The 126,353-nt window shown below is 34.6% G+C and overlaps 11 protein-coding genes, 1 long non-coding RNA gene, 2 other non-coding genes and 1 pseudogene across 20 annotated transcripts; 8 read left to right on the top strand and 7 right to left on the bottom strand.

Moving 5' to 3' along the window:
• Positions 1-15,258: 15,258 nt before the first annotated feature.
• LOC145585398 (uncharacterized protein At4g08330, chloroplastic-like) lies at positions 15,259-18,622 on the bottom strand. The gene is made up of 2 exons (XM_081642102.1): positions 18,296-18,622; positions 15,259-16,121 (listed from the first exon to the last, which is right to left on the bottom strand). The coding sequence occupies exons 1-2, from the start codon at positions 18,373-18,375 to the stop codon at positions 15,731-15,733; spliced, it is 471 nt and encodes a 156-aa protein (XP_081498228.1). The 5' UTR covers positions 18,376-18,622; the 3' UTR covers positions 15,259-15,730.
• A 7,822-nt stretch (positions 18,623-26,444) lies between these two features.
• On the bottom strand, positions 26,445-29,632 carry LOC145586569 (photosystem II 22 kDa protein, chloroplastic-like). Of its 2 annotated transcripts, XM_081643435.1 has the most exons (4): positions 29,198-29,593; positions 28,998-29,111; positions 27,303-27,546; positions 26,445-26,870 (listed from the first exon to the last, which is right to left on the bottom strand). In XM_081643435.1, the coding sequence occupies exons 1-4, from the start codon at positions 29,414-29,416 to the stop codon at positions 26,626-26,628; spliced, it is 822 nt and encodes a 273-aa protein (XP_081499561.1). In that variant the 5' UTR covers positions 29,417-29,593; the 3' UTR covers positions 26,445-26,625. The 2 variants fall into 2 exon arrangements, with proteins under 2 accessions (XP_081499561.1, XP_081499562.1); XM_081643436.1 differs by lacking the exons at positions 26,445-26,870; positions 27,303-27,546 and adding an exon at positions 27,661-28,218 and having other exon boundaries at positions 29,198-29,632.
• Positions 29,633-36,918: 7,286 nt separating this feature from the next.
• Positions 36,919-42,975, top strand: LOC145585397 (uncharacterized). 3 transcript variants are annotated; one of them, XM_081642099.1, is made up of 5 exons: positions 36,919-37,326; positions 37,912-38,096; positions 39,030-39,483; positions 39,937-42,260; positions 42,404-42,975. In XM_081642099.1, the coding sequence occupies exons 2-5, from the start codon at positions 37,986-37,988 to the stop codon at positions 42,803-42,805; spliced, it is 3,291 nt and encodes a 1,096-aa protein (XP_081498225.1). In that variant the 5' UTR covers positions 36,919-37,326; positions 37,912-37,985; the 3' UTR covers positions 42,806-42,975. The 3 variants fall into 3 exon arrangements, with proteins under 3 accessions (XP_081498225.1, XP_081498227.1, XP_081498226.1); XM_081642101.1 differs by having other exon boundaries at positions 36,920-37,326; positions 39,033-39,483; XM_081642100.1 differs by lacking the exon at positions 36,919-37,326 and having other exon boundaries at positions 37,866-38,096.
• A 1,734-nt stretch (positions 42,976-44,709) lies between these two features.
• LOC145586567 (glycine-rich domain-containing protein 2-like) lies at positions 44,710-47,792 on the top strand (annotated as a pseudogene). Its single transcript, XR_014100983.1, has 7 exons — positions 44,710-44,812; positions 44,910-45,164; positions 45,312-45,767; positions 46,044-46,579; positions 46,697-46,860; positions 46,939-47,093; positions 47,189-47,792. The product of XR_014100983.1 is annotated as a glycine-rich domain-containing protein 2-like (transcript).
• A 153-nt stretch (positions 47,793-47,945) lies between these two features.
• LOC145586566 (putative disease resistance protein RGA3) lies at positions 47,946-52,721 on the bottom strand. The gene is made up of 2 exons (XM_081643433.1): positions 51,498-52,721; positions 47,946-51,181 (listed from the first exon to the last, which is right to left on the bottom strand). The coding sequence occupies exons 1-2, from the start codon at positions 52,168-52,170 to the stop codon at positions 48,171-48,173; spliced, it is 3,684 nt and encodes a 1,227-aa protein (XP_081499559.1). The 5' UTR covers positions 52,171-52,721; the 3' UTR covers positions 47,946-48,170.
• On the top strand, positions 52,711-52,782 carry TRNAQ-UUG (transfer RNA glutamine (anticodon UUG)). The gene has a single exon. It is a non-coding gene; the product is annotated as a tRNA-Gln (tRNA).
• A 78-nt stretch (positions 52,783-52,860) lies between these two features.
• LOC145586568 (uncharacterized) lies at positions 52,861-55,902 on the bottom strand. The gene is made up of 3 exons (XM_081643434.1): positions 55,380-55,902; positions 53,859-54,136; positions 52,861-53,379 (listed from the first exon to the last, which is right to left on the bottom strand). The coding sequence occupies exons 1-3, from the start codon at positions 55,660-55,662 to the stop codon at positions 53,071-53,073; spliced, it is 870 nt and encodes a 289-aa protein (XP_081499560.1). The 5' UTR covers positions 55,663-55,902; the 3' UTR covers positions 52,861-53,070.
• Positions 55,903-57,491: 1,589 nt separating this feature from the next.
• On the top strand, positions 57,492-57,563 carry TRNAQ-UUG (transfer RNA glutamine (anticodon UUG)). The gene has a single exon. It is a non-coding gene; the product is annotated as a tRNA-Gln (tRNA).
• A 968-nt stretch (positions 57,564-58,531) lies between these two features.
• LOC145586565 (chlorophyllide a oxygenase, chloroplastic-like) lies at positions 58,532-63,746 on the top strand. Its single transcript, XM_081643432.1, has 9 exons — positions 58,532-58,687; positions 59,871-60,104; positions 60,761-60,865; positions 61,024-61,299; positions 61,397-61,544; positions 61,649-61,833; positions 61,919-62,031; positions 62,538-62,832; positions 63,055-63,746. Exons 1-9 carry the CDS (start codon positions 58,610-58,612, stop codon positions 63,217-63,219), a joined length of 1,599 nt encoding a protein of 532 aa, XP_081499558.1. The 5' UTR covers positions 58,532-58,609; the 3' UTR covers positions 63,220-63,746.
• A 3,668-nt stretch (positions 63,747-67,414) lies between these two features.
• Positions 67,415-72,211, bottom strand: LOC145585396 (BTB/POZ domain-containing protein At1g21780-like). The gene is made up of 4 exons (XM_081642098.1): positions 71,993-72,211; positions 71,722-71,867; positions 69,190-69,305; positions 67,415-68,175 (listed from the first exon to the last, which is right to left on the bottom strand). Exons 1-4 carry the CDS (start codon positions 72,163-72,165, stop codon positions 67,570-67,572), a joined length of 1,041 nt encoding a protein of 346 aa, XP_081498224.1. The 5' UTR covers positions 72,166-72,211; the 3' UTR covers positions 67,415-67,569.
• Positions 72,212-73,172: 961 nt separating this feature from the next.
• Positions 73,173-74,202, top strand: LOC145586564 (acetyltransferase At1g77540-like). Its single transcript, XM_081643431.1, has 2 exons — positions 73,173-73,554; positions 74,067-74,202. Exons 1-2 carry the CDS (start codon positions 73,276-73,278, stop codon positions 74,136-74,138), a joined length of 351 nt encoding a protein of 116 aa, XP_081499557.1. The 5' UTR covers positions 73,173-73,275; the 3' UTR covers positions 74,139-74,202.
• A 35-nt stretch (positions 74,203-74,237) lies between these two features.
• LOC145586563 (F-box protein 7-like) lies at positions 74,238-80,144 on the bottom strand. 3 transcript variants are annotated; one of them, XM_081643427.1, is made up of 12 exons: positions 79,969-80,144; positions 79,603-79,689; positions 79,194-79,309; positions 78,725-78,932; positions 77,774-77,890; positions 77,593-77,689; positions 76,798-76,871; positions 76,433-76,486; positions 76,217-76,318; positions 76,040-76,098; positions 74,879-75,086; positions 74,238-74,590 (listed from the first exon to the last, which is right to left on the bottom strand). In XM_081643427.1, the coding sequence occupies exons 3-12, from the start codon at positions 79,301-79,303 to the stop codon at positions 74,531-74,533; spliced, it is 1,089 nt and encodes a 362-aa protein (XP_081499553.1). In that variant the 5' UTR covers positions 79,304-79,309; positions 79,603-79,689; positions 79,969-80,144; the 3' UTR covers positions 74,238-74,530. The 3 variants fall into 3 exon arrangements, with proteins under 3 accessions (XP_081499553.1, XP_081499555.1, XP_081499554.1); XM_081643429.1 differs by having other exon boundaries at positions 78,725-78,821; positions 79,969-80,141; XM_081643428.1 differs by lacking the exon at positions 78,725-78,932 and having other exon boundaries at positions 79,969-80,136.
• A 12,778-nt stretch (positions 80,145-92,922) lies between these two features.
• LOC145585395 (uncharacterized) lies at positions 92,923-93,617 on the top strand. Its single transcript, XR_014100644.1, has 2 exons — positions 92,923-93,216; positions 93,473-93,617. It is a non-coding gene; the product is annotated as an uncharacterized LOC145585395 (long non-coding RNA).
• Positions 93,618-97,008: 3,391 nt separating this feature from the next.
• LOC145585394 (inositol 4-methyltransferase-like) lies at positions 97,009-100,588 on the bottom strand. Its single transcript, XM_081642097.1, has 4 exons — positions 100,023-100,588; positions 98,015-98,325; positions 97,834-97,898; positions 97,009-97,546 (listed from the first exon to the last, which is right to left on the bottom strand). The coding sequence occupies exons 1-4, from the start codon at positions 100,451-100,453 to the stop codon at positions 97,247-97,249; spliced, it is 1,107 nt and encodes a 368-aa protein (XP_081498223.1). The 5' UTR covers positions 100,454-100,588; the 3' UTR covers positions 97,009-97,246.
• Positions 100,589-108,199: 7,611 nt separating this feature from the next.
• Positions 108,200-109,096, top strand: LOC145584338 (uncharacterized). The gene is made up of 2 exons (XM_081641203.1): positions 108,200-108,496; positions 108,635-109,096. Exons 1-2 carry the CDS (start codon positions 108,200-108,202, stop codon positions 109,094-109,096), a joined length of 759 nt encoding a protein of 252 aa, XP_081497329.1.
• The last annotated feature ends 17,257 nt before the right edge of the window (positions 109,097-126,353 follow it).

Below are 126,353 nucleotides of genomic sequence, written 5' to 3'. Positions count from 1 at the left end.
CTTTATTATTCCATTAAAAAAAAGAAGGATTATTAGGATTGTCAATGAATCTTTGAAATCAAGCAACATTGAGATATTATATAATTAGTCTATCATATCAGGTTGCTTAAATATCAAGTTCATTGACTAACTGTTTTTTTAAAAAATTTAGGTTTGAATAGTCATTTTGTGTTTACGAGAAATGATTGTGGCATAAGAGGTGTGTAAAAATCAATTTCCGGGTTTATTTGTAAAACTAGTTTGTGGAGAGTATTTTATTCTTCTAGTTGTATTGATTATTAAGTAATAATCGGTGTATCGGTGTTCTATTATAAATTATAAAAAATCATACTTTACAAGTTTGCAATATCAAAGTTGTGGAAACAAACTCAACGGATATCCACTACAAGAAAATAACCTTTTCGTAGCGATTATTTTAACCTTTAGTATCGATTGTAATTGCAACAAAAAGCTTTCCCAACGAATGGTCATTCGATACAATATCTCCCGTTGCCTTAGCCTTTAGTAGTGGTTTTCAATATCGCTGGGTTTGGCCTCAATAATCGATATGAAAAACTACATCCAATCGTGGTGATTATTGTAGCGATTACAATCGCTATAAATGTTCAACTCATTTTCTTCAAAAAAAAAAAAAAAAAAACATGCGTATGATCTTTACAAGATTCGAACATCCAACCTCAAACTCTTATATTAAATGTTTCACCAATAAGCTATGACATATTTTATGTATTCTTTGTCAAACAATATTTATATATCTAATGTTGAAAAGGACTTTCGTATCGATTTTTAGGATTTAGTGGCGATTGTAAATGTTACGATTTCTCAAAATTATATAAATGTGTAAAAATAGTGTTGATATGTATTATTATGTTTTCCGTATCGATTTATATGGGAAAACCATGACGATTGTAAAAATGATACGATATCCTTAATTATTTCATAAACATACTTGCATATTGTATCGAATGTACAATCGCTGCGAAAAGAGATTTTTCTTGTAGTGATCCTCCTAGGAGGTAAGGATCAAGAAGGATTCTCCGTAACCCTATGAGAGTTCATTTTGAAATGACAATTGGCAAAAGTGATATACGTATATCATATGGAGTACACATTACAAAGTGTATTATTAGCAATAAGATAGCTTTGAACTTATACGTAATGAAAAATATTATACTATCTTTGTTTTTGTTTTTTTTTTTTTTTTTATTTAACACGTTTTGACTTTGTCATTATTCACATACTCTCCTTTAACTGTGTTTTGTGCTTTATACGTAATGAAAAATATAGTTGTGTGCAATCTTGTTAGATTCATCTCAAAATATATTTCAAAATATCAACTTTTCATAATTTTTGTTTATCGATAATTATAGATATTAATGGTTGAATTTATGCATTGACAAACGTGACTAAAGAATCGTATCAACTAAAAAGAAACGGATAAAGTATTAAGAAATTTATTCATAATTTAAGTATATTCTTATCAATTATTGAAAGAAATAAAACTATTTCGTGCTAATGTACCCATTTCTATACGTATTTGATATTAAAAGTAAAAGTATAATTCTCACATGAATTAATTAATTTAAAACTTAGAAACATTATTTGATAGAGAGAATCTCTCTTTATTATGAGAGAAAGATTAATCACATGCCAAAATCACCTATTCACCACTAAATAAATAATAATCTTAATAACTTTTGTAATTTGTAGCACTAGAAATAGCAAATTATGTTGATATAAGTGGGAAACAAATGGAGAAAGGCCCCATTTTAATTTGAAATTATATAAGACTAGTCAAGTACAATTATAAGAGTGGTAGTGTCTTTTAGCTGCTGCCTTGGTTGGAAGAATATCTGGTTTCATGCATCTCTGATCTTTACATGCATGCATCATCAATCATCCCAAAGCTAACCCAGATTACTGAAAAAGAACCTTTGGTGGATTGTGACGTTCAATCCTGTTACTTTGTGTATCAACTGTTGGATTGTGAAAGACTCGCGCACTAATTCAAGTACTTCTCATGTCTATCTAACTCGGGTTGGGGTCATATGTCCCAATATGTGTCGATTGATCTCATCTTGTGTCATCCGACCTTAGTCAAGATAATCGGCTAATGTTGATGTTATGGCATACTCGTAGATAATGAGGTCTAAGATGAAACACTAAATGAGATTAATGTATGGTCTCTTTTGCACGTACTGACATAATGAGTCTAATAATTATTAGCTGGTCGTAAAAATGTTGGTTGATCACTAATAGGAGGCGCTTTTGGTATACTTGTGGAGCTGTGGTATCCACACAATATGTAAAGATGGTGAGAAAAGGGAGGCAAATTGTTGTGCTCCCCATAATAGAAGATCAAATGATTCCTATAGTAATATGTATTGAGTGTACTATATAGTTGGTTAATAGCAAGCAAAAGGGGACCAAAATTGGATGATTATATGTGCAATTGGACCATATATTATAAAAGGGGTGTTTTAAGTTATGGAGAAAAAAGGGTTAATAAGAAGCAAGAGGGCATGGGACGAAAATGACAACACATTTTGTTACAAATATATATTATGACTCGAGCACATGCATTCACCATTAATCTTGATGCCTATTTTGGCTCCTCTATCTGTCCTCTAAAACATGGAGTTGAGATTTTGTTATGCTTTTGTAGGCCTTTTGCCAGTTCTAAATGTTCCTTGTTGCAATTTTTTTTTTTATATATATTACAATATGGTTTTAGTTTTTTTTTTTACTTTAACTTATTAAAATAGCTCCTACGTGATAGAGAATATACGCAGAATATTCAATCTTTAACATGTTTAGGATAATATTTTGCATTTATTTCTATCACTACATCTACATACTACATACGAAGTAACATACATGTTTACAACTATGTTTAATATGAGTAAGGGTCTGATCTCATTGACTGAACTCAGCTGAACTGAACTGAACTGAATTGAGCTGATCTGAACTGAATTGAGCTGAGCTGAACTGAACTGAGCTGAGCTGAAATGAATATTTTATAAGAGAAGGAAATTAGGAGCTGAGCTGAACTGAACTGAATTGAGCTGAACTGAACTGAGCTGAGCTGAGCTGAATTGAACTGAACTGAATTGACTTTCAACGTAAGAGAACAAACCCTAAGTAGTGTATTCTCTTCAATGATGAATTTCCACACTCAATTTTATGCTTAACATATTTATTAGTTCAATTACAATTTACAAGTTATAATTTTATTTATTTATTTATTTTAATTTTTTTAGGAAACAAGTTATAACATTTCTTTGTCATACACTAATTAGGTATTTAGAAAAGCATCAAAATTATATATCACATGCAAACTCGCTCATTATTTCTTCCTTTCACATAGTTAAAAAATGAAATGTTGCATTATTCATTACATTATTTATATTGGTTATCATCCAATTATTAGATACAAAGTACTATTGTACTAGTGTATAAAGAGTTCATGTGCATAAATTAAAAGAGCTGATCATCTATCTCTAGCTAGTTTAATTCCAACGGAGTAGTTCTTAGTTTCTAGTTCCTAACAAAGGAACTATCCAGTTCTCAAATCTCAACTTTGTAAGTTGGTTGTTCTAATGTATGGAGTACCATCGTAAAACTTTCATGGTATTATAACACATAATGTGTTTCATAAATATTGCAAAAACTTTTGTTGGTCATAAAATTTACAATTGTTTGACTTTTACTTTTGTAAATTTACAACTTTGGTCATTAGAAGCTTTTATTACAACATTTTACTCTGTACATAATATTGTAACAGTTAGGTAACGTTAGGTCGTTAACAAAGAAAGTTGAAATTCACATAATTTGGAATTTGTGGGAATCAAATTGCTTATTTTAAATTTATGGGATTTTTCTAAAGTTATAATTGCAATGTGGGCAATAATTTCCCATAGGGATTTTTATTTACCTAAGCTAGGTAATTAAATTCCTACATACATACATTTTGTGGGAAGTGAAAATTCCTAGGATTTTCTACTTCCCTCATTCCACCATTTTACAGTCAACCAAACTACCATTTTATTGTCAATCAAACAACTACGTACTACATATGATAATTTCATAAAAATTGTAACACTTTGATTTTTGCAGTATTTATATACTAACCCGGGTGTTGTAGTAGGTAGATAGTTTCACACTTTATGAATGCAGACTAGATAATGATTAACATTATTAAAGTCTAGTATTATACACATACAAAGTAATTATGAATTGAAGAAGATGGGAAGTTCCAAGTACGTTGGCTGCTAGACGAAACTAAGAAAAGGACTCCACAAACAAGGAGCAAGAAATAAGGCTCACAACAAGGAAAATAAAGGCAATACCTTTTGTATTTTTTGATTAGACACTTCATCTTTAAAGTTCTAACTATTATAAAGAAGAAGAGGCTTCATCTTTTGAAATTAAGCCCAAGTCAAAACTACTCTTAAGAACCACGTTCTCATGTCACATTATTTTTTTGTTCTACTTCCAAAAGACAACTTTCCAAGTCACCAACATTTTATTAAAATAAATACAATTAGATATACAAGTATATGAATAATAATCCCTATTATTGTAATGGGAAACTCTCTTTAATTATTTTTTTTCATCATAAATAAGAATATCGCAATCATGAGACCCTTTGATAGTAATAAATCTTAAAATTAGTGATATAATGTACTTCCTTCGTATTTTTAATCAAACATACAAAGATATTATACACGAATGCATAACGCAAGTGCATGCTGCACATCACGCTATACAAAGAATATACTCTGTATTATATAAATTAAACCCAAATATAAATTTGTATACCAGACGTATCTACAAACAGTCCACATGACAGAGTATAGACTTGTTAAACCTTCTTGATCGAAAAGGCATTAATTCATACAAATATGTTGTCGTTGTGTTGTTATCTTATATTGCATGGCAGGCAGAAAAAATGAAATACGGCCATAAAACATACTTACAAAAAATATACAGGATACTCTACTATTTATGTGACATGTCCTAAAATGGACCGATTCATCTCCTAGCTTTCTTTTTTCTACTAATAGCTAAATACAAATATATGCATAAATAATAATTTTAACACGTTGCCGTTTAAAATCCGCATCAATAATTACACTTTCTTTGATTTTACTACGAGTATTATTAATTCGATCATATACTATGTCATACTTTGTATTCTTATTAATTACGAGTACTTTTGTTCATGTATTAATATGAACCTCAGTGCGAATGCTAATGGAATCCGCAAAGGATGACAATTATTGGACAATTCTATTGTTCATAGAAATAATAAGTGAAACAGGTTTGATTATAAGATTGATTACCTTGAGTGAACTCGTTTAGTACTTAGGAATACCTTGTAAGTTATTAAGTCACAACATCTATACATCATTAAAAGTCAGGATAAATATAACCTCGTGGTTTTTCTCTTAATTGTAAGGTTTTCACGTAAACTATAATCTTGTGTGTCACTTTTATAGTTGTTTCATGTGTTTATTATTTCCGTCATGTTATCATTGCTTGTAATTGACATGATTAGTTAATTAGCCACTAACATAATTGTCAATAAGGAATTGAAATTGATAAAAACAAACAAAGCCAAGACAAAAGATTCATGAGTTCACCATGAATTTCCGGATAAATTAGTCATCACTAACTAAACAACGTCGCCATCCTAATTCCTAGCAGCTACAATTTGGGAAAGGACAAGTTTACGACATGGAAGTAAATGCCCGTCATTTCTTGTTTCCTTTCTCTATTTTCATTTGGTTTTGATTTTTTTCTTAATTTATCCTATAGTATCTAGGATCATCTTTATTTTGATTTGGTTTTAAATATTTCTTGATTTATTTGTCAAAAAAAAAAAAAAAAAAAAAAAAATCTTAATTTAGCCTATATATCTAGGATCACTATGATGACTCTACTCTCTACCCTATAATCCTTACAAATATTGCACTCTCAATTTCCAATTATTGATTAATAATTGTCATAATGATCAAGATTGGTTGCATATTTAATTTCAACGTAATCTTATATACTCGGTTATAAATACAAAATATGAAATAATTAAGACAAATTATGTAAGGAGGTCTAAGTTTATGATTAATAAAGTAAATGCCCGTCATTTCTTGTTTCCTTTATTTTGATTTTTTGAATATTTCTTAATTTAGCCTATATATCTAGGATCACTAGGGATGACTCTACCCTATGAATCCTTACTATTACTTGCCTATCAATCTATCATTTTATAATTATTGATTAATAATAATAATTGTCATATATAATGATATATAATGATCAAGATTTGTTGCATATTTCAATGTTATCTTAGAAAATAAATACAAAATATAAAATACAGACTACAAAGTACTCCGTAATAAAGATAATTATATATGTTGGAATGTCTAAATTCTTAAGTAACACCTCTAACCTTTATGCTCCTTCCGTTACATATTACTCGCAACAAAGGAATATTTTATGTCTCACAAATAATACCCCTTTGTTGCGAGTGATTCGTAACGGAGGAAGTATATGTCATTTACAATCCTTGTATGGAAGGTTGTGATGACCAACATTATAAGTTACAGAGAAAATTTCTTCATTATCACATTTCCTTTATTTACATTATTGAGATTGTTCTTTGGGTGTGGCTTAGCTTGTTTAAGATAAGCAAAAGGAGGCAAATTGGAGTATGCATGATGGAGTTGCATTAGGATAGTGACGGATTTATGATTCTAGCATGGTGAGTTATCAAAATAGAGAAATCATGCATATCAAAACAATAAGCATGCAAATTTTTTTCCTTTTCCTTTTCTCATTTCTAACCTAAAATAAATAAATGTCTCGTTTTCTAAAAAAAAATGTCTCATCTCGTGTTACATATGTACATATGTATGCCAATTGGCTGTTACAAGTTCTTTTTTTTTTTCTTTCTTTTATAATTCGTATTTTAGTCTGACAAGAGGTTGTATTTTCATAATAACTCGTTTAATTGGCCCAAATTAAATGGGACATAGACACAATTAAGCAATCGAGCATTACGATCCTAAGCTAGCTGTGTTTTCATTTATTAATTGGCTCTCAACCTCTTATGTTACACTTTCATAGTGTCGTGATCACAAGGGGATTTTCATTGAAACTCATTATTAAGGCCAACCTTCATAATTTTTTTTTAAAATCAAATACTACTCCGTACATATTTCATATAGACTAATTTAAAGGTTAAAGAATTAAACCTTGATCTCCCGTATTTTTTGGTCCAACATAACAACAGTACACCCGCCACTTGAAGCCTATATATTGACTCGTGGACTAATGATCTACAATGAGTATATTTGTGGTTTTGTCGTCATTTAATTGAATATTTTCCCATCTACTTTTGCAATTTGATTGATATCAATAAATTCTTAATCATTAATAAATGAATTAATGAAGGCCTTGAAACATAAATCCATAGTATTGATATGAATATAAAACATGCAAGTCTAGCATAGCACATAAAAGAAACGGAGTAAAACGTACATGAAGAAATAGGTGGTACGTTAACGTACCATATTGCTTAGGGTGGTGTAGAGAGAGTCCTTTCTAAGGGAGGTCCTTTCTAACAGCCTCCTTCGACGACCTTTGGTTGAAAACATGAGCCACCTCGCTCGCTTGTTTCGCACAACCCACGGCATCCTGCATTGATCTGGTCTAGTGTGAGTTGCAAACCAACTGTGTGATACATGGAAGGCACACAATTGACTCTACATTGTTGTGTATCCAAAATGATCTATCTGTTAAATATTTTACCAATAGAAAGATGTTGGAGAGTAAGAGAAGTAAAGAAGTAAAAGTAGTGTAGTAGTATTACTCCGGTTATTTTTTGCTTGTGTAGTTCACAATAGTGAACTTGCCTTTTATAGGCAAATTTTCTTATTAAAATATTTTGCATGATTGTACTTTGTTACAAATTATTGTACTAGTTTACATGCTCATGTGAACTTCACTTGTAATTTTTCTCAACACTCCCCCTTGAATGTTCACATGAAATGGGGTGTAAGTTGCCTTATTAAAAACCTTGCTAGGTAAAAACCCTATGGATAAAAACCATAGCTAGGGAAAAAGAGTACAACGATATTATTGTATTATATGCTTTGGTGTACTGCCTCGTTAAAAACCTTGTCAGGAAAAAACCTAGTGGGATAAAAACCTGATCGAAGGGAAAAAGAGTGCAGTGCATATAATACTCCCCCTGATTTTAGCATAGTTCACGAAGATGTCGCATTCCGATTTTGTGAACTAATTGCTCAAATCTCTTCGAAGGAAGTGATTTGGTGAACAGGTCGGCAAGATTTTCACAAGACTGAATTTGCTGGATATTTATTTCCTCGTCCTTTTGCAGATCATGTGTGAAGAACAGTTTTGGGGCAATATGTTTCGTTTTATCTCCCTTAATATATCCTTCAGTTACTTGAGCGATACATGCTGTATTGTCTTCAAAGATGATGGTTGGGTCTTCTGTTATTGTGTTCATTCCACACTCCTTTTGGATATTACTGATCATCGACCTCAGCCACACACATTCCCGTCCTGCTTCATAGAGGGCTATCAACTCTGCATGATTTGATGATGTCGCGGTCAATGTCTGCTTTGTTGATTTCCATGATATTGCAGTGCCGCCATAAGTGAACACATATCCATTTTGTGACTTGGCATTTTGAGGATCTGATAAGTATCCAGCGTCTGCATACCCAATGAGAGCAGCATCTTGTTTTGGTTGGTAATATAAACCAAGATCTTGTGTCCCTCGTAGGTACCGGAGTAAGTGTCGAACTCCCTTCCAATGCCTATATGTTGGTGCATTGCTGTGCCTAGCTAACAAATTCACAGAGAAAGCTATGTCGGGTCTAGTATTGTTAGCTAAGTACATTAAGGCTCCAATTGCACTTAAGTATGGTACTTCTGGACCCAGAATCTCTTCATTTTCTTCTCGGGGTCTGAATGGATCATTTTTCATATTCAAAGAATGAACAACCATTGGGAAGTTGGTTGGAGTTGCTTTGTCCATGAAGAATCGTTTCAAAACTCTTTCTGTATAGTTTGATTGATGGACAAAAATACCATGACTCAAGTGCTCAATTTGCAGTCCAAGGCAAAATTTAGTTTTCCCAAGGTCTTTCATCTCAAATTCTTTCATTAAGTATTTTGCAGTTTTCTCGAGTTCATTTGGGGTTCCGATGATATTTAAATCATCAACATAAACTGCAATGATAGCGAATCCTGATTGTGATCGCTTTATGAAAACACAGGGACTAACTTGGTTGTTTTTGAATCCTTCTCTCATAAGATATTCACTCAGACGGTTGTACCACATCCTTCCAGATTGCTTCAATCCATAAAGTGACCTTTTTAATTTTATGGAAAGCAGTTGTCTAGGCTCGTGATTTTCTGGTAGTTTTAGTCCTTCGGGGACTTTCATGTAAATGTCCGTATCGAGTGATCCATACAAATACGCAGTCACTACATCCATTAATCGCATTTGTAGTCCTTTTGTGACTGTCAAACTTACCAGAAATCTTAATGTAGTTGCATCAACCACTGGAGAATATGTTTCTTCATAATCAATCCCTGGAATTTGAGAAAATCGTTGGGCTACAAGTCTTGCCTTGTATCGAACTATTTCATTTTTCTCATTACGTTTTCTCACAAATACCCATTTGTATCCAACGGGTTTTACACCTGCTGGTGTAAGGGTTATTTTTCCAAAAACTTCTCGTTTTTCAAGTGACTTTAACTCAGCCAGCATTGCCTCCTTCCACTTTGGCCAATCACTCCTACGTCGACATTCTTCTACAGTTCTAGGTTCAACATCATTTTCATCAGACACTATGTCGATTGCGATGGAATTTGCAAATATTTCATTAACGATAACATCCTTTCTATTCCACTGAGTCTTTGTAGAGACGTAATTCATTGAAATTTCATTGTTATCGATGTTTTGAACATCTTGTTCATTCCCCGTAGGGTTATCTTCTTGTTCGTCCCCTTTTGGATTATCATCATTTTCTTTACTTTCATCCACATTTGGTCTTTCTTGGCCTTCTGACGGGGGAACATCATTACTCTCATTTCCTATTCCATCCAATCTTTTCAATTTTCTTGGCTTAGAATCTTTTGAACCAAGTGGTCTTCCACGCTTTCTGCGTGCCTGAGATTCATTTTCTATGGCCTTATTACCAGTTGGGATTTCAATACGTGCAGGGGCATTTTCTGCTGGTATATGTGATTTTGTCACCTTCTTTGTGTCTACAAATGCATCAGGCAATTGATTTGCAACACTTTGTAAATGAACAATTTTCTTGACTTCTTGTTCACACATATTTGTTCGTGGATCTAACATCAACAGTTGTGTTGCATTCCAAATAAGTTCAATTTCTTTCTTACGTGGGTCCACTTTCTCTCCCCCTAAGACTGGGAATACTGTTTCATTAAAGTGACAATCCGCAAATCTAGCCGTAAATAAGTCACCAGTCAGTGGTTCAAGATATTTAATTATAGAAGGGGATTCAAACCCGACATAAATACCCAGTCTTCTTTGTGGACCCATTTTCGTTCGTTGGGGTGGAGCAATGGGAACATATACAGCACAACCAAAGATTTTTAGATGTGAGATACTTGGTTCTCGACCACAAACAAGCTGTAGTGGTGAGAATTTATGATAAGCAGTAGGTCTCAATCTAATTAGCGCTGCTGCATGTATTATAGCATGTCCCCAAGCAGATGGTGGCAATCTTGACCTCATTAATAGTGGTCTTGCAATCATTTGTAATCTCTTAATTAGTGATTCAGCCAGACCATTTTGTGTATGAACATGAGCTACTGGGTGTTCGACATCAATTCCAATTGACATACAATAATCATTAAATGTTTGGGATGTAAATTCCCCAGCATTGTCAAGTCTTATTCTCTTTATTGTATGATCTGGGAATTGTGCTCTTAATTTGATGATTTGGGCAAGTAATTTTGCAAAGGCAACATTTCTACTTGAAAGTAGACTAACATGTGACCATCGTGTAGAAGCATCAATTAAAACCATGAAATATCGAAATGGTCCACATGCTGGATTAATTGGCCCACATATATCTCCCTGAATTCTTTCCAAGAATTTTGGAGATTCAGTAGCAATTTTGCTCATGGATGGCCTTATTATTAATTTGCCAAGTGAACATGCAGAGCATGTTAATTCATCTGATCGGGGAATTTTGACATTTCTTATTGAATGTCCAACTGAATGTGCTATTATTCTTTGCATCATCCCAGTTGCTGGATGTCCCAAACGATCATGCCATAAGATAATCAAATGTTTGTCATCTAACTTCTGGTTAGATACCATATTGATTTCCACGGGTCGTATGTTTATACGATATAACCCCGAAGAGTATGCTGGCAATTTCTCATATATATGTTTATTGCCATGTTTTTCTGCCGTGAGACATATATACTCCTTTTGATCTGTCATCATTGTTTCTAGATGATAGCCATTTTGGCGTACGTCTTTAAAGCTTATGAGATTTCTTCGAGATTTACTCGAATATAAAGCATTATTGATTATTAATTTTGTTCCATTTGGAAGCATTATACAAGCCTTTCCAGATCCTTCAATTAATTTAGCTGACCCGGAAATAGTGTTCACATTTGCTTGAAACAACTTTAGTTGTGAAAAATAATTTCTATCCTTTAAAATAGTGTGCGTTGTTCCACTGTCCAAAAGACATTGATATTCGGAACTAACTTCAGGTAGATCCATATCTTCATAAAATAAATTTGAGATTAGTTTAGAATAATATTATACAATCTTTTATTGATGATAGTGACTAAAAGTTCATGACTAGAAAAATACAGAACATAAAGAAAATACATTAAAACATAGCATATGTTACATTAGTAGATGAGAAACCTAAGCATTGTTGTTTTCTCCAAGAATGAAATCATTTCCAATTTCAGCATTATCCATGAAATAATCGGATACATCAAGGCTGGGACAAGGAGCATTTTCCTCATGAACATAATTTGCTTCTGCATTTTTCTCTTTGCCCTTTACAGAAGCCTGATAAAGATCTACCAAATGTTTGGCTGTACGACAAGTACGTCCCCAATGTCCTGTCATGCCACATCTGTAACATGTGTCTTTTCCTTTCGAAGGAGTTTGTTTGTGGCTTCCAGATGACTGCCCCTTCTGTTTTTCAAAATTTTTGAAATTACTGTTTCTTTGAAAATTGTTTCTACCACGACCACGGCCGCGTCCGCGATAATTTCCACGGCCTCTTCCACGGCCATTGTAATTTCCACGTCCACCTCTTCTTGTAGCATTTGACTCGGGTGGATAGGAATTTGTTGCATTTGCCTCATGATGAGTGGCCAAAGACCCAGTTGGTCTCAGGTTATGATTTTTCAACAAAAGTTCACTATTTTGTTCCGCAACAAGCAATACACTCATTAATTCATTGAACCTTTTAAAACCTCTTTCACGGTACTGTTCTTGCAACAGTATGTTGCTTGCATGAAAGGTAGTGAGTGTTTTTTCAATCATCTGTTCATCCGAAACTGGATGATCACAGTATCTCAATATAGACACTATCTCATGTATGGTTGAATTATAATCAATTACAGATTTGAAATCCTGGAACCGTAAATTTGTCCAATCAAATAATGCCTTAGGAAGGAGCACCCTTTTGTGGTGTCCAAATCTTTCATTAAGGCAATCCCATAATTCTTTGGGATCTTCAACCATCATGTACTCAGTTTTAAGGCCTTCATGTAAATGATGCCTTAACAACACTAAGGCTTTTGCCTTATCTTGTTCAGTAACAGGTTTTGCAACAGTCATTGCAGAAGTGGTAGTATCAGTTGTTTGACCAGAGGGACTTTTATTTTCTTTAACAGTGTGCTCCAAGCCTTGAGCTTTCAAATTCATCATTGCATCCACTTTCCATTCCAGAAATTTCTTTCCAGATAAATCTAAGATGCTGAACTGTCTTTTCATAAGGTCTCCCATTTTAGCTACAACAAATTACGTTATAATTAGTTTATAATAACAAATTATACGTACAACTCACATGTTTAGTTCTTCCATATTTATAATTAAGTTAATAAGACACGTGATAATTAAATTTAATATAATAATAAACCAGAAATAATATAATCTTTTCTCCCCTTGGTTTATTATTGTGAGTAATTATATGATTAGACAAAAATTAATCATGTTAGTTGCAAAAAAAACAAAACGACAACAATAACAGTAGTAACAACAATTATAATGATAACGGTAATATTATACAATGATGATTAATAACAACAAACATAATAAAACAAAAACAAGCTTTTAATATACTAAAACGACAAAATAAGTGAGTTTTACTTATACATAATGACAAAAACTAATATTGCTACTAATAGAACTACAAGCGCCGTAATTAGAAGGAAATATTGTTTTATCTTCCTTAAATCTTCTTCAAAGGTGAAGTTGTGGGTGTTTTGGGTGTTCTGGTTGCCGTCGTCGGGGAACATATCGGAGAAGAAGGGGGTGATAAAATTTTTTAGGTGATTTTTTTGGATAAAAAGTGGGAAGGGATAAGGGATTTGTGGTGAAATTGGGGGAAAAATCCGCCTTTTATAGAGGTAGGTTTATCCGTTACTGTTTTGTACATCTGTAAATATATCATATAATAGTCTAATGTACTGGCATAAAATTATGGTCCATATATATATATTTATAACTGTAAAAGGTTATCACACTGGGAATGCAAGCCATAGTGGTCCGAGAGCCCTAATATCTATAAAAGATCATGGGTTCGAAAACGGAAAGAAACACAAAAAGTATAAAAAAGTAAAAAAATAATAAGTATAAAAGGCTGCATCTTTTTGTTAATCTAGTTAATAATATGCATGCAAAGTTACTACTTAGCAATTATAATAACTAAGATCAAAAATTTACGTAAAATGAGTATGTAATATCAACATGAATCAAACAAAGAAACATCAACATGAATAAAACAAAAGATGATAGTAATGAATTCACAAGTAAGAGAACTTTCACCGTTGTTTTTGAGGTATATATAATACAGTAAATGTTTGAGTTTCTGGTATAGAGGATCCCAAATATGGGCAACTATAGAGCATACTCCTCGAAACATTTAGAAGTAGATAGTATTATTTGTTATAATTTTTAGAAGTAGGTATAAATATACCTGACTGGAAACTGGTGCTGATAACGTGTTAAATATTTTACCAATAGAAAGATGTTGGAGAGTAAGAGAAGTAAAGAAGTAAAAGTAGTGTAGTAGTATTACTCCGGTTATTTTTTGCTTGTGTAGTTCACAATAGTGAACTTGCCTTTTATAGGCAAATTTTCTTATTAAAATATTTTGCATGATTGTACTTTGTTACAAATTATTGTACTAGTTTACATGCTCATGTGAACTTCACTTGTAATTTTTCTCAACACTATCTCCCAAATTTACATTCTACTATTTCATCAATACAACATGCTTTAACAGCTTTTACTGTTTTTGGGCCCAAGCTTTTGTAATGTGGGCTGAGTTGGGCTAGTCCATTTTACTATTTTAGACGTGACCCAAATAAAGTGTATTATTAAAGCTTGTAAGACAACTAATTTGCTGACAATTCCTGTAATTGATGTAATTACTTGCTCTTTGGTTAAACTGGTTATGACTATCAACTAATAAATTAAATATTTAAAAAAAAAAATTGGTAATAATCCTTTAAAGTACTGTAACATTTCTTCATTAGTAACAACTAAATATTGGATTAATTTCTCAACATGTGTTACGGTATTTTCTCTCATACAGGGTACGGTTTATATTACTCCGTACGACATACTGTACTTGGAGTCTTGGACTGATAAATTCCGATAAGCTATGCAGGACTTAATAATTTAACATTAAGCTTGTTTGGCGATAAATTGAGATCTGATTTTAAAAAAACTGTAATTGAGTTTATAATTCAATTGTAGAGTCCAGGATACAGCAGAGTCCAAATCAAAGATTTTGTTACAAAAGAACTCAAATTAATCACTGTGAAGCCGGAATCAGCATCATTTTCAGTAGCCTTTCAACAATATGGTAGAATATACATGTAAACAAATATGATAGACAAGTAGCTTTACCAATACTACATAACACTTGCATCCTGCTCAAAATGAGTAGCGAAATTTCTCGTGGCACACCAAACTTAAGCTTCTAATACATTACACTTGCGTTCGATTCCTTTATTTGGGGGACTGAAAATTTATGATACATGATCTTCGCCTTAGTTGTTTAAATGGCAGTCGCCTCACATAAAGAGCCCACTACCACTCTATTAGTGAGTAATGGTGTACTGCTTTGTGGGCATGTAATACATGAAAAGGAAATACTAGAAACCGTGAACTTGAATGCAAGTTTCTTTTTTGACAGGCGAAGATATATGGTAGAGCATCGCTACACTCTTCTAAACATCGTTCTTTTCCAAACATAAATAATTCTATATCACTCAGAAACTGTACAGTTAACAATGTAGAACATAATTTCTTAACATAAATACCTGGTGTTTTACTTCACCATACAGAAGTGCTCTTAATTATGTGCAATTGAACCGCTGAAGCCCTTTTGATGACTGTTGGCAGTGTGTGCAGCCAAATGGTGCGTAACAGAACCTTGCTCACTCTACATCAAAGAACCAGGGGAGTACCAGCTTGATCAGTGGATGAAGGTTGCAATGCACGAATTCTTATGTCAAATTTTCTCGGGGTACCAGCTTCACTGGTATTTGATCCATCAGGTACAATTGGATAGGAGGAATTTTTGTCATCATAAGCTTCACCAACATTGTTCCCACATTTGCGACAAAGGAGTTTGGTTCTTCTTCGAAATAAACCCCATGAATTCTTCGATATGAAATATGGTACACATTTGATTTCATCAACCTTCATAAATCTGCTCTCATCGATTTGAAAAAAAGAAATGATCCCTCTCTTTATTGATTTTCCATATTTTGAGCCAATGGTTGCAGTATTCCTGTTGGATGAGCTCAAATTCAGCTCATAACCGCATGCACCGCAACTAAATGAAAGACAATTGAGTTAGTAACACATCATGAAACAAAACTCTCAAGGTCCTACAATATAACAGCACTCATGAGAGGACAAGGAAAAGGTTAAATCAAAACCCATTAATTTTGCCAACAAATCGTAGTAGTATAAGGCATTTATTGACACAACCCTCCCCTCCCCCTTCTGTCCTCCCTAAAGTATGAATATCTTTCTAAAAGTCAATACAATGACTATTCTTTAATCTTTCATTATACGTCGTCTGACTAAATGTAGAAATACATCACCGGACTGTGGAATTTTCTAGATCATGGAAGAAAACTGCAATCTAAAAATCGAAACACTCATTTTTGTCACGATTTCTTGTGTGTGTATGCCAATGAACATTGCATAGTTACTTCTCTGCTTCAAGCTCTTTAACCAAAACGAAACACTACTGAGTGTCTGAGAACATCCCCCCCCCCCCCCCCCACCCCCTACAGCTCCTCAATGATAGCCATGAGAATGACTTAGGTTTCAGGTCTCCAAAACTCCTCTCAGTGACTGAGACATCAGACATGTCCTGTGCATTTCAAGAATCACATCTGCTCAATCCAATTTCTTGGAGATTTTTCGAGATACCTACATAAACTATCAGATTTGCCTTTTATACAGCAGTACTTTTGGTTTCAGACTTTCAGGTATAGAAATTTACGATAATGAATGTCAAATTTCCATATGTCATCAAAAGGATTAAGCTTGATGACAATCCTTATCTCAACAAATTCCCACAATTACTGGATAGATATTCAAAGATGTCCTGAATCCAGTATACTTTGAATAGTAAGTCAGCAACCACAAAACCAACTATTTGTCAAAGTAATATTGTAGCTTACCACTATATGCTCCCCTCAGTTCTTTCAACACATCAACTATCAGATACCACAATGACTCGAGATAAGGCATGGTAAAGAATAAAGATTACCACCTCCATTAAGCATTAATTGAACTTGAGATGAGGCTGGTAACTTTAAAAATCAATACAATTTTAAGCCATAATGATCAGCATATAAGACCAAATGACCACAGCATTTACGTACTTGGATCCTTAACCTACCTCTCCGTACCAGAGTTGGCACGATCCTTCAAATCTTTATCTTTCTATCAAATCGTAAAATAGAACTAGGAAAATCTAGGTGTATCGATGTCGGACACCATTTTGAGTATGACACTTTTGGCAAGTCTAAGTGGCATAAATATGTGCTCGTTCTTATTACTCATTACATATTATGTCTACCAAAATATGTTCCCACCATTTGTGCAATCCTTTAACTTTTCATTATTTTCATAAAGGAAAGAATCTGACCTCATCTCATTCTCCAGCTAATATAATCAAAGCACATGGAAGGCAATTGGGCAATCACATCCTAACCACCTTCTCCTTTACTTCTCTTCTTTTTCTTTCTTTCCTTTCTTTTCAAAGGAATAATCACCTTTTTACACATTCAAACAAGGAGACCGAGAAAAAGAATAGAAGAATATATCAAAATGTTACGAGTACCAAATAGACCTAATTGACATACTCGTATACTCCCTTCGTTTCGAATTTATTCTCATTTGTCTCATCACTAGTTCAAACACTATCAAAGTATCAATGTGACTAAGAAATCAAGACAAAGGGAGTAGTTTATGTTCTAATAAAGTATGACTAAACAAGGTTGATTCCACTGAACAGGTTAGTTTTGTTCAAGTTTCAGTAACAGGTGAGTATATTTTATTCAATGACATGCTTAAAATAGTAAAATCTTAATCACTAAGTTTTACTTGGAACAAACTATTCCTCTTCATTCATCAAACATGAAGACAAACTAAACTCCATTCTATGCCCTTTAAAACAATCCCCAACTCATTCCGGATTTAGTCGTTACATTACTAGTTCAAATTACACTACAATTGATTCCAAACAAAGGGAGTACTGAAGTACTCAATTCAATCATATGAGATTAAATTTATCAAATAAAAGATCCAATCTTTCCGAAAACTCAATACTTTCATCAATTACCAACAGAATTCATCAAATCCCTTGAATTACAAGAACAAATTCAACAAACCCAATTCAAATATGATCAAATAAATGACTAATTCAAACAAAACAAATAACCCCAAATCATAAAAAGGGGTTAATTAAAAAGAGAGAAAGAAATAAACCTGTAAGATACATGTCTTTGAGAAGCAAAGGATTCCTTGTAGCTCCCAGTAAGATACCCTTCAATTTTTGGAGTTTCCATCTCAAATTCTTTATTTTTTGGTCTAATTTTCTCTCTCCTCTTCTGAATTAAGTATAAAAAATTTGCAGAAAATTGGAAATTGAGAGAGAGATTGGAGAACGTGGTTGATGTTTCTGGGGATCGTGGGTTGAGACCGTTGCTAACAAAAAAATAATAAGAAAAAAAGAAAAGAAAAAAAAAAAAACTGGAAAATTGATGAAGTTTTGAGGAATTATTAGTGAGAAATGAGTAAGAGTAGGTTTATCCGTTTATGTTTGTTTAGACTTTTTTTTGGACTTGGTTTTCAGATTGTTGGACTTGTACTGAAAACTCCCTTTCAATGACATCATGGGAAATACACGGCTTTTACGCATTTCTGTCAACCCAATTGTTGGGGGGTTTTATTAGAGACTTTAGGGTAACTCGTCTTGATTTCTTGAATAATCCCGATGTTTGTCGTTTGGTTAATTGTTAAATACCGAAGGTTGTTGTAGATTAATTTAAATAAATAATGAAAATAGTTTCAAATAGTAATATGGATGGCACATTTGTAGTTGTATCACTATTCAATTAAAAAGAAATAAGGTTATAGTTGAGATTATTTTGAAATAACTTGATGTTAAGATTATCTTCGACAAACAAGATCACAATCTTCACATATATCTCTACCTTTTGCATGAAGTGTCCATACAAAAATGTCATTTCATGATTTAAGTGACTCTAATTTTTCATAGGTTTTTAGCACCTAGATAGGATTTAGAAATTGTTTCAATTTTGTTACTTGTGACAATGTGGAGCCGTGGAGAGTGACTTATTTTCACTTGTTTTAACCAATTATTCCCTCCATCTCATTGACCAAAGATTCTCATTAAACCATCGTTTTGTAAGATAATATTGAATGACTGAAGTTAAGTCTTAAAGGCACTACGTACAAATTGAAGTATACAAAATGAAGTTGTGGTGTCCACCTAAAATGACCATAGCACCCCCTCTTCTTTTCAAATTATAAATGATAATCAAAGTAAAGGAAACAAAAAGGAAAGAATAATCAATCAACAAATAGAAAGGAAAGATTAATCAATCAACAAATAAAAAGGAAAGATTAATCAATTAGCAAATAGAAAGAAAAATAATAATCAATCAACAAGTAAAAAGGAAAGATTAATTAATCAGCAAATAAAGAGGAAAGGTTAATCAATCAGCAAAAAAAGAAAAGATCAATTAATCCGCAAATAAAAAGGAAAGATTTATCAACAAACAAATAAAAAGGAAAGATTAATCAATCATCAAAGAATCTAAGTACATAAAATAAAAATCAATTTTTTGAATTAAGTGCAAAATAAATAGATTACATTATTTGTTTTGTGTCTATACAATCAATCAATAGTTCAATACTCACTCCTTTTCTAAATAATTGATACATCTGACTTTTTCACTATTCATATATTAACTTTAACTATAGTTTTTTTTTTTTTTAACACATAAAAAAACTAATTTTATTATGAAATATATTAGTAGTACGAAGTATTTAATAAGCGTTAATATAAAGATTCATACTACTATCAAGGTTTTTTTTTATTATTATTTTTTTATATATATATGTTTTACTTATATTTAATCATATGTACCGATCTTTCAAAAAAAAAAAAATCATATGTACCGAAGGTCAATTATTGCATTGACATGTGTGTCAAATTTGACCTTGTCAATTATTCAAGAATAGAGGGGTACATAATTCTAAATTTTTCATCAATGCAAAATCATCTTTCATAAATAATCAACTTAATCTATATCTAATCTATACTTAGTATTTAAAAATCTATATCTATCTATCTATACTTAGTATTTAAAAACACAAACCATAATTTTTCATATGACACATGTCATTACAAGTCACTCACTACCACACATGACACATGTCACCCATTTTGATCTTTTTGTTTAAGTCTTTATACATTCTATAACTTGCAAATTCAATTAAGAAAATGAAGTGTTTCATTTCCATCATAATAAAATAAAGTTGAACCAATTAATATACATCACATAAACATATGAATTGAATTATATAAAAATTGTCTTTTCAACTAATAGACTTAAAATATAACTTAAACCAATATGTCATTTCATATCCTAAAATCTTCATGTATATATATGTATCTAATAAATTCCTTTATCTTTTTCCACAGTTTTATCCTCATTCTTTTTTTCCTTTTAAATTTTAACAATGAAACAATTACTTCGTATTTCATATCAAAAGTTTCAACTATTGAAAAACATACCTACACATAAAATAACCTAGATAAGAACCCGTGCATTGAACGGGCCAAAAGGCTAGTTTATGATAATATATGTAAGCAATGAAATACTATCAATTAAACTCATACAAGTCATACTATATTAGGAAAGATATGATAATATCTTTACAAAATATTATGATTATGCAAGATATATTTTCTAGTAGTTTATCTTAGGAAAAGATACTTAATTTCCTAAGTTAGATAAGCTTTGGTTTTCTTGTTGCTCAAGGAGAACTCTTATATAAGTATTGATGTTGGTGAAATAATACGATCAAGAAATACAATTCCAATTCTTCTATACTCTAAATTCTATCATGGTATCGGAGCTAAGGTTGCTTCAATAAACGATCTTAAATATTTTTTTTTTTTTTTTTTTTTTTTTTTGGATTTTAATCCACCATGGGCGACACCCCACCACCTCCACCAACACCACCAAAAATCGAGCCCAATTCTCCATATTACCTTGGACCTCAAGATCGTCCAGGTGACTTCATAACCTCTCAAAGACTTAAACTTGATAATTACAATGAATGGTCACACGCAATTTTTATAGCATTGTCATCGAGGCGAAAATTTGGCTTTCTCGATGGCACCATAACGAGCTATGCTCCCCCTTGCACTAAGGATGATTGGGTCACGATACAATGTATGCTCGTATCGTGGCTTATGAACACTATTGACCCAGAGGTTCGTTCTATGCTCTCGTACTATGACAATGCTAAAAAGCTATGGGACGATTTGCAAGAACGATTTGGCCTTGTGAATGGCCCTCGTATTCAACAATTAAAATCAGAAATTAATCGATGTGAGCAGCCCAAATCAATGTCAGTTGCGGTTTATTACAGCAAATTGTCGGTCTTATGGGATGAGCTAGACAAACACGAGCCATTAATAGGTTGCAAGTGCGGCAAGTGTACGTGTGATGTTGGGAAACAGCATGCTGCAAGGCGTGATGGTGATCGATTGCAGCAGTTTTTACTTGGGCTAAACTCTGATTTTTATGCTGCACTACGCTCCACTCTTCTCTCACAAGACCCCTTACCTTCCTTGAATCGAGCCTACCAAACTATTGCTCAAGAGGAACGCGTTAGAGGGATCGCAAGCCACAAGGAAGAAGCTCCTGAAGTTGTTGGCTTTGCGGTTCGGATGGACAGCAAGACAAAGCCTCGGCTTTCGCGTGCTGAGAAGGCTGCTCTTATATGCACTTATTGCAAGCAGAAGGGTCATGATGAAACTACCTGTTTTGAGAAGCATGGCGTCCCCGAATGGTACACAGAAAAGTATGGTTCGAAAGAGCCCAATAAACGTCCAATGGGACGTGGCAATGGGGCTTCCTCTGGTCGTGGGCAGGGCACTCAACACAAGGCTAATGCAACCCCCCCCCCCACGGCTGCCCCACCTAACCTAGCTGCTGCCGGCTACTCCCCTGCTGCCGCTGCCCAAATTCCTCCTCTCTCTGCCGAGCAGTGGCAGGCGCTTATGGCTGTGATGGGTAATTCTCAATCTCCACCCAATTGTGTTAATGGTAAGTGGATAATTGACACGGGTTGTTCCCATCATGTAACCGGAAATATTTCCTCCTTGGTGAATATTCGGGATGTATCCCCTTGTAATGTTGGCCTTCCGGATGGTCAAAGCGTTGTTGCTACAAAGGAGGGGGTTGTCAAATTAACCGACAAAATTACCCTTCATAATGTTCTCTTTGTACCTAAATTAAATTGCAACTTAATTTCAGTTTCACAATTGTGCTCTACTAGCTCTTGTGAAGTCATAACTAACTCTATTACATGTACTATACAGGACCAATGCACGAGGGAGGTGATTGGCACGGGTGATCTACGGGATGGACTATACTATTTTCGAGAGGAGGCATCCATAGCGGCCGTTTCTATTGAAGACTCTTCCATATTGAAGCTTTGGCATAGGCGTTTGGGACATCCTTCCGAAAAAGTTGTAAAACTCCTTCCTTTTCTTAGCAACTCTAGGGGTCATTTAAATAAAGATTGTGAAGTGTGTCATCGTTCAAAACACACTAGAGACAAATTTCCTTTAAGTGAAAATAAAGCTTCTCGTATTTTTGAAATAGTTTATTGTGATTTATGGGGACCATACAATGAACCCTCTTCTTGTGGGGCTCATTATTTTTTGACTTTAGTTGATGATTATTCTCGTGCTGTTTGGATATATTTGTTGATTAATAAAACAGAGGTGTTTAAGATGTTTATGTCCTTTATAGCCATGATTGACAGACAGTTTTCCCAGAAAATAAAAATAGTACGAAGTGATAATGGTACTGAATTTTTTTGTTTGAAAAATTATTTTGAGGCTCAAGGCATTCTTTTTCAAACATCTTGTGTGGGAACTCCTCAACAAAACGGGAGGGTAGAGAGAAAACACCAACACATTCTTAATGTTGCTCGTGCCCTTCGATTTCAGGGGGGGTTACCAATTTATTTTTGGGGAGAATGTGCCCTTGCAGCAGCCCATCTAATTAATAGAACACCATCTGTTCTCCTTAACAATAAAACCCCTTATGAAGTATTATTTGGTACTCCACCATTGCTTAGTGAGTTGCGTGTTTTTGGGTCATTATGTTTTGCTCATAATCAAAAGTCAAAGGGTGATAAATTTGCAAGTCGTAGTCGCAAGTGTGTCTTTGTTGGTTATCCTTTTGGAAAAAAAGGATGGTATTTGTATGACTTAGATAAAAAGGAATATTTTGTATCAAGGGATGTACGATTTTTTGAGGATGTTTATCCCTATTTAGATGCCGAAAGTACGAATATTGATACTTCCACTCCTAGTACGGATTTAAATGTTGTTGTGGATGAAGACTTGGATTTATTGTACACTCTTGGGGAAGGCTATAATGCCCTCGATAATGTGCCACGTGTGGACAACGTGCCCACATTGCAGCCAGTTGCCGAGGCCACCATCCAAGCAGAACCGAATACAGCAGCCACGGCACCTGAGACTATGGGGCGTGGTTGTCGAGAAAAATACGCCAACAGCAAATACAAGGATTTTGTGACTCACACTCAAGTTACTCGAAATAGTCCATCTCCTTCACCTGCTCCAGTTGTTTCACCTTCCTCAGGTATGCCATATCCTATAGCACATTATGTTAGTTGTGATAAGTTTTCTGCAAAACATCGAAACTTTGTTGCAGCTATAACAGCAGGACGAGAGCCTCGTTCCTTCAAGGAGGCAATGCAAGATGATGATTGGAAGATAGCCATGAAAGAGGAGATGAGTGCTCTTGAAAAGAACGGCACGTGGACCTTGGAGAAATTACCTCCCGGGAAAAAGGCCCTTGGTAGCCAATGGTTGTACAAAATTAAGTACAAATCTGATGGTAGCATTGAGCGTTTAAAAGCTAGATTGGTTGTTTTTGGTAATCATCAAACCGAAGGCATTGATTATGATGAAACTTTTGCCCCGGTGGTCAAGATGACAACAGTTCGAGCCTTTCTTGCTATAGCCGCTTCGAAAAATTGGGAGTTACATCAAATGGATGTGCACAATGTCTTTCTCCATGGTGATTTACATGAGGAGGTGTATATGAAACTTCCTCCGGGTTTTACTTCAGATGAGCCGGGTCTTGTTTGCTGCCTTCGAAAATCTTTATATGGTCTTAAACAAGCTCCTAGGTGTTGGTTTGCCAAGCTCACGACTGCCTTGAAAAATTATGGTTTTGTGCAATCTTATCCGGATTATTCTCTTTTTACATTTACCAAGGGGTCCATCCAACTCAACGTTCTTGTTTACGTTGATGATTTAATTGTGGCCGGAAATAATTCAAATGCTATAAAATTGTTCAAGCATTATTTAAGTTCTTGCTTCCATATGAAGGACTTGGGAGTACTCAAATATTTTCTCGGTATTGAAGTGGCGAGGAGTACTAAGGGGCTGTTCCTAAGTCAACGTAAGTATGCTCTAGACATAATTTCGGAAACGGGTTTAATGGGGTCGAAGCCTGCGCATACCCTAATGGAACAAAACCACAAATTAGCCCGAGCCACTGGGCCTCTTCTCACAGACCCTGCTGCATATAGGCGTCTGGTTGGCAGGTTGGTTTATTTAGGAGTAACTCGCCCCGACTTAACTTACTCCGTGCATGTTTTATCGCAATTTATGAAGGCACCAAAGCAAGAGCATTGGGAGGCTGCAATGAGAGTGGTGCGTTACCTCAAGTGCACTCCAAGTCAAGGAATTCTACTAAGGTCGGATAGCGAGCTCACATTGCAAGGGTGGTGTGACTCCGACTGGGCAGCATGCCCCCTCACTCGGCGTTCCCTTTCAGGGTGGCTGGTTTTCCTGGGAAGGTCACCAATAGCGTGGAAGACAAAGAAGCAAGACACGGTTGCTACCTCTTCTGCCGAAGCTGAGTATAGGTCGATGTATGGAATCACTTGTGAAATGAAATGGTTAAAAGGATTGCTCCTAAGTTTAGGTGTCCATCATCATCGAGCTATTTCTATTTTTTGTGATAGTCAAGCGGCTATCCATATTGCCCAAAATCCCGTGTTTCATGAACGCACTAAACATATTGAAGTGGATTGTCACTTTGTTCGTGATGCTATTCAAGAGGGACTAATTACTACTACTCATGTGCGTACAAATGAGCAATTGGCCGACATATTTACAAAGGCTTTGGGTAGGACACAATTTGAATATCTTCTAAGCAAGTTGGGCATTTTTAATCCAAGTGCTCCAACTTGAGGGGGGGTATTAGGAAAGATATGATAATATCTTTACAAAATATTATGATTATGCAAGATATATTTTCTAGTAGTTTATCTTAGGAAAAGATACTTAATTTCCTAAGTTAGATAAGCTTTGGTTTCCTTGTTGCTCAAGGAGAACTCTTATATAAGTATTGATGTTGGTGAAATAATACGATCAAGAAATACAATTCCAATTCTTCTATACTCTAAATTCTCTAAATTCTATCATACTATCTAAATTGTTTACTTTGTTAGTCAGTACTAAACCCAATTGTCTACCTTTATACTTTCATATTTGCGAATTAATATATTATTTTCATATAAAATTTAATCTTTATTTTTACCCCTATATATGTGTGACATAATATTGTAATAAATAATATTGTAAGAATTGCATGTATATAGTGCTAGTTGCAAATGAAAGTAGAGAGTTTAAACATGGGACCTATCATACTCAAACCCTCAATCTTAACTAGTTACCAAAATCTCATAGTTTAATTTTATTACAAGTGGAAATATGGTGAAGAAAACAAATTTAATCATCGCTTAATTAGCCCCTAACAATGTAATACTTGAACACTAAAATATTATACGTAGTACTCCATCCGTCCCTTAATACAATGCCTCTTTCTCTTTATTATGTGAGGAATAGATGCTCAAAAGAGACATTGTATTAAGGGACTGAGGGAGTATTTCAGACAATTCTAATAAACTCATGCATTTACATTTAGGGCTTGTTCTCATTGACTAAACTGAGCTGAACTGAACTGAACTGAGCTGAATTGAGCTGAACTGAAATGAATATTTTATAAGAGAAGAAAATTAGGAGTTGAACTGAACTGAACTGAGCTGAACTGAATTGAATTGAATTTCAACGTAAGAGAACAGACCCTAAGAACTAATACTTCAATTCTTCGAAGTAAATATCTAAGTCAAACATATAGAGTCATGTCTTTAATGTGTGAAATCTAAACGCTTATATAGTGTGTTAAACATTATTTATAACGTGTATAACCACCATAAATTTTAGTCTTCCGTTTAATTTCTAGAAATTAAAAAAAGCATATGCAAAAACAATCTCAATGTAATACTTGTTTCAAGATTAACCATTCATAATTTCATGGTTATTATGAATACATACATACTTCCTACTAAAAAGTATTGCACTTGTACATGAACTTAAAGGAGCTAGATCACCAAAAATTATACTAACTTAAGAGGAGATGATGTACTAAGCTAATATAAGCCTAGTCCTCTTCCTCATCGGTGATGAATTTACCGGTTCCAGGGTTAATGGCGGCGATGAAGAAGAAGACGACGTTTAACAAAACCAATGGCTCGATTTCATTGATAGGAACTCCGGTCTCAATGTTGAGTTGTGCAAGGGCTCCTTTTCCTGTTATGATTTCTCCTATTAAGGAGAATGCAAATCCTAATTGTGCCAATCTTCCCACAAATAGCTCATTTGACTTTGTGAATCCAAATAGAGGACCTTCAATTACACAAACTTGATTGTTAGAACATTTAATTAATAGGAACACGTTATTAGAGAAGCAAGTTTTGAGTACGACTGTCCCAATGGCAATAGGAAGTACTAGATTTTGCCTTATTTTAAAGTTAGGAAACATCTTCAAAAGTATAACACTAAATCATCAACTAGTGAATTTTGTGCCTCAAACATGTGCTTTCCTACTTTGTGTAGTTAATGAGTCTTATCATGCCTATAATCATTTTCTTGGATGAATTTAACCTTCAATCATAGTTTATTTTAATGATTGTACAATGTAATTAAGAAATAATATAACGAAAGATAAACTATTTTATTTAATTTTATTATCATTTTTTCATATATGTGAGGTATAATATAACACATACAAAACACACAATGACATTCAATATTAAGATTTTAGGTCAAGTATTTTACCTCCTTCCTTAAGACCCAAAGCTGACCTAACATTCTTTCCAGGTGGGATGACCGCCTTCTCAAGTCCGGTGGGAGGGTCATCCACGAACCTTCCCCTGTCTCCTAGGGCTCCAATTGCTCCAAGCAAGGTAAACAGAATGAAGAAGAGCAAAAGAGGCTCGGCTTCATAGATGGGAATTCCGGTTTCTAGGTTAAGTTGAGCCAAAATACCCTTTCCGGTTATACCTTCTCCCAACAATGATGCCTGAAAGTTTGTTACAAAATACATACAAGTTGATCATTTGTCATTCCATTTCAAACATTACATTTCAAAAAATCACAAGTCACCAATCAAATTAAAGTTTATAATCATGCCGCGTTTAAAAAGTTAAAATCTTGCTTGGTTTTAAACCTCGAACAAGTCAAATTTTGTTTCAAAGTACAATGTGCATAGATTAAAATAAAAATGTGTTATAAAATTGATTAAAATCCCAAAAAAATACATAAACAACTAGTCATTATAAATATCAATATTGGGCCAGCCCTTATCGGCCTGTAACTTGACAAACTGGGCCAAAAGCCTTATTTCTTCATCTTGTAATCGCGGCCCAAAGGTGCATTGTCCTCTGGGCATGCAGTTTAGTCCAAATCCAGGCATTCTTCCTTTCCCATTGTAAGTAATACTATACAATTCATCCTCACTTTCAACACCATTCCTTTGAAGATCCTTGGTAAACAAGGTTGCTCCTGGCTGGATTAGGTTCCCTCCTGCGTCGTGGCACCCGATGCAGGATCTTCGAAACAAGGCTGCCCCTCTGGCTGTATCGATGGCAAGCGAGGCTGGGGTGTAGGAGATAGGATATAAGGCTACTAGTATAGCCATGAGGGGTGGTACCAAGTGCTTCAAAAGCTTGGATGCTTCTTCTTTGCTTGTGTCCTTATTAAAGATTTTAGTGTAAGAAATATGATATGGAAAAAAATTTTGGTTGACATTTTATTTTCTCTAATTTACTCAAACTTGATTTACCAAGGTTAGGGGATTTGATTTCTTTTGCATTGTCCACTGAAGTATAATCAATATCAGTTAAATGACGAGTTGATATAAAATATTAATGATTTTTTTAAAACTCGTTAATTATCTAAAACTTTTTTTTTTAAATCTGACAATTATTTAAAGCTCGGATTAATTTCTTGAGTTGAGATTATTAGTCCTATATGGGTAAAAGTTGTAATTAAAAATAAAAAAATAAAAAAGTTACAAATCTAGCTATTTTACTAGTACAAACATAGTGCTGCTTAAGTAACGTTGCTAGAGAGTTTATTTACAAGCTATGCTCATTAAAATCTAATACAATAATACAAGTATAATATTAGACCCCAAACAAATATAAGGAATTTCACTCAAACAACCCCCTTTATTTTTCTTATCAATCCAAAATTTACCCTCCAATGGTTTGATCTTAAGGATTTATCAAACTAACACTAAAATATAAATTAGTAAAGAGACAACTAAATCCAAATGTACTCAAATCTTATCTGCACTCGTAAATATTCAAGATCAGAAACATTGCACGATCTTGGTTATCCATAAAATTTAAGTATCCAAAAGATCATACTAGTATTATGTACACATACATATGAGTATATGACAAAAATTTGTGTAAAATCATGTAATCAACTATAAAATGTAAAGATTCAAGTGTTTAATTAACTTACAGCAAATCCAATCATAGCAACACGACCAACAAAGAGTTCATTTTCCTTAGTAAACCCAATTCCTCCAGAAGTTCCAAACAAACCATCTTCAACTTTTAGCTTTGGCTTCTCCACCTAATTAACATAACATTAATAACAAATAATTAAGCTCAATAATACATAATTATCAAATAAATTATTACAAAAATAAATAAATGTACCTTCTTAGCAGGAGCTTTGGCCTTGGACTTAAAAAGAGCAAAAGTCTTTAAAACATTTGAAGAAGAAGAAGAAGAAAGTGAAGGAAGAGGAGAAAAGAAAAGATGAGAAGAAGAAGATTTAGGCTTAATCTTTTCAATTTGAAGTTTAAGCAATGAATTTCTCTTCAAATCAACTGTGTTAGTAGAAACATTAGGCATAAGCAACATTGCTTGAGCCATACTTAATTATATATTAAATCTAATTAGTTTTAATATTTCTTAGATTCAATTTATATAATTCTCTCTTCTTCTTGCTTTTGATCTATTTTACTACAATGTTGAAAGTTTGTTAAATGATCATATAATGTGTAATGTTTTTATTAAGTGGAGGAAAATAAAGGGTGATAAAAAGAGATGTGGATAGGATTTTTGAGAGTGTTGATAGGTTTATAGAGTGACCACGTTACCTTTGGTTTTTCAATATGTGCATTTTAGTGGTTCTTTCTTTTGTGAACCATGTTTGATTTGCAAGTATTTTTTGAGCTTTTTATTTATTATTTTTTTTGAATTTTGCTTTTTTGAAAAAAATAAAATAAAAATTGAGCATATTCCAAGTTCATGGGGATCATATGGGATTAATTATCTTATGAAATCTTAGTAGTGGATCTTTATAATAATTTTGAAAATATTTCTAAAATGAGTTTGTTTTCTAAAAATATATAAATCCATTTATACGTAATATTAATTTAAAGTTCACTAAATACCCTTCTAGGCTTCTATTTTAGTTCATTTTATATATTAAGGAACTCGTAAAAGTTAATGCAATGTAGTTATGTAGATTAAATTTAAACATTTTTTTTACATTTGTCGTTTACTCATATATTATCGTAAACTATGTAGTACGTGTAATAATAAGAAGTATTAGGGATCAAAATTACAATATATACAAAAGGTAACAATTGTCTAAAAAAACAGAGTACATGAATTAGGTGTTTAGGTCCCATTCAAAAATTATTGAACTCCAAAGGCACAAATTGAAGTAGAAAATCTTGATTTCGATGTGAACCACACATAGGGAGGAAAAAGATAGATGCATCTTAAACAAGAACACGTAGAGCTATAGAATAAATTTGACAAAGAATATGAAATGACAAAAGTACCCAAGTTGCATTTAATTTGCTAGTTTAGTGACATTTGCTAAGGTCCCCTACTCCCCTTGCTCCTTATAACACCATGACAAAATGATTGCTTGTTTATTTGTTTTATTATTTGGTCATAACTCATAAGGCATGCATGACTTGGTCTATTAGTCTTAAGACAAACCGAATACAAAGAGGAAGAGCCTATATTACCTTGTGGTTGAAAATTGACCACTAATAAAAATGGGTCTAGACTTTTCTTAGTCACCTCATTTTCTGTATTGATGAATTCGATCAATTTGTATACATTACCAAGCTAAATGGTCTAGTGAAAAAGAGGTGATCTTCCAATCATGAGATTAGATATTCAATTCCTATTCGTAATAATAATTTAGAGGATTAATTTCCCTTATTACCTTTTCCTACACTCTAAAAATGTCTAGCCTGCTTAGCCGGGTCGGGTTGACTCATGAGGTATTTTATAAAGGTTATACTTCCTTCGCTTTTTTGATTGACACGTTTTGACTTTAGCACTATTCACATACATTCATTTGATCATGTTTGTGATCTATACGTAATAAAAATAATCATTAGAGATCTTGTTATATTCATCACAATGTATATTTCAAAATATCAACTTTTTATAATTTTGCTTACGGCCCGTCTTGTGTGCGGCCAACCACATTATGTGGCCACTTAATGTAACCCCTATAATATTGATTAAGTAACCCCTATAATACCGACCGAGTAACTATATAACAATGATGAAGTAACCTTTTAACACTGACCAAGTAACCCCCATTACACTAGCGAAATAACCCCTATAGTGGCTGGCTACACGGTGTGGCCAGCTACATATAGGAATTTGTGTTTTGCTCTTTTGCTTATCAGCAATTAAAGATATTAATGGTTTAATTTGTATATTAATAAACATGACTAAAGAAATGTGTTAGTTAAAAACAGATAAAGTAATACGTACACTATAATATCTCCACTAAAGGAGCTAATATATGAATTCGAATACTTACAAAGGTGCTAATAACATATACTAGATGAAACCCATTTGTTTGAATTTTCCCTTTTTTAAATAATTTTTTTATATATACATTTATGTGCTAAAATTTGTTATATATTTTAGATAAAATTCCTGATATCAAAAGATAATATTTTATATTTAATTAATTTAAAATGGGAAATCTCATTCACCAATTTTGCTTACGTGTCATTTAAATTATAATCTCGTATTTAATTGGCTACCACTAAAATTTATTATCTTACATGGCGCGTTGAAAAAATTAAATCCTACGTGCCTCTCTAAAAACTCGAAAAAAACTCTCATATATATATATATATATATATATATATATATATATATATATATATATATATATATATATATATATATATATATATATATATATATATATATATATATATATATATATAATACGCACCAATCAATTTTGTATTTTGGATACAATTCAAGTAATAAAAGGGTGATGACGGGTTTACACTTGAGCGGTTGGGCCCCGTTCTTTAGAGCTGCTCTACTCTGTTGAGTCCTGCTCTGCATCAATCTGCTCTGCTCTGCTTAAAAATAATACTTAATTTACTCTGCTCTGCTCTACTGACTCCTGCTCTGCCCAGAAGCTAAAAAAACAAGGCCTTGGAAGATTATATAGGAAATTATCTCAAGTGTTAGCATTACAAACATAAAAGTTTTTCATTATATCTCTAACAACCAACATAATGTGACATAATGACTGTTTTTTCCCACTATATAAAGGAATCATAATATTATTATCATAGTTAGTTGAGATATGTCTACAAATTTAATAGGATTTTACAAAATCAACTAATAATATTAGTAGAATAAACCCCATATAATTTCTCATGAGGGATGAAAGATAACTTTATGAGCTTCACTTTTAATCTTATGGCCCTTCTTATTTGTAAATTTATTTCAATTTTTATATATATATGGAGAAGTTACAAGTTTACAACCTTCATTAGAACTCAACTTTCAACTATGGTTAAGTACTTAAGTAACCCGAACAAATAATATTATTATTATTCATTCTTATTCCTATCTAAGTAATATTCAAAATGTTGATGTTTACTTATTCACTAATAAAATATTGGAAAAATTAGAAAAAATAATCTCAACTTTCGTCAATTTTAGTAGAATAATCCCAACTTTAGATTATTCTGGAATAATTTGAACTTTAGAGGGTCTTCTTTTTCTTCAATCTCAAACCGGTCAACAAAAGTCAACGACCTAATAGGTTATGCGCCACATGTCAAACTGAAATTGGTCAAAAAAAATTAATTGTTTTTTTTAAAAAAAAAACCAGAAAACCCTTAATCCCTTTCCCGCCACCAAAACCCCCACCACCTGCCACCGCTAGTCGCGCCAACCCCTCCTTCCCCCTGCCCAAACAGTGCGCCGCTTTCCCCCCAAACCCTCTGTGCCGGTGTTTCGACCCACCTCCACTCCCAATCCCATCCTGTTTCATTCGAAACACCCTCGAAACCCCTCGCTCACTCCCAAAAACCCCCAACAACCACTTTCTCACCGTTGAAAACCCTAGCGACTTAGGTTTTTGATGGTGGGGGAAGGGTGTTTAGGGGTTTTCGGGTGTGAGGGAGGGGTTTCGAGGGTGTTTCGAGTGGTGGTGGTGGTGGTGGTGGCTGGTAAATGAGTTTCGAGTGGTGGTGGCGGCAGAAAAGGAGGGGAGGAAGGTGGGTCGCATCACCGGCGTTGGGGGAGTAGGGGAAACCGGCATTGGGGGGAGGGGGCAAACCGGCGCAGGGGAAGGGGAGTAGCAGCAGCCGCCAGAGATAAGGCTGTGGGTGGCCGAATTTGGGGTTTGGCTGTTTATTTTATTTTATTTTATTTTATTTATTATTTAACTTTGTTTGTTCTTATATTTTTTTAACCATTTAACGCGTGACACGTGTCACTTAAAAAAAAATACAAGAAACCCATTCAACCGATAATCGGTATTTGGGATTGAAGAAAAAGAAGACCCCCTAAAGTTCAGATTATTCCAGAAAAAATAAAAGTTGGGATTATTCTACCAAAATTGATGAAAGTTGGGATTATTTATTCTAATTTTTCCTAAAATATATATTAATATTATATTGATGTTTACTTATTCACTAATAAGATATTTGAATTGACTATCTAAATATAAATTTGTTACAAAAATAGAATATATAGAGATTTTCGATCATTTTTTAAAAAACTTATTTGATACATAGGATTTTATGAATTAGATGTGTCAATGGTTGGTATGTGACAGAATAATAATTACTCGTAATAAAAAAAAATTAAAGATTCTAAATAGATCTCTTGTAACTAGTCAACTTAATGCATAAGGGTTGAAAAGAAGTACTCCTACTATATCTTTATTGAACTGATATTATGTTCGTTTCATCTAACTTGTAAAAATTAATTAATCATTTCATTTTAAGTTTTAAGCAAATATTAGTATAAGCACTAATTATTTTTATTTTTTTTATTATTTATTTATTTATTATACAAAGATTAGCCAAATAAATATAAATTATGCATTTATATGCCTATACGTGGGATAAATTAAAATTATTTTTTTCTTAAAATAATAGTACTTTTTAAAAAAACGTATATAACTCGTGAATATATTCCTTTTACGGTTAAAAACTCTCTAATTCTCTAGTTTTATATCAAATTTTTTAGTACTAAAGTCAATTTTTTATTTTTTAAAAAACATTAATTTAACGATTTGGTAAATTTTTTTTGTCTTTTTGGATGGTACTTTAAAATAAAAAATTTTGGCTGGTAATATAACAAGCGAGTTATTTGTGAGTGGTAAAATACAAAATTTCCTTTAAACTATCAACTTTTTAATATTTTTTACTAACATATAATTATACGGAGTATATATATTTATGGTCAAATTAATACAAATATATTAAGTTTGACCACATCAATTATTATGAAATAAATAAAGTATTTAAATAAGGTCTATAAAATGAGGCCATAAAATCACTCCATATTAGATTTTCAAAAGGGATGGGGTTATGGTATAAGGGCCAACTGCCAACATTGAGGCAAATCAAATCATTGACTAAGACTACCACCGTTTAAGTCACATGTATATAGACAATCGTTTAACAGTAGCCATGTCCGTGAAAATTTGAAGGCCCTGTGCATGCCGTGCTACAAGCAAGTAGATCTTTTACTCTATGGAGGCCCAATATAAAAGGTAATTGTCCATTTACACATGACCTACGGGAAGTAAAAAGTATATTAGGGTATGTTCTCTTCAATTCTTCATCTTATCTTTAGTTTAGCTCAGTTTAGTTTCAATCAATTCAGTTTAGTTTTTAATTTCCTTCTCTCATAAAATATTCAATTCATTTCAGCTCCAATCAATTCAGTTCAGTAAATCAGAATAGGGCCTTAGCGCGTTTTCTGAGTAATTCCTATAATATTGACATGATAATCATTTATTATACTTATGAGAAACTCTAAAATAATAAAGTAACTCAAAAAACACTCATAGAGTAACCCTTTATTACTAAGTATAACCTATAACACTAACTAACTAACCCCATGGTGCTTGGCAAAAAATAGTTAAAAAACGTGTGAAATAAAAAACAAAAAATTGTGGGTCATATTATTTTATAATTTATCTTTTATCTGATCTTGCTAACGAACGTCGCCGGAGCGTTGGATAAACATTTAAAATATTACAATATCTAAAATGTTATTAATTTGGGAAAGCATGACAAAATCACACGTTGATCAGTATAATTAATGTTAATTTTAATTTAATTTTTCTACTTTTAGCTAGCTTATCCAAAGCTTGAGGGACTTACGTTAGCTTTTGCCTTATCTTAAATATGTGCATGAGAACTATGTAAAAAAAATGAAATACGAGTAAATAAAAAGGAATGGAGCGGGTGAAATACATGTCTTGTTTTACAATTGGTTGTTGACTTTTTTTGTTTTTTGGTTTTTTTTTTTTTTTTTTTTTTTTTTTTTTTTTTTTTTTGGCTAAAGACTTTTTATTTGTTTAAAAACATGTTTGAAAACTTTAGGTGTTGGATATTACTTCAATAATTTAGGTACTTAAAAGTTAATAACTAATCAAAACAATGTTTTCATTTGGGTTTAAAAACTATCCTTTCAATTGGTTAAATTGTCATATTCCCTCAGTTTTAATATGTTAGTCTCATATACTATTTTGGGCGTTTTAAAAAAATCTACCTATATTAAATATGTATTCCACTTTTTACTTAGTTTTTATTTCCCATTTTATACATATTAAATTCTGATTGTTTAAATTAATTGATTGTAAATTGATGACATAACTCTAAGTAAAGAAATTATTCCCTTAAATTATGCAATTATGGTTGACGGTTTCCTAAAAAAAAATCAAAAAAAATTTAAATAAGACAAAATTATTTATGAATTGTTTTTTAACTTTAATGTTAGATTCTAAATATTCTCCTTTTCTTATTTTATGTGATTGATTCCATATAGGACTATCATATTGAAATGAAGGGAGTATTAAATTTTGGCTATGTTTTGTTCAAATTATTTTAGTTTATACGAATATATCAAATCAGATCCTATCTTTTAATTTGCATTTACTCATCATAAAAGATCTTTATATTCCATTAAATAGTACATAGTATGAAAATTTCATGTTCTCATATAAATAGTTCATATAAATACAAATTTTATAAAATCATTTGATATATATTGTGAATAAACGAACAACGAATAAATAAGGTTAAATTTGTCTGATTAGATTAGGTGAACAAACATGGTGACGATGGCGTTACTGAAGTTACAAACTTACAAAGTTAGGGTTTGTTTGATTCATCTAATTTTTGCGTATCTGATTAGATCTGATCTAATTTGAATGTCAAACTTGACTAAACTTTGGCCTTAAATATACGATAATCTATACGGAAAAAATGTATCAAGTAAGGTCTTATTAGATTTGTAATAATATGAATTTTATTAATATGTGATTTTCATAACTTTTTTCATTACAAAATTAAAGATATTTAGTGATAAAAAATACACATAAAACGATGATGTGATTTGAACTTATTTTTTCTGATCTGAACTTATTTTTTCTAAAATATTACCTCCGTTTCATATTATTTGTAATGATTAGATATTTTTCCTCTCTACTTTATGTCACATTATTGTAAATAATATAAAATGACGGTAATAAGTAAAAATAAGGTGAACTAAACAAGACCATACCATAACATTTACTGGTTAGTAGGTTACATACATAGGTTAAAAATTACACTTTGCAGTTTGCAAGTCCCATAAACATTACGCATAGGCGGGAATAAATAGAAGCTTCGTTTAGATCAATTCTCATTTATATATACACAGAAAATAAAACAAAAAATAATTGAAAATAGAAAAGCTGCAAAAGAAATTATTATTGCCCTCGTTTTCTGCTCCTCTCTCACTCTCTCTCTCTCTCTCTCTCTCTCTCCTCATTCCACTTACTTCAACATCACCTTTCCCTCACATGCTCTGCTTCCGCTGATTTCCCCACTTTTCTTTTCTTTACCTATTTTCAAATTCCCTACAAAAATAGTATCACCAGTTATTGAAATTAAATTAACAGTAGAAAAAAAATTGTCCCATTTTTTATTTTGCAAGATCAAATTTTGTATTCCAATGTGAGATAAAATTTGTTTTTGTTTTGGAGTTCTAACTTTCTAAGTATTTTCAAAATTTAAACTTTTTACTTGTACTCGAAACAACGAAAGATATTACAAGTAAAACGAATTATTTGAAGTGTAACAACTAAAAAAACACGAGTCGAGTATTACTTGAACTTTTACTGGTTTATTATTATTAAGCAATTTATTCTAAGTAGATGACATTCTACAAAGAAGATTAAAGACATTTATTAAAAAAAAATCTTGGTTTCAACAAGTGCTTCAGCTCTCAGGTTGGTCCAATAGCTGGTCTCCTGGTCAAAGGTATTCATTTGGGTCTTGCTCTTCTTGTTTCTTTCTAACTGTTTTTTTTAAGTTTGTTAATCTGAAATAAAGCTGTTCTTAAAATAAGATTAAGCTCAGTTTTTATTTTATTCTTTACAAAAGTTTTCTGGGTTTGATTCTTTATCCAAATAAAAGGTTTTTATTCACATTAACAACTACAAAACGGGTTATTAATTATTTTTTGTCACTGTATTTCCCAGTTTCATAAATTTAAAACACTGTTTTATTGCTGTTATTAGCATAAAAAATTTAATTTTTTAGGGATTTAGCAAGTTTTTTCTGTGTTTAAGTTGATGGGTATTGCTAATTTTATGGTTTAAATTATGGGTGTTACATGATATCCTAAATTAGTAGGTAATTTATTTTCTTTCACTTAAAAATTGATTTTTTTTAATCCCTTCTTGTATCTGTAATTTTAATGTATTGAAAAAAAAAAAATCCAATCTTGGGATGAATATGAGATAAATTTGAAAATTTTACAACATTTTGAGAAATGGAGCTGTTTATTGATGTACAAAATATGTCAATTTGTGGAAAATTTGACTTTTTTACAAAGTTTTGCAGGTGAATGAACTGAAATTAAGTGCAAATGAAGTTCATGGTGTGTTACCCTGAGACTAATTTTCAGAGAAATTGAAATGGTAAACAGAAAATGGTTGTGGGGGAAAAAGTCTTCTGAGAAGATTGCTGGTGAGACTGAAAGTTCAGGTTCAATGTCTTCTCATTCTGACAAAATTTTGGAGGATCAGGTTTGTTATTCTTGCATATTTTAAAATTAATTCATGTAATTTGGAGTTGCTTAATCTTGCATTTTTATGTATATTTAGTAAATTACAGATTGATATGTGTTAATATGAATTTCATCTTTCTGTTGAGTGACTGCAATCAATTTGTTTCTGCATTTTTTCGTTGAAGGCGGTGTTATGTTAGGCTATCTTGTAATTGCATCATCTTGAGGTGATTTAACTCTAATGGATCAATATTCGGATCTATGTTATGTAGTTTAATGAAACTTTTGTGTCCTTTGTTTAAAATCTTTGAAACACAAGGGCTTGTGTTACTCGAACTGTTCTTTTTGATACCGGGTATTCAGACATGGTATGACAGTAATGACACTATAGGCACTTTGTTTTGGACCAAAATCATGGAAACTTCTCATAAGATGGTTATGTTCATTACTTCTATCCGAGTCTGAGTAACATTGCTCAGGACTTCAATTTAAACTTCATACTGCAAATTTAATGTAGTTACTCCAGTAATTTATTTACTCTCATATGTTGGACCTTAACATTAAATTTCTTATTTGACTGATCATTGCAATATCAAACCTATTAAAAGGCCATTTTATTTCTCTGGTTGAGGAAAACTTGCAGAATCATTTATCAATACATGTAGGCTGTTGTTAGTAGATGAGGAACTATGCAGCATTAAGTTACTGACATTTGGGTGATAAGCCCATTTATTTGATGTTTTCGAAGACTATAGCTCACATCGAAAAGGATATAGACACTTTAACAACATCATCTCTATTCTTATTCTTTCTCTAATCATGTACTTACCAATGTCGTATCATTCATCCACTATAAGTTTATAAGGATTTCACCCTAATGCATCGGTAATTCTGCCTGCTCTTGTCCCTGGTGCTTTGGCAGCTAATACATCCATGTTTTGTGTGACTGAAGCAGGAGCCTATAAAAGGATCTCCAAATAATTCCCAGTCACCAGAAGTTAACTCTAAAGCTACAGAAAGTATAATCAACAGAGAAGTAAACGATGAGAGGGAGAAAAGCTTGACTCATAAACTATCAGATGCCATAGAAGAAGATAGGCCAAATGATAGGTTATCAGAGGAATATGCATCTGTAATATCTACGAATGGAGATACTCAACCACTAGCACCAGATGGTTGTGTGGAGGACGTATCAAAAGATAGTCTTTCAAATGAAAATGTGCCTTCTGTTTCCGTTGAGGACTCCCAAGGAGTGAAATTTGGGCATCTATCGAGTAATGGTTGTTTAGAAGATAAAGAGAGTTTCAAGCTTCTGACAGAAAAACTCTCTGCTGCTCTTGTGAATGTCAGTCACAAAGATCAATTAGTTAAACAACATTCAAAAGTTGCTGAGGAAGCTGTTGCAGGTAATTGCGGAACTTGTTTAAGAAGCTTATAAGCTCTTCTTTTATACAGTTACCATTTGTTATCTGATGATATTTTCTTGAACCTTCTATACTTGGAATATAACACACTTTTAGACCACCCTTAAAAGCTCTATCTCAGATCATTTTTCCTTGAGATTTGATAGCTTGCCCTTGAAATTCTTCCTTAAGTTGGTTTTCTCAATGCATGTTGTGATAATTGGATGCATCAACTCCGATTGGATGCATCAACTCCGGCGAGCTTCCTGCAGCCTTCTTAGTTGCTACAAGCCTGAATCCTTAACTTTCTATGACGCATATATCTTTATGCAAGCATTTCTTTTTCTTATAAATGAATCATTCATCCTTTATTAAGAGGGGATAAAACCATTTCCCAGAGTTAATATTACTGCATACTATAATTACTACACTAGTGTACTGACTTCTGAATCTTAGGGTGGGAAAAGGCTGAAAAAGAAGCTGATAGCTTGAAACAACAACTTGAAGCTGTAGCGCAGAAAAAGTCATCCCTGGAAGACCGAGTAAGCCAACTCGATGAAGCTCTGAAAGAATGTGTTAGGCAGCTTAGACTTGCAAGGGATGAGCAAGAAAAGAAAATAAATCAAGCTGTAACTGAGAGAACAAGTGAATTGGAACTTGCCAAGACCAGGCTGGAAGACCAGCTTGTTGAGCTTCAGGCCCTGCTAGAAACTTCCAGAATGAATGATCTCGAGTTACAACATAGAACTGACTTTTTAGAGGAAGAAAATGTTGTACTTAGACAGGAGCTTCAATCGCTATCAGAGGAACTGGAGGTGAGGACCATTGAAAGGGATTTGAGCACAAAAGCTGCAGAAACAGCTAGCAAGCAGCATTTAGAGAACATAAAAAAGTTAGCCAGGCTAGAGGCTGAGTGTCGAAAGCTAAAATCGCTTTCTAGAGTAACATCAATAAGCAATGAGCGCAAGTCAAGCACTGCTGTCGCTTCCTGTGCTGAATCACCGACCGACAGCCAGTCAGATGGTGCTGAGCAACTAAGTGCTTCAGAGTGTGATGGGCGTAAGATGAATGGCTCTTGGGCTTCAGCCTTAATTGCCGAACTTGATCAATTCACGAGTGAGAAAGTGGACAGAAACATGAATCCACCTTCTACAGACATCAATCTGATGGATGATTTCCTTGAAATGGAGAGGCTTGCTTCCTTGTCTAGTAATGGGCCTCAGGTTCAGTCTGTTGGTTGTGATGAGACCCTTGAAAAGTCAGCTCATAAGGAAGATAGTAGTTTACGGATTGAGTTTGAGTCTATGGCTCGTCGAACAGCTGAACTTGAAGAAAATATATGTAAAGTGGAAGCGGAAAAGGCTGAATTGGCTATAACTTTGGCCCAAGCTCAAAGTTGTTTTGAGGAATCACAAGTACAGTTGATTGAAACCCAGATGAAGTTAGAACAGCTGGATAGACAGCTACATGATGCAAATGAAGGGGAACGGTTTTATAAAGCACTGTTTATTCAATTTGAGCGAGAAGCTAACTTGATGTCCTCTCAGATAAAGTCATTGCGTGCTGAGATAGAAAAAGAACAAGCATTATCGAAGCAAATTTCTTTAAGGTGCAAGGATTTGGAGAATGAGCTGAGAAAGAAGGAAGAGGAACTAGAATTTCAGCAAGAAGAAATGTTTAGTGATGAGCTCAAACTGAAGGAAACGGATTTAGCTCAAACTCAAGACAGTTTGGAGAAGTCAGAGGCTCAGCTGAAGCAGGCAGAAAAGAAGCTGAAAGAACTTGAGAAGAAACTGCAAGAGGCATATGAAGAGAAGAAATCGTTAAATTCTGAACTTGACAGTGTGAGAGAGGAGCTCCAAAGAATGTCTATTCAAATTGAATCATTGAATGAGCAGGCGCGGAAGGGATTAATGACTGAGAATGTGCAGATGGAGCTTGAGAAGGAGCTGCTAGAGGCAAATGAAGAGAAGATATCCCTGAATATAGAACTTGATTTTATAAGAGCAGAGCTCCAAACAATGTCCTCCCAGATTGAATTATTGAATGAGCAGGCGCAGAAGGGATTAATGACTGAGAATGTGCAGATGGAGCTTGAGAAGGGGCTACAAGAGGCAAATGAAGAGAAGAAATCCCTATATTCTGAACTTGACCGTATGAGAGCAGAGCTCCAAACAATGTCTTCTCAGATTGAATTATTGAATGAGCAGGCACAGTCGGGTTTAATGACTGAGAACGTGCAGCTTGAGAAGGAGCTACAAGAGGCAAATGAAGAGAAGAAATCCTTGAATTCTGAACTTGATTATATGAGAGCAGAGCTCCAAACAATGTCCTCCCAGATTGAGTCATTGCATGAGCAGGTGCAGAAGGGATTATTGAATGGGCAGGAGAAGAATAAGCTCAAGAAGGAGCTACAACAGGCAAATGAAGAGAAAAAATCCCTGAATTCTGAACTTGATGGTATGAGAGAAGAGCTCCGGACCATGTCCTCTCAGATTGAATTATCAAATGAGCAGGTGCAGAACGAGCTCGAGAAAGAGCTGCAACAAGCAAATGAAGAGAAGAAATCCCTAAATTCTGAACTTGATGGCATGAAAGAACAGCTCCAAACAATGTCCTCTCAGATTGAATTATTAAATGAGCAGGTGCAGAAAGAAAAGGCTTTGGTAGCAGAACTTTCCACCAAATATGAGGAAATGGAATACGAGCTGCAGAAAAAAATACAGGAGATTAATGTTCAGCAAAGGGCGCACTCTAATAACGAGTTGAAGATAAAGCAGGTATATTACAGTTTGCATGAATCATCTTCCATATTGTCTCTATTTTATCATTACATCTAATAATTATTTCCATAATATGATTCTGTGTAGCATTTTTTTTTTAGTGTCAAAAGGGTTGGTCTTAATATAAATGTCAAATGCAGGAAGATCTTGCTGTTGCAGCTGGAAAGCTTGCTGACTGCCAGCAGACAATTGCATCTCTCGGAAGCCAGCTAAAATCTCTAGCAACATTGGAAGATTTTCTTATTGACACTGCAAGTATACCAGGATTTTCAGCTCCTGCTCCACTGATGGCTCAACGTAGTACTGGTGAGCCTTGGAAACTTCATTCAAATGATACATATTTGACGGAGAAGGAATATGAGCCATTGCGTAATACCCAGGAGGATTTGAGTCCTTTTGCAACTCATAATAGAAGAGATGCAAGAGGGTCACCAGCATCTTCATCATCATCAACTACTTCATCAGCTTTCTTCTTAAACTACCCTGGTTCTGAGAAAAATGATAACGGATTTGCTAATTTTTATTCTCTTAGCAGAAGTTAGTCAGTCAAATTTTGATAGCACAAATCTAGAATGATACTCGGATAGATTAGGTAGTGCTAGTGTATGCAAATATTATCAGATAGGAAGAGTTGAATGAGGGTGCTGTATGTTTTTAGAATCAAGGTAGGCATTTTACATGATTCAATTGATTTTCTGATACTATTATGACCCTTTGTTATGGTCATTGGTGCCATGAGCCTCTTCAGGCAATATAATCACTTGCTCACCACTTGTCGTATTATCTAATATTGGTTTAGATGATCATCATTGTTAAACCAAATATCAATTATACCGGCTTATATTTATTTGATCATACAAGCTAGAGATAGTTCGTAGTTTTTTCTGTACAGGCTTGACTTGTCTGATCATTTTGTAGCACTACAAATCTACAATATGCTAATAAAGTCTTGGAAGATGTAATGTAGTAGCCACCATGTAAACCTTAGGATGTGTGATGATTCTCACATTTGAAGATGTTATTATCAACACTGCAAGTATACACCAGAGTTTTCGCTGCCTGCTTCAATGATGGCAAAACATGGTAGTGGTACGGTGAGCCATGGAAGCTTCATTCAAATGATACTTATTTATCCGAGAAGTATTACGAGCCACTGTGTAAATCCCAGGAGGATTCAAGTCCATTTGCAAGTAGATATAAAAGGATCACCAACATCAGCTAAAAGAATATCGGAAGCATGCTAGATAGTACTCCATAGATAGTTTTGATCCATTCAACTTCATCTTCTTTGGCACGTTATTTGTTTCAAAGGTAGAAGCTTCAACTTTTTACTATTAGTCAATTATCTTGACTTAACACAGGTTTCCATGATAATCATGAACTCCTATCACTCTTAGCTTAGTCAACTGTCATTGCTTTTCCCAGACTCATGGCTAGACCTGGTTATTTGGCAGGTCGGGTCAGGGCCGGTTGTGGGTCAGGTCAAATAGGGTCACATTTTATAGGGTCAATATCAAATTGGGTCAATACGGGTCGTGGGTCAATAGAGGGTCAATAATGGGCAGACCAACAAAATATCATTTAAAATAGATATTGGACAAAGCCATTATTAAGCATTTATGAATACAAACTTATCTATGTAATTATTTTTACATTATCTATTTTCTTTATCAATTAAATTAAAAAAAAAAATATTTTGACCTTATATTGACCCTACCCAATAAAGGTCCTGTCTATTAAAAGCCCTTTTAACGTTATCCCTAACCCTATTATCATTGGGTTACCATACCCAATAACCAGCTGTACTCATGGCAATGGGAAGAGCTCTTGTTCGCTCTTTGTACCTGGTACACCACCATAGGCGGTTGTGCTGTCCCCCATATACCCTCCACTTCCGGCGCCTTTTGTCTGTAAGGTAAATTTACTCAACTATAATGGATAATTGTCTATGGGTTTAGAGTATTATACAATTTGTGTGTATGTAATGGATGGGTTTGTTGATCAATGATTATGGTGGTTGACAGAAGTATCTGATATGTAGATGACATTACATATCTGAATTCTTCTAGTTTTTACATATTTGCTTATTGGAAACAAAGATTATATAAAATAAATTTGAGCAATTTGAGGTTTACATTGTAGAATACTTGTGTATAGAGGGTCTTTAACTGCTCAAAATATGTCAGGAATAGCCCTGAGATAGAGTGGTCTGAAGCACAAAAGATCACACTGAGTGTAGACCTCGAAACTTCTGCAAGGCAGCTGCTGAATTTCTAGCAGTAATTGACAAAAATCGCGCTCTCTATCAAGGGCCTGTCTTGGATCGTGCCATTTACAGGTATTTTGCACTTATTGTAATCTCCTCCGTTAGCAATTTAGCATAAGAGAATGATTTGTTTATGTAGAGTGATTCCTAAATCTTTCTTCAAAGGTACAAAAACTATTGGCTACCTCTGCTAGCGAAAAATTCTGAGCCTGCAGGCTTAGGATGCCCTTTAGTTGTACCACTTGACTGTGAATGGATCTGGCACATTCACCGGCTTAATCCGGTTTGTAGCCCTTAGGTGAAATAATCACGTTTATCTTTTACTCCGCTCTAGTTTCTGCACCTAAAATGGAGGACTAAACTTATATGTATTATTCCAGAAACGTTACAAGACAGATTGTGAGGAACTTTATGGAAGGATACTTGATCACTCAAATGTTGAGTCAACCACCCAAAGGACTAGCCTTAACCATATGAATGAAATTTGGACAAGGATGTTCCTTGATGAACCATTTAAGGTTGAGTTAAGCAATCCCATGACAGAAAGAGATGCTGTTAGCAAACCCGACTCCCAAAAGAGCACGGATTATGATCTTGTATCTGCCGTAAAAAGGCAGACCACCTTCTTTTACCAGGTAAGATAAGACATATTGTATGATTGTATCTTCCTGAGGTTCCATTACTATCTTGACATAAAAATGCGTTAGAAAAACAGAGAAGATTAGATTTTAGATTTTTAAGGTGAGAAATGTCTTACATACATGTTCATGTTATTGTCACAGGTATCTAGGCCTCATATGAGCAATAACATATTTCTGAAGGAAGCAATAGCCAGATACAAGGGGTTTCTTCATCTTATTAAGAGAAATAAGGAGATGTCTATAAAGCGCTTTTGCGTTCCAACATATGATATCGACCTCATTTGGCATGCTCACCAATTGCACTCAGCCTTTTACTGTAAGAACACGACTGCTATATTTGGCGAGCTACTTAATCATGACGATACTGATTCTGATAGATCAGAAGGTATGAAACTGAGTGTCGAGTTTATGGAGACTTCCAAGAGGTGGGAAAAGTTATATGGTCTTAGGTACTGGAAAGCAGGAGCAATGTACAGAGGAAGTGCACCTTCACCTCTTACAGTTGATGCTCATCCATTCGAGAAAACTCAGAAGAGTGAAATCCTTGCAAACAAAAGTCAAAATATCATTCAACTTCCAAAGAAAATGCTAATAGAGGTAAGTTCTAAGTTCCTTGGCCTGTAAGAAGAGCATTTTTTCAGCAATATGCAAAAACCGATACACATACTTTGCCTGTAAATAGTCGTCACATTATCCTAACCTTTCATCATCAAGTTTCATCACGATCTATTATAAAGATTATTACTGATTTTTAAAAATTGTGGGTGTGTTTGGAAATCCAATAGTAATCTATTTTTACTTTAGGAACGCGATAAATTTATCCCGATGATGTTGCATGTACACATTCAACTATTTTTTCTAAAACACTTGCAGGTTCTACTGGAGATAGTGGAAGTAAGAGGACTACCTCAAAGGCATGGAGATAAATTCTTCATTAACTTCAGTCAGAGAAACAAAAATGATCTTAACAATATAACAGAGAAAAATCTGAGTATTTCTTCAGAGTCTCAGAAAAAACAGGTGATAAGTTTCCAATCCGAACCAACCTCAGAGCTTCTCTTTGAACTGATGTCCAAGTCAAGTACTACAAACTACATGAATTCTGCCAAAATTATAGGCACTACTACAATCTCCCTAGTAGATGTTGTGAATGCCGGGCAAGAACTCTCAGTTGACCGATGGTTCGAGTTGCTCCCATCCTTGGAAACTAAAGACACAAATCAGCCTATAAGTCTACGGATTTCTCTCTCGTTCACTCCTCCTGCTAGTGCTCCGTATGTGCTCCATATGGTTCCTTCAGGTGGTGTCAAAAATCATACTTCTGTTCTAGATGAGGCTGGTAACCCAGTCAAAAATCATACTTCTGTTCTAGATGAGGCTGGTAACCCAGTTATTGGAGTTTATATGAGGTGACCATGACAAAATTTGATGCACAAGTGTAGTCTACTTAAAATTTAGTATTATCAGGATATTAAGAAGCCTAATATGATAGTTTGAATCCTTTTTTGGTGATTTGTGATGCCTAGCTGTGCCGACAAAAGTCCGTATGAAGTGATTGGCGTGTTGGAATCAAGGGAAGATTCTATCCTTGCAAAGAAAAAGGGAGTTGGATGGTCTTTGATGGATTCTCAATGGGACTTTCGTCCACGAAACAAACCAAGAAATAAACAAGCTCTTCGGTGAAACAAAGGTAAGCATGTACATATTTTTGACATTTAACAGGAGTTACAGGACCGTTAAAAAAAATTGTATTGGAATATTTATGCAGGTGATATTCTTTCCTGGTAAGAAATTAGAATATGAAACCAAGCACAGCAGTAAAAGAGACGAGCAGGACAACTTCACCACTGCAGTTGAATTTTCTCCTGAAAATCCTTATGGAAAGCTGTGGCTCTCTTTGACTTAAAATTTGGTGTTCTTCAGGTAAATTTTACTTGCATATTCAAACTTTTATCAGCCTAACTATAGAAAATTTAAAGTTTTGGATTCATTTTAACTATAGACAGTGTGTCAAGTAGGTCGAGGAGGATTGGTTCCTGCTACCAGGAACTATATCAGCCTACTGTATCCAATATGATGCAATGGCACAAGAAGAATACAGAGATTGTAGTGTGGTTAGTGCCGTAGATGGAAGTGGTGGAGGAGGAGATTGTAGAGGGGCTAGTATTGAAGGTGGAGATGGCGGGGGAGGAGATAGTGGTGGGGGCTCTTGTGGAGGAGCTACATATGGCGGTGGTTGTGGTGGATGTGGAGGATGAATCATGTATTTCAAATGCTTGATTATTGATCGAGGAATAAGTTGAACTACGGATAGTTGATTTAACAGGCAATACCTAGTGCGGAGTACATTATTGAAGGAATATGGCAGATCTGACTGACATTTGAGAGTGAATTATGGAGCAACTGTAAAACTCAAGATGACAGTAATATGGAGTACATTTATTTCAAGCATATTCATGTGCATCAGTGCATAACCTATGAATAACAGTGATCTGCGCACTTATGCCCTTGTTTAATCATTTGCCAATTATAATGTCACCTCAATCATATACTATGATTTATAATAGTTTGCGTTATATATACATGATCTTATATAAGAAATTAAAAACTGAAATGTATGTATGTATATATATCCTGTTCAAACTTTGAGTAAAGCCAAGCAATTATTAAATGAGTGATTAGATTATAATCAACCTCGGTCCTCTTTATCATCCTAATAAAATTAAGAACAAAGAAGGAAGCACACCAATTACTACAGCTATTGAAGCACCAAAATGAAACAAGGGAAAAACAATTGAGCAAGTTGAAACAGTACAGCAGAACCTAGGGTAATGGTGAACTAAGTGGAGCAGCTCCAAACGGGGAGAAAATATTATAAAAAGTAACAAGAAAATGAGTATTTTGTCAAGGGAAATAGCTAACAGAAGTGTTAACCTTGTACAAAAACGGTGGGCACGCCGCATTCTTCATTTTCTTCAGTAATCTTGAACATCTGCTCAGTCAGATCCAAATATTGGGAACATGTGAGAGCTTGTCCCATTCAGGTCCATTGTGTTTGGCACATCTCTTTTTCAAAAGTGGGCATCCTCCAACCTGCAGACTCTTTAATTGGGTGAGACGTAGCATGGCCTCTGTTGAAGGTAGAAATTTCAACACTTTGCAATTCCATATCTCCAATATCTCAAGAGATGACAGGTCCCCTATCCACTCTGGAAGTTGATCCAAGGCAGGGAATCTCTGAATAATCAGATATTTAATGCTAGTAAGGAGGAGTTGAAGATTTTGTGGCAGAAACTTGACATTTGCACAATCCCTCAATGTTAGTCTTACAAGGGATTGATTACTTTGGGAGGGTGTAATGTAAGAAAAGCACCTTCTGAATTCTTCCTCGTCTTCAAACCCATCAATATCTAGATCCTTAAGGCAATGAAGATGTGAAATTGACCGTAGCACAGAAGTCATTAACTTTCCTGAATTTACGGCGGTTAATGTGACAAGACCCTCCAATCTACTTAAATCTGGGGCAGGATCCTCTATCAATGGGCAGTTCTTTATCCTCAGATACTCCAAAGACGTACATTCCTGTATACTAGTTGGGATCCTTGTTAAAAGTGTACATCCATCTATGATCAGTTCGCGCAGAGAAGAGAGGCCATGGAAAAGATACTGAGGAAGAGAGTCCAAGGATAGGCAATCTCTTATGTCCAATATCTGAAGACATACAAGGGGTTTTAGGCCTGTGGGCAAAGACTCAAGCTTGTTACAGCTCCAGATCTCCAATCTCTGTAGGTTCGTACAATTTGGCAGCCCATGAGGTAGACTCTTTATTTCTGATAATCTATACACTTTGAGCGAAGTGAGATTACCATTGTTATATTTGATGATTTCTGAGGGTATTGAATCCAGCTGAGGGCAACCTCCGACTTTTAGAGTTTCAAGGCAAGGAAATGCAGTTGACGCTAGAGCTAGGGGTGGTGGCTTCCAAGTGGCTAGCCTGGGAAATTCCCAGATAAGAAGATGTCTCAGAGCTGGAAATAATTCTACTGCCTTCAGATTAGTAGCATAAGGCCAACATTGTTGCCCACTAGTACCACTCCTGTTTTGGTACACAGGTGCATCATGGTCACCAACATAAAATTCATTGCCTATAGATTCCATTCCATGGAAAAATGTCAGCTTCAGAATATTCAGACAGGGAAGCAGCCCGAGAGTGGGAAGTTGTTCGCAGCTGCTGCAATAATCTATTTTCACCACTGTGAGATTGCTAAGCAGTGCAAGACTACCTCTCTGCTTCACAGTCATTTTCATAATCCATGAAGGAAATCTCATGCCCTTGAAGCTTGCTAATTCCAGTGATGTTATATTTGGGTGAGGTTCCAAACCACCCAAAACATCCTCATCAGTATTTTCGCTACTTGCTGCTCTGACATAAGCCCAGCTTAGGCTTAATTTCAAGACCTTGCACTTTCTACCAAGGCCAACTTTCCTCGCTTCCTCCTTTCCCTTTACATGCTCAAGACCCTTGATGCATATCAGACCCATAATCTGATGCAGAGGTTCCAGTTCATCAATAGTCCACCCTTCCCCATCATGTAACTCAAGATGAGGTAAGGTCTGCAGGCAAGTCAATTGCTGTAATCCTCTAGAAGCAAACACATAATCTGATGTCAAGATGTGTCTTAAGCTGACCAGCTTGTGCAATTTCTGGGGTAGCTGTTTTAGCTCTTTACAACCTTGCAAACTCAAAGTCTGTAGTTGGTAGAGTTTACAGATTATATCTGGCAATGTTATGATCGGATTATGAGATAAGTCAAGATATCTTAGATGTTTCAACTGCCCGATGGCAGGGGAAACCTCCGTTAGCCCAATATTGGCCATTATCATTGTGCGCAAGTACATAGCGCAAATCAACATATCCCACCTCGGCACACCACCCCAAAAACTTATAGTTCTTAGCTTCTGTATGTTCACCCCTACAGGTGTTTTGGCTGCAATTTCAATCTCTCCAAAATTGATAACAAGATGTCGAAAATCAAAGGAATTATTCAGTGTGGCTTCTGCATTCCAGACCAACAGATCCTTTTGCCAAATATACACAGCAAGATCATGCACTAAATCATGCATTTTGTAGAACATAATTTCACTGGTTTCACCATCATCTATATCCTCCTGTAAGAACGAATTATTCAGTAAAATTTGAAAATATTTCTCCCCAGTTTCCTCCATGCTTGTTCCAGATTCATGCAGAAAGCCCTGAGCCAACCAAAGAGCTATTAATTGGCCCTTATCTATTAAGCTGTCTTTACGGAAGATTGCACAACAGGCGAAACATTGTTTCAAAGACAGGAAAGGTAAATTCTTAAAGCTTAAAAACAACGATGGCAAGATGTAATTTTCATCATCTTGTGGCAAATCCCAGAGTTCACTTCTTTCTATTGACTCCCATTCAGAAGGATGTTTCTTCAACTGCAATAAGCCTCTGATTGCTTTTATTGCCAAAGGAACGCCCTTACACTTCTCAACAATCCTTCTCCCAACATCCTCAAAAGAAGAAGACATACTTGGTAGCATCCTACTAACAAAAACATTATGTTTCAATACGGCCCATCCATCATTTTCTGACAATCCTTCGAGCTTGTGTGTGTAGACTGTTTGCGCTTTCTCTGCAACTCCAATGCTACGAGTAGTAATTAAAACCACACTTCCTGCTATGTCCCCAATTCTCTGCAATTCATTCTTAAAGGAATCCCAAAGCTCAAGGTTGTTGTTCCATACATCATCAAGTACAAGCAAGAACTTTTTCTCCTTCAACTCTCCCTGAAGTTTATTAATAACTGCACCTGTATTGGTTACATCACAATTGCCTGATGTAAGTGATTCAACCATCTCCTTCAGAAGCCTTTCAATATCGAAATTCTCAGAAACACATATCCAGACTTTTTTCTTGTTAAAGTGTGCATCAACTTTCTCATGTTCAAATAGGCGTCTTGCTAAAGTTGTCTTACCAAGGCCTGTACGACATAAATAACCACAATCAACTAATGCTTAAGATTTGTAAAAGACAATGTAATTTTGAATCTAATAATTACACTCAGCTAAAGTTTTGTTCCCCTCACCTTATATTTACAATTCATAGGATACAATATACTGATAATGTGGTCAATAAGTTCAAATATGTTAAGTTAATTTGCCAATATAGGGCTATTATCTCAAATAAGCTCTGAAAAAGGCTAGTATGTTCAAATAAGCAAAAATAACCCAAAATTTTAAAACTAACAAAACACTATTTTCATGCAATTTTTAAAGAATAGAGACAAATAAATTTACCTCCAATTCCAACGATGGCAATGGTGGACAAATCACCATTGTTGATTGGATTGCAAAGCACCTCTAGTAGCTTCTCCTGATCAATCTCCCTCCCTACGAACTCGTAATCACTAGCAGCAGCATGTTTTCTAACTTGATTCAAATTAACAATATACTGATCACCTCCATCCATAAAAATAGATGAAGCAACTGCTTCTCTTGCCAACTTCACCTGCTTAAGACCCATCTTCTGTGCCTCCTTCTCAAGCTTTTCCAACTTTGAAACAATCTTCTTGACTCGATAACTCAACTCGAAACGAAACAAGATAGGATTATTATCACTGCTAGAGATATTGAAAAACTTGTAGAGTTTTTTCTTAGGCTCAAATTTCCTACAAAGTAATTCATAAGCATGATCATCCAATATATTATCAGCAGAATATGCAACATCTTTGAGTTTCATTAGCCAAAGTTTAACAACTTGGCTTTTTTCTTCATGACTTTTGGTTCCTAGATCATCCAAAAATGCTTGAACATACAATAACTTGTTCTTTAGCAGTTCGAGTTGATCGTTGAAACCCCATGAAAGTGATCTGATCTCCTCAAAAGCGCGAGCTGCCACTAACTTGGTAACCGCCTTTGCTGCCTCTTCGATTAATCCTGATGCTATACTACTTGCTATGAAGTCTGCCATGGATGGATGATTAAGAGAGAAAGGGAGAGATGAACTGGAGTTACAGAGTTTTGATGGCTTTGAAGTCAACTGGGCTCCATTAATTAATAATTAGGTGTGTAAAGTTGTACAGATACTTTGAAATTTATGATCATATCGACTTTTCTACTATTTTTTTTTTTTTTTTTTTTTTTTTTTGAAAGAACTTAAATTCTACTAATTTTATGATATTAAATTGAGGAAATCCTCTGTTCACAAAAGTCTAGAGTAGGAAGTCTTACAAAATCATACCACCAACAAGTTTCATAATAGACCAGACTACACTAAACTTTTTTTTCATTTGTGATTTCATATTGCTAAAATTTAAAAGTTTGTACCACTAAATATTATGAAAGTTAAAGGTTTGAAAGATACACATTATAAATTTTTCTTAAAAAAAAAGATACACATTATAAAATAAAAAAAATAAAAAAATAAAACTACTTTTTTATTTTTTTTTTGAAAAAAAATAACACCTTGAAAATGACAATGATATACTGTAAACAAAAATAAGCACAACAGGGTTCTATGGTGTAGTGGTTAGCACTCTGGACTTTGAATCCAGCGACCTGGGTTCGACTCCCGGTAGGACCTTTTTTGCTATTTGACAGTAACTTCCAAAACATTTTTATATTGCATGACCAAAAAAACAACATTTTTATACAGCAACGAATATAAACAAATACTCTTATAATCAACATAATTTACATTTTTTTTTTCCTTTCACAAGAATAGTTCATGTTGGAAAATACATAATCTAGATTTTCTTTTCTTTGCTTCTACAAACAACAATAAGTTCAATAACCTATATAATCCTTTTAAGAGCTTATAAAACAAACAATAGAAGCTCAGTAAGTTAAAAACTTCGATCTTGTGCTCACTTTAATCACTATGATGATTCTGTGGAGAATTCTTTTCTCTCTTATAAGCACCAAGGATGTCAATGCCTAGACCGATATTGAGCAAATTCATACCAATCATCCCAAATAAAGCAAGTGGTAGCTCTACACCCTTGTCAAACTTTGGGGCATCTATAACTAGTTTGATCAAAATCAGTGCGTGGGGTAGTAATCGAGCAAAGAAGAAGGTGAGCCAGTTAAGAAACCATTCTGCCTTTACGATTGTACTCTCTGCACTCCTAATCCCTGCCATCCGTCTTACTTTCCTCACATGTAGAAAGACTGAGTGCAACTGTTATCATGATAAAAATGAAAACAGATGGTTCAGCTCAAGAGTGGAAAATCATATGTTATATTGATAGCGGGAAACATGACCATATTAAGGCTTAGGCTTTTCCATGTGAAGGATTCATAATTTCTTTTCTTGGTTCATACAGTTGTTTTTGGTGATGGAAAGAGGTGTAACAGATGCAGAAAATATTGTTGCTAATAGGAAAGCTTCATCCTTTTATACAACTGTAACGGTGTATTAACCAGTGTATTAGCTACAGGCATGAGGGAAAATGGTTGTATTAGGTTGTGGGGAATTCAGACTTACGAATGCATAACAGTAGAGCAGCAAAGAACCACTTCAAGGCAACGAAAACAGTGAGAGGTAACAACTAACAATATGGAGAATCCCAAGTAGCACTTGTACATTTCAGAATAGACAAAGAACCATTGATATGCAGACATAGCAGAATTAAAGCTTAAAAAATGACAGAAAGGTACCTCACAGATTAGGGTAAGGATGAGGTAGTTGATGGTGACATTGCGATATAGAGCAAGCGTGAAGCAAAGAAGAAGGATCAAGTGATGTGCCAGGATAGATGGAAACCATCCGCTGTATAGTTCATACTTCAACATATCCCACTGATCATACGCAAAATAACCACAAGAAATGCATAGGGCTGTGTATGCCCATGGCCATGTATTTTGAACCAGTTCTTCATGATCAAATATTTGAATGGAACGCTTTTCACTCCATTGGTTGAACAATATAAACACAACTGCAACATATGCAAACAAGTTCATCAGACAACAGGAGCAAACAAGTTCGTCAGACAACAGAAGCAAACAAGTTCATCAGACAAGAAGCAAGGACAAGAATAGATCTTTTGAGTGATGCTCAGCCTTCTGAAACTATTAAGACACCTTATGCCAATGTATTAATGTTCCATCCATGGTCCACCACATACAACTACTCACTTCTAGCTAGAACCGTCTCCCTTTAATACTACCCTATCAATCTACTTTGAGGGGCCAATCTTGAATTTTAACAGAATTATAAAGAAGATGATAGGCTTGCATAGATCCTGAGATCGACAGACAGGGATAAACTAAGCCTAAACTACACATTTTGTAAGTACAATTCAATGCATAAGCTAAAGGATCAAATCTTGAAATCAAACAGTACAGGCGTGAAACAATCATTTTCTTGCTTAACTGAAAATGCCAATGTGTTGAGCAGTATCAATAGAATATGATGCAGAGATTTCATTGATTGGAGATCGACTGTCAGACAACAATTGGAAGTAAAATTATTCTCTTATATCATCAAATTCACAGCATACTAATCTCTTTGATTCATTGTAAACCAATTTACTTTACAAAGGTTAATTAGGTATGTAAAACTGAAAATTTGCAGTAGGGTTTTATAAGTTGCAGTCTCAAGCAACAACTGATATGCAGCAAGAGTTCAATAGAAAACCAAAAACACCCAACACAAAGTTTCAGTACCTTAATTACATCAATAATTCACCATGAAAATGCAAAGCTCAATTGAACTCAATTGCACCTAATGTCAAATTTGCCTACACAAAACCAAGACCTATGTTACTCTTACTCTTCATTTAACCTCGAGAATTTTTGTTGGATACTCGACACTCGAACATTGGCGTGACACTCAAACACACCTTTTTAGGAAGAAATTTTGCAAAATTGACCATGTCTAACACTTCAAGCCGAGTCACAATTGTCAATAGTAACATAAATAAAGATTTTCCAACTAAGATGCGCATCTCAAACCATTCCACATAGTTCCTACTTGAAATCACCAATTAAACTAAATAAAAGTACACAGCAACACTCCACCATTACAAAATCAATTATACACCCATGTACAATTAAAACTCGAGCACACCCGTGTGTATAATAGACACTATCACGAAATTAAAACAAAACAAAAAACACCCAAATCATAAATCAACCAAAATTCAGAAAGACAGAACGAAAAAGTAGTGTAGAAATTACCAGAAGCAGAAGCAAAGGAAGAGTGAAGGAGAGAAACAGAGGTATTAACAAAAAGGGGTTCTCGAGAAACCCAAAAACGAAGGACCCAATTAGCAAATTGGAAGAACAAACAACCATACAATACAGGAAGAAGCTCTTTCTTATGATTGGACACAATTTCAAAGCCAACCGACAAACCCCACATCACCAAAGTTGCCATGAAAAAATCCCCTGCTTTATTCCTCTTTTGCAGCTGCTTCTTTTTGTGATTATTATTGTTATTACTTCCATTTTCTCTCACCATTTTTATTTTATTATTGTTGTTAATATATCTGTTTTTGCTGGTATTAGTAGTTTTTGTTGTACTGAAATGGTTTGTTTTGTGTCTGAAAAAAGCTAGATTTTTTAAGGAGAGAGAAAAAGGGAAGAGGGAATTAAAAGGGGAGGTTGGGGGTTAGTTTCTTCTTCTTTGCGTGAGGGAGTTTTAAGTATGATGCTTAAATGGCAATTTTAGAATCCATTTGGAAGTTTTTGAGAGGTGAATGTTTGTAGAATCATCACTATTCTTGATAAAGACTTCTTTTTCCAGATTTATTTATACTCAATACTCTATTAGAAAACATAAACTATTTAAAAAATCGGCTATACTATTATATTACATCCGTTGTAACTAAATATAAATGAAAGTTAGGCTCAGTTTACTTTATCTTATTTTTACTAAAGTGAAATTATTTTTGCTGATTTTCTATTATATTTCTTCTTTAGGTTTACTAATTTTTACTGAACTTAAATTATTTTTGTTGAACTGAACTTATTTTTACTGAACTAAAATTAATTTTACTGAACTGAAATTATTTTTACTGAATGTAATTTTTTTAAGGTGAAGTGAACAGGGCCTTATCCTGGTTAAAATAGTAGTAAAAGTAATTTATTCTTTTTCGATAAAGTTATTCTTTTTAAATGAGTAAAATTCAAATCTAAATTACGTATATCACATATAAAACCTATTTCATTGACTATAAACTTTAAAATCATGTCAAGTTTAAAGTTACTATAAATAAGGTTAGAAGTTACCTCAAATTGGCAAAGAGTTATTCACTAATATTATTGTATTAGGGTGTATACAAAGATTAGGAAAGTCAAATTTATCTGCCAAGTAAGCAAACAAAAATGTTATTAATTGATAATTTTGTGAATAAATAATTTTAAATTGTCACTTGATAAACTAAGTTTCTCCAACTCTATTAAGTTTTCTTTACTTTATTTTTAATCGATCAACTAAAAATAGATTTAAGTTGTTTTGAATTTCTTTATACTTCCTCCATTTTTCTTTTATTGCACCGTAAGCACTTTTACACTATTTACTTAATATTCGTTGACCATCATTTGTGATTTATCCATTAGGAAAAACATAATCGTGTGGAATCTAGTTAGATTCGTATCAAAATTTGCTTTTTAAATATCAACTTTTTATAATTTTTACAAAATTATAATTGAAGATATTAATAGCTTAAGTAATGCATTGACAAGCATGAAATCCCTCGTGGTGCAATAAAAAAAGTACGAGAAAGTATATTTTTTACTCATTCCTTTGTTCATGTGATTTTGTTATGTATTTTAAATTATTACAAAGTACCGATTTAGATAAATATACTTTGTAATTAAAAATTCTAGCCTATAAAAAAATTGACAGTTGTTAATATGTTATGTCTTATGTGATTGTGTAAGGGATATAAATTGGATTGAAGCTGATGGGTATTTAAGAGACTAATTAGTCATATATTGATTGGCTCTTGCTATAGCTATAGTTTTCATATTTTGTAGATCTTATTTTGCTGACTCTTAACCATCTATTAATGAACAAGTGTTTTGTGTCCAAAAAAAAAAAAAAAAAAAAAAAAAAAACCAGAACAAGTGTTATTGATTCAACATCATTGTCTAAAATTTTGAATTATTTTTATTTCCTTTCATTTTATAAAAATTTTTGCTTGTAGGTTTTCTATGAGTTGACTCTTAAAACCAAATTAGTGTTATTCTATCCCATATAAACTTTAGTAGGAAGTGGGATGTTGGAATAAGCTCCCTACCAAAAAATTATTATATTATTTATATGAGGAATATTAGACATAGCAAGGTTCTATGGTGTAGTGGTTAGCACTCTGGACTTTGAATCCAGCGACCTGGGTTCGACTCCCGGTAGGACCTTTTTTTTTAAATGTTTACACAAACTTTCTCAATTTATTTATGTTTTGCATGAACACTAAAGATTGGCCCTTTGGATTCCCCTGTTTATAATGTTGACACAAATTTTCTCAATTTATTCATGATTTGCATCAACAGAAGTACACAACAAAAGCTCATCATGCTTTAAACTTCCATCAACTTGACTTCGATCGCTCATCATGCTCAAAACTTCCATCGACTTGACTTCAATCGCTCATCATGCTCAAAACTTCCATCTTTAATGTCAACCTTTGAGTTCAATTGCTGCAATAACAATAAATCAGTTAAGTTATTTTAGGAGTTTGATTGACATTATTCTCAATAATTTATCGAATTACTTTAAAACTCAATTAACATATTTTAATATTTTAATTTAGTGGCTTGGGATTTGATGATTTCACTTTAGCGATAAGAGATTTGAATTAATTGTCAAATAGGTGTCAAAAAATTCTCATAATTTAATTTCATCCGTTATAAAAGCGAAATTAACATGGATAGAACATGAATTAAATTGATATATGTATAAACAAGTCCAAACACAACTCATAAACAGCAAAAACTCGAGTGGCAATGATTAATGACATCCCTAAAAACATAGGATGATATTTTTTCTAACAGTAACACAAATTGGACCGTCAAAACTAAAATGTCATACTCCCAAGTCTTAATTATTTTCTCATGTAAACAAGAAAAATAAAAAAGAAGAAAGAGATTAGGGAGATATCTAGAGAATCCATTCATCCAAGGTGGCCAAGATAAGTTAGATTTTAAAGCCCCACAAAACCCAAATTACATTTGATAGAAACTCACACTCTCTTTCAAACTCAAGTCTTGTGGATGTAACAAATGCCACGTGTGAAACACACAATTCCACATGTCATTCATTGGTAGGCCAACTGAGATCGCGCGCTCTATTCCAACTTCTCTTATCCCACACAAACTTCTTACCAAAAATTTCCTTTCATTCCCCCTTGTTTTTTTGGGGGCTTGTTTTACAAAAAATTAATTTTTTTAATTAAAAAACCGCCATGAATGCTGTTGCTACTGCTTCTGCTCTTTCTCTTCCTATTTCTCTTAGTCGACCTTCTAAATTTAATCCTAGAAAGGTATGTTTTATTATTCTTTTGGTATCGGGGTTGGTATATGTAGCTTTAAGGGTTAAGTTACAAAATAACGTGTCGATTAGTGTTATTTATGTTTAGTAGTGTTTAAGAATTCATGACGAAATTAGGTGTTGTTTTTTATTTTAATAAGAGTATTGGGTTGTTTAGTTGATTATATTTTATAGTAGAATTTGATCATGTTGAATTGTCAACTTATTAGGTTGTTTTTTTTTTTTTTTTTTTTTTGACACAAGGGGTTGTTTTCTTTGATGGTTTAAATGTATTAAAAGTGTGATCTTTAGCATTTAGATGTGCTGAATGTTTATGGAGAAGTGTATTTAGTTAAATGGAGTTGTGAAATTTTGGATTACATTTGTAGTTTTTTGGCCTAGAAATTTGTGTGATGGGGACTTACCCAAGTTTTTTTGAATGTTGGGAAGATCATTTGCTAATTAATTTGCTGTTCTATGTAATAGTTTAATGGTTGCTTGTAGGACACTCACCCAAGTTTTCAAGAAGCTTATAATGTAATTTTAATGTTGTTGAATCACTTGAATGGGTGCTCCATTTTGAAAGAGGACAAGATTGATAATACTATTATTATATTTATGATTAAGGATGTTTCTATCTTGGTTAATCTAGACTAATTTACCAATTATGAAGATAATCAATGTTGCTCGAATTTGGGGATGAAGATTGGGTATTTGGATGGAAGTATTGAAGGTTACAACTAGAATATTTGATAGTGTGAGATTATGGAAGAGCCATTTTGTAAGTGATTGACCTAGGGTTAGAGTGACTTAGTATCTTATTCAAGCTATATTAGGTTAAGCTTCCGCGAAGGTGAGGTTTTAATTCCTATAGGATTGAGATGGTGCGTCACAAATTTTGTTTGTGATGATTGTTCAGTCATAGCTATAGTGATTTGACAAAGCGAGAAGAGGTGAGACATAGAATGAGACACCAAACAGGATAGATGATCCCTGTTGGTCCCATGTGATGTACTGTCAAAATTTAAAGAAAATAATATTGGCCTTTGCTTTGTAAATGTTATAGTACTATTATTTTGTAGCGTAGATTAACAGATAACTTCTAGTCACTGCAAAGCGTGAAAGAATGTGGGAAAAGAATTAGAATTGCTATATGTGGATTTTTCTATTTACTAATAGCTTGGAAAATAATCCAGGTAAAAGGCAGTATTGGAGTGTTTGCTGTTTTTGGAGAAGATGGAGGGTCCATAGACAAGAAGAGCACATGGGGGACGCTCTTTAATGTGGAGGATCCAAGATCAAAAGCCCCATTGTATAAAGGAAAAATATTGGATGTAAATCAAGCCTTGGAAGTGGCAAGATTTGATATCCAATACTTGGATTGGAGAGCTAGACAGGACGTACTTACAATAATGCTCTTACATGAAAAGGTCTGTGATTCCCTGCATTGATGCTCTGTACTTATATAATACGATTAAGCTTGTAAGAGAATGTTTTTGATCTTCATCATCAATAGAAGGGTGAAAGAAAAAGGACTTGAGAAGATATTTTGTTCGCTGACTATTGCTTGAGATGATAAAAAAGATGGCTGTCATTGTAAACTGATAGTGTATTTTTACCATGACCATTGTACCTTTTTACCTATGCAATAATTAGATGAAAGATTTATCAGTATTATAAACAAAAACAATCTGACAGTTATTTTCTCCTTTATATCACCCTAATTCCACACCGTAACGTTTCATACTTCATACTTGTATGTGTCTATCAAAAGGATCATGATTATGCTTGCATACCTCATTGTACCCTTGATTAACTAATGGCTACTTATTACTATTAGAAAGATAAGAATTTGAGAAAGTACCGTGAGCCTTTAGATATAGCTAATTACGGTCATTGCAGGAAAATTCCACTTGTGGCTTTTCAAATTCTGTAGACTGTAGTTGCTTGTTTATTTGTGATTTTCTTTACTTCCTTAAAATTATTGACAAATGAACTCACTTTAGTGATGTATGAGTTAAAATCTGTGTTCATCTGTGTTAATTTTGAGTCTGAATTTCTCACTTCCAGATACTTTTGAATTTAGGTCGTGGAGGTATTAAACCCTCTTGCTCGTGAATACAAGTCCGTTGGCACATTGAGAAAGGAGCTAGATGGTTTACAGGAAGAGCTTGCACAGGCTCATAAACAGGTAAAGTGTTTGTTACATACTTTGAATGACACTAGGTACTTGAGTTTCATTTTCAAAAATTCTGGATTTTACAGCCTCAACCAATTTCTGAGGCAAGTGAGAAATGAGTCCCTAATACTTGCCATTTATTTGTTTTCCATATGTGTTGATAATGACAGGTTCATATTTCTGAAGCGCGGGTTTCAGCAGCTTTAGATAAACTAGCTTACATGGAGGAATTGGTTAATGATAGGTTGTTACAAGACAGAACAACAACTGAAACCAATCAGACAGATGCTTCATCAAGTACCTCCACACAACCCATGGAAACCACTAAGAGGAAGCTGCCTCGTAAGAATATAGATGTATCAGGTCCTGTCAAATCTTATCATCCTAGCTTGAAGAATTTCTGGTACCCTGTTGCCTTTTCTGCAGACTTGAAGGAAGACACTATGGTATGCTATTGACAGCTTATATAATCACTGTGTTTTGTCTTCTCTTAATTATGCTTGTGAAAGGTATACAAAGTGACTTGGAATTCCCCCATTTCAGATTCCAATGGAATGCTTTGAAGAACCTTGGGTCATTTTCCGTGGGAAAGATGGAAAACCTGGGTGTGTTAAGAACACTTGTGCACATAGAGCTTGCCCTCTTGATCTTGGCTCTGTGAATGAGGGTCGCATTCAATGTCCTTATCATGGTAAGAATACCTAGTAAAGGTGAAAGAACCTTTTAAAGTACTAATGACCTGGGGAAAGAAAAACTTGTTTTATGCTAATTTGCACAATGGTGGATGTATTCCAGGATGGGAATACTCAACAGATGGAAAATGCCAGAAAATGCCATCTACGAAGTTATTGGATGTTAGGATAAAGTCGTTGCCTTGCTTTGAGCAGGAGGGGATGATTTGGATTTGGCCAGGCAGTGACCCTCCTGCTGCCAACCTTCCTTCACTTTTACCTCCTGAAGGATTTGTAATTCATGCAGAGGTATACTACTATAATAGTAGTGCGAAAAATTGAAACAAATTGTATATAGGGCATTTTTTTAATATGTTCATGTTGAAGTATGCAGATAGTTATGGAACTTCCAGTTGAACATGGGCTACTTTTGGATAATCTTCTCGACCTTGCACATGCTCCTTTCACTCATACTTCCACATTTGCCAAAGGATGGAGTGTTCCAAGGTTTGTTTTTCCTAAAGACATGCTCTCAAGATATCATCATTCTTGTAAACCTGTAGAGAAAGAAGTAAATGAAGATAATCATCTTATTCACGAGTATTCAGTATATTTCCAAGTGTCAGACTATTCTGTTTTATTAAAATGTTTTTTGGTCCATAATGAAATGTAAGCGTTTATATTTAGTGTCAAGAATCTGGAAAAAAGGTAAAGTTAGAGTCCGAATAGCAGAGCTGAATACTCATGGTTTTGTCTTTCTACCCCATATCTTTAAGTTCGGAATTTTATTTGTCAGTCTCTTAGAATCTTGGATCCTTAACCAATCATAACTTGGTATGCTCAAACTATGGTAATTCTGGCAAAAAATGCTTCACTTGTTATCGTTATGCAAAAAAATCTTTGTGAAATAAGTCATTGATCATGTTTTATCATTAAAATACGTAGTAGTAAGTTTACATATTATATCCACCAGGCCAACACATATTAATTTATGGTCTTACCTTTTGTTGCAGCTTGGTAAAATTTTTGACACCTGCATCAGGACTTCAAGGATATTGGGACCCTTATCCCATAGATATGGAGTTTAGACCGCCTTGTATGGTACTATCTACAATTGGGATCTCTAAGCCAGGAAAACTAGAAGGACAGAGTGCTAAGCAATGTGCAACACATCTTCACCAGCTTCACGTTTGTTTACCATCATCGAAACAGAAAACAAGATTACTTTATAGAATGTCACTAGATTTTGCTCCAATTCTAAAGCATGTTCCCTTTATGCAACATTTGTGGAGGCACTTTGCAGAGAAGGTTAGCTCTTTTTCTCTAATCATCTTTTGGTAGCTCGTTTTCAAATTTAAGAGGTTTATGTTGAGAATTCGAAACCAAACTCTAGCTCACTTTTTACATGAACTATTCGTGCTGAAATGCATAATTCAGATTCAGGAATCTTTAAGTCTTATTGTATTTGTTTCTGAAAGAGGTGATAAATCAGCCAAAACATTGCTTCTTATGAAACTGTGACTAATGCAGGTCTTGAACGAAGATCTGAGACTCGTGCTTGGACAACAAGAACGTATGCTAAATGGAGCAAACATCTGGAACTGGCCTGTACCCTATGACAAACTTGGTGTCAGATATAGGCAATGGAGAGATGCAGTTGAAAGAGGGGAGAAACGTCTTCCCTTTACAGAATGAAATACATACGAGAACACTCCCAATGTAACATACTGACGGCTTGACTTCACTCTTCCTTTGGCAAATTGCAATCGGAGATATGATTGATTATCGTAAGGCTTCATACGAATAAATTTCTGCACTTCTCAGCAATGGTAAGGTTTGTTTTGGGGCATCAATTGAGCTCGTCAAATCACGGAAACCAGAAGTTGTCAATGATGTGAGGGAAAGTCTATAGCATGCCATTAGTCTGTATGCTTTTGCTTAATTTTTTTTGTCAGGTGTACAGTTTCAGTGCTAAATTCAATAATCCTCCCTTTATTTTTTCTTTTCTTTTTTTCCTCCCCTATTTTACTCCTCATTAGGGCATCTAATACGAAACCCGATTATAAGTTGAGTGATTGTAAATTTTCACCATTATAGTAGAATAGATTATTGTACATTAAGCCTGTCTTCTTTCTAATGTATCTTTTGTGAAGAAATTTTGAGGACAAACATTATTCTTCAATTGCAATCTTTCAAAGTACAGGTACAACTATTATGCTTCATTATCGAAAATACAAGTGTAACCCCAATGTTTCATCCTTGAAGTTGTCATCATCTTATCAACACGAAAAAATATTAAGTACTCCCTCATTCCATACAAATATGAAGTAGTCATATTATAACTATGTTGATTTATGGACACGTATCCTAAATTAAGTTTAAAATGCTATAAAAAAATTTGAAATTTTCCAAATAATTCTTATAGTTGAAATAAGCTGAGGATCGATTTATATACTCTTATTATCATAGAGTACTAGCAATTGTTAACTCCTAGCAAGTGTTAGCAATATATGTTAGCGATTTTCTAGTAAACAAGGGTCACAAAGAAATGGAAATGAAATTATTGGAAAAACTTTTGAGGCGTGAACGGGATCACTTTTCCAAAAGTATAATTCCTACCCTATACTATAACCGGGTATCACGGAAATTACTCAGGAGGTACAACGAAGAACAATTACAATAACTTGTAGGATTATAGCAATTTAACGTATAAAAATGTGTGATTTTGTGAAAATGAACAACTGATAATAATTCTCTATGCCAAAGTGATAAGATAGAAATTATATTTCATCTCTTAACCTCTATTCACCATATGAGAAGTTTACCATATATATATAAGATAGTAGTATGTCACTATATTTTTCAAAGGTAGCAATGCATAAAGTTATGCATTAAATAATATATTAAGAAATACATTAAACAATGCATTAAGACATGCATATAGTAACAATGCATTGACTTCCAAATGTTATCAAGAGATATTAAACTGAAACAAAGCATTAATACATGTCTTAAACAATATATTAAGACATGCATTAAACAATGCATTAGTCATCAATTGAAACATAAGCTATTATGCATTCGGTAACGTAATTTCCACACTAATACAAGAGATATCAAAACCTTATGTAGCGGTTGCAACATAATTAGTGACGAATCAGCCAGCCCTATCTTGCTTTCTCTTGATTAGTTAAACACTACTTAAGTCATGACATCTTAACCAAACGACTTAAACTTAACATAATATAATATGAATAACAATCAACTAAATACTCTAAATTCTCCAACAATATCAAATTGTTATGATTAGTAGCAAACAATAACAAAACAAACTAAGATTAAAGTATATCCTTTTATTAAAAGTACAAGTATTATATTAGTAACTAATTAATGAAAAACACAAACAAGAATACAAAAGGTGGTTACAAAGAAACACCACAAAAGGGGCAAAAGCGATAATGAGCTTCAACAACACGATCACAAGATTGACATCTTAAAACATCGATATTGGGCGGTGGAGACGACGTCGTAGTAGGAGGAAGAGAGAAAGACTCAGGAAAAAACAGATTACAAGTATTACAATGAAGCAGAGGTTTTTTACCAGGCCATTTCCAAACAGGTACAAAGAACACCTTCAAAACGTTGTCGTATTGAACTAGATCAGCTTTCGAACCGCAGTTAATGCACTTGCTGATTCCGGATTTCAGGACTTGCCCAACCTGCTGCTCTACTCCTCCCACGAAAAAGAAGAACATTTTTTTTTTTTTTTTTTTTTTTTTGGGGGGGGGGGGGGGGGGGTGGGGGGGGGGGGGGGGGGGTTATTTAGTTGGATTGATTTGTGGGATTTCTGGGGTTTTAATTTGGAAGATTTAATTTTCTGGAAAGTTTAGGAAGAAGAAGGTAGATTCGTTTTGGGTTTATATTCAAGAAGTTTATGGAAGGTTCTGAAACCGGCTGGAACTTCGTGGACTCGTGGAGGAAGAGTAGATGTTGTAGAAACTGGAATTTACCCTTATTCAAATATGATTTGATCCGAAATTAGTCCCTGTTCTCATCAGATTATTTTCAGTTTAGTTCAGTTCAATTCAATTCTAATAAGTGCAGTTCAGTTCAGCTCTTAATTTCCTTCTCTCATAAATTATTCATTTCACTTCAGTTTACTTCAGCTCCGCTCTAATAAGCTCAGTTCAGTTCAGTTCAGTTCAGCTTATTTCAGTCAATGAGAACAGACCCTTATTTATTCAGATCTAATTTTGATCTGAACTTATTTTACTTCCTCCGTATTTTTTTAATAAGTGTTTCACTTTGACCAACACACGCATGGCGAGACATAACTTTGACCTCTAATTTATCTAATTATATGTTAGTAAAATCTTAAGAAAAATTGATTTTAAGATAGTATACATTACATGGAATCCAACACTGTTATTGAAATAACATTTATTTATTATATATTAGCAAATTAATCAAGTCAAAATCAATATGTGAATAGTGAAAAAAGTTAAATTGTAACACTTATTAAAACATGGAGGGAGTACTAAACTTAACCGAACTTATGATATGTTGGATTGTATAAAAATAATCACATGTGAGGGCTAATGTAACTAATGTTTGAATAAGTAGAATTATTTCACTTTTAGCTTGTTATATGTAGTCTTGGGGATTATACATAACGTTGTTCTTAATTAAATCAGGCTCAATTCCTTTTAAAAAAAAAAAAAAAAAATCAAGCTCAAACCTCGTTCACAAAAGACTTGAACATAACAAGCTAAGGTACTCTGCCTGCTTATCATCCTTGGTTAAGATCAACAAGCAGAAGCACTGCCTACATAGTCTGCAGATTGACGGTCAATTGACCAGATTAGTAAATAAAAAAGACCCCTAGCGAAAATTTGGTAAAAAAACTTACTCCGGCGACAAGTTGGTATAAAAAAGCTAACCATATGCGACAATTTGGTAAAAATAATAAACTCTGACAACATTTAGACCGAAAAATCTAATTTTTTCGACAAACTCTTTAAAAATCCTAATCTAATTTGTTTTTGTGTTTTTAAATTTATTTTTCCTTTTAAAATTTTAAATTAATATGTCATCTCCTTTTTATTTTGCTAAATTCCGATACCAAATTTATTTCCTACCCCTTCTTTAAAACATTTCATTAATAAATGGTATGAAACTTAAGAGAAAATTGATACTTAACAAGGTTTTTTAATTTTTATTTATTTTTTTCTTCTTCTTGTAAATTGTTATTTTCATAAAAAGGGTTGGTAAAAAAAAACCAGGAAAAACAACTAATTTAAGTATTCGCGAGTAATTTGTCGGAAAGTTTTGTATTTTTTGGCTTAAATGTCGCCTGAGATAATTTTTTTTTACCAAATTGTCACTTAGGATTAACTTTTTTTACCAAATCGTCGTTTGAGTTAATTTTTTTACCAAATTGTCACTAAGGGTCTTTTTTATTTACTAATTTGGTCAATTGGCCGCATATTGACCATGACATGAATTTAACACTTTCTTTGATTAAGATCAGCAAGCATCAAATAATGGTCAGTTGAATCAGATTTTGTTCACTCAAAAGCAAAAACTTTATGCATTCATGCCATACAAAGCTACCCAGGCTGAATGGCTGATCATTGTGATCAACAAGAATTTCTCGTGCACCAAAGATGAAAACTTCATAATCATATAAAAAACTTCAGGATTATATGATATGATTATATGAAGTAACAGAAAAAACTTGCAGAAGTGCAGAGTAACTAACAGAAAATACTTTCTGAAGTTTATGCTTGTAAGACGATAACTCTGGTTAACTGCTATTAGCAGTAAACTAGATTAAATCATTTACATAAACACGGAACAAAATCTTATGTTGTATCAGTATCACAATACACTCACAATATTCATTCCCAATTATCCCAACCCACATACGAAGTAAAGAACAACGCGGGGGAGGAACAAAGAAAAGGCATAAAATAGGGCAAGGCACTAGAGAGATAGGAAGCTTCTCGATATTTACATGTTACCTATGACAAGCTTCAAGGGAAGTTAAGCTGGCTTCCATGCTGTAAGAATCTCCTGAAACATCTCAGTCAGTAATTCCCTATCAGCAGTTTGAAAAAAGTTGCTTAAATCATCCTTAATATCGTATATTTTTCCAAAATCAAACAAGTATGTTAAGCACCCTTTCTTAAGTTTATCAAGCTGGTAAAGCCAGGCCTCCTGCAGCCTCTCTAGGACATTCCCCGAGTTAATGTCCTCCAAGAGGCTTTCTTCACACGCATCTTTAAGATTTGTCATGTCATACTTGTTTGCAGCTGCCAGAAGACCAAGCCTGTGCTTCCAAAAATCCTCAGGATTCATAGTTCCATATATGTAGCTGAGGAGGGCCCTGCAAGATTCCCAGGACATGTCGTCTATCGCAATGGTTGAAGATTCTTTTTCTTTCAGATCATGGAGGAACATACTTTGAAACACGGGAGAGCTTGCTGAAAGCATTGCTTTGTGAGCCTTCAGGGTTCCGTCTACAGTAGTGATAGTTACATCAGTGCAGATTTCCTCATAAAGCATGCGAGAGATTGTTTGGAGGGCACTCTGCGAGGCCAAAGATTGCATGTTTCCTTGAGTTGGCCATATTGAAACCGCTTGACCACCCTATGAAATGAGAAAAGGTTAGATAGGAGATAATCATAAAACAAGGGTTCTTTGAACAAAATATAATACTTATGAACATCCAATAGGGTCCTTCAAGTGTATGTTGTGGAGACTCCAAACACTCACTAAATTCATAATCAAGTCTGAGTTATTTCATTACTACCGAGTGACAGCTAAGTCCAATCACTTTTAAACACTAACAATCATATTTGTTTCAAATTTTCAATGTTTTCTTAACACATGTTTAAGCGGCACAAGCTGAAAAGATAATGCCACATTCTACTAGTCAACAACCTGAGACCAAGAAGAAACCATGTAGAAACACAGATTGTGATGCAATTTAGATTATGCACTCTTCTGTATGGTTCTTTAAAAGGCAAAGATGAAAGATCAAGCGAATGATCCTGTATTACACTCAAATCATATGAGAAAGATAAACATCATATAAATGAACTCAGCTGTTGATTTTAAAGGTCACCGACTTAATTTGTGAAACGTTTTTTAAACTCCAAATGGTCTTTACTGGAATTCCACTTTGCAATTATGGAATGTTTACAACTTTGACATTGTTGGAGCAGTATACGCATAATTATACTAATAAAATGGTTAAGTAAACAGGGTTGAAAATCTCAGAGACACTAGAGGTGAGGTTTACCCCAAAGCGAGTATTTCCCCACGTGTACTACAAGTTGTATTCAAACATGGCACATGTGATTATATTTCTAGTCAAGAAACAAGAAAGAAAATGACACTGCCTATTAGCTACCAGTCATTAAATGCAATCGGTCTCAATGGTTGGCATTGAAAAGAACTAGATTAATTAAAATTTCACTAAAGGGCACAGAGTATAAATTGGAGAATATATGGAATTTCATGAAAAAAATCCTACCCAACCAGATGTTCTCCAATTCACAGTCTACAGACTACAGAGGGTCAAAGTATTTGTCATTAACAGCAGGCAAACACAAGCACCTGCCAGCAAAACTCTTAAAAGAAGATAATTCTGGGACTCACAGTTGATGGGCAGATCTTCAAGTCCAGGAATTCCACATCAATGATAAACCGGCCATAGAATGTAGTGTCCACAGGCCACACAAAATCATCACTGTTACGAAGAAGTCGTTCATGAACTGCAAAGAAGCAACAAAAGATGTTAAGAACATTTAGTTGCTATCAATCTCGGGGAAGGCAAGAACATAAGTTTTGAATTTGCAATATTAAAATGTTAAGATTATGTCAGACTGTCAGTACCCCCCCCCCCCCCCCCCACATGGCCCAACCAGTGCTTAATATAAAGTATAAAACCTGTAGAAAACCCAGTATCCCCAAACACTGATACACCAGATACTCTTTCAGAAATTAGTTGTATCAAAAACAATTATGGAGTACTACTCAGTATTTATCTGATTTTCCAGCTGAGGGAAGAGAGCTCATGGATTGTGAATAAATCACAAAGACTACAGGGAATGAGCAACTGACACTTTGACAGCCTTTAAAAAATATCTAGTGCTTCCTCAGAGACAAATTGTCACTTCAAGCACTTTACACACATTAAGAATTAAAACTGGCATAATTGGTATGTAGTATTTCATTCATATTACCCCCCAATAAAAAAAAGAGAACTTTATATTACGCTTATACATATTGCCGAAAAGAGGTTAACTCAACACCATAAATTTTAAATCACAGGAATCACAATTTCAGTAGAGCATAGCTCAGGCTACCTAATTATTAACATAAGTGGACAAGATATTCAAAATAAATATAAGCAAATCATTGACCAAATATTCCTGTAAAGTTTTATTTCTCTGTTCTTAGAGGATTCGCTAAATCAAAACTATTTATAATCAAAACTCCCAAGAGCTTCTAGCATCAAGACCCATACTAAGTGTTACCTTGCCCCTTCCACTCTGCAACATGGATACACTAGGATAGCTATCGGGAGCTTAGACTTAAGATTCTACACCAGGACAATGTGGAAGCATTAAAAAGATTTTCAACTATGAACAGCAATTCCTATACCTAATTTTTAAGCATCCCCCAACCCCAAATTAAAAAAAAAATAAAATAAAATAAAAAAAGAGGGGGAAAGTAGGTGCTAGTATAACAAGGGTATTTTGTTGAAATTATAAAGGGAAAAAAAAACAAAAAAAAAAAAAAAATTGCAGATCTCAAAAGCAAATCCTGGAGAAAACAAAAAGGAGCACATAATAGGTTAAATGCATTTAGTAGCGCAGAGTTCTATGGCATTCTACTCCATTGGGCAAGCAAGTTGTGGATCAGTTCAGAAGAGATACACATTAAAGATTCCATTATGATTCATGCACATTATTGAAGCTGCAAAAAGCATCAGGAGCAAAAATCTCATAATCATACACAAAGTACAGATCTAACATGGATGCAAAATCAACTGATATTCATTGAAAATGACGTGGCTCCTTCCCCAGGTCTTAAAATTGCATAACAAAATCACTCGACACTTCGACAGAACTCCAGATTATAAAATTATATTGCTTAAAACTAGCAGTCTTTGACTACACAATACCATAATAAATAAATACACAATACGAAGTAGTTATTGCAACAATTATGGCAAGACTCGATGCACTTGAAAGTACACGAGTCTCAAGAAACCTTTAGCAAACATTGAATACAATTAGACTAAAACGCTAGATAGCAAAACAAGCAACAAGCAACAATCAGAATCAGAAGTTTCACAAATATGTAGATGAGATTCCCTTATTATCCTTTCCCCTCGTTCAAATAGATTTCTTTAAGTGATCTCACACCTTTTCTTGTAAGGTAATTCAATACAAACAAGTAGACACTTCACATGAAGGGAACACCGAATCTAGTTAGAGATAGCAACAAATTCAAGAGCTTAGATAAAAAAAAAAAAAAAAAAAATTAAAAAAAACAAAAAGAATGATCATGAAATTAAAAAACTAGATGACCCACATTGGCTAATTAGCTGCAGGATTTGATTCCATGATTCATGGCAAATACATAACTCAAAGATAACTTCAATCTACCATGGTGCTTAGCCTAGGGATTAAGACATGAGCAACTAAACAACACTTTACTACAAAGGAAAACAAAACAGCTAAAATAAGATAGCCAAAACAGCAGGCCGGGTGGAAGTTCAGTATCGAGTAATCGAATCTAGCCTCTAAATCCTAGACCACATTAATTATAGCAGGTCTAACTCAAACAAAATAACCAAACACTCATCTTCTCAGAATCAACAAACTTAACCGAAAAAACCTCACCAATTCTCCATCCATCCAATCAAACAAACTAACAATAACAAATTCAACAATCGCATAGCACGAACACACCAATCATGAAGCCTACCAATTCAACAATCCTCATTTCAATCACAACAACAAAACACAATCCAATATACACCACAACAAGAAATATTCTTTACTCAAAACAATTACAATTCATCATCAAAATTTCAAAAAGTACTCAAATTTACAAGAACCCCACTTCAAATTCAAAAAAAAAAAAAATCAAAAATCGAAAGGAAAGTTAGAAACATACTAGGAGAAATATAGGGTCTTCGACTAAGACCAAGATTAGATACTCTAAGAATAAAACGAGCAAGTGGCGGCTGATCCTTCGACACCCGAGAAGGTTCTGGAAACAATCTTACATATAAATATCGATTCTTTTCAATTGCTAAATGCCTGAAATTCACAACAATTTTACAAATTAAAAAAAAAAAAAAAATAGCAAAAAAACTGCACTTTTTTCAGATTTTTTTTTTCTGGGTACAAAAAGAAATCAAAGATTAAGAAGAAAGAAAACAAACCAATTCCAAAGACCCAATTTAAAAGGGTCAGATTTTTTGTAAGAACAAGGGCCAAAATTGTCGATTTTCCACTGTGCTAGTCTTGAGATAGTCTCTACTTTGGTATCCCCCATTTTTTTCTGAGTTTCTGATGACTGTTGCTGAGGAGAGAGACTCAGAACACTTTCATACATTTTTTTGGCGTTTTATTAAATTTTTCCAGTTTCTATAATTGGAAGGACTAAACTCATCCAATAAAAGTTGAACACTTTGTTGCTTTTTTAATTTTTATTGGACTTTACACAATTTGTTTTTATATAGTTGTACTTGTAAAATACACTTGTATATTAGACCATGACTCAAGTGGGGTTAGTTTTGTCTGATTGATATAATTTGATAGGTACATGTACATCAAGGATGTTTGATGATTTTTTGAATGTTCAGCCCATAAAGACATAATTAGTGAAAAAATTACCATCAACTTTCATTTTAAAAAGTACCACCAATATTCTTGTTAAGAAAAGTAGTGATAAAAAATTCATGTTACTCTGTATTGGTATATTTTAAAAAGTTTTTATTTTGACGAGAAATTATCATAACAACTAATTTAATAGCATAAATAAAATCATTTATTAAACAAATATAATTTCTCCGACACTTTTCTAATCCACTCTCTTTATTTCCCCCAAAAATAAGACTTTGGTTAGCTAATACAATCAAAAGGCGACTAAAAATGATAACCCTATACAAATTAAATAAAAACACGAGGTTACAAATACCTATGATTGATAATGTTCCATCTTTTTAATTTTTGTTAACATTGCTAGTAAGGGCTGTAGCAATAGTCGATTTATATAGAGGTTTGCTTCACTTTTTTATAGGATTGTGGACAAACTTCTTAGAGACGCTTGGTTTAGAAAGTGATATAGGGTTACAAACTTACAATCAAGATGAAATTATGGTGATTTTTATGTGTGTATAATTCACAAACATTAATCAAGATTAGATAAGTAAAAAGTGTAAAAAGTCTCAATAATGTTCTTAAAATAACATGTCTCAATGGAATTCTTAAAAAAACGGAGGTAGTAATTATAAAATGTGGCGTTATTCACTATACCAAAAAAATAGAGGGTGTGTATTTTGCATTATTAGCGCGTGACCGCGTGTTGTACACTTACACCGATAAATCGCAAGCACCTTATTCTTCCCCAAATGAAAATCAAAATCCCAGCTTCCCCAAATTACCAAAATCCTTCTTTGTTGAATTTCTTGTGGGAGCTTCTAAGTTGAGAGAGAAACAAGAAATGGCGAGTGACAAAGGTAAAACTGAAGGAAGAACAGAAATACCCAAAATCATATGGAATGAAAACCAACAAAGATTCGAAACCGAAGACAAGAAAGCATATTTAGAATACCATCTTAAAAACATCCATGGAAATAGTTCCCAAATCATGGACATCCTTCACACCTTTGTTCCTCCATCCAAGCGAGGCCTTGGTTTGGCTTCTCACCTCTGCGTTGCCGCCTTCAATCACGCTCAGTCGCATTCCTTGCCCGTCATCCCCTCCTGCTCCTATGTCTCTGTAAGTATTCACGATTTTATCATCGTTGTCGTTATCGTTGTTAATTGATAGAGTATATAAACTGATCCCGGGCTTCAACCATAACTTTAAGCTTTTGATTGAATTGATCCATTAACATTAAATATGCACTCCCTCCGTTTTTAAATACTAGCTCCATTTCTTTATGCGCGGAGTTTTAGAAGAAATTGGAGAAAGTAATAAAAAAAATTGTAAAAAACCAAAAGTAGTGGAGAGAATTAAAGGAGAGAGAATATGAAATTAATATTGTAAAATGAAAACGGAAGAGTAACAATTAACATTTGAAAGAATGCAAGTCTTGTTAGTTACTCTAGATGGGTTATGTGGAATGATAAAAGTTAGTTAAGTGGTTGCGCGATCACAAGTGAAGGTTTGAGGGGAGTGCTTGTTGGTGTGACAATTGGATGTTCTATGTTACCCTTTTGTTTGTCGACGAAATGGTGCCTGTAAAGTGTAAACTACTAACAGATTGGTATATGTTTTGATTGTTGCAGGACACATTTCTTCCGAGGAATCCATCATGGAACGCGTTAGTGTACAAAGGAGATGTTAAATCTAGTATGTGAACTCCAGCAACTTCTCTACTAAAATACAAGCTCTGTGATGTTATTTCACCTATTACATTCAGTGAATGAAATGTATCATGCTCAAAGAGGATCTTGTAATTGAAAATACATTTATTATAAATAATAGTCGCTGGTTTCCTTCTATCTCCTTGCAGTATACATGATACATAAGTAGTAGTAGTAGTACATTACAGTCGCTTAACATTCCATAAAACGATGTCAGTGCTGGCTCTGCTGGGTGCGAATCAAACAAGATGTTTAAACTTAAAACAGAACATAAAAGTTTAACACTATGACAACAGTAAATATTTACAACATGAGTGGTGAAAACAAGAGGCCGGAACTTATTGTGCCATACATTGATCATACAACAAGCGTCTTCCAATAGGGTATTAGTCGGGTACAAAGAAATCCATCTTATCCACTGGAAGATTCACAACTGATGTTTCCACCTACAAAACACGTTGATAACAAATTAACTCACAACCAGGGCAGTAATTTTGGAAAGAAAAAAGATATTGGCTTTGAAATGAGCAGAAAAACAAGAAAAAGAATTCAAGTACGTAGTGTATAAATTTGTGCATTTTAAAATACAGCAATGCCCTATTCAAGTGCTCATTTTACTGCCAAAGAATGGAATTTCTAACTTTCTATGTATAGCTTGAGCTGTTGTATACATGAACAACAAAAGTTTTTTACGTTTAACTCAATTCTAAGAATATAAAGAGAAATCAACATACCTCTTCAAAAGGAACAAAGACAAAAGGTGTTAAGCCCCTGCTGTGTGAGACTGCAGGCACATCAGGATTGTGTGTCTCATCATCCTGCCATCCTTCAACTACATCAAGCATGTCTTCCTCATGGTTTGCCTCATTGTCATTAACACCACTGGTGACGAGGGAGATCAAATCCATTCTGTTATTAGCGCCAGCTGTTGTCCCCCTCAGCCTTAAAAAATACAAAGTAGAAGTCATTAATTTTTCCAAAGGAAGCCCTTTCAGGTTGTTCCCGAAAAAAAAGTCACGTTGAATATAAACAAGCACTATTATACACATAACACGTCACTGCTATGCAACCCAAGCCTCCAACAATTTACTTTATACAAGACATAAGGAGGGAACCAAGGACATTGCTATTTATTTGGTAGCAAAATTGATTGAAGAAGAAGAAAAGAGACACCAAAAAAAATTTGGGAAAGAAGTTGAGTGAGAGAGGGTGATCTGAGGCATAATAGGGGAAAGAGTAGAAGGAAATGTACCAAGGAAATTGAGTATTTGCATCAAGCTTTTTGGGAATGTTACCCAGCCACATATATGCTCGGGTTGTGTAATCAGTATATCAATTTCAACAATCATTTCATGTTATATCCTCTCTGAAACTCTTCTTTTGTTCTAAATCTTATACCCTATTCTTACCAGTAACCACTACCAAAAGGTTAACTTAAACTTATACAGGTTAATAGTGTATACTAACCTACTCTAAAATGCTGAAGCTCATCTGGAGATTATTGGCGTTCACATATACATTCCCTGACTTTGCAGTTCAATATAGCAATATCAAAGAAAAGATTGGGAATAATCTCTTTTGTTGATAATTGATCACTAAAAGCAAGGATGATCATGCATCAGCTACATGGCGATCTAAAAACCACCGGCATTACTATATTCATCTTTTTTAAAAAAGCTGAATTTTTCTTCCAATGAGAAATATCTAAGAACGAGTTGAGCTCTAAAGTATGTTCTTTCCAAGACCACAAAGGCACAATCATAAAACTTGTCGCTGGACAGTAAGCTCAAGCCCAAAACTAATACAGTATATAATTACAAATTTACAAGTTCAAAGATACAATTCGAATGTTTTATGTATTAATTAGAGACAATCTATCAAGTCATGTCACATACCTTAAGCGTATCCTCAAAACAGTAGGCCTCAAACCAGGGTACAGAAGCGCAGCTTCAACCTGGAAACAATGACAGCATCCTTTAGATTAGGAAACATACTGAGCAATCAATTGTTTTCATATCCACCCCAAAATTCCCTGTCACCTACAAGAAAGTAAGAAATAGAAAGATTTTAACCTTGTCATCAGACAATGTGTATTGTCCACGATAAATACACTCTGCTTTAGATGCTCGAAAGTTCATAATCTTAGCAACATCTTTAAGTTTTTGAGATGAATTCTGGCCAATAAAATAACAAGGAAAAGTAAGCAATCATATAAAAGATACAAACAATATAAATAAATAAATAAAAATTGTGTACGTTAAAAGAACTTGTCAACTAGATCATCAAACCTTGTACAAAAATCTTCCAGAGGGGTAAAACTTGATGTACCGGTAATAGCATACCTGAACAGGAGAAAATAAGTTATAGACAAAAAACATGATCAAAAACTTAGCTCAATAAATATTGCTCTGAGAAAACCAAGTTTCAGTATTATTATTTAGTTAATAAATGAGAGGGAGGAAAGACAACAAGTGCTTTAAGATATGAAGTAAACATCCTTGCTCTTCTGAAACGAGACAAATGATGCATGTATATCCCTATATTTCCAGATATGAAGTTGTATGAGCATAAAGCAGAGAGGGTGACAGGCATCTTTCTTGATCTGCTTTAATAATTGAAAAACTTGGTAATAGCACGAGGAGAAGCAACCTACCAAGTGTACTGGATTTGAAACCCTCCATTCAGCGATTCCAGCACGTATATAAGTATTCCTGCTCACATAAATGCCTGCATGCAACAATAACAAACCTTGATGTCTTCATGGCATTTATATTCCTGAACTTGTAAAAAAGGTGGAAACACAAAATTTAAAGGAATGTCCTAATTAGAAATTACAATCTTCATCAGCAAAATCTTCACAATCTCTAGCTCCATCAAAGAAAAAAATGCCAAACCAGACTAACTTTACTGCCATTACTAGTCAGCACTCTTTCACAGTACCAACTATTTGAGATGAGCACAATGATCAATTTGCAATTTTCAAAAAAGCCAACCAGAATTTTGTAAAACCCTTCATTTCACGAACTTATAGCCATGTCAAATACTCAACATTCCAACATAAGTATGGATAATTAAATACTTCATAGGCTTAAATAATGAAAATATTTCACAAAATAGCCAAGTTGGACACTTGGACACTAATGTCCAATTTGAGTACAAAGTCCAAGTAGCATGGATTTACCCATAAAGCATATTTGTGCATTAAAATTTGTTTCATCCCTCAATAAGATGAACCTTTATTATCGGTTGCACATTTAGTAGAGGAACAATTAGCTAACTTCAATAGTGCAAGAACCAAGAGGTAATCACACTTCACTCACATAAGCTGCTCTTAGGAGATTACTCATCTCCATCACTAACCAAAACTATCACTCTTAGTTAATCTTAGCTACTATTGGTGGCCTTAAATATGATTCTTCCTAGCTACCTCTTTTTACATGAGACTTACCATCAGTTCGCACTCTCGGTCTCGAGAGCCACATTTTTCTCCATGAGCCGTCATATTTTGAATGCAAAATCTGGTAATTGTACACCACTCCAGAAAGCTTCAGCAAGAAAAAGATTTTTAGATAATGACAGTAATTGAAAGTTAGAATATGAGTAATACAGAAGTTGCTGAGAAACTAAACCTGCCATGCTTTCAAGCATGCAATGCGCCAAAAAATAGGGTTGCGTATGGCATATCTCCATTTGCGGCAAACGCAAGCAGCTTTTCCCAAATGATAAGAAGGCAATCTTGCAAAGATCTGCACCCAAAAAAAATAGTCATTTTATTAGGGCTCGTACATCTTTGTTTGAAAACTAAAATCAAAACCCGGAAACCACTTTAATTTTCAAAATCACGATAATTCTATTAGGTTTGACTATTTTTATTTTATGAATTTATCATATGACTTTCAAGAACAAAAAGCTAGAAACTGAAAACCACAGGCCCTTTTTACTTGGCTTTTTTTTTTTTTTTTTTTTTCTTCTAGTGTGTGTGTGGGGGGGGGGGGGTAAAGCATGGTTAATACGTATGCAAGTAATGGAGCTATCAATTATAGGATTAGAGAACAGCTAACTATATATTGTTTCAATGTTACCATATGAATTTTACTTTTGAGGCTTTCCATAAATGGTGATTGCTTATGCATAATTCTCATTCTTCTTATAGTAGTTTCTTCGTTACCCCCCATCAAATGCAAGATACCACATATCCTGATGCAAACCTATTCCAGCAAGTCCTGGAATTGTAATACTGATACTCAACATTTCAGAAATATTATGACGAAAAAAGATTTGAATATGTTGGTTGACTCAATAATAAATGTGTTAATTTCAAAACTTTCACATACAACTACAGAGAATATTTTCTGTTGAATTAGAACAAAGTCTTAATTTTCAGACAGCACATGAAGTAAACACAAGAAAGAGATCAGAATTGATCATGTATATACTTGTAAGAATTAATATCTTCGCCTTAGTGAATCAAGCTACCCACCAAGCCACTAAAAGGTAATTGACGCAAAATGTTGTTTTAACAAAGAAATTAGACCAGGAGCCCAGGACAAACCCATGACAGAGAAAGATTACATACTTACAAGCCCGAGTGAAATTTCATCCCACGACCAATTGGCTACAAGTACTCCCCAAGCTTGTATGGTGTTATTTTTTCTCCTTTTCTCCAATGTGGAACAACTAACATGTGCACAGCATATAAGTGGCTCAACAAAAGCTTCTTTAAGCATACCCCATGAATAAAAATCTAAAGATTCCATAAACTGAATAGCTGAACCAGTGTAGCTTCTTCTATAAACATACAAAGAAGCTAGTATTGTCAGAACTTGAAAAGCAGAAACTCCCTGACTAGAGAACTAAATTATGGCGCTTTATTCTCACTAGCAATTGGAATCAACGTAGCTAGACATTCTCAACATACACAAGTTAATGTTATTCTTCAAAACTCAACCAAGACCAGGCAACTATGAACTTTGAAAACGAAACGAAATTAACACAGATTCAAACAAGAACACGTCACAGACTGGTGAATTAACATCTAAGACTCATTACCTCATGAAGCAACTCATCAGGAAGAGCGCGGTGGATAAGTGCAGGATCAAGAGAAGAAGCTGTGTTACTAACACTTCCAAATGCTGCCACTGGACTAACCCTAACCCCATACAGATCTATATGAAGACATTGAAACAAACAACTACTAAGACTATGAAAGTGAACAAAATGAGTAGCTAAAACAGTCAAAAGATCAACACAAAATGAAAAATGATATTGGCAAGAATGACAACCCTAGGGGTTAACTATAAGATGCTAAAATCTGAAATATTAAGCAGTAAGTAAACATAATAACCTTAATCAATGCATAATTTTGTCATGAATTCAAATTCTAATACACACTAATTAGTATATCAAATTTTAATTTTCAAGCAATATAATTGTAAAATGAGAGAAGCAGAAATTATACCAAGCCAAGGTCTTTTAGTAACAAAGAATTGGGCAGTCTTCCAATGGTAAGCAGCCTCTAATTCTGCCACAATTGGAGAGTTTAAATCTGCAATACACAAAATCCCCATTAATTTTGCAAATTCTATTTCCAAAATCGATTTTAATTAGCTTAAAAAAATCACAAATTTTGAGGTAATTGGGGGTTTTGAAGAGATACCCAGATGGGAATATGAATCAAATTGACCAAATTCATGAAAAATTAGAAGGATAAGAATAAAAATGGTTTTTTTTTTTTTTCGATTGATTGAAAATTATAGTGTTTTATAATCAAATTTGTAATTAAATTGAATGGTGGAAAACAGAAATTACTCTAACAATTTCATACCAGATGAAGCCATGGTTTTTTTCTTTTGATCCCACTACCTGGGAATTTGATTTTTTTTTTTTTTTTTTCTTATTTTTGGGGGGTTTTCTGGGATAAAACCGGGAAAGAAAGGAAAAGATTTCCTGACAAAACTGAAGGAAATAAAGGAAGAGGATGAGTAGGGAAAGAGGGGCCCAATAGTGTAGAACCACGACTCGGGTAGATAACAGAATCTCCTCAGCTCCTCTAGTAAAATCTACTCGTGCACATTCCTACGCCGCCGGTCACAAAATCTCAGCCCGTGTTATGTGTGGCTGATATTACTGCGTGATCATTTATAAAAATATAAAATAACCTTTATAAAATTAATCAAGTTACTCCGTAATTTACCGAGTAACTTCTATAATATTGGCCGAATAACCTTAAAACACTGACGAAATAATTAAATAATCTCTTTAACACTGACCAAATAACCCCTAATACACTAACGTAGTAACTTCTGTGATGATTAGCTACACGGTGTGGTAAGCCAGTACCACATACAAAATTTGTCAATGATCACCCCACAACTTTAGATAACTAATTAATACTACATCTGTCCCAATAGACACGCTAGACTTTTTTTCACTATTTATAGTATATTTTACTATAGTTTTTTGTTAATGTCATAAAATATATTTTATCATGAAATATGTTGTAACTACTATTAATAAAAAGATTCATAAAATAAATTTTTAGAAATTGATACTTAATTATAAATAAATAAAGTCAAACTAGTGTATTAGCGTGGCATGTGTGTAAAGTTTAATTGTGTTAGTTATTCTAGACGAATGGAGTGTATTGCTTAAAATAGTATTAACTTAGAAATGCATGATAAAATTATGCGTTAAAAGATTAGCGCGGCTTTTGGCTATTGAAGTTATCATATACGACATTAGTATCATTAAAATTTAGGGTAATGCTATATGCACCCCTAAGAGCTATATATATAAGCATTAAATACACTTTAGGAAATTATATAAAATTAGGAATTCATGACAAAAACACGAGAAATCAGTGTAATTAGTGTTTATATTTTTATGATTTTTTAACTTTATATAATTTTCAAGTGTAAATTTAATGCTTATATGTAGGCCTAAGGGCTATGTATAGCATTTTCCTAAAATTTATAAACCATATATAACTGCATGTAGAAGATAAAATGGCGTATGCACAATTATTTGCATTAAAAATAAAGTAAACATCAACATATTTGTAGATTTAGCATTTGACATAATAATATTTGAAAAATGATTTATAATTTACATTAAAAATTAATGATTTGATATATGCCAACAAATATTTACAATAAAAATTTAATATAAAAGTTTTTAATACTAAGCACATGCCCTTAGTGTACCATAATAGATTCGTGTAGATTTGTTTGATATTTACAATAATGCGGGAGAAAATTACTTTGATTTATTTTCAACACATAAAAGGGCAATACTGAACCTAAAGCTATTATAAATGTTATAACAAATTTTGGTTTAAAAAAAGTATATTCTGATATCATTTTGACTTCTCCCCAAATCAGCAAGCTGAGAAATTCCATTTGCATCTCAAAAATGCATAAAGTATTTTTCATCTCAAATATATTTGTGTGAAGTTTTATATTTCAAGTTTTTTGACAATATTTTTTTTTATTTTTTATTATTGTTATTTTTCAACCATTATCAATTCTCATTTTATAAATTTTCGAATCAATATTAAGGTTGACATTCAATTCTCTAATACACACTAGAATCAATTCTTGTTTTTCGATAATGACAAATACAACATCGATTAACATAACATCAATATTCTTTTCTTTGTAAAAACTTTTATTCATTGTGCATCACTTTACCACTATTATTTGATATATCAAAACAAGATTAAGATTTCTCTTTAGCGACAATACACCTAATATGTATTAATAAAATACCCAACAGTAAGCATGTATGTATTTCATTTACTATTGAAGAGAAATAACGACCACTAGTGTTATGAGAAGAAACTCTTGCATTCAATTGGACTCTACATGTTTGATACAATTGACCCTCAGCTCCTTGGCTATTTATAAGCAAGCCTCCTACTAACTCACTTATTCCAAGCTAGAAGCTTCCTACTTCCTTATTAAGGGATTCTAGATAGCTTCTAGGTATACAAGGTTCCACATAAATCCTAGCTATATGTTCAACTAACCATACCATAGACAACTCTATAGTTAAAACATTCGACATTTATAAACATAATACGTACATTATATACATAAATACATTATACATTATACATGTATATTTACGAAGATTTCCAATGTTTAAGAACCTTCCTTAATCTTCCATCAGAGATTTAAGTTATATTTCAGAGAATTAGAGTCCCACATCTAAGGCCAAGTCTTCCTTTTATTACTGAATTAGGCCCAATGTGACCTAGTTCGGACAAATTTAGTCTCATATATGTTAATAGTTAATTTGTTATCTAAGGCTCAATGATGTCTCGAATTTGGTACGAGAAGTGAAGAAACAACCTTAGCTGCCATAGAAGTGAGCTGAGATTTGTTCAAGGTTGGAGCAATTTCATTTTGGAAGGTGATGCGACACTGCCTAATGCGCTTTCACAAATAAAGGAATTTATATTACCAGTTATGTTTTACTTGTATATATATATTTACGCATGAATTGCTTGTAGATATGACTAGTACGTATTCGCTAGGTAAGAAATTGTACCAAGGATTATGGCCTGATATATTAATAAAGTATAGTATGTTGGCCCTAAACATCTCAACTCTTTTCATAAAATGGAGGGGGTCTCCAAAAATGTTTTAGCATACAACAAGATAACAATATTCGTACGTATGATTGCTTGTTATCCAAAGACGAGAAATGGGTCCCAATCCTACTCAGATATGAGTAAGATTCTAAGGGCATATGAAGTATCCCCAACTACTTGGGACTTTTTATCGAAACTACTATATATACCTCCACAATTATGCACCTGCCATTTATTCGCCCAATTTACCAAATTTCAACAACAAATTTGCCTAAAATTTTCATATCATTTCTTCTCTCTTTTTATTGCTAAGTAGGTTTTTTTTTTTTTTTTTTTTTTTTTTTTTTAAAGAGAACATCAAACACAAAACAGACTAAAACATAAAATGAAGTAAATCTCTACGCCTAGCAACCCCAGCAAGAGAATGAGCATCAACCACTGAAGATCTTGACACCTTACGAATATGATAGGTAGAAATTGAGGATAAAATATCCCTGATTTCCTGAACAATCCATATGACCAAAATATCTGCCGAAACCTGGCCCATGAGCAGCCGAGGGATAATCGAACAGTCAGTGAAAAGACTGATGCGCGTAAACTTACGTTGATAGGCATGCTTGAGACCCCAAAGACAAGCTTGCAACTCAGAATGAAGCGCCAAAGTAGCCATACCAGCCCGGGCACCACCCCCCATAATCTGGGAAGAGTGAGGGTCCAAAAAACACCACCCTGCACCTGCATTACGAGAATCTTCCTCCCAGGCACCGTCAAAGAGCATAACTATATCACAAGCTGTCTGAAGATCACCCTGAATAACCTGACCAGCTGAATGACACGAGAACTGACAGGCTAAAGTCGTAATCACCTAATCAAAAATAATACCTAAATCCACTAACTATGTAGAAAGGGAAGAAGGGTCGAACCACAGGGAAACAAGTCAATTTATTCCTAATAAATCTATATAATCTAGATTATCAAGTAACCAATTTGTTATTATAAAGGAGAACTAAACTACTAGGAGTAAAAGTGGAAAGGAATAAAAGTAGGAGGAAAATCAAGGAATAAAAGACCTAGGGAATAGGTTCACCAATAAATAATATTTCAGGGTAAAACATAATAATCAATCATCAATGCATTAATTAATCAGATCATAAAGGGCTTTCGCTACGTATTACAATCACAGAATTAATCTACCGGTATTAAATCTCATCTCTCGAATCTCGACTTAACCATTTATAAATTAACCTGCCTATTGAAACTAGACCTAAACATCAATTCTCCTCTCTCGAATCTCGAATCAATATTGTCAAACTCATGCATAAAAGATCAGGCCTAATCTAGTCACAGAGCATTAAATCAATCAATAGGAAATTAATCAAGTATTGACAATCAACAACAATAAATTACCCCTTTATATTATTTATGGATCCCCATAAACCTTAGAAAGAAAACTACTCAGACATAATTAAATATAAACTAAACGAAGCAATTAAACAAGTCATGATGTAAGAGAAAGAATAAATAACTGAGATTAAAGGAGAAGAAATCGTTATCAAAGTTGAAGGAAACAAGAGATGGAATTAAACAAAGAGTTGTATAGAGAGAAAATAATACTATAGTTTAAGAGGAGAGAGAGAGAGAAAAGTTAGAGAGAGAAAGAGAGAGAGAGTAAGGGAAGGGAGAAAAAGAATACTAAACTCGCTTAACAAAAGCGTATCCCAAAAACTAAGCTCGAAAATCCTAAATTAAAACAACTTAAACGCCGCTTAAACTTCTCCTCAGAAACACGCGCCCGATCGGGCGAGGCACCGCCTGATCGGGCCCACCTTTTTTTCCTTCATGAGCTTCTCTTCTCGCGCCCGATCGGGCGCGCCATCGGGCGGAGACCCTTCGGGCTACTTAGACTCCTTGTTTAGGCTTGTAACTCGGCCCAAACCAAATATCCTCCTTGGGGCTTTAATCATTCGGTCCAATGCTTCATCTTCTCATAAGTCGAGCCCTTAATCACCGGTTCGATGACTCTAACAGATCTTGGGCTATGAAAGATGGTCGTGCTCCTCCAATGCTCGTATCCGCTTCATAAAATCCCGGGAAAATGCTCCAAGAGTGCAATTCCCTATAAAACTCAACCAAAACTACGAAAACACTAGAAAACACATATTAGTAATAAAAGTGGCTTTAAAAAGCCAAAAACACTACCAATTATGACCAAGGGACGGGGGTAAAATACTATATAAATTGGACACATAAAGAACCCAAGGGGAATACCATCAGAAAAGTCTACAAACTCCCGAGCCTTCCTGCTTCTGTCACACCAATCAAAAGCAAGAACCAGAACTGATAAAGAGAATAAACCGCCGAGCGCAACCTAACATTATTCCGGGTCACCTAGATAGCCCAACAAAATCCAAAGAAACGATCTAAATCAGACCAGTTCTTGGCCACAGCCAAAATGGTAATAATACCCATGAACCAGTCTGGAAAAGGGCCAGTAAAGTCAGGCAGATGAAAAGAATCCCAAGCAACTAAATCCCATAAATGTCGGGAAAAGGGGCAATCCCGCCAGAAGTGTTCCACCCACTACTACAAAAAACCCCTAATAAGTCGGACTTTTAGAGTCACCTGTACATAAGGTGCAACTTATAAACCTATCGAGTCGCCTTATACTTATTAGGCGACTTGTTAAGTTGAGGTTAAAATCAACAAAGCACCTAACGAGTCGCCTAATATATATGCGGTGACTTGATAAGTTAACAAGTCGCCCCATATATGCATGCGACTCTATAGTCCGACTTATTTGGTGGTTTAAATCAGATTTTCAAAGTCACTTGTACATGAGGTGCGACTCGAAAACCTGTCGAGTTGCCTTATACCTATTAGGCGACTCAATAGGTAAGTTTTGTAATCTATGACTCTCACCTAATGAGTCGCCTAATATGTATAAGGCGACTCGATAGGTTAATGAGTCGCACCTTATATACAAGTGACTTTGAAAATCTAATTTAAGCCACCGAATAAGTCGGGTTATAGAGTCACATGCATATATGGTGCGACTTGTAAACCTATCAAGTCACCTCATGTTTATTAGGTGACTCATTAGGTGCTTTGTTGATTTTAATAAGTCTCCTAATAAGTATGAGGCGACTCAATATGTTTACAAGTCGCACCTTACATACAGGCAACTCTAAAAGTCCGACTTGTTAGGTGCTTTATTATATGACCACTACCTAATAAGTCGCCTAATACGTAAGACGCGACTCGATAGGTTAATTATAAGAATGAATTTAAAATAGTTACAATATCTTATATATATGAAAAATAACTTTGGCATAATGGCAAGAACTTTAACCTTCCAGGCAAAGAACCAGAGATCAAGCATGCTGAGTGTCATAAACATTGACATTATATGAGCTAATAAATATAATTGGAAAAAATGTTGATTTTTTACGTGTCGCCTCTTTCAACACAAGCGACACAATAGATGAATCTATGGAGTCGCCTGTTTCAACACAAGAGACACAATAGCTTAACAAATAGAGTCGCCTAATAACTAATAGGCGACTTATATAAAAGCTATCGAGTCGCCTCAGAGGCAACTCCTAAAGTTGGAAGCTATTGTGTCGGTGGCTATGGAGTCGCCTTTAAAGCGACTCGTTAGGTCATTAACAGGCGACTCGATAGGGGTTTTTTGTAGTAGTGACCGTTTCCAAAGAAACATGACAAAAAACACAAGCGGAATCAATTGGGACGCCCTTACAAACCAGGAGCGCTACTGTAGGAAGAGCATTATGTAGCATTTTCCAAGCCAACATTTTCCATTTCGGAAGAACAGGTAAACCCCATAACTGTTTCCACCAAGAGGAACCAGTGGAAGCTGACGAAGAGGGAAAAAACTGGAAAAGTAAACTAGAGTAAGCAGATTTGGTCGAGAAAGATCCATCACGGGTGCATTTCCAATACACAAAATCATCAATCTGCTGAAAAGGTCTTTCCAAGCCAAGAATCGCCGAAGCCACCAAAGGAGGAAATAAATGCCTAATTAGATTCGCATTCCAAGCACCAGAATCTAGTAATAGCAAATCAGAAACCAGAGAAGGCCGTTCCTCAGCAGGAATACAATCCTTAAAAACAGTTCTCACATTCGACACCCAGTAATCCTGCAGAATGTTAACCGAATCTCCCGAACCAACCTTCCAAGCCAAACCCACCAGACAAAGCTAAACCTCCAGCCAACAGTCTACGACATCCCCATGAAGGACGAGTACAAGTAATAGAAGGTTTCGAAAGGAGCAAAGAAGGATACTTAGCTTTTAGGACCCGGGAAGCTAAGAGTTGAGGGTTAAGCCTCAAACGCCAAGCTTGCTTAGCTGGAAAGGAAATATTAAAGGACCGAAGATGTCGAATACCTAGGCCCCCTAATCCTTTAGGGAGATGCATCACAATAGAAGAGGCTAAAGCCAAACCCCTCGAATCTTTATTAAACTTCCACCAGAACCGAGTAAGAAGAGAGTCAATACGATCACAAATAGAGGAAGGAACCTTGAACACAAAGAGAACATGATTGAAAGAAGCAACAAGAACTGAATTGATAATTACCAATTTCGCAACCGCCGATAAATGGAGAGAAGCAAAAGAAGAGACGGCGGACCACCTTATCAACCATAAATTGAAAATCCCTACACTTAGCCCGTCCCAAATCAACGGGAAGGCCTAAATACTCACCAATGGAAGGACGAGACTGCATACGGATGCTAGCAGATAAATTGTAATACCTCGTATTTTTATACGTATTTTATTAAAATAAGTATTTTGAGAAGTATTTAATTAAATTGAATTGTTTTATTTAAAGTATTTTAATTATTTATTTTAAATAAGTTTGGAAATATTTATAAAAGGAAAGTTTATTTAATTAATTATTTTAATTAAGTTGGGGTTTAATTTAAGGAAAGTTTTATTTTAGTAAAGTTTTATTAGGGAAGGGATTAAGAAAATTAAAAAAAGGAAAGTTTAGGGAGAAGGGTTTCTAGAGAAGGGGTATAAATATTCAACACATGAGGCAAATCAAACTTTTCCCAGAGTGGAGAAAACCCAAAGTAAACTTCTCTCCCCTTTTTCTTTATTTTTCTTTCTTTTTTTTCTTTCTCTTTTTCCCTTTCCCCTTTTTCGGCTCCCCCTCACCGCCGGCCGACCACCACCAGCAGCGGTGGCCGCCAGCAGCCAGCAGCGCCATCCGCCGGCAGCAGCCGGGTGGCTGTCGGCTGCCACCTCCTCTTTAAAAAAAAAATAAAAAAAATTAAAACTTTAATTTAAAAATCACTTTAATCCTACATCTAATTGTTAATTATGAATTTTGGGATTTGATTTTAACGTTTGATTATGAGTATTATGTTACTTAATTTTTAGATTATGTTTTTAATTAAAAAATCCCCAATTTTTGAAACCCTAGGTTCTTGATTTATAAATTATTGAAGGGTTATGATGTATAATGGTTTAAACCTTTGATTAAAGTGTTTTAAGGCTTAATTACAACAAGGTTTTATTAAAATTTAGTGCTGGAATTTTTGGTAGAGCATTAAAAATCAAGTTTCTTTTAGGAATTTTAATTACCCATTAATTGGGATTAAAGTATGATGTTTTAAATATAACTTTAGCTTATTTTAATTAAATTATGAGGGGTTTTATAATAGTAGATATTGCTGGAAATTTGTGTAGAGAGGATTTTAATACTCTTCTATGATTTTAAATTGTAGGAGATTTCGAAGTGAGTGATTTCTATTAATTGTGGCGATATTAAGATTATCGTATTCAAGGTACGTTCGCGTACTTAGCATAATTTTATTGGTGTAGTAGCATGCTAAATGTGTTTAATTGATTACAAGTAGTATCATGCTAGATTTGGAATGAAAATTGTGAATTGGTTGTTGTTGGTGATTGAATTATGAAGCATGATTTATTTGTGATGGATTTATGGATAGAAAATTATAGTTTGGAATATTGTTTATGAACCACATATTTATTTATAGCATGATAGAGAGCATGTTTAATTAAAGTAAATGTTTAATTTGGTTTGGAATATCAAAAGAGAATTTTATTATGGTTCATATAATTTTTATGGATGCTATAAGCATGAGGAAGGAACTACTTAAGTGTATATGTACACGAGGAATAAATTGCATGTTGGTGCCTTAGTGCACTTAAGGTGTTTTTACCACCGAGGGATAGGATTTGTGGCGCTTTATGCATTTAAGGTGTCATTGGCACCGAGGTAGAATTAAAAAGGGTTCAACATTAAATATTATGTGGTCATTAATTATTCAAGAATTAAATTGATGTATTTTTGGTTGATTAAATAATTATTGTTGATTGAATGATTATGGTTTGAGAGTCATCACCAAGTTTAATAATATGTAAATAATGTAAAGTGAAAGAGATTACGCACCAAAACTCTTAGAACGTATATACCTTGAGTATGAACATATGGGGGGAGTTATGTGACTTTATATTTGATCATAACTTCTACTGTAGTATAGGACGTTGTACAATCCTTTTATTATTATTATGCGCAGGAATTCCGCCACCTATGAGTGGTTATTGATGCTGGCACGGTTAGCTCCCGTGTCAGTAACCTCAATTTATTTGGGGGAGGTTAGGGGAAAACCCGTTCGATACGTAGTCAGTGCTAAATAAATTATGTAGTTGTCTAGTGAGGAGTTTTGTTGAATGTTGTATGCTTGAAAAACAGGTGCAACAAGTTAAGTTGCATGTTGATAGATAATTGTATACTAGTGTGTTAATTACGCTTATGTACTCAGCTTTGATGATTGTGTGTTTTGTGTGTTTGTTGGCCTTGTCTTTATCTTGGCCCTATGATGACCCATTTTTAATGGAGAGTAGTGGAAACAAGTAGAGAAAAGCTTTTCAGGTGATAAAGCATATTCATGAATGGGCATAGTGAAGAGCGAATCATGCTAATTTCTATAAGTATATGATGTGTTTATTGCTTTAATTATTTATGACATTATTATATGCATGACTAACGCAAAAGTTTTGAGTTCGGTTTGGTTTTAATAAGGGCCTACAATGGTTCCAAGTTGTAGGTTGATTATATTTTATTTCGTTTGACTTTGGTTTGACTTTACTTTCGTTGATTGACTTTTCAAGTTGACTTACTTTGAATGGTTTTGAAATTAGTCTTCCGATGTGTGTCTTTGATAGTTGCCTTAACCGTTTTCGCGGTGGCGGTAATGTCCTAGATATTCCTATTTAAAGTTTTTAAACAGGGCAAAACAAGTATTTTAAAAGAAAGGAATTTCTAGGGTGTTACATAGATAGTCACGGTAATCATCAGGAGTGTTAGAACTAAACCTGACAAAGGATTTTTGTAAATTGATAATCTGGCCTAAAACCGCGCAAAATTCATTTGTGACCGACAGGATGTGGTCACAAGCCGTAGGAGAAACCCTGAAGAATAACAGAGCATCATCTGCAAAAAAATAGGTGAGAAACTGACAGAGTCCTCCGAGAAACACGCAAACCCTGAAATAAACCTTTCCTTTCATCCCTTGATAGCTAAGTAGTTGAATTGCTAGAGATTATGCATCAATTTTCTAACATGTTTGATTTGCATGATGCCAAGTTCATCATCTCTTGATAGCTTTTGTTCATCCCAACTTCTGATTAGAAAGGTGAGGATTCCTTCTTATTTCTCTGCTAGGATTTATTTTATATCGAAAATGACTTTTTTCGATTATTAAACTCTACACACTTTAAACATTATCCTAACTACCATATAGAGTGTTATAGTAACGAGTAATGCATATGAAACTCGAGTTTGATACAATCAATCGTCTTTCTCTTAAAAACGTGCAATATAATTTAATTTAGATTCCCAATGCTATTGAGTTTTCATGCTATATATTGATCAAATACTAGGGAAGTAAATGTTAAGATCTAACTAGCGCTATAGTGCTAACCCTTCCGTCAGCCATGTTACAACTTACAAGAGGTACTAATAGCTCTAATAAGTGCGTGGCTAAGCCATGATTGATATAAAAGGTGCCAATTAAATCAACTCAAAACAAATATAGCAATATAATTATGTTGCGGATGTGATTTACCTTGTAATTATATTCTCCGTGAAAGAAGTCATAGTTATAGAATAAAAGAGCTTGTTTGATATTAATTCTAACTCTGCGGGCATTGACTCTTTTACTCTAAAACCTACGAGAAATAAATAAACATGGCAAACATATTAAAGAGAGGAGAGAGAGTGAGAGAGAATGATAAAGCAAGTGAGGTACACTTAAAAAGCAAGGTATAAAACTTACCTAAAAAGGAAACGTGTCAACTAAAAAAAAAACTTCCTAAAAAGAAATACGTGTCAACTAATAAAAAACGGAGGTAAGTACTAAACTAGCAATGTCTATAATTGAAGTAAAGGTATTTATTTATTTATTATTATTATTATATTTTTTTTTTTTTTTTTTTTTTGGTAATTGTCAATGAATTTGCATTTTTTGCACTCTCACAAAGTCAATGCCTCAAGGGAATTTATATGCATGATATTAATACAAGGTGTTAGAACATTTTGTGGGTTAGCATTTGGGCCTACAAAATGATGTGCATGTATTTTCAACAAATGGGCCGGGCCTGTAGGTATGTTATCAAAATTTACGCCCTATTTATTTACTTCCTTTGGACTTTTGACGGGCTTATTCATTTGGGCTTACATGCAAATCATACAATATATTCTGCATGATCTTAATGATTTGCTTCTTCTTCTCTATCTGAACTTCATGCATGGTGGATGCTTAAATAGTTGTATGTTTCTTTTGTATGACTAGAGGATCCGCCAAAATCTGCTTGAAGAACAACTCCAAACACCTATGGTTCGCATAAGCATAACATATATCGACTGATCAAGTGATAAGTTTAATTTGCATCGGCTAACATTTTCGTCATAAGTTTTTCACATTTATTTAACCTACAACCAATGATCCTTAAAATCAACGATGAACAACATAACAAACATTGAACGTAGGATAGTCCTCATGTCATAGTTGAACTTAACTCTCAATCGTCCATCTAGCCACACATGAAGTTTGAGCTTCGAATTTTTTTATTTTCTTTAGTTTTAAATTCCTTGATTGAATAACCTTTATTTCATTTTCTTCAAAATATAAACTTCATTATCAATTTATTTTTGTGTCATAGCCATGATCGACAATGCTTTATACACGTATACAACATATTTAAGTGTTTCTCAATCTTCCCTTTTCATACATATTACCATTATAAATTGTTAGAGATGATATAAGATATCGAAAATGATATGTGTGATATATTTTCCGTAGATATCATTAAGAGAATAATATATTTAGGTTTATTTATGTTAAGATAATATTTAGTGAATATATTGTTGGGATATATGGTATATCTTGTAGGAAGATTGTTTCCTATCTTATGAGCTTAGGTATTGTATAAATACTCAACCTATTAATGAATAATAATAAAGCAATACAAGCCATTCAATTCTATTTCCTCTCTAATTTATCATGGTATCAAGAGCAAGTTAAATTTTGGAATAGAAAGTTAAACCCACCGGTGGGATTCATAAATTTGCTTCCGCTATGCAATAGTAGTATTGCTCTTTGAGATTTCTACTTTTTGATTTTTTTTTCCATGAGATAGAGTTTGTGATATTCGAGCATGATTTTGCTCTTTGGATATGAGTTTGGTTTTGCTCTATAATAAAACCAATAAGAGATTTGAGTGTGGTTTATTCTGAAAAATCAATAAGAGATTTTAGTGTGGTTTGATCTGAAAAACCAATATTTGATTGAAGCTCGGTTTTGCTCGGGAAAAACCAAATTTAATTCGGCGAGTTCGAGAAAAAGAGACGTTCTCGTTGTAATGTTTTTTTTACAGGTTCGAAAAGAATGACTAGGGCTGGCAAAAACTAACCCGACCCGAAAACCCGACCCGAACCCGACCCAAAAAAAGCGGGTTAGGGTTGAATTTTTCGACCTGAAAACTTAAATGGGTCAACACGAACCCGAACCCGAAATTAAATGGGTTAGGTTAAGGTTGAAAATCTCAACCCGAAAACAACCCACTTAACCCGAAATAAATTTCAGGTCAAAATCAGGTCGGGTCAACCCAAACCCGACCTGATAACCCGAACATTTTAAGGTTAAAAAAAATATATAAAAAAACCAAAACTGATTAAATTCAGCCCAAGCCCAATAATATATGTAACTGTATCTAAAAGACTAAAACCCTAATATCCTAAATGCCTCCTCCTCACACACAATCAGCCGTTTAGGCTCCTCTCTCTCTCTCTCTCTCTCTCTCTCTCTCTTCAACTCTCAACTCTTCAAACTTCAGATCTAAACCAACAATTCCCGGTTTTTATAATCCTTAGATCTTCCTCTCCTTCATAATTTAAGTGTTTAAAGAATTACCACTTCAACTTTTAAGGTATAGTAATTGCTATTTTGAAGTTTGCTTTTATACGATTTTTTTTTTTGTTTGAATATTCTTGCATGTTTGTTGTTGTTGTTTTCTTTGCTATTCAAAGCCTAATTTTGATGTTGTTTGCTGTTTTAATTGTTATTCAAACCATAATTTATATGATATTGTATTTTTTGTTATTTGTTGTTTGTGTTTGTTATATTATTGTATTGTAGGAATTGAGTCCTTTATTATTGATGTTTGCTTTTATTGATTTTGGCAGATTTTCATCCTCACACGCCACAAACATACATAGCCCCTGCTTCAACTTGCTTCAAGTCTCCAACATTGTACATTATTTGAGAACTACTTTGTATAAAGTCTTATAAAAAAATTAAAAACATTAATTCTAGTTTGTAATTTATTTAGTGTACTATATTTTTGTATCTAATTTTTAATTAGACTTGCTAAATAACTTAATTTATAAATCAAGTTAAATTCGGGTTGACCCGAACCCGGCTACTATCAGATCAATTTCAAGTCAAAATGACTTGATTTAAACCCAAATAAAAAAATCAGGTCAATTCAGGTTACTTTCGGGTTGACCCGAACCCGAAAATATCAGGTTCAGGTTGGGGTTCTCAACCCGAAAACTTAAATGGATCAGGTTCGGGTTGAGGGGTAGCTGACCCGAAATCAGCTGACCCGAACACGAACCCGACCCGACCTGATCCATTTGCCAGCCCTAAGAATGACGTTCTTGCTTTTTTGATGATTGATGAGTTCGAAAAGATAGACGTTTTCATCATTCACAAAATGAAAAAAAAAAATTGTAGGCGACATCAACAGAGTAGTGCAACTTGATCGACTTCAACAAAGTGAAGAATTGAAGGCGACATCAACAGTGTAGTGCATCTCGATCGACTTCAACAAAGTGAAAATTTCCAATCGCAACATTCGTGTTACTGCCCTTACGATTACGAAAGGGTGTTAGAGATGATATAAGATATCGGAAAATATATGTGTGATATATTTTCCGTATATATCATTAAGAGAATAATATATTTAGGTTTATTTATGTTAAGATAATATTTAGTGAATATATCGTTAGAATATATGGTATATCTTGTAGGAAGATTCCCCACTTTTGGGATTAAGGCTTTGATTGATTGATTGATTGATTGTAGGAAGATTGTTTCCTATCTTATGAGCTTAGGCATTGTATAAATACTCAACCTATCGATGAATAATAATAAAGCAATACAAGCCATTTTATTGTATTTCCTCTCTAATTTATCATAAATTCATCGATATTGTAAAACATTTACCATCCACATCGTACATACATACGATCACGATATACTCATATACACACTATATGTTGCCACCTAGCTAAGTGTCTCTTTAACAAGATAAGTGAACAATGATGTACTAACCAAACCAAAGGAGACGCATTTTTACAATACGACACAAGCATCAAGCATGCACATGAAAATCTTACGTTCTTAAAGGAAGATAGTGATAACTGATAAGTGATAAGACATGTTTGGTTCTTGTTACTTTGGTGTTTTTGAGTGAAATTGACTGAAATTGTAATTTTTAGATTCTTCATGGAATTGTTGAATTAGAATCTTTAGTTTATTTTATTGTGTGTATGATTGTATTGTGCTGAGTTCGGAAATCGATTTTGTCACTTTTTAGTTTAATGAGTTGAAAACTATGCTCTCTTAATTTGTCACTTTTTAGTTTAATGAGTTGAAAACTACGCTTTCTTAATTACTCCCTTCGTTCCTAATTTTTTTGTCCCATTTGACTTTTCGTAGTCTCCAACAAGCGTTTTAAAACGGTTATATCTCTATTTTCATACGTGTAAAAATTATAAAAACTAAATATCAATAAAATGTACCATGAGGCACATCAAACAAGATATCTCATGATTATATTATCACTAATAGATTAAGAGTATTTTATGGTCAAAGTTTATAAAAATTTATCCAAATTTTGTAATGAGGCAAAAATTTAGGGACAAAGAGAGTAAAATACTTAAGTCAATTAATATAGAGTGTCAATTCAAGATCGTTTCCTTACATTGTGTTGTAAATAGTTGAATAGAATTAATTACGGAGTACCAGTTTGGAGTACACGAGGAGACTAACCTGATGACCCATGCATAGCACACCAAGTTCCACTTTAGTGCCAATCTTTAATTTGATCGATGTTCAAATAGTTGTACTTCATATATAGTTGATTTTGGATATGCGACCCCAGCTACAAGCCTACAAGTCTACAACTGAAACTAGCTCAGATAAATGCATATAGCCATACGATAAAATTAACACCTCATGAAACAATCATTTCACAATAACTATTGTGATATAAATTTAACATAAACTATTGTGTGGGTCCGGAAAATATAAATTTTGATATCCTTAATTAGCTGGATCATATTCTCTATTGGCTAGATGATATCCTCTTCTGGATAGATTATATTCTTTATTGGTTAGATGATATTTCTACTGGCTGGATGATATCCTCTATTGGGTATATGATATCATGGTTGGATGATATCCTATCACTTATGATTGTATCTATGATATCCTTCATTGGCTGGATGATATCCTTTATTGACTATATGAAATCATTTATGATTGTGTCTAAGATATCCTTCATTGGTTGGATGATATCTTATAATGATATTCTTTATTGGCTACATGATATCATCCAGCCATGAAATATCTTCCAGCTAATAGAGGATATCATTTAACCAGCAGAGGATATCATCCATCCAATAGAAAATATCATCAGGCTAATTGAGGATATCAAAATCCGCATTCCGTCAATTCAGACTCACGCAATACCTTCTCTAAATTTAATCACATGTCAATTTTATTTTAGAATAGAATCACTTTTTCTTAGAATGACTAACTATTGACATCTCATCATAATAACTTAATTAATTCATGTAAAAAAGTCTTATTGCTTTAACATTGGCTTCACTTACAAGAACTCAGGAAGATTTTAGCTAGCTAGGTAGGTATGTAGTAGATCGTTAACCTAGATAGATGATCATATCGGAATTACTTGGCGCCCTATACTCCAATCCGATCAGCCATGAGTAAGCAACACACTCTACGGTGGTGTCATAGTGGCTATACGGGGTATTGATGAGGGTGAGGATGGTAGTACTTGATCTTTTATCTCGGAGAGACATAACTAACTTACATGGGAACAAGATGTTGGGGGGGGGGGGGGGGGGGGTCGTCTATCACACGAGCATCTTTATGGTCCATTAATAAAGACGATCTAAAATTGAGGAATCATGTTAAAATAAGCTAAGATTCCTTTATTTCTAAAACTTAAGATTCCAATGGTAAGGTTGTCTCTCTTTCTAGATGCTTGCCATTATCATTGATATGAGGTGAAGGTTAATCTGAATTTTGTGGGAGTTATTCTGACTCACAAAATTTCCTTTAATTTGGTTGATGGATTAAGATGTGACGGCATACCATACGACTACCACCAATATTGGGCATTTAAATCAAATTACAGTTCATTTGCAATATTATTATTTTGTTACAATAAAAACTTATTTACTTATTTAGGTATAAATCTATTTAGGGTTATTTCGGAAATTTTCAATAAGGTAAATACTGGCATAAATAGTTTCTCAAAATAAGCACATAATAATTACTTCGCTCAAATAACAAACACGAACATAGATAGATTAATAAAGACGATACTCTTGCACAACATCTTGCAAGGATCGGATAGATACAGTTGGATGCCTTATTCATGAAAATCACACACATACTTACGTCACTAGGGATCTATAGCCACAAATATGGCTTTCATCCTTAAATAAGTTGGCAATCCACTTGATTAGCTAGCTAATTATAAGTATAGCTAGCTTTTTTTTTTTGAAAGAAGTATAGCTAGCTTAAACACAACACAATTAAAAAAAATAAAAACCCAAATACAATACAAAGGATTAAATAATAACCAGTACTTAATATAACATAATTATACTGGAAATTAATTCATTAAGATCAAATTATTATTACTTCTTGAAGATCTCCATCACCCACGTGTCGTACGCGCAGCAAATGACATTAATTCCAGAAAATCCAGATTGAGTAAACAAAGTCTCAAAGTCCTCTTTAGATCTTTCTTTACCACCTTGGTTATGAACCAAAGTGTGACAGTCCAAGCTAAAAACCATGTGTGATTCGAGGTTGTCTTCTGGAAGTACTGGTATAAGTGATTCAACTAGGATCACTTTCCCATTCTTTGGTAAAGCTTCATAGCACTTCTTGAGTATCTTCAAGCAATGTTCGTCGCTCCAGTCATGTAATACCCACTGTCGTGTCATCACGTCAAAATTTATTCATTAATGTCTTATTACTATGTAACACGCTCAGACACATAATAAAAATACATGTGAGGTGACAATTTCACTAGTATATATATGTCTTATAACTATGTAACACAGTAACAAGTGATGTGACAATAATTATCACGTGAAAACTTTAATGCCCTACATACATAATTATAAGTCAATTAAAATCATTATACGTCATTATTATATTCAGAATGGTGATTACTATTATTTATCATGATTTAGTAAAACTTTAATGCATGCCTTACCTTCATGAAGATGGTATCAGCATGAGGAACGCTCTCAAACATATCGCCACCAATATGCTCCACACCTATTAAAAAACACATACATAATTATATTAATTTTCACCAAAACTTCAATAATAAAAAAAATTGATCAAAAAAAATATACTTAGTAATTATTAGAAGATAAATAAAAAATAATTACCTGGATATGAAGGAGCATCAGCAATAACATGAGGTAAATCATAATTGAGGCCCTTAATGTGAGGATACTTAGCAACAATCATACTCACATTAACACCAATGCTACCACCAACATCGACTAACACCTTAACATCATCAAAACCATGGTACTTTTCTAGGAGCTTTTTCATGACCAAGATGGTGTGGTGTGCCATCCCTTGGTTAAATACATGGTTGAACCTTGCATCTGTTCCGGTGTAGTCGAATTGGATTAAGCCATGAGCTCGCTTAAAGGGTACACCGCCTTCTTTGATATAATCGTTCAAGTGAAACCTACATGGTACACAATTTATATTACTTATATCCAAACAAAATTCAGCAAGTTTTTTTATTTGAGGTAGGTTATCTTCTAAGTATGTAAACATTCATCCTTAATATTACCGTTACCTTTATACAAAAAATTACTACGTTGTAATAATATTCAATATTGGGTTGTCACTTTGCACCAAAAAAAAAAAAAAAAAAAAAAAAAAAAAAAAAGGGGGGGGGGGGGGGGGGTTTGTGGATCACTTGTATCAATTCTTCTATATTTTTTACCTCTTGAATTATCCCATTATATAATCCATAATTATTGTTATAAAATACAAGGGAAAGAAAATTCATAGTACATGTTAGTTTTATACTCATTCCTTTCAATATGAAGTTTAAAGTTAATACTCCCTCCATTTTTAAATACTTGCTCCACTTTTCTTTTCTGGCCGTTTTTAAATACTTGCTCTATTTCTTTATTTAAAAAGTTTTTACAATATTTAATTAATTTCTCTCACCTGGTGGACCCACCATGAATCATATTTCTTCCGTTTCTTTATAGTTGCAACACACACTTTATCACGGTATTTAAGAAAAGTGGACCTCACATATTATAATACACATAAAATGGAGTTAAAAGGTTGTTAAGAGCATAATCAAGTGGGTCATGTGCTTTAATTAAAAATAATATACAATTTTTACCATAAAACCTTCCTTTTATGGTGTGTTACAATTATTGTGTCATTTTCATTTTAGGGATGTGTTGCAACTATAAAAAAACGGAGGAAGTATTATATTAATTTTATATTCTTTCTTCTCTAATTCTCTCCACTACTTTTGCTTTTTACAATTTTTTATTCTTTCACATACCCCACTACCTCCAATCCTCCATATTTTATTATTTTCTCTAATTTCTCCTAAAACTCTGCGTATGGAGAAATTAAGCAAGTATTTAAAAACGAAGGGAGTAATATAGTTGATAAATTGTACCTATGTCTTTCTCACAACAAATAGGCACGTGATTTTAAACTATAAGATCAGCATGCATCTCTTATACTCTTATAGATTATAGTGATATCAACACGTAGCTTAAATAAAAGGTATATAATTATAGTGCTTAAAAAGTTAAAAGTCTTTTTAAATTAGGTCAAAAGTTGTAATCAGGTATTAGTGGTTATTAATCAACTTATTTAATTTGTCCATGTGATTGTATTGGATGTTTTTTTTTTTTTTATTTATTTTATTTTATTTTTTATCGTACTATACTAGTTGAAAACATACTTTAATACGGAGTATATATTTAATTATTATGTTATCACATTAAAAAGCTTAAGTCAACAAAAGAGATCTTAGTCATATGTCATCATTTGCCCATTAAGGTCTTAATTAGTCGTCTTTGGTTGAAGCAATTGTCAGCTTATTCTTCAAGGCATAAGGTAGCTTTGCACCTGTAAAATTAGAAGGATATGAGAATTACTTAAAGTACTAGTCCCATTTTTTTTTTTTTTTTTTTTTTTTTTTTTTTACGTACCTTTCCATTTGGAATTTTTTTATGAGATAAAAAAGTCAAAATAGAAAGAATAAATATAACCAGATAGAGTACGTACCTGTATAGTTGTACACTTGTATGATACTTATATATATATATATATATATATATATATATATATATATAACGATACAATCAAAAATATGTAAAATGAAGGGAAAAGAGATCATACCAACTCTCCATCATGACTTTGTCGAGGTGCAAAGCAAGCAATGGGCCAAGAGAGCCTTGACCATCATTACTGGCAAGATACTTGCAAAGTGGTGCTGGTCCATACACCCTTTGAACACCACCTTTCTCTCCCTTTTGGAGCTTGCATGTTAAGACCGAATGGCTCGCCAAGAGCCGGAGCATCCGGTCCAACAATATCGAGGCATTTGGGTTCTTAGCCCCAATCTTCTTCGCAATCTCGAGAGTTGAGATGCACGCGCCTTCCCCTGCATCTAAAATGATGTCAAGGATCTTAAGCTCAAAGGCAGATTTTAAGATCATTGGCAAAGCAGCTGCATTAGCCAAAGTTACAGAGAAACCGGCTAATTGTTCATCTTGGTCTAGGGTTGTTGGTTGTGTGTGGTAACCATTGTTGATCACTTGTGAAGTCATTTTTATTTTAATTTATTTTGTTTGTTTAATATAAAAATATTGTTATTAGAATTATGATGATTATAGAATAGAGTGTTTGAAGGATGGGAAATTAAAGAAATTATTAACCAACAAATTTTTAAAATAAAAAATTTATGGAAAGTGAAAGGAGCAAAGACACAATAGAAGTTTAAGGTAGTTGTAAATAAACCTTGTAGCAACTGCCTTGGTTTGTTGGGGGGAACACGATGCTCTATTTATAGTAAGTTTGGAGGAGATTTTATAAGTCACGTACCCTAAGTATCCTAAATAAAGTACTTCATTCGTTTCTTTATAGTTGCAACACATTATAATTGAAAAGAATTTATGTCAAAAGTTGTACCATTACCCTTGTTATAGTCTAATGGCCCTTTAAATTATACTCTTAATAGTTTTTTTTCCTTCGTATATATTAAGTGTTTTAAATCACATGAGACTCACTTTTTTTAAATACCATGAAAAATGATGCGTTACAGGTATTAAAAAACGAAGAAAATAGTAAAAAGAGAACCAATTAGATAAGAAAATTTTCCTGGCCCTAAAAAAATGAAAAGGACAATAATCAAATAATTAAATATATAATAAATTAATAATATTATAAATGAGGTTTAGTGGAAACAATCAATTAAAGATTTATGGAGCATTTTACTCCAATAACAATTCTAGTCAAATTTCAATGTCTTTTCATGCTAAGAAAGGTAGGGCGTATTCGCCATTGGGTAACAATTTTGGATAGTTGGTCAATACATAACTTATACACACGTATAAATGTATTATAGCGTTTGATATCGTAGAGGTGGATGCATGGTAACTTTTAGCTTTTGAATAAAGTTTTACTTATGGGCTAGTTAGTAGTGTTTTAAAAGCTATTCGAATTTATTTAGTAATTTATACTTTTTCTGTTTTTTTTATTTTTTATTTGACCCGTTTTGACTTTTACATTATTCACCACCCCTTCTTTAACCATATTTCGTGAATAATATGTAAGGAAAAATATATTCATATTGGATCTTTTTGAATTTGTCTCATTAAGTACTTTTGTAATATATAACTTTTATAATATTTACTTATGAAGAATTAAAGTTATAGATCGTTGAAATTTTACATTGGCTAGCGTGATAAAAAGAAACAGGTGAAGTAAAAAAGAATAGAGGAAATAGTTATTACTCCCTCCGTTTTTTTTAAGTGACACAGTTTGACCGGCACGTAGTTTTAGGAGATTTTATTGACTTTAATAAAATAAGATGTTAGTGGGGTAGGTTGGAGGAGTGAGAAATGATAAAGTAAAAGAATGTGAGAGGAAGTGGGGACCATGAAAGGAGTGAGAAATGATAAAGTAAGAGATAGTGGGGTGAAAATATATTATTAAAATGTAAGGAATTTCTAAAAGAGGAAGTATGTCACTTAAAAAAAATACGGCCGTTTAAGAAAAGTGTGTCACTTAAAAAAACGGAGAGAGTATGTCTTTACCAAGCAGCTAGTTTGACATAAACATCTTACAACTTTTAGTTGACAACAAACATTTACTTTTATAGCTGCTCACATCTTCAACCGAATTGGATTTGCTATAACTAGAGGGGTGGGGGTCCAGATTGTATATATCTCGACTCCCCACTAATTTCTTGTATATTGATTGACTTTGTAGACTTTTGCTAATAATAATAATAATAATAATAATAATAATAATAACAATAATAATAATAATAATAATAATAATAATATATGTAGCCCTTAGGGCTATATATAAGCATTAAATATACTTCCTAAAATGGAATTAAGTTGAGAATTAAGTTGAGAATCATGACAAAATCACACATAGATCGGTGTAATTAATGTTACTTTATCCTCAATATTTCCTTTTTTAACTTCTTATACATAGCCCTAAGGGCTATGTTTATCATTTTCCTAGTAATAATAATAAATATATTAATAAATCCTAATTTTTCGAACAAGCCTGTAATTGGAGAATTGAAGAGGGTTTTTTTTTTTTTTTTTTGAATGCATTAAAATTATACCTAGCAAAATGTAATAAAGGGATAGATTCATGGTAAATGATTACATATTCATAATGAATATACATTTATTTTATTATACTCGTATATAGAATGAATAAAATAATGAAAATTATGGTTCCAACAACGTGGTAGAAACATATTCAAGATGTCATACACGTCGTAGGGGTCATGTTCAATCATATCAATAGGACTAGAATGGAACGAAGACTCAGTGTCTGTTCACATTTACTGAACTGAATTGATTGGAGCTAAACTGAACTGAAATGAATATTTTATGATAGAAGAAAACTAGAAGCTGAACTGAATTGAACTAAACTAAACTGAACTGAACTGAACTGATTAGAGCTGAACTGAATTGATTGGAGCTTAACTGAACTAAACTAAACTAAACTGAAATTTAAGCTGAAGTGAATAGGCCTCATAATCTCATATGCCAAGGACATATAGTTTCAGAATTGATAACTTCATAATTCATACCCAGCTAATTTAAATATATGTGTTTGGCTCGAAACTATGATGGTTATGCATTCATTTATGTTACGTTGTTTATCCGTCAAAATATATATATATGTATATATGTTACGTTGTTTATAATTTTGATGACTTTAGAATGGATTCTATATATTTGTTAAAAAAAAATTATTTCTTGTCATATTTTTTTTTCTTTTTGTTTTACGAGGCTCCTTGTGAGAACTACAATTAAAGTAATGTCCTCCTTTATCTTATAATAATTACAATTGTTTGGGTCCAATTTATGTCAATTGGGCCGTCCATAAATGATTTAAGTCCAAGCCCAAGGTCAAAGGTTCAACTCTCCAATCCATGCCAAGTCAAGTCAAGGGTCCAGTCAACGTGGCAAGTCCATTTGGAACCAAGCCCAATTCTCCTTATTGTGCTAAGGTATAAAAGCCTTCACTTCTCTTACATTGCATTCATTCACAAATAGCCTCAAGCAATTAATACTCTCTTGCATAGCACTTTCTCTTTCCACACTGTACTGACTTCGGCATCGAAGGGGCTTTCCTCGGCACAACCCCCGAGGCCAGTTTACGTGTGTTTGCCGTGCAGGAAACCCTCGGCCCATCATTACTTGGATCGAGTTCAGTCCTCTGCCCACTTCAAAGGACCTTGCCGAAGGTCCCATTGTTTTACCCGAAACAATTTGGCGCCGTTTGTGGGGAAGACTTTCAAAAACTAAGTCAATCTTAATTGTTCTACTTAATCTTAGCATCAATGGCTAAGAACCGTAAGAACAAAAAGTCAGACGGAAGTGGCCCTTCTTCATCAAAGAAGAGTCGCATGATGTCGGAGAAAGGACCACTCTCCACTCCGTCTCCTTCGCCTTCTCCGGGCAGGCACTCCTCAGAGGGAGCCAGCTCGGAAGGGGCATCTCGAGAGAAAACTCTATCTCTTCTCATCATTCTCAGCGGACGAACTCTCAACGTCCGAGTCAATCCAATGCTCAAAGCCAGCCTTTGAGCATCCATTCTCGTTCCCGTTCTCAGCCGAGAACCTCTCAAACGGGGCCCTCAACCGAGGAGATAGCGAGAGCACTTGCGGTCTTCATGGAAGCCATGAAAACTGGAGTCACGCCACCTCCTTGTGACCGATTACCTCCGCATACCAGCATCAGCGGAGGAGAATCGGACAGTAGGGGGGAAAGCCCCAATCCTTCAAGGAATTGGAGGATAAATGGGAAGAGGATACTTGGAGGATCGAGTGGGAAAGGAAAAAGAACTCGCACTTCTTCAAGGAGCCCAATACCCAAAATTACCAGAGTCACAAAAGCAGCAGCTTTGCCTCTCGGCCAAAGTTTGCCCACCGAAGCGTCTATGACCGTCTCGGCACAAGGGTACCGAGTGTGCATAGTCGCCTCTCTTTCCCTGACCATGCCGAGGCTAGTCCTAAATCTTCCCGACAAGGGACGAAAACCAATTCTACCTCTCTGAGAGGGCGGAGCGCGGTCCCAACGGCCAGGAACAAGGGAAAGGTTGTAATGCTTCTTACCAGTTCTCCATTAAAGCAATGGATTCTAGAAGAACATGTGCCGACGGTGAAAATTCCGTCGCATATTACTTTTGATGGTATTTCGGATCCGAAGGACCACATTGCCTCATACGAAGGGCACATGCATCTAAACCCCAGGTCCGAAGCGACCCGGTGCAAGTATTTTCCTACCACTCTCAAGGGGGTCGCGCAAGCGTGGATCTCCAAAGGGGTCAAGGAAGGCTCAATAACTGGGTGGGGCGATCTGTCCACCAAGTTTAAAAGTAAGTTTTCTACGGCAAATCGCCGAGAGAAGACAACTACAGAACTCATGGGTATGCAGCAAGGGGAGACCGAAAGTCTCCGAGACTACTTGACTCGCTTCAGCAACGAGTCGTCCAGCATTACAAGCATGGACCAAGGATTGGCCGTTTTTTCTTTGCAACACGGTCTTTGAGCTAGACCGTTCCTTGACTTCGTGGTCATGCATCCCCCGTAGACTTTGGATGAAACTCTGAACGCTTCGGATAAATTTACGGAACATCGCGAGGAGAAGAAAGCTGAAAATGCCGAGAGTCTTTCTCAGCATTTTGTTCCGAAGGCACCGGAGAAGGAGATGTACCCTCCAATCCTAGCCATTTCAGGAGAGACTTGTTCTCGGAGGGAGAGGAAACGTCACCTTAGGGCGCTGACCCATCAGGTGAACAACATTGACGTTCAACCTCCTCAGTCGCCAGTGCCGAACATGACGTTCACAGCCGCCGACTGCTGGGGGTGACGTACCCTCATGAGGATCCCCTGGTGATCATTACCACGGTGGCCAACCACAACGTTTGGCGGACTCTCGTCGACGGTGGTAGCGAAGCAAATATTTTGTTCCGAAAGGCCTACAATCAAATCAAGCTGAAGACCAAGCACCTCACGCTAGTACCCTACCCGATATCTGGATTCAACGGGTCTTCAACTTACCCTGATGGGAAGATTACTCTTCCTGTCACCATCGGTCGCGATAAAGCAGCCAAGAATGTCATGGCCGAATTCTTGGTCATTGACGCTCCTTCAGCGTATAACGTGATCATGGGGAGACCTATGATTCACGAAATTCAAAGGGTAGTCTCCACGTACCATCATATCATGATCTACGTTTCAGACGCCGGCTACCCCGAAAGAATTGAGGGAAGCCAAAAGGAAGCCCGAAGGTGCAACTACCTCAAGCCATCCGCTAGTCGTTTGGAAGACGAAGACGAAGGGGATAAAGAGGAAAAAGAAAAATAAATGGAGCGAAGTGCAAAGAAGCCGAAAGGCCTGAGTGCTTCAGCCCAAGGTTCCTTGGAAAAAGAAAAATCGCCAGGGAAAGAAAAAGCTGGTCCTTCATCTGAGCCGAAAGACTTAGGGAGCCAGCCGAAGAAAAAGTCTGGGAAGCCTGCTGATATCGACAGCAGGCCAGATTGTGAAGAGTTCAGCCCCAAAGCAATGGAGCTAGACCATCAGACTAAAACGATAGAGTTGACCGAAAGAGAATCTGAAAAATGCGTCACAATCGGACTGGATCTCGATCCAAATGTCCATGTTGAGCTCATCCAACTCCTTCGGGACAACAGAGATGTGTTCGCTTTCTCGGCAACTGACATGCCCGGGATTGATCCGAACCTCATCTCCCATAAGCTTAACGTCGACCCAACGTGTCGGCCTGTTAAGCAAAAGAAGCGGAATTACTCCACTAGCAAGAACCGAGACATCGCAGCCGAGGTAAAAAATTGCTGGATGCAGGCTTCATCGAACCCTGTCAGTATCCAGAATAGCGTGCTAACGTGGTGATGGTTCAGAGGGCAAATGGCACCTGGAGAATGTGGGTTGACTTCACGGACTTACATAGGGCTTGTCTGAAGGACTTCTACCCCTTGCCGAGGATCGATCAACTGGTCGACTCAACAAGTGGGCATGCTCTGCTTAGTTTCATGGACGCATTCTCGGGGTATCATCAGATCTTCATGCACCCCGACGACCAAGAAAAGACGACATTCGTCACGAACGCCGGGGTGTACAATTATAAAATGATGCTCTTCGGATTGAAAAATGCGGGGGAAACGTATCAAAGGCAGGTGGATTAGGTCTTCACCGATCAAAAAAGCCGAAATATGGAAGTCTATGTTGATGATTCCATCGTCAAAAGCAAAGAGGATAAAGACCATATTACGATCCTGGCCGAAACCTTCGCCACCTTAAGAAAGCACCAAATAAAGCTGAATCCGAAGAAGTATGTCTTCGACGTGAAGTTTGGGATATTCCTGAGCTTCATGGTCAGCAAAAGAGGGATTGATGCCAATCCCGCCAAGGTGCAAGCAACGCTCGATCTTCCCAAGCCGAAAATAAAGAGGGACGTTCAGCGGCTCACCGGAAGAATGGATGCCCTTTCAAGGTTCATCTCCAGAGCTTCGGATAAGGGACTGCCCTTTTTCAAAGCCCTTAAACTCCTAAAAACCAAGGAGCTCATCTGGGAAAATGAGCAAAAAGAGGCCTTCAAGCAGCTTCGGGAGCATCTAGCTCAACTTCCTACGCTGGCTCGTCTAGCTGAAGGGGAAACCCTGTACTTGTACATGGCAGTCAGCCCAGCCACTATAAGTGCAGTGTTGGTGAGGGAAGAAGAAAAGGTTTAGCAGCCGATCTATTTCGTCAGTCACATTCTGACGGATGCCGAGACTCACTACCCTCTACTCAAAAAAGTTGCTTATGCAGTAGTGGTAGCCGCTCGGAAGCTAAGGCCCTATTTTGATTGCCATCATATAGTGGTCTTAACTGATCAGCCGCTGGAAAAAGTCCTCGGCAAAGTTAAAAAATCTGGTAAGCTAGCCAAGTGGGCTTTCGAGCTCACTGAGTTCAGCATCAGCTACTAGCCGAGAGCAGCTATCAAGGCTCAAGCTCTAGCGGACTTCTTAGCCGAATGCTCATACCAAGAGACGCTAGACGAAGAAAAGAAAATTTGGACCGTTTTTACGAATGGATCCTCCACCGTAAATGGTTCGGGGGTAGGGGTAGTGATAACCTCTCCCGAAGGCAAATCCTTTCAGTATGCACTCAAATTTTCATTCAAAGCTTCGAATAACGAAGCCGAGTATGAGGCAGTAATCGCTGGCCTAGAATTGTGCATCTCTCTGGAAGCCGAACATGTCTGTCTCAAGACAGACTCTCAGCTCGTTGCAAATCAGATCCGAGGCGAATATGAGGCCAAAGAGCCCTCAATGATAGCTTACCTCGCAAAGATCAAAACAATTATTGCGAAGCTGAGAACTTTTGAAGTTCAAATGACCCCAAGGGGTCAGAACGTACAAGCCGACGCACTCTCCAAACTTACAAGTTCAACTCTAACCGAGCTGAACCGATCCGTATACGTGGAAGTGCGCCGAGAAAGAATCGTTGACGAAGCACCTGAACTGTGCTGCGTCAACCCAGAACCAAGCTGGATGGACCCCATCCTAGCTTATAAGCTTCGGGGAAAAATTCTCGAGGACAGGAACTTAGCCTCCAAGCTGAAGCGAACTTGCTCAAGGTTCGTTGTCTTCAGGGGAGAGCTTTTGAAAAAATCTTTCTCACCCCCATTGCTAAAATGTGTGGACCAACAGATGTTGATTACATTTTTTGGGAAATCCATCTCGGCATCTGTGGGAACCAAATCGGGGGAAGGAGTTTAGCCCACAAAGCATTAAGGGCAGGGTATTACTGGCCCACCATGATCTCAAATGCTAAGGAGCTAGTAAAAAAATGCAAACAATGTCAAAAATTCACACCAGTTATCCATCAACCAACCCAAGATATTCAGCCGATCTTGAATCCGCTTCCATTTGCTCAATGGGGGCTAGATATCTTGGGTCCTTTCCCGGATTCTCCGTACCAGAAAAAATGGCTAATAGTCAGCATCGACTATTTCAGCAAATGGATCGAGACTGAGGCAGCCTCGAACATTACAGAGCAGACTATCAGAAAGTTCATCTGGCAAAACATTATCACTCGTTTCGACACCCCGAAGGTTTTTGTCTTTGATCATGAAAGGCAATTTGATAATTTACCATTGAGGCGGTATACAAATCAGTTCGGCATCAAATTGGCATACTTAGTAGTGTGGTACCCGCAAAGTAACGGTCAAGCCGAAGCTGCTAATAAATAGATCCTTAACGCTCTCAAGAAGAGGGTTGAAGATCAAAAGTCCAAATGCCTAGAGGAACTTCTCGGAACTCCCTGGTCACTTCGGACGACTGAAAAAGAGGCTACGGGCCATTCACCTTTTGAGCTGGTGTATGGAGCCGAAGCCATCCTTCCAGTGGAAATCGGCGCTGAAAGTCTCCGAGTGCACCACTTCTCGATTGAAAACGAACAACTCATGAAGGAATCCCTCGATTTCCTAGACGAGGTCAGAGATTCGACACGAGATAGAATGGCTGCATATAAGCAGAGAATCAACATGCGAGGCCTCTTAAAATTGGAGACCTCGTCCTTCGGAATGCTGCAGCTTTGTAGAAAAGCCGAATCCATGGGAAACTCCCAGCCACTTGGGAGGGACCTTATGAAATTTATGATGAGCTCCAAACTGGAACATACCGACTTCGGCAGTTGGATGGAAATGAGCTGAAAAATCATTGGAATGCTGATATACTTAAGAAATATCATGTGTAAACCCTTCGAGGCAGAACAATCTTTGTAAGTGCATCTTTGATTATTAATGAAAAGGCCTCCGGCCACCATTCCCATAACTACTTGCAAATTTTTTATTCTTTTATTTTTCTGTCTTCCATTTACTCTTTAAAGGTTCTTCTTCGACACTGCTCGAAACATTCACCTTTTAGACATTAGGTTTTCGGATTGCCGACAAACCCGCCTAAGCAGAACATCAGTCTTCTATACGAATATAAATAATGTTCAGCTAAATAATGGTCAGCTAAAATGCTTCGGACAAACATGTTCCTCGAGACAATGAGTCCATGGACGAATCTGGGGTATTGACTTAACTGAGCCTTGTACCTCAGAGGGTCATTGTTTAAGTCATTGCCTTAAGTTGGCCCTGTGTCTCAGATATCCATTCTTTCGGATAGACAGAAAACCAAGAAAAGTTACACAAGTATTAAAAATATTGTTAACACTAAAGAGCTTCGTCTGAATAAAAAAAGAGCAAGCAGTCATCTTAAAAATCCGAAGATAGAGACTTCAGATCTTTGGGGGGAAACATGTGTACAAATATAAATAATGTTCAGCTAAAATTCCTCAAGCCGAAGCTTTTCACTTAGAAGATTTTTGCAAATTTTCGAAAAATCAGAAAAGCAAAATGCGCAGTCTAAAGCAAGGCAATTGAGAGAAAAGCAGTAGATTCAAGAAAAGTATGCTCGAACTCCGAGCTATAAACAAGTCAATTGTTTCAGAACATAGAAATAACATCGGCAGCCTCCCACAAGGGAAAAATTACAGTTGTCGAATCAAGTACAACTAGAGACAAAAACAAAGTTAAAAGTTTGTACAATGAGGCAAGCTGAAGTAAAAAAACATCTAAGGCAAAAAAGGTTGAAGTCAGATCCGGCAAGTTTGAAGTTAAGCGCACGTTGATCCGCAGGACTCTGAGGATGGCTGCCCGAGTTCCTATGCTTCAGGAAGACCTGGTTGTGCTGAGTTGGAACCAATGGGGCCCCTAGTACCAGCTGAGGACGAGGCAGCGTGAACTGGAGCCTTCTCAGCTTCTTTCTTTTTCTGGGCCTTAACTTCTTTTTCCTTCTCTGCAGCTTCAGCTGCCAATTTGGCCAACTTGGCATCCCAGCGAACCAAGAACTCGCTCTCAGCTGGGTGGGGAGTTCTTAAATAGTAATCATCATCGGCCATAGACCATTCTTTCAGCTTAGTTCCACTTTATCTCAGGGTTGACGTGAATAGCAAGGCACCGAGCCACCTTGTAGCCAATGTTGTAGCCCTGGTTGTACTCCTCCTGAGTATAAACTTTGACCTTCAACTCTTCCTAAGCATCAGCAAGCTGCTTCTTTGTCTCATCGAGCTGGAGCTAAACCCTAGCAGCCTCATCCCCTTGATTCTTCAACTGATCCCGAGCAAGGCCTACTGTAGTATGAGCCTGAGACAGGTCAGTCTCTTTTTCCTTCAGCTGGTCCTCCATCTCTTGCAGCCTCTTGTCCTTGGCCTTAGCAGCGAGTTGGGCGTTCGAGAGTTGGTTATCTCTATCCACAACAGCTTGGTCCAGACGTGTCACGTCTGCTTCCAAACTCTTAACTCTCTGCTCAAGTCTCGCTTCTCGGCTAGCCACTCGAGCGTTCACTTCACCCTCAATCTTTCGCGTAATCCAAGCCTGGAAATTTGGAATGTCGACTGCCTCGTACTCATTGAGTAGAGCTTCTCCCTGGTCAAAAGCAGGGAGAATGTGCTCTTCGATCTCCTTGCAAAAAGTATTGAAGGCAGCATTCACCCTCTTTTCCTGAGCATCGGCTTCCGCAACCGCTTTCTTAGCTTTAGCCTTCTCTCTCTCAGCCGCTTCCAGCTTAACCTCCAGCTCATCGCGCATGGCAGTGGCCACTAAGTGATTGTGCGATAGCTGCGGACGGCGAAGGAAAGTGTAAAAAAATAAATAAATAAAATAAAATCAATCAAGTTTGAAAATGAAAGGCTGAAAGAGTTACCTGCATCAGAAGCCTTTGGCTGTCAAGGAAAGGGTCAGGCACCCTATCTGAAACTTCAGGAGCCCCAGCAGCAGCCCCGTAAGTCCAAAACTTCAGCTTGTCCAACTCAAAGGCATTGGCAGGATCGCCGAAGTAGGCGAAGGCATGAGGGCGCCACTCATCTAGGACGAGCCGAGCGCCCGGGAGAAGGGGCACTGTTGGGACAGAGCCAAATCCCATCTCCGAAGAATGAAAGGTGCCGAAGGAGCCAGCCGTCGAGGAAGAGGGCATATAAGTCCTGCGTTATTCAACAGTCCTCTGTTCCTCGGCAGCTTCTTGAAGCTCCTTATCTGTGAAAATGCGTGGAGCCTTAGGCAGAATCTCAACGTCTTCATCATCCTTCTCCCTCTCGGCCGAGGACCCAAGTTTCTCAGCTTCAATTTGAATTTAAGCTGAGAAAGAATTTTTTGTGTGCCGAGGGGAAGGCACAATCTCCGGATCACCCTGAGCCTCAACAGTTGGCTCAGGAGTCCGTTGGGTAACCTCTTCCTCCCCATGAACTTCATTTCGGGGAAGAGTCTTCTCTGCACCTCCTCCTTCGACAAGAGGAGTCTTCGGAGAAGGGGAAATGACCACCTAAGGATCAATAGCAGCCACCTCCTCAATCCGAGGTCTCTTCGGAATAGGCGCTTCCTGGAACTGCCCAGGGTTGATCACGTTCCTCTTTCGGTTTATCATTAGACCGTCTCCGTCTAAGGGAACCTCTTCGTCAGACTGATCTCTCTCCTCTTCCTCCTCGTCCTGCTTCAGGAGAGGACAGGGGGGCAAGACGTGAGACAAATTCAAAAAAAAAAAAGCTAAGTCAGATGTTAAAGAGCTTACCGTGGTCTCCAACAGCCGGTCGTCTTCAGTGTCCTCTTCTAACCCTTCTACAGCAGCAGAAGTCCCCTCTCCGCTTTCGAAAGATTCGGCTATTTGTGCTACCTCAGCGGCGGTAGCAACAACTTCCTCCTCTTCAGGGGTTAAGTGGAAGAGAGGATCCCTGTTCTCCCACCAAGGCTTCTGCTGCAGATATTCTGAAACCGGAGTGATGACAAACTTCTTCGCATGTAAGGATAAGGGTCAATCCTTGGATTCAGTTATAGCGGGCTTGTTATTTGTCACCACCCTTTCAGCGTTGATCCTTAGCCGTTGATAGTTGACTCCAACATTGCATTTGTGCAATACTGAGAAAAGGAGAAAATACGCGTAAGTACAAGCAAAAAGCATGCTGAAGTACTGAAATCTGAAATTAAAACAAAAGAAATGGAGTCATCGGCCCCAACCGAAGGTACTTACCGCCTCTATATTTTCGGCTGAGGCCGACAACAGCGAGCATGCGCTCCTGAAAAGCGTAATGAGAGTCCGGCAGCCAAGTCTTAGGCACGAATTTCCATCGGTCTGTTCCTCCGGAATTCTCCTTCTTCTCAAAATAGTTCAGCTGAACATCATTGGGTGCCCCACCTGCTTCAGGACCCAAGTCCTGCATTCTTGGATCAGGTTGCGACAAATATCGGGGGCACCAAAGAAATTCGGATGCTCGGGGTCTAAAGGAACCTTGAACCAAATCCACTGGCCTCGCCAGTCCTTATCCGAACGGTTGTTTAACCACATGGTCAGATACCTCAGCAGACTCTCAATTCGCCACCAGCCAGGACCATGTTCTCCGTAATCACTTTGGATGTTCGACACGAGCTGATGCAGCTTCTTAAAGTCGTGGACGCTCGGCTGCTGGTGATAGAACAAGCACACCCAGAGATAGATCATTATCCTTCGGATACTGACAGGTGTCAATTGACACAAAGAGATGTGGTATTTGTTCAGCACTTCAGTAACAAAGGGGTGCAGAGGGAACCGAAACCCGTACTGTAGTTGCCGAGTGTACACCCCCACATAGCCAGGGGGTGGACGGTGAATTCTATCAGTTGCGGCGGGCATTCGGCACCAGTACCCGTCCTCCTCCAGAATGCCGTAAAAAAGTTCAATTTGTTCGGCAAAGCGATAAACTTCACCGTTCTTCACCCACCAGTGATAGGGGGAGCAAGTCATTAGCCCCCAGTTTTCATCAGCGTTCACCCATTTGGCAGCCCCAGGGGGCAACTCCCAAACTGCAGCGACCACATCCTCCTGTTGTTCTAAGGTGCTCGCCTCCCCTGTCCCTCGGGGAGGCACCGTTCCAGAGGTGCTAGGCTCCCCCGTTTCTCGGGGAGGCGCAATATTCAGCGGAACAACGGGAATTCCCCCCTCTTCAGCAGAGCGAGAATTATCCCCAGTCGGTCTGATTCTATCCCTCGGATGTCAAACTCGGCCTCGTGCCATGGCTTAAATCGCTCGAAAAGTCGAAAGAAAAATCGGAAAAAGAAAGGGTGCTTCGAAAATCAAAGAAAATCGAATTAAATTCGGAGAAAATTACCTTAATCTAAAGTGCAATTCGCCGATCTGCAAGTTCGGAGTATTGAAATTCAGTTTTGAAGCCTTAATCTCGAGGAATCAGCGAAGTTTGAAGTCGGAATCAAGGGTTTTGCGTGAGTTTAGAGTGCGAATGTGTGAAGGAATGAGGAGAGAGAGCGTGCGGTGGCTTTAATCTTTCCAAAAATGGGAATTCTAGGAGTTCACGCCTTTAACCTTTCACTAATCCCTCATTAAGTAATCGTTAAACGCCCTCCCCTCAAATTAACTACCCATTATCCGTCCAACTTCTTTAATTACTACCCTAATGACAATTATTTCATTAATAACTGTTTAAATTTTAAATCTTTTTTATTTAAATTAAATCATTTACTTCCCTACACTTTTTGTTAATCAAAACCCGACCCGTCATTCTTCCAAATCCATGCCCAAGGTCCAATTTATGTCAATTGGGCCGGTCCATAAATGATTTAATTCCAAGCCCGAGGTCAATGGTTCAACTCTTCAATCCATGTCAAGTCAAGTCAAGGGTCCAATCAACGTGGCAAGCCTATTTGGCGCCAAGCCTAATTCTCCTTATTGTGCTAAGATATAAAAGCCTTCACTTCTCTTACATTGCATTCATTCACAAATAGCCTCAAGCAATTAATACTCTCTTGCATAGCACTTTCTCTTTCCACACTGTACTGACTTCGGCATCGGAGGGCCTTCCTCGGCACAACCCCCGAGGCCAGTTTACGTGTGTTTGCTGTGCAGGAAACTCTCGTCCCAGCATTACTTGGATTGAGTTCGATCTTCTGCCCATTTCAAAGGATCTTGGCGAAGGTCCCATTATTTTACCCGAAACAACAATAACAATAACGATAATAATAATAGTCTCATTCACATCAATTTGCCGACATCTTCACTCTTCACTTTTATTTAGAATAGATTGAATGAAAATAGTGAGAATGATGGTTCCAAAAATGTGGTAGAAGCAAATATAAGACGTCATTTACAGATTACTTGTATGTATATTTTATTGGAAAAGGCATTATTTTATTTATTTTACTTAACAACACTATTTAATAAATAAAAATTAAACAATTAGTGAGAGGTATGAAAATACTTTACGCATATTAAGTTAGTTTTAATCATTTAACCTAACACAGAGTAGTAGTTTGCTTGGTGCATTTACAAAGTTACAAATCTTTTATATATGTGTGATTTTTATGAGAATTTTAACTCACACGTAGAATTTAAATTACCTTATAGAGGTCAGGGTTAGTTAAACAATTACCCATTCCATAAAATTAAAAAATAAAAATAAATAAATAAAAACTTTGTAAAAAAAAGCTCACTTCCTAATTAGCTCATATAAGGTGAACAAATTCTCATTTTTTTTTTTATTTTACGTATAATATTAAATCAACCAAGCAACTATCTATAAATTTTAGTTAACAAGGAATGCAAATACCATATGATATCTATCGATTTCTCAATTCAGTAGGGTACACGTCATTTTTTTTTTTTTTTTTTTTGGTGTTTAGAAAGCCACAAAAGGCGGGTTTGAGAATCGATCCTAGATCTCCTGGAACCGAAAGAAAAACTCTAACCACTTGAGATATCCTTCACTCTCGGGTACATGTCATTGTCACAAGAAGCTGGGAAACAAATCAAACAAAAGTGACATAAAATATAAAGTTAAAAGAGAAATTGATAGGGCAAACATGGCCCATTTGCAACCCTATTCCATGATAATTCAATTATGTCGTTTAATAAATTTTAGGCTTCATCGATCATCGTCATAAAAAGTCTTTAAACCCAATTTTGGTAATGTACAACTTTGGTGCATGTCGACTGCATGTATGGTCTGCATCTTTTGATGCTTTGATTTCGGTCCTATTCTAAATTTTAACATTGTTATGATATTAGGGGTGTTAACGGGTCGCACACTCGCACCCTACTCGCAAGCAACTTGATACTCTGGCTCGGTCAAAATCTAATCAAAACTCCGCTTGAGTTTGGGTTCATGTCGAGATCTTAACAAACGGATCTATCCTTGGCTCTGCTAAAAACCTCATAAATAAGCTTTTTTTTTCTTTTTTTTTTTTACATTATTAATTATTATATCATTTCTTCTAAAGCAATTTGTAACTTAAAATGTATTGAAAATTGAGTATTTTCTTTCAAAATAAAAAATTGAGTATTTGAGGCCTTTATTTGAGGGGATTCAGTAATCAAGTAAATAAATATGATGAAAAAAGTACATTTGGGACTAGACTAAACATTTAATAATCGAGTTCGGTGTGAGCCGAGCTCATGATCAGGGTTTTGAGCTCAAGCCGAGCTCAATTATTTCTTAGGCTTGACTTCAAGCTCGAGTCGTCGAAACAGTGTCGAGCTCAAATTATATTCTCAAGCTCAAAGATTTTTCTTGAGCTCAATTTCTCAAGCTCGAATCGAGACGGTGTCGTTCTTGGTATGGTTGGAATCTAAGATCCATTTATTTATGAATACTTGTTATTTTCATCAAATTTCACTTAGGACATGTTCTCTTCAGCTTAATTTCAGATCAGTTCAGTTCAGTAAATCAGAACAAGCCTTATATATTTTAGGAGAATTAAGTTAAGATGAGCTAAAAAAAATCACGAATAAGAGGTTTATCCAATTTAAAATAAGTCCTAAAAAAGTTTTAATAAACTCAGACAAAATAAAATAAGTTAAAATAAGCAAAAATCAGATGAATGGAATGCACCTTAATCCCTCGTCCCTCTATAATTTTCTAGACTTGTATACATATGTGATTAGTACTCCGTACTGTATAAGTGGAATAGGTAAAAGATGGTATTATACAACTTTTATAAGTTATCAAATGAATTAAACCAAAAGTACTCGTAAAGTAGAAAGATCAATGAGAAACACGACCAAGTGTAAAGTAAGTAAACAAATTATGTACTGCATTTTCTTTGATGCGGTGAGATTTATGATGGACATTGTCCGAGTTATATGTATACAATGAGAGAACAATTTCTAAAGATTTATGTAATTCAACCATACAAATTAAGTATTGTTTGTCCCTTTCAATGTTATATTGTTGCGGACATTTCAGATTTTTTTTTTTTCTTTTTTTTTTTTTTTTTGGGGGGGGGGGGGGGGGGGGGTTATATAAATGCCATAGTAGATTAGTGGTCGTTTAGTTTCACTTGAAACGTTAAATTCTTTATACTTTGTAATTACAAAATCTATGCATTTTTTCTTTATCTATGTATGTACTTCTTAAAAATTGATTTATTATTAGGTTAATCGAGGTTTGATCTTCCAATTCTTGGAAGTTTATTACCCGGTTTCATGAAAGTACATCTTGATTCCTCTAGAGCGAATATGCCTCTGATGATGTTTTTTGATGACCACACGGTTGGAGTTGGTGAAGTCACAAGTTCGAGACTTCTCAACTAATAAGAGCTGTTAAGTACGTTTAGTATGATCATTTATCTTACCAATCCAAAAAGTTCATATTTTTTGATAGAGAATACAATATACTACACCACTTTTTTAAAATTTTAACCGACTAAACTAATTATTGTTGTCATTGGCAGATGGGTCATTGTTTTAACATGTGTATGATGTTCATGGTAACACTTTAGTCGGCCAATAACATAGCAAAACGTGTACATGTAAGTACACCAGAAAAAGCAAACGGCCAACGGAATTTCCCTATCAATGATGGGCCATGCACTATCAACAGTACAAAATTTTCGATCAATTGTGGTCCTTCTTCTTTAGATTACTCTAGAGCTTTTCATCGTCGAGTTTAAGCCATGCAATTGTTCTTACGCAGTCGAAGTCCGTAGCACCATTGATCTACCATAAATAATCCCTTTGTCTCTTAAACATTGTTATCGTGTTTTTCTCTATTCATTTTCTTTAACATTGTATAGAGGTTACTTTTAATAAATACGTAATCTAGGTGTGTAGGTAGTTTAATATTATAGTATAAGGGGTAAGAAGTAGGGTACGAGAAAATTTGTGAAAACATATTACTCCTCGTTTTCTAAATGCCCGTAACACTTGAGTGTTCTCGTAAGTAATACTTATAATTAAATAAAATTATGTATAATTGTTGATAAAAGTATGTTAGAGAACATGATTTTATTCATTAGAATATATATAAACTTATTAGACACAATCTAAATATTCAAACATATTTAGTTATAAACTGAACTAGTATACCCTCATTCGCCGTTATTTGAACTTATTTTTCCAACTTATTTAATGAATTTGTGTATTGACAAGCGTGTTATTCAAACTGATGCATCATTTTAGAGCAAAGGAAGGAATACGAAAAAATAAATAAATAATAAATTTATACTACTCTCTCCGTTCCACGATGATATTCTTGTTTTGAATCTTTGACTTTTTTAAAAAAGAGATAATCTTCTAAATTTCTCTTAATCTATAAGAACAAATGTAGTCATATGGGATCTAGTTTGATTCGTCTTGGTGAGTAGATTATTAATATCTAACTTTTATAATTTTTGCTAGTGTGAGATTAAAGATATTTGCGGTCAAATATGGATAAAAATTTACATCGATTTACGAAACAGTAACATCATTCTGAAACGGAGGGAGTACAATTCGTCCTACGAAGCAACTCTTTTTCACATGGAGATAATAAATGTGGTGATTTCCGAGAATGAAAGTGAAAATTGAATTTGTAACAAAATGAACCTAAAACGAGCTAAACAAGTTCCTGCCTGTGAACTACTTCGTAAATCTATAACACTTCCTTCGTTCATTTTTAATTGACATACTTTGACATTAATATTATTTACAAACTTTACTTTAACTAGATTTTATGATTCATAGTTATGCATGTAGATTCATATTAGAACTATTTTATAATATCACTTACAACTTTTACATATTGATAATTAGAGATATTAATTGTTGAATTTTAAATTGACAAACATATTAAAAGCACATGTCAATTAAAAAAGAACAGATGAAGTATCATAGTACAAAACAATAAAATATGGGAAAGATTTATCCTGGATCAGCCCAATCATAGTTCCGGGACTTCTAAGGATACAAGCCAGCTTTAACAAGATTTGATGGGTAGAAGGCTCACAATTTCCTCATCACAACAGTTTAGAATATGCTTGTTCATAGATTGGATCACCATCAATCTTGTAAGATCTATAGGCCCATTGGACTATAGCCTATGATTATCAAATAATCAAATATGACCCATTTTTGGTATTTAAAATTAGAATTTGCAAACTTGTGCATATATGTGCCTACTTCAGTGAATGCATTTTAAATGAAAGAGACAATTTTTATGCATCTACATTCAACAACCAAGTTTTGTTAGTCTTTCTACTCCTTATGCAGTTTGCAAATAATGGCTTAACATCCCACACGGACACCAATTGCGGTGGGTGTTTTGATACTCGTCGTACTACCTCTAGCCTCTAGGTATCGTGTGTAATAATAGGGTGCATGATAATTTGAAATCATTGTGTCTTAGATGGTAAGCTACTCTTTCTCGTTCAAATGCAGAGGGCGAGTATAAAGGGTTAATTCACACTTCTTTATTTTTTTGTATATAAATTATTTACTCACTTTTTATAGCACGTGTAATTTTTTAAACATCTTAAAATAGTATATATATATATATATATATATATATATATATATATATATATATATATATATATATATATATATATATATATATATATATATATATGAGACTATTATTTTCGAATGATATAAGATATTGTATGCGCTTTAAGTACAGTGTTGTGTTCATTTAAAGAGAATTTGATTCTAAATGCAAAGTGTAGTTAAATGCTCACGTTGGCTACTATTAGTTGAATATTAAGATTCACTACAGACAACGCCTTGCTAGTCCGTATATATGACACTGAAAAAGAGAGTAAGAAAGATCACATTTTTTTTTTTTTTTTTTTTTTTAAATATTTAGATGCCTAACAAATATTATTTTGTAATCGTAATATTTTGTTAATAAGAATATGTAACATTTTCCGAATAAATTCTTGTTTATTGGGGCATTTTGGGAGTGGAATTTCCATAAGATTCTCCGGTTCTCCCATCACATTAACGGTGCCTCATATTATATTATCATAAGCCTGATTTATATAGTTTTCCCAATCAATTAAATTTATAAAGATTAGATATAATGACTATACAAATTACAAATAGAGGTTGGGTTGAATCTATGACTTAGTACACAGGGTTCAGTTAGGTCAAGGTCTCATTGATTTTTTTGGTGTTATAGAGCCACAAGGATGGGTGATGGGATCGATCATGAGATTTTCTAAAATCGAGAGAAAAACTCTAACCAATTGAACTATCCGTTACTCTCAGTCAAGAACTCAAGACTTATTGATAATAGCTCATGGAGTCGTAAGTATAGGGCCTGAACAAAAAAAAAAAAAAAAATTACGAAAATTTTCAGAGTGCTTGTATATTGGTGATGTCATTGGTTTACATTGCAGCTATTCTTTCACAAATTTTAGTTGTGTTGAAACTTTTTAAGAATCATGTAAATTTCAACTTTGTCACAATAATTAAAAAAAGATGTTCTACTGAGAGGCTAAGCAACAGCAACACACAAAAAGTATTATACTTCCTGTGAGTTTGGGCTCTAAATGTCTTTTTCCTTAAAAATAAAATATATAAATACTCTCTCCGTATTTTATTACTGGTTTTATTTCTTGATGTGTGGTGTTTTCAAAGAAATGTTCAAAAAAAAAAAAGAAAAAAAAACTCCGTATGATAATAGTGGTCTAGTGGAATTGGTTGAATAATAAAAAAATCTAAAAAAAACAAAACTTAGTATAAGTGGGGAGGAAAGTGAATATGAAACAAAATGTTATAGGTAGGGACCACTAGTGGGGGAAAATAGTAAAATACTATTTAAAGTTCCAAAAAATAATAGAGCAAGTAATAAAATACCAGTTTAAAAAGAAAGTGGAGCAAGTAATAAAATAAGGAGGTCAGGGAGTAGATAAATACTCGTAATTAAATAAAAGGGGTACCATTCAATAACTCAAAAATTGATGAAAATTTTATCTACCTATTTTTGATATATACTTGTATTGAATTAGGTCAGTAACAAGTTCAAAATCCGTGCTATGCACAATTTTTCAGTATAATAACATTTCATTATTCATTTATTCAAAAAATGAACAAAACCGAATCGTTGTTAGTTAAAATAATAATAATAATAATAATAATAATAATAATAATAAAGTCCTATAAACATTATTGTGTTATTTTATAGTACAACTAATGTAATATGGAAGGAGTAATAATATTTTAGCATACGTAATACAGAAGCTAACTCTTATTCTCAATTAAAAAGTACTCACTACTTAGGTATTCTTGTCAATAACACCAAAAAAAAAAATTTAAAAAAAAAAAAAAGAATTTTTTGATAATATCCTAATTAATTTTTATAGTATTACTAAATAATTTTATTCTTTATCACTATATTCTTAAAATTCATTTAAATTATTATTGTTGTGTATCATTCCCTTTTCAAAATATAAGGCTAAATCAGTAAAACTTTAACAAACTTCTTTTAACCCAAAATAATAAAAAAATAAAAATTAAAAAAAAAAGTAACAATTTTTTTGTCGGAATTTTTTTTTATATGAGATGATGACAAGTGTACTAAGGAATTTTTTTTTTTTTTGGGAAGTCGAGAACTACAAATCAAATTATGAGAGCTTAGACAACATTAAATAAAAAAAACATATATGTCAAAAAATAAAAAACCATAAGAGTGAAGGATAGCTCAAGTGGTTAGGCTTTCTCCCGATTCCACGAGATTCTAGGATCAATTCTCACCCCCGCCCTTGTGACTCTCTAAACACCAAAATTAAAAAAAAAAATAAACCATTACTTTTTCCTTTTTTTATAAAGATGAAAAAAATACATTCAGAAATCTTTTTACGAGGGATTTCTAATGCATCGAAATAATCAGACAAAAAATGAGTTATTATTATAAGGATTAATATCCATATTTTTACTGACTAAATAAATAATATTTTTCCACTGGTAATAAAAGATTTAGGGTCTGTTCTAATTTACTGAAGTAAGCTAAACTGAAGTGAAATGAATTGTTTATGAGAGAAGGAAATTAGAAACTGAACTGAACTTATTCGAGCTGAACTGAACTGAATTGAAGTTAACTAAAATTAAGCTGAAGAGAACAGGTCCTTACTCTTATTAAACATCTCATCTGCTGCTTAACAATTGTTTTAGGCAAGACTACTATTTAATACGGAGTAATACATTTTGTAATTACATATCGTTGTTATAATATGCTTTAAAAATTTAATGGGTTCGTACTTTGTTTTTTTTATTATTATTATCTTATAAAAAGTTTGAGATAAGATAGCTCTTATAAATAGTGTATGGACAATTATACCATCTAAAATGCTTATTTACTTATTGCCCTTATTAATGTTAACTGTGACATTTTTTGAACACATAAATAAGAATACTGTATGGATATATTTATACTCTTACAAATATTTGTTTACATACTTACCCTTATTAATGATGTTGATAACTAAAATTGTGACATTACGTCAAGTTGAAAGAGCTCCTTGAATATGACTATTGATAATGTGCATTAGTCACCCTATTACATTAGGGTGTATTCTTTTCACCTTATTAGACCTGAATTTATTTGAACTTATCTAAACTGAACTTATTTGAACTTATGGACTTATTAATTAGACCTTATTTAATTTATTACCTTATTGAACTCATTGAAACTTAATAGGGCTTGTTTTATTTACCATATTTTCACTTACTTTATGTCTAATAAGCTCAGTTAAGTTCGGTTCAGAAAAAAAAAATGTTCTTATAATAGTGATAAGGGGTTAACTAAGTTCAATTAACAACTAAAATAAGTTTTAACAAGGTCAGATAAGTTCAATTAAGTTCAGCTAACTGAGAATTGGGTAAATATAACACAGCCATAAACATGATTTAACTTATTAGAAGTTATTGGACCTTATTATTATTATCATTTTTTTAATTTTTTTTACAAGATTATTATTATTATTATATTATTATTATTAAAGTAATATACATACCCTCAAAAAATAATAAAATAATGTACATAAAAAATAAATTGTAATGCTGAAATAAGTACCGAATATAATGATATTGTTAATATGATATATAATATACAATAATTTTTATCACTCTGTAAAATAATAGTATTTAATATAACTATATTAGATCTTGTTAGAACATATTGAAACTTATTAGACCTTATTTAATTTATTGGAACATATTGAATTTGTTAAAACTTATTAATTAACTTATTATATGTTACTGTAACAAATCTGAACTGATTTGAACATATCTAAAATTATTAAACCTAAAATTTATTTTTACAAAGTGAAGAGAACATGTCCTTAAAGTTAGAATCCTAAAACTCTCAAAATAAGCAATAAATAAAATTTTGTAAAAGAAAGTTTAAAAAAAAAAAAAAAAAAAAAAAAAAAGTGTCCGAATAATATCTACTCCATTGCATAAAATTCATAGCCGAATTATGTCCACCCAATTGATCAATAAAAGTGGTCCTTTCATGTTATTCTCTTCTTCTTTTTTGGTTAATTTTCAACATGTGTAAAATGTTTAAAAGAACGACGTACGTTTCAAGGTTGTTGAAACGTTTACCCCAAAAAATATCTTGACATTTACTATTTGGTTTTATTTAAATCACTCATTTTGTAATACTATTAAGAGATGATTTAAGAAGTTGTCATTTCATTGCAAAAGATGCATTCATTGATTAGGCAACCAAGAAAAAGTCCATTTCTCTAATAAACTTACTTACGCCAGCATTGATTAATATGCATTGTTAATAAATTAAGGCTCTGTTCTCTTTATCTACTAAAATTCAACAAATATAATTTTAGTTTAATAAAAAGAAATTGAGTTCAGCAAAAATAATTTAACTTCAGTAGCGTAAAAATTAATATATAATAAATTTATTCCGATCCATAAAATATCAGTAATTTTAAAGAATAAATTGAATTAATATATAAGGGTTAAGTTTATCAATTAGAAAAAGTTGAGACTAATTTTATAAATACAATAATAAGTTTTAAATATAAGTTTTTTAAACGTTACGTGTGTGCTGAGTTGAGCTGCCTTATCTCAAGATTATCATACCTCTCTCAGCTCGGTCCCTCCACCTTGTCCTTCACACTACAATGTCTCCCACGATATTTGACATCTAATTTATATTTTCGTCGTAAGATGGAAAATGATTTCACGAGTGACAGGTTCTATTGATGCAACCGACGTCCCTTGTTTGCTTTTTGGTTAGAGAAAATTATAGGTTATACAGTAGGAAAATTTGATAATAAGCACCTACTATAATTCACGTTTTAGTAGTTAACATCGATAATTTTTTATTTTATTTTACCACCAACAATTTTCTAAACACATCAAAATTTACCACATCTTTGCCCAAATCCTCTTGCATGACGTCACTTAGGGCCCACCCTTTACTTTTCTTTGTTCTTTTTCTTCTTCTCACGAATTTCCCTTTTTATTCATAACTCTATCTCAAATTTAGGTATAATTGAAAACAAAAATTAGAGTTTCAAAAATCATTCTCCTAGCTTCAAAACTCGGATGCAATTGAGGAAAAAGGTATATGTATTGTTGTTTTATGCTTTCGAAAACTTAAGTTGGGGGCGTTAAAATGAAATTAGGGTTTTGAATCAAATTGGGATTTGATTATAATGAGGCATTCGGGGAAATTAACTCAAATTTCGTGAAATTCATATTATGTTAAACAAAATTATGGTTGTCATCATTAAAGGAAAATCGGGAGAAAATGGAAAATTTGAAGGAATTTGAAGGGAATGACATCATGCAAGGGAGTTTGGACAAACTGGTGGTAAAATTTAAGGTTTTGAACAATTGTTGATGGTAAAATAAAATAAAAATAGTTGTTGGTGGTTATTACTTAAATGTGAAGTATAGTAGTCATAATTATCAAATTTTCCTATATAGTATATATACAATTTTGTTTTAAATAAAAGATAACGTACACCTTGCTTTGTTTCTCTGAGCATGCACGAACATATCAATGTTGCATTATTGTATAGTACTCTCTCAGTCTCTTTTTGTTTGGGACCACTTTTTGCGAAAGTTTTTTTAGGTTAAATGGTGCAAACAATAAGGGACAAAGGGAGTATTATATAAGTTTAAAAGTGGTGTAAAGTAAATGATTCTATGTTTTATTTACCCGATGAAATTCATTTATTTGAGCTTATCTATTTTTAATTTAAATTATCCAAACTTATTAAATTTATTAATAGCTATATTATGCTTTTTAAAAATAAAAATTATACTTGAATACAACCTTTGGATTATACTTGAATATTACAACCTTTAGGGGGTTTTAACTTTAAACAAGACAACAAACTTGTAACCTATTAAATCAGTTATCCATGACATGTGTCGTCGTGTAACTAAATATTAAATTTTGATTTTTTAAATAAACAATTTATTTGAAACAAAAAAAATAAAAATAAAAAATCCCTCCTAACTCCCTTCCCCAGTGAACCGTGGTGGTCAGCCCACCTCCCCCCATCCCCAAGCCTACCTTCACGCATATCCCCGGCGGCCTGAACGTCCGACTACCCCAACTCTACCCTTTCCCAATCCCCACCCAACTGGTGACTGCTGAAATTACCTTCCACACTCAATCGGCTGTGGATTTTGCGGAATTTGAAGGAGTTTCGATAATGGATTGTGAAGGAATTGTGTCTTCGATAAGTGCAATTACTAGATATATCAAGGATCACTATTATGGAGATAATAAGTTCATTCTATTGGGGCGTCATCCTCTGTTGCTAGACTATGAGAGATGATCTTTGGGCTAGTCAAATAGCCCAAAGCCCTTTAGAATGGATCCTATATTGGTCACACACAAGGGTATTGGGTTAAGCAAGTTAGAGGCCCATTAATGGGCCTCATGAGCAATTAACTAATCATGAATTGGATTGGGCTAGCATAGTTAGATTGGAATTAGGTTTTGGACTTTTGACATGGGCTCCTATTTAGAGATGAGATCTATAAATAAGAACCATGCCTAGGGTTTGCAGTAAGTAGTCATAATTCACACACAGTGAATTTTGACATCAAGGCAACCAATCCCAAAACCCTAATCCTCTCTCTAAATCACGGCTATCTCTCTCCTCCCCTCACGTTTGTACGGCCACCCCTTAGGTGGTGGTTCGTGGTGGTTATTGTGGTGGTTCTTGGTTAGCATGTCGCTCTTCTCCATAGAAGGTCAATTGAAGGTTTCAATTGCGACTAACTAGCATTAGTGGAGGTCTTAATCTGTGCCCGTGGACCAAGTAGAGGAATCACGTTTGAGGTTCTTTATCTCCCTTTGTTCTTGCTCGATCGCACGTGGAATCACGCTTCAAAGGTACGATTATTTGTGCTTTATGTGTTATGCATTAGATCCTTGGATTAGGTACTGTATGAATATGATTCATGTTATTTCCGCTGCGTAGTACCTATAAATCCCTACAGTGGTATCAGTTAGCCTATTGCATTTACGCATATTGCCAATAATTCTTTGATAATCCACAATTTTAATTCAATTAGGAGGGAGAATATTTAATTATGGGTCAATTATTATATTAAATGTGATTTAACTCTTGGAATTGATTAAATGTGATTTAATAATGCTCAAAATAGCCATGATGTGATCCGATTTTTGCCCTATTA

The sequence above is a fragment of the Chenopodium album genome, chromosome 16 (genome assembly GCF_948465745.1).
Source record: "Chenopodium album chromosome 16, dcCheAlbu1.1, whole genome shotgun sequence".
Classification (NCBI taxonomy): Eukaryota; Viridiplantae; Streptophyta; class Magnoliopsida; order Caryophyllales; family Amaranthaceae; genus Chenopodium; species Chenopodium album.
The sequence above is the reverse complement of the archived record's forward strand: the minus strand, read 5'-3'. Positions and strand labels throughout refer to the sequence as shown.

Bases quoted from the DNA above. Each gene is read 5' to 3' on its own strand.
- LOC145585398 (XM_081642102.1), bottom strand. From the start codon at position 18,375: ATGGAAACTCCAAAAATTGAAGGGTATCTTACTGGGAGCTACAAGGAA. The intron at 16,122-18,295 runs GTTTATTTCTTT...TCTTTCATTTAG, and splicing joins CAAAGACATGTATCTTACAG to TTGCGGTGCATGCGGTTATG.
- LOC145586569 (XM_081643435.1), bottom strand. From the start codon at position 29,416: ATGGCTCAAGCAATGTTGCTTATGCCTAATGTTTCTACTAACACAGTT. The intron at 27,547-28,997 runs GTAAGTTAATTA...ACAAACTTTCAG, and splicing joins TTGCTATGATTGGATTTGCT to GCATCATTGTTGGGAGAAGG. The intron at 26,871-27,302 runs GTAAAATACTTG...GTGTAATTGAAG, and splicing joins TTTGGGTCTTAAGGAAGGAG to GTCCTCTATTTGGATTCACA.
- LOC145585397 (XM_081642099.1), top strand. From the start codon at position 37,986: ATGGTAAACAGAAAATGGTTGTGGGGGAAAAAGTCTTCTGAGAAGATT. The intron at 38,097-39,029 runs GTTTGTTATTCT...GTGTGACTGAAG, and splicing joins ACAAAATTTTGGAGGATCAG to CAGGAGCCTATAAAAGGATC. The intron at 39,484-39,936 runs GTAATTGCGGAA...TCTGAATCTTAG, and splicing joins TGCTGAGGAAGCTGTTGCAG to GGTGGGAAAAGGCTGAAAAA.
- LOC145586566 (XM_081643433.1), bottom strand. From the start codon at position 52,170: ATGGCAGACTTCATAGCAAGTAGTATAGCATCAGGATTAATCGAAGAG. The intron at 51,182-51,497 runs GTAAATTTATTT...TATGTCGTACAG, and splicing joins TGCCATCGTTGGAATTGGAG to GCCTTGGTAAGACAACTTTA.
- LOC145586568 (XM_081643434.1), bottom strand. From the start codon at position 55,662: ATGGTGAGAGAAAATGGAAGTAATAACAATAATAATCACAAAAAGAAG. The intron at 54,137-55,379 runs GTAATTTCTACA...CATATGTTGCAG, and splicing joins TTCCTTTGCTTCTGCTTCTG to TTGTGTTTATATTGTTCAAC. The intron at 53,380-53,858 runs GTACCTTTCTGT...TCATGATAACAG, and splicing joins TCCTTACCCTAATCTGTGAG to TTGCACTCAGTCTTTCTACA.
- LOC145586565 (XM_081643432.1), top strand. From the start codon at position 58,610: ATGAATGCTGTTGCTACTGCTTCTGCTCTTTCTCTTCCTATTTCTCTT. The intron at 61,300-61,396 runs GTATGCTATTGA...CCCCCATTTCAG, and splicing joins ACTTGAAGGAAGACACTATG to ATTCCAATGGAATGCTTTGA. The intron at 62,032-62,537 runs GTTTGTTTTTCC...CTTTTGTTGCAG, and splicing joins AAAGGATGGAGTGTTCCAAG to CTTGGTAAAATTTTTGACAC.
- LOC145585396 (XM_081642098.1), bottom strand. From the start codon at position 72,165: ATGTATGAAAGTGTTCTGAGTCTCTCTCCTCAGCAACAGTCATCAGAA. The intron at 71,868-71,992 runs GTTTGTTTTCTT...TGTGAATTTCAG, and splicing joins AAATTGGGTCTTTGGAATTG to GCATTTAGCAATTGAAAAGA. The intron at 68,176-69,189 runs GTGAGTCCCAGA...CTCATTTCATAG, and splicing joins TGAAGATCTGCCCATCAACT to GGTGGTCAAGCGGTTTCAAT.
- LOC145586564 (XM_081643431.1), top strand. From the start codon at position 73,276: ATGGCGAGTGACAAAGGTAAAACTGAAGGAAGAACAGAAATACCCAAA. The intron at 73,555-74,066 runs GTAAGTATTCAC...TGATTGTTGCAG, and splicing joins CCTCCTGCTCCTATGTCTCT to GACACATTTCTTCCGAGGAA.
- LOC145586563 (XM_081643427.1), bottom strand. From the start codon at position 79,303: ATGGGGTTAGGGTTAGTCCAGTGGCAGCATTTGGAAGTGTTAGTAACA. The intron at 77,690-77,773 runs GTTTAGTTTCTC...TTCTTGCTGAAG, and splicing joins CATGCTTGAAAGCATGGCAG to CTTTCTGGAGTGGTGTACAA. The intron at 74,591-74,878 runs GTATGTTGATTT...CGTGTTTTGTAG, and splicing joins TCTTTGTTCCTTTTGAAGAG to GTGGAAACATCAGTTGTGAA.
- LOC145585394 (XM_081642097.1), bottom strand. From the start codon at position 100,453: ATGACTTCACAAGTGATCAACAATGGTTACCACACACAACCAACAACC. The intron at 98,326-100,022 runs GTATGATCTCTT...TGTACCATGTAG, and splicing joins AAAGTCATGATGGAGAGTTG to GTTTCACTTGAACGATTATA. The intron at 97,899-98,014 runs GTAATTATTTTT...GTTTTTTAATAG, and splicing joins TGATGCTCCTTCATATCCAG to GTGTGGAGCATATTGGTGGC.
- LOC145584338 (XM_081641203.1), top strand. From the start codon at position 108,200: ATGATCTCAAATGCTAAGGAGCTAGTAAAAAAATGCAAACAATGTCAA. The intron at 108,497-108,634 runs GTTTTTGTCTTT...GCTAATAAATAG, and splicing joins CTCGTTTCGACACCCCGAAG to ATCCTTAACGCTCTCAAGAA.